The 144,179-nt window shown below is 45.4% G+C and overlaps 1 protein-coding gene across 1 annotated transcript; it reads right to left on the bottom strand.

Annotated features, from left to right (window-relative positions):
* Positions 1-22,929: 22,929 nt before the first annotated feature.
* On the bottom strand, positions 22,930-25,131 carry LOC125545363. Its single transcript, XM_048709279.1, has 2 exons — positions 23,485-25,131; positions 22,930-23,391 (listed from the first exon to the last, which is right to left on the bottom strand). The coding sequence occupies exons 1-2, from the start codon at positions 24,699-24,701 to the stop codon at positions 23,163-23,165; spliced, it is 1,446 nt and encodes a 481-aa protein (XP_048565236.1). The 5' UTR covers positions 24,702-25,131; the 3' UTR covers positions 22,930-23,162.
* Between the last annotated feature and the right edge of the window lie 119,048 nt (positions 25,132-144,179).

The raw sequence follows: 144,179 nt of genomic DNA, 5'->3' as shown, positions 1-144,179 counted from the left end.
CTTCTTACCAGGCCACAGGTCACGGGTCCATACTGATGGGGAATGGCGCGAGTGCTTCTGTTCTTGGTGTTGGCACGGTCGATCTGAAGTTTACTTCGGGAAGGATCGTGCAGCTGAAGAACATGCAGCATGTCCCTGCCATCAAGAAGAACCTCGTTAGTGGCTCCCTTCTATGTAGAGAAGGGTTTAAGTTGGTATTCGAGTCTAATAAATTAGTTGTTACGAAATATGGACTATTTGTTGGAAAGGGTTATGAATGCGGAGGCATGTTCCGCCTTTCTCTTGCGGATCTATGTAATAAAGTCGTGAACAATATTCATTTGAGTGTTAATGAATCTGAAGTATGGCATTCACGTCTTTGTCACATTAGTTTCGGTGTTATGACGCGGCTAGAAAAATCGAATTTAATCCCGAGTTTCACTTTAGCCAAAGGTTCTAAGTGCCATTCGTGTGTGCAATCTAAGCAACCTCGCAAGCCTCACAAGGCAGCAGAGGAGAGACACTTGGCGCCACTGGAACTCATACATTCTGATCTTTGTGAGATGAATGGTGTGTTGACTAAAGGTGGAAAGAAATATTTCATGACTTCGATAGATGATTCCACTAGATATTGCTATGTGTATCTGTTAAATACTAAAGATGAGGCTCTACACTACTTCAAAATCTATAAGGCAGAAGTTGAGAATCAACTTGAAAAGAAAATTAAGCGAGTCCGGTTAGATCATGGTGGAGAGTACTTCTCGAAAGAGTTTGATGCCTTTTGTACGGAACACGGCATTATTCACGAGAGGACGCCTCCCTACTCACCCCAGTCAAACGGGGTTGCCGAGCGGAAAAACCATACTCTAACTGATTTGGTTAACGCCATGTTAGATACGTCGGGTTTATCCAAGGCATGGTGGGGGGAGGCTATAATGACATCCTGTCATGTCCTGAATAAAGTTCCGACAAAGGATAACGAGATCACTCCTTATGAGAAGTGGACCAAGAGAAGGACAACACTCTCATACTTACGTACCTGGGGCTGCTTGGCGAAAGTTAATGTGCCAATCCCCAAAAAGCGTAAGCTTGGACCAAAGACTGTGGACTGTGTTAATTTGGGCTACGCTATGAATAGTGTTGGCTATAGATTTCTAGTAGTGAAATCTGAGGTACCTGACATGAAAGTCGGTACAATTATGGAGTCTAAAGATGCTACATTCTTTGAGGACATTTTTCCCATGAGAGGTGTACAAAGCACTTCTAGACAGGAATCTGAGGAGACTCCTGAACCTGCCATTCTGATGGAATATTACAATCAAACACATGATGAAAATCCTGAGGAGGATAATGAGGAATCCCTTGGTAGGGGCAAGAGACAAAGGACTGTAAAGACCTTTGGTGATGATTTCTTCATATACCTCGTGGAGGATAATCCCACTTCTATTTCAGAAGTGTATGCATCTCCAGAAGCTGACTACTGGAAGGATGCGGTCCGTAGCGAGATGGATTCCATCATGGCTAACGGGACTTGGGAGCTTACTGAACGTCCTTATGGTTGCAAACCATTGGGATGCAAGTGGGTGTTCAAGAAGAAGCTTAGGCCCGATGGTACGATAGAAAAGTACAAGGCTAGGCGTGTGGCCAAGGGCTACGCCCAGAAAGAAGAAGAAGATTTCTTCGACACTTATTCACCTGTGGCCAGACTGACCACTATTCGAGTATTACTCTCGTTGGCGGCCTCGCATGGTCTTCTCATTCATCAGATGGATGTTAAGACGGCTTTCCTGAATGGAGAGCTAAAGGAGGAAATCTATATGCAACAGCCTGATGGCTTTGTGATGGATGGTCAGGAAGGAAAGGTGTGTAAGTTGGTGAAATCTTTGTATGGCCTGAGACAAGCGCCTAAGCAATGGCATGACAAGTTTAATGAAACATTGACATCTGTTGGCTTTGTTGTTAATGAGGCCGACAAATGTGTATACTATCGCTATGGTGGGGGCGAAGGAGTTATACTGTGTTTGTATGTTGATGACATACTGATATTTGGGACTAATCTCAAGTTGATCGAGGAAGTTAAGTCTTTCCTATCTCAGAACTTTGAGATGAAGGACCTTGGAGTGGCTGATGTTATCTTGAACATCAAGCTATTGAGAGATGATGAAGGTGGGATTACACTTCTGCAATCCCATTATGTTGAGAAGGTGTTGAGTCGTTTTGGATATTCGGACTGCAAACCATCTCAAACACCATATGATCCTAGTGTGCTGATTCGAAAGTCTAAAGGCACAGCTATAGATCAATTGAGATACTCTCAGATTTTTGGTTCACTACAGTATCTAGCGAGCGCAACGAGGCCTGACATCGCATTTGCTATTAGCAAACTGAGCCGATTTGTTTCCAAACCGGGTGATGTACATTGGCGTGCTCTTGAGAGAGTTATGCGCTATCTGAAAGGCACTATGAACTATGGACTTCACTATACCGGATACCCGTCGGTACTTGAAGGGTATAGTGATGCGAATTGGATCTCTGATGCTGATGAGATGAAGGCCACAACTGGGTATATATTTACTCTTGGAGGTGGTGTTGTTTCCTGGAAGTGTTGCAAGCAAACGATCTTAACAAGATCGACAATGGAAGCAGAATTAACAGCATTAGACACATCGGGTGGCGAAGCAGATTGGCTTCGAGATCTGTTGATGAACTTGCCAGTTGTTGAGAAGCCGGTTCCGGCCATCCTTATGAACTGTGACAATCAAACAGTTATTGTCAAGGTGAAGAGTTCAAAGGACAACATGAAGTCCAACAAACACATAAGAATGAGATTGAAAGCTGTCAGAAAATTGAGAAACTCCGGAGTGATAGCGTTGGATTATATTCAAACGGCTAAGAATCTGGCAGATCCCTTTACTAAAGGGCTATCACATGTTGTGATAGATAATGCATCAAGGGAGATGGGTATGAGACCCACATGAGTTGCCTTTGTAGTAACCCAACCTATGTGATCGGAGATCCCGTGAAGTCGGACCTAGGAAAACAAGCCAGTGGTGAACTGAGGAGAGTAACTTTACTAACCCACTCCGTTGGAGATGCAATACTCTCGGAAATTGTATGAAAGGATGACTACTCTCTTAATGTGTTCCGAGGCTTATATGCATAAGGAAGATGCTATCCTACAGAGCGATCTTTGGAGGAACACACCTATATGAGCCCGACTGCTGGTCACAGTCTATGAGATTGGGGTGATCTCTAGCAAGCTCATGAACAGGCCAGGAGTGTGACTAATATGCTCCACCCGAGGGGTCGGCCTTCGGCAGCTTCGTATCAGTGAGACTTGTGGTGAAACTTCTTGATGCCAAACTGACAATTCAAGGCATAGTCCATTGTTCAGTTGTGAAGGAGTGTAACTACTTGGTCTAGGTGGAGCTCAACCTTAATCGGTCTCCACTGAGATGCTGGTATATCAAAACAGCGTTTGGAACAAAGGACAAACTGGGCCCCTGAGATCTGGTGGGGGATTGTTGAAATATGAGATGGGCCTAGAGCCCATATGACAATTTCAGATTTGATTTCTAAGGGCCCATGTAGGTGGCATGACAACGTGGTGGGAAGTTTAGTCCCACCCCGAAAGTGGAAGGAGAGTTGGAGTGGTTTATAAGGGATTCTCTTCCTCATGCCATTGGAGCTTGAGAAGAGATGAGGCCCTCGCGCACTCCTCCTCCTCCGCTCGCCTCGCCACGCCACGCCTCGCCTCGCCTCGTCACGACGCGACGCGACGCGGGTTGCGGGATTGAGCCGAGCCGAGCTCACTCCTATGCGCTTCTTTTTGCCGGTCAGGAACGGAGAGTTTTTGACAGGTGGGGCCACGATCTGAGACGTCGGATCGTGGGCTACCGATTTGGACGTGAGTTCAGCCCACGTCTCTCCACGCGCAGCCGCACATATATATGTGGGGCGCTGCCATCCGACGTGGGCTACCGACTTGGACGTGAGTTCAGCCCACGTCTCTCCACGCGCAGCCGCACATATATATGTGGGGCGCTGCCAACCCTAGCCGCTACGAAACAGAACGCATCTCCGCCTCCACGCCCGCGTCATTCCTCTGCTGCTACTGCCGCCGGCGACTCCGTCCCGTTCACCGCGTACACGGTTGACGGGAGAGCAGGCCTCCGAAACTCCGCTTCTCCGGATCCTGTACGGGAGAGGGGCGATTAGGTTTTTGGGTAGCGACTACGCGACTGCTCGCTTCTGTTCATCTACGTCCACATCACCTTCGTCATCACCATGTCGACCGACGCCGACCGTGCAGCCGCTGAGAAGGCCGAGGCCGACAAGAAGGCCGCCGAGGATGCCGCGGCTACTGCCGCCGCCGCCGCCGCATGGCCGATTGGAGGGTATACATCGTTTATCCCTCTCATGTTTCTTTCTGTTGTAGCAGTACTAGCGATATGCGTAGATGTTTCTACTATATGCGTGGTACATGCTCTGTTAGATCGTAACCAGTGTGTTATCAATACTGTCAATGTCATGCTTATGATTTATTCATGGATTAATTTAATCAGAAAACTGCCTATTTTCTTATCACGTAGGATACCAAGCACTTGTTGTTCACTTGTGCAAAAGCTGAAGAGGTATGAGGGTTACTTGGTTTGGACTTTGCTATTGATAAAGCATGCGTTGTGGATCATGTGGGAGAAGTTGTGCTAGAATATTTATTGCTACAACCAGATTAAGATGTGTGGTCCTCGGTCTGGAAAATTGAATGAAAGCAATTGCTATTGATTCCTGGTATTTATGATAGGAGAGGAGAAAGTTAATGCATAATGAAAAGGTTCCGAAACCTAAATTCATAGCAATGGCAATCAGAGATTTGGTTGCTAATTATACTATGGCGAGTGATGCAAAGGCGACGATCAAGCAACGTGGCTGGGAAAGACCAAGGGGCAACTATGTGAAGCTAAACGTGGATGGAGCTTTTTACCTAGACTTACTCAAGGCTCGTATGGCATTGTCATCAGAGACTCAAATGGTAGATTTGTCGCGGTAGGAAACGGGGAAATCGATTGGTGCGGAGATGCGCTTATGACCGAGGCAGTGGCCTTACGGCTTGGTCTCAATTTTGGCAACATGGAGCTCGGTTTTTTGATCTATCGGCGGCAGTTTTTTATGATATATATCACCTTGCGTGTGATTTCTCACATATTATTTTTGAACATGCTCCTAGAGAGACTAATTGTGCTACCCATGATTTAGTCAAACTAGCTAGAAGTAAGGTGTGTGCGGAGTGGATGAAAGATCCGCCTTTAAAGATTGTTGATATTCTTGTAAAAAATAATATGATGATCACCTTGCAATGAAGAGTATTTTGATGTAAACATACCAGTCCGGATGGAGTGCGAGTCTTCATCCACAGATAATTCGATATGCGTGGATCGTTGAAGCATCTTGTAGGAAATCAAATCTTCTAGGAGTTCGTATACTTTTTCTTTTTGACGTGGAATTCGTATATTCCTTGTCAATCCCAATAGGAATGTACTGCACCCCTTAAAATACACTGTTTGCACATTCAAGTCCCAAGGGGAGATCTGTGATCATGAACTCCTATGCGTCAGTATCACATTACATGAACAACCTGATAATTGTGCTTAAACAAGTTGCAGCAAATCAGCTTCCAAAGAGGAAATTCCCAAGGCGATTAGCTAAGGGGGCATACTCTATCAGCGTCAATCTCGATAAAGCAAAGCACGTACGCGCCCATCGAATCATGGAGCGCCGCTGTTACGCCGCCCTGTCCATTGTCATCATCCCCTTGCTGCTTGCTAAGCCTCACTGGTCTGAACCCCACTGCGCCCTGGTCTCTTCCCCTTGTCCATGACTCGAAGCCGTGGATCCTACTACCAGATCATTCGGGGGATCACAGTACCAGACCAGATCAAGCAAGCTGCTCGCTCCGGCAAGCGGGCTCACGTCAATGCCCGTCCGCGTCCCGATCGATCGGCGTGATCGAGAACAGCAGTTCGGAATAAGTTCAGGCGCAAGCGTACGCGTCGCAGGTGGCCCAGGGCATGTGCCGGATCGCAACTGGACCTCGACCGACAGTACGTACGTACGCTCGACTACTGATGTGCACTCGCTCGATGCAGTGGCACGAGATCGATGGGTTGCAAATTCAAGTGGGGACGTTGTTTTCATGGAAGCTGATCATGCTGCATGGCCCCGGCCGGCCTTGGCCTCGCGTCGTTGTTGCATATGGTGTAAGCGCATGGTAGCGTCAGGCTCCAGCATGGGGGGCGCCGGACCTCGACGCCTATCATCCTCTGGTGCATGAACCGTGCGTGTCGGGGAGAAGGTTCCGTTGTACTCTCATGTTTGGAGCTGGCATATCAGCAGAGGCGAAGGCGCATCTGAACCACGGAAGAACCGGTGACTGACTGATCGATCAGGTCGGTGGAAGATTGCGACAGTTAGGTTTAGGTTTCTCGTCAGCTCCGGGCTCGCCGTGAGTGGTGAGTGGTGACACCGGCCGTGGCGGACACGCTGGTCCCGTGAAATTCAGGTGAACTTTACCCACCGTGATGATTCAGAGAGGGCGAATCAACTATACTAGATGTCATGCATATGCATTCAACTATATATGGCTCGGGAGTAGGAGAGGAGCTTCTCAGGAGCTGCTGGAATGTTTAGTGTTCGTTAGAAACACTGATAACTAATGAACATCCGTGCTAGGACCACTAATTTCTTAACATCGAGTTCGTTCTCGCGTATTTGGTAGTAGGCCTATAAAAGGATTGAAATGGTGCATCATTATCATGCATGGATGGCGCACAGAGGACAGACGAGGACCAATTTATTGCCTGTTATAGAATGGGCACATGGTGGTGAATGAATGATAGACCATCACGCAACAAACTGATGAACAGTTTCACGAAAATGGTTTTATGCTAATCATCCATCAGGTCAATCTCTTTTTCGATAAAAATCTCTGAATTTTATATTGCACATCAACTAGATGTACATTAATCGTACAGTAGAATTTAAGCCTGCCAATTCGTCCATTTGCTAGCTATAGAAAACAAAAGCAAGTTGTGTGCCCACAGACAATTGATGCTTTGGACATCCCCTCTATAGTTTTCCTTTTTCAGCACACATGTGAACATGTGTTTCAAGGTAAAAGGGACCAAATCCATGATCATCATGGTCACTTGGGAACTAACAATGGCAGGAGCGATGCAGATCTCTTTCCTGAAGAAGGGTCAGGGGATCAATGGTGATGACGGCTTCTATAACGGGTGCATGTGGTGTACGCTTCAGATTTGCTGCACTGGCTGTAGGTTCTGATTCGTTATGTGAATGGATCGACGACGTCACCGATTTTAGATATGAGTAGTGAGAGCATTCCACATTATCGAGTTTGAAGGTGTGAGCGGTGCCTTCGGGTGGCATGATGTATGGTTTTTATCAGCCCTTTGTTGGATAACAATTAATAAAAATGTTTGTATGCATCGATTGATGCAGAGGCCGAGGGCTTTAACCTACTTTTCCAAAAGAAAAACTATGGCAGGAGCGAAATAGCGGCATTTTCAGAGAAACTTTTGGTCTGTCAACGATATGGTGGCAACCAGTAGACGGGCTCTTGATCTTTGTCAATCAACGGGTGCCATATGCCAATGATAGAAGAAGAAAAAAATAGAATTAATACTTTAGATCAAGAAGAAGGCAAGATTGAAGGGGAGAAAGAGCTAATTCATTATATCACTATTTTTTAAAAAATTGTTCGGCCAGCCTAATGTCTCTAACATTTCATTAGATGTTGAGAATCCCAAAGCTATCTCTCGAGGGGCTGCAGATAAATTGACTGCACCATTCTCCTTGGAAGAAACAAAACAAGTAGCCTTCAAAATGGCTCATAACAAATCCCCAGGCCTGATGGGTTTACTGTTGAATTTTACCAGCACTTCTAGGATTTTGTCAAGTTTGATTTAAAGGGCTAATTTGATGGTTTTCATAAAGGCAATTTAGATATTTTGAGGCTTAACTATGGTACCATTACTCTAGTGCCCAAGATCAAAGGTGCCAGTCCTATACAAAACTACAGACTTATTTGTCTCCTAAATGTCTGTATTTTTTTTACAAAAGTCCTCATGAATATATTAAATATAGTACCTAGAGAGGTGACTTTTTCCATTCAAACATTTTTTTGTAAAAGGGAGATATATTATGGAGGGTATGATGTTTCTACATGCTCTAAACAGTATTCATGCTAAAAAACAGAGTGCCTTTATCTTTAAGGTGGCTTCTGAAAAAGCTTATGATAAGATACAATGGTCTTTTGTTTAGCAGATGCTTAAGTTGAAAGGGTTCCTTGATAAATGGATTGTAAGTGCATCTAGTGCCACCCCTAGTTGGTTTTGGAGTATTGACGACAAAGCTAGTTGAGGGACTAATGTGTTCGTGAGAATTGCAGGATAACACAGGTAGAAGTCCCTCATTGATTCAGTTTTACTACCAGAGATGACCCCCAAAAATGTATGAAGACATTGAAGTCAAAGGTGGTATATGAAGATATTCACTTTGAAGACTATGACAAAAGAAGACACGTTATGAAGCCTATGGAGCTCGAAGACTTAGATCTTTGGTAGTTCTTTTTCTTTTGTGTTGAGTCATAGGAACCACCGTACTGTTTAGTGGGGTCCAAGAGAACCAGTCAGAATGACTGAAGTGATGCCTAAACCAAAAACCTATGTCTTCGAGTGAAGACAATGAGAGCGAATCTTGTCCAGAGCCGGACAAGTCAGCTTTGCTTGTAGCCCAAGTAAAGTTGCCATGAGAGTTTGAAATCTGACCGTTGAGACACGTGTCAGTTCCTTAGTGACCCAGGGTCATTTCGGACAAATCAGGTCGGGTTGCCAAGTGGCTATAAATAGCCCACCCCCTACAACCATAAACGGCTGGCTGCTCAAAATTCAGTGCACGGCTTTTGTCGTTTGAGAGCAACCCACCTCGAAGCCTTTGAGAGAAAAATTCGCAGCGAGGAGAAAAGCCCTAACCACCCAGAGCCAGAGTAAATTGGGCATCACTTAAGTCTTCTTGTCTGTGTGATCTGAAGACTTATTACACTTGAGGACTGTGAATCCTCCAGACGGTTAGGCGTCGCGTTCAGAGCATCCAAGAGACATTGTGGATTGCCAGTGAACGAAGTCTGTGAAGGTTTGGGAGTCTACCTTGAAGACTTACCAGAGTGATTGGGCGAGGACTTTGTGACCTTAGCTCAAGGAGAATACGGTGAGGACTTGGTGTCCTGAGCTGCGTGTTCAGGACTGGGTGTCCGGGACTGTGTGTCCTAAGGTTTAAATACCTAGCCGCTCCAACCAGACGTACAGTTGTCACAGCAACTGGAACTGGTCCAACACATCATTGTCTTCAACGAGTCACTGGTTTCATCTTCACTTCCTTTTCTTACTGTTACTCATTGTGAAGCCATTGCATGCCTGCTCTATCTTTTGTCTTCGCAACGTGAATGTATGATCTGTTTGGCTTCATAACTTCTTCCTACCTGATCCTTATTACACTGCAGCTGTTTGTCATTGTGCTTTCACTCTATTGAATACTTGACCATGGCTGGCCTAGTGTAATCTAACTTCCGCTGCATAGTGATAGGCATAATCTTCACTGTTTGTCTTCATAACTCCCACGTTTTGAAGACATTCATAAAAATCGCCTATTCACCCCCCCTCTAGTCGATATAACGCAGTTTCAATTGGTATCAGAGCAAGGTGCTCCCTTGTTCTGTGTGATTCGGTTTAACCACCTAGAGTTTTAGCTATGTCGACTGCAGGGATAATCAAAGTCTCCGCTGCATGTCCCGTCTTCGATGGAACTGAATATCCCTACTGGAAGAATAAGAGGCGCATGCATCTTGAAGCCATTGACGTCGACCTATGGTATGTCGTCGAGAACGGCGTTCCCAAGGCTGGAGAAGGTGTCACTACTGCTGATGTCAAGAAGTTCACTCAACTGGACTCTACTGCCAAAAATATCATCTGTGGTCATCTGACAAAAGGACAGTATGGCCGTGTGAGTGCCTTGAAGACATCCAAGCTGGTCTGGGACTGGCTCTCCAAGGTCAATGAAGGCATATCAACCCAGAGAGATCAAAGAATCAGTGTTCTTCGCAACCTCTTCAACCGCTTCAAGCGAAATGACAATGAGAATGTCCAGCACACATTTGACCGGCTCACTGACATCACAAATGAGCTTCAATCCCTCGGCGCCACTGAAATCACCAAACATGAAATCGTCAAGACGCTGCTGAGATCACTTGATAGTTCATTTGACATCCTAGCCCTGATGATTCAAGAACGTCCTAATTTCAAGACACTCGATCCGTCTGACATACTTGAGAGGCTCAACACACATGAGTTTCAGCTTTCTGAGAAAAGAGATATCTACGGTCCAAACTATGGGCGAACTCGTGCCTTGAAGGCAAAAACGGTTTCCTCATCTGAAGAAGAATCTGACAGCAGTTCTGATGATCCTGAAGACATTGGAAGGGAACTTGCAATGCTAGTGAAGAAGTTCCAAAAATTCACTAAGAAGAAAGGCTTCAGAAAATCTTCACGATCAAGCTCAAGGAATGATGAAGCTTCTGCTCATGACTACAAGAAGAAAACATGTCACAAGTGCAAGAAAACTGGACACTTCATCTCTGAGTGTCCACAGTGGGACAATGAGAACAGAAGGAAGAAGAAGAGTAAGGAATATGAGTCTGACGACAAGAAGAAGAAGAAATACTCAAAGTCTTCTTCCAAGTCTTCCTCAAAGTCTTCATCACACAAGAAGAGCTCATCTGGCAAGGCACGTGCGTTTGTTGGCAAGGAAATGGATTCAGAGGAGGAGTCCGCTTCTGAGGAGGCAGAGGTGGAGTCTGAGGAGGAGTCTGATTCTCGCATTGCGAGTCTGGCTACAGCATACGTCGCCAAGTCCATCTCAACACTGAAGACAATGACTGCATCACCGACACCAATGCAAATGACAAGAACGACTCCACTCCTACCTACTGCTTCATGGCACGCGGTGCCAAGGTAAACACACGCACTACTCGCTATCAAACATCTAGTGACGATGACTCTGACTGTGATTCAAAACCCAGCTACAAAACACTTGCTAAAATTGCAACTAAACAACAGAAAGCTATGGAACATATTCAAAAACTGTTAGATAGAAGCGATGATCTGTTGGGTGCTGAAATGACTCGATCTGAATCCTTAATTGAAGACATAAAAAATCTTCACGTTAAGTATCAGGAACTTGAAGATCGTCTTGATACTCTCTCAACAACTCATGAAAAGCTTTCCTATGATTATCTTCAAAGGAAGCAAGAACTTGAGAAATTGAGAGCGGCTCATGAAGATCTTCAAAAGGAAAACGAGTCACTTCGCGCCGAACAGATCAGTTCCGCTCAGGAAGGATTTGAACCACCATGTCTTAAATGCATTGAGCGTGATAATGCTACTTCTGTTGCTGAATGTTCCACTGCTACTGCTGTTGCAATATCTTCAACTGTTGATGTGGTAACTAACCCCTCTGCTGAGGATACCACAGCTATTGCTGATGAAAATGCTAGGTTGAAGACATTGCTTGAAACAGGGATGTACAAAAGTCTTAAAGGACATCAGACATTATGTGATGTCCTCAATAAGCAGATTCTGAACCGAAACCCTAGGAAAGAGGGTGTTGGGTTCGTAAGGAAAATGAATGCAGATGGCTCTTACTGGAAACCTGAGCAGTACCCCAAAACCACATGGTTTGCTGCAAAGAAACTTTCAGCAGAACCATCCAATTTATCTGGCTTCACTTGTGCTAACCCCATTATCATTGATGAATCCTTTGATGTAAACTATAAACTGTTTAAGAATCAGAATGGTGAAGTGTTTGCCAGGTACATTGGTACTAACTGCAGGAATGGACCGCCTATGAAGAAGATCTGGGCTCCGAAAAAGTGTCTGGAAAATCTTCCTGTGAATGTCTTCATGACACCTCACTTGAAGAAGACAAACCTCAGACCAAAGGCTTCATACGGTCCAAAGGCTTCATACAAACAAAGGACTCACCTGAGTCACACTAACACAAATGTTTTGCAGGGAAACCATACTCAGGCATATGAATATGAGAGCGGTTCATCGAACCGTCATGTTCATATGACCAAAAATTATTCTGCTTATTCTCATGAGTATTATTGTCCACCTGCAAGACTGTTTGCTAAGGCTTCAAAGCCAAAATTCTCAGATGCTGCACTTAGACTTATTGCTTCTAAGCCACCCTTGAAGATGTGGGTGGTTAAGAAAGCTTAACTCTCTTTTGCAGGGAAAGGTCTCCAGCAGAAAAACAAAATCTTCTGACGCTATTGCTGGGGACCTTAAAAATCTTGTAGGGCGCAAGATAAAATGCCCGAATGGCATCATTATGTACTTCGTTCCTGAATCGCATGCTACTTTCCCTATTAGTCCTAATCTGGATCTAAGTTTTCATAACCCACTGGTTCGTCAAATGTTTTTGCTTCACAATTCTCTTCGTGAAGCCTATCCCCCTAACTGCACTGTAGGGTACGACACCAGCGACTTCAAAGTCTTCAGAATGGATTATTGACAGTGGGTGTACAAATCACATGACTGGCAAAAGAAGCCTTCTTATGGACTCAAGCTTACGTCCATCCGACAAGAGCCACATCACATTTGCTGACACTGGTAAAAGTCAGGTATTGGGTCTAGGTAGAGTTGCAATCTCAAAGGATCAACACATGGATAAAGTCATGCTTGTTGAATCCCTTGGCTTCAACTTAATGTCTGTCTCAATGCTTTGCGATTTGAACATGATCGTAACGTTTGGAAAATATCGTTGCCTAGTACTAATGGAATCTGACAAGTCTCTAGTGTTTGAAGGGTATAGGAAAGATGATTTGTATGTGGTAGATTTCTCAGCAGGGCCACAACTTGCAGTATGTCTTCTTGCAAAAGCTTCAGAATGCTGGCTTTGGCATCGAAGGCTTGGGCATGATGGCATGAGGAACCTCCACACCCTTGCGAAGAAGAAGCATGTCATAGGCATCGAGGGCGTCAAGTTCAAGAAAGATCACTTATGCGGTGCCTGTGAAGCAGGGAAGATGACAAGGGCAAAACATCCTTCGAAGACAATCATGACTACTACACAACCCTTCGAACTGCTCCACATGGATCTTTTTGGTCCCACTCACTACTCAACTTTTACTACTACTGCTTGCCTCTATGGCTTCGTCATTGTTGATGATTACTCAAGATATACTTGGGTGCACATAATCCTTTACAAGACTGAAGTGCAGGATGTCTTCAGATGATTCGCCAATCGAGCTATGAACAATTTTGGTGCCAAGATAAAGCACATCAGAAGTGACAATGGCACTGAATTCAAGAACACTGGACTTGATACATATCTTGATACCTTGGGCATCACACATGAATTCTCAGCTCCGTACACGCCACAGCAGAATGGCATCGTCGAACGCAAGAACAGAACACTCGTTGAGATGGCCAGAACAATGCTAGATGAATACAAGACTCCAAGAAAATTCTGGACTGAAGCCATTGACACTGCATGCCATACAATCAATGGTGTTTATCTTCACAAGCTTCTGAACAAGACATCGTATGAACTCCTAACTGGCAAGAAGCCAAATGTCAGTTACTTCAGAGTATTTGGCGCAAGGTGCTGGATCAAGGACCCACACCACACCTCAAAGTTTGCACCAAAAGCACATGAGGGCTTTATGCTTGGATATGGAAAGGATTCGCACTCCTACAGAGTCTTCAATCTCTTTCATTACAAAATAGTTGAAACAGTGGATGTGCGGTTCGATGAGACAAATGGTTCACAAAGAGAGCAACTGCCAAATGTGCTAGATGAAGTTCCAGCTAGTGAATCAATCAAGCTTATGGGAACTGGAGAGATTATGCCTTCTGAAGCTCATCCTGAATAAGAACTTATCATCTCAGCACCTGATCAACATGAAGACAATGCTCAGCTTGAAGACATTCCTCCCAACAACAACACAGATCAGCAAGAGCAAAGTCTTCGCCCTGTACATCCTCGTGTTGCCAATGAAGTGCAGATTGACAGAATAATTGACAGCATCAATGCACCTGGTCCACTCACTCGTTCAAGGGCAACTCATCTAGCAAATTTTTGTGGGCACTTCGCATTCGTATCAATATCAGAACCCAAGAAAGTAGAAGAAGCCTTCATGGAACCTGAATGGATTCAAGCTATGCAAGAAGAGCTTCAACAGTTTGAGCTGAATAATGTATGGGAACTGGTCAAGCGTCCTGATTCACGGAAGCACAACATAATAGGCACCAAATGGATATACCGCAACAAGCAAGATGAGCATGGTCAAGTTGTCAGAAACAAAGCTCGTCTCGTTGCTCAAGGATATACTCAAGTGGAGGGCATTGACTTCGATGAAACATTCGCTCCTGTGGCAAGGCTTGAAGCCATACGCATACTGCTGGCCTATGCAAATCATTATAACATACTTCTATATCAAATGGATGTGAAAAGTGCCTTTCTCAATGGCAAGATTGAAGAAGAAGTGTATGTTGCACAACCGCCTGGCTTTGAAAATCCAAAACATCCTGACATGGTATACAAGCTCAACAAGGCACTGTATGGCCTCAAACAAGCCCCTAGGGCCTGGTATGACACAGTCAAATACTTCCTGAAGAGCAAAGGCTTCATACCTGGCTCCCTGGATCCCACTCTTTTCACGAAGACATATGATGGTGAACTGTTTGTGTGCCAAATATATGTGGATGACATTATCTTCGGCTGCACCAATCAGAAGTATAGTGAAGAGTTTGGATATATGATGCAAGAGCAATATCAGATGTCCATGATGGGGGAGCTGAAGTTCTTCCTTGGTCTTCAAATACGACAACAACGCAATGGCATCTTCATATCTCAAGAGAAGTATCTCAAAGATTGCCTGAAGAAGTTCGGTATGCAAGACTGCAAAGGCTTCACAACACCAATGCCAGCCAAACATCATCTGGGTCCTGACGATAATGGTAAAGAGTTCGATCAAAAGGTATACCGCTCCATGATTGGTTCTTTGCTTTATTTATGTGCATCTAGGCCAGATATTATGCTTAGTGTTTGCATGTGTGCTCGATTTCAAGCGGCACCAAAGGAGTCGCATCACTTAGCTGTGAAGCGAATTCTTCGATATTTGGCTCACACCCCAACTCTAGGATTATGGTATCCCAAGGGCTCAGAGTTTGATTTGGTTGGATTTTCGGATGCTGATTATGCTGGTGACAAAGTTGATCGCAAGTCTACATCAGGCACATGTCACTTTCTGGGACGATCACTTGTATGTTGGTCTTCAAAGAAGCAGAACTGTGTTTCTCTCTCCACTGCTGAATCTGAATACATTGCTGCTGGATCTTGCTGCGCTCAGCTTCTGTGGATGAAGCAAACACTCAAGGACTATGGCATTCATCTGAAGCCAATGTGGAGCTCTCCACACCAAAAGCTTCAGCAGACAGCGAAGCTACTGATCATGACACTTCTGTTCCTGAATCTGCTGCAGGTCCTCAATTTGATTACCATGTTGAGCACAGGCCTCATGTCCAGAAGCCAGTCCCAAGGCTGCCAAGGTTCCCAGGTCCTGCATCAGCACCTGGCTCCTTTGACATCAATAGCTTCAAGGCAGACAATACATTTTTCAACAGCTCTAAGAACCCCTATTCAAGGGAAAGGATTTCATCAGATAGGTTCTGGAGCTATCCTCAGCGCAGCTACTATTCATGCATCCTATACAACCAAGGTCGCATCTTCCCGCACAAGCGCCTTGAGGTTGAAGCCATTGCTGGTCTGCCCTGCCTAGAGGAAGCTTTGGATTGCTTTAAGCAAGTGGGTCTGCTGCAGTTTGTCACTGATGAAGAGCACTGGAATGAAGAGCTTCTGCTTCAGTTCTATGCCACCCTCCATATTAAAGGATACAACAGAGATCCGAAGACTTGGGTCCTGGAATGGATGACCGGCAATGTCCATCATGAAGCCAATGCATTTGATATCATTGAGCTCACCGGTCTGCCCACTCCTGGCAAATTCTTCGAGGAAGGCTGTCAACTACATGTTGAAGCTATTGAGAGCATATTCCAGAGGCCTGAACCAAATATGAGTCTGATGCTCTCAATGATGAAGCCATTGCCCCATGATGCACCCTATCCAACTGAGTTCTTCGTTGAAGACCTTGAGTTCCTGCCCAGGACCATATATCACATCATCCGGCAGACTCTCTGGCCCATTAAGGGACACTCTCCAAATGCCAAGATCGAGGGTGCAATGAAGACTATGATATTCTGTATCCTTCATGGAAAATGCTTCAACGCTCAGGATTTCTTCATACGCCAACTTGCAGCGTCAGGCTCAGATTTATTTGGTTTGAAATTCTATGCTCCTTGGGTGATGAAGCTGATCAAAATGCACTCTGCGATCTTGTATCAGCCCTCAGCCTGAAACCATCGGATCTTCTTGCCAGATGTGGATACCTCTTCTGAAGCTATATATCCTGAGCCTGCCAAGAAACCGTTGAGTCTTCAGAATGCAGAACACCAGAGCTTCACTCAGAATGATGAAGGTGTTGAAGCCATCTCCAGGGTGTATCCTTTGGCTGGCACTACACGTGCGCCACACCCTGCTTCAACTAAAGCCACTGATAGTGCAACTGCTTCAAGACCCAAGAAGCGCACTCGTGTTCTCACTGACCGAGAGCTTCTTGTGGCCCTTCATCAAAAACAAGATAGGCATCATGACTGGCTAAAGCGTCAGATGAAAAGCCTCTTGGTGGATGTTAATCGTCTTCGAAATCTTGCCACCAAGAATGCTTTTGTCACTCATGAAACCTGTCGTCGTACCTGGAAAGGGCTCTCAATGCTATGTACTGAAGCTGAACTTGAAGAGGATGGCTTCACAGAGCGATTCAAGTTTGACACCACACCTCCTAGAAGGGCTGTGATGCGCAACACACCATCACTTGAAGACTCTGAGTTTTCTTCATCTGCTGCCACAGTCACTGCCAGAATCATTGATGAAGAAGATGATGCTACATCACCGCCACCTGCTTCAGCACCTCCAAGCTCGTCTGCACCGCCAAACACCTCCAACGACCCTGCTGCTCCTGGGAACGAGTAGACACTCTATGTCTTCAAACATTTTTGGTCCTTGCGACAAAAGGGGAGAAGCATATGGGTTGATAGTCTTCAAGCGGGTCCATATGGGCGGGTGCTTTATGTTTTGCTATATTTTGCTTCATGCTTACAACTCTCATTTTTGCTTCATTTGGTTCTTTGAGTTGTAACACTAAAACTTGATGGTCGTCTGCTACTCGTTTGCCACCCTGTTTGTGAAGATAAATTCCGCATGTGCGACGATAAATTCCGCACTTATCTCATTCTGCAGACGTCCATTTTCCATTATGCATGTCATCATAGTGGATTGTCATCATAAGCTGAAGTGGATCTCCTAAAGTACAACCTGCCATGTGCATTTGCATTCCAAAAGCAAATCAACTTATATGCACATCTTCAGGGAGAGCCCTTGCAACTTATGAAGACAATTCCTTATCCTTTACAATTTCACAGACTATATTCCCGTTGAAAACTTCAACTAGTTTGTCATCAATCACCAAAAAGGGGGAGATTGTAAGTGCATCTAGTGCCACCCCTAGTTGGTTTTGGAGTATTGACGACAAAGCTAGTTGAGGGACTAATGTGTTCGTGAGAATTGCAGGATAACACAGGTAGAAGTCCCTCATTGATTCGGTTTTACTACCAGAGATGACCCCCAAAAATGTATGAAGACATTGAAGTCAAAGGTGGTATATGAAGATATTCACTTTGAAGACTATGACAAAAGAAGACACGTTATGAAGCCTATGGAGCTCGAAGACTTAGATCTTTGGTAGTTCTTTTTCTTTTGTGTTGAGTCATAGGAACCACCGTACTGTTTAGTGGGGTCCAAGAGAACCAGTCAGAATGACTGAAGTGATGCCTAAACCAAAAACCTATGTCTTCGAGTGAAGACAATGAGAGCGAATCTTGTCCAGAGCCGGACAAGTCAGCTTTGCTTGTAGCCCAAGTAAAGTTGCCATGAGAGTTTGAAATCTGACCGTTGAGACACGTGTCAGTTCCTTAGTGACCCAGGGTCATTTCGGACAAATCAGGTCGGGTTGCCAAGTGGCTATAATAGCCCACCCCTACAACCATAAAATGGTTGGCTGCTCATCAGTGCACGGGCTTTTTGTCGTTTGAGAGCAACCCACCTCGAAGCCTTTGAGAGAAAATTCCTAGCGAGGAGAAAAGCCCTACCACCCAGAGCCAGAGTAAATTGGGCATCACTTAAGTCTTCTTGTCTGTGTGATCTGAAGACTTATTACACTTGAGGACTGTGAATCCTCCAGACGGTTAGGCGTCGCGTTCAGAGCATCCCAAGAGACATTGTGGATTGCCAGTGAACGAAGTCTGTGAAGGTTTGGGAGTCTACCTTGAAGACTTACCAGAGTAATTGGGCGAGGACTTGTGACCTTAGCTCAAGGAGAATACGGTGAGGACTTGGTTGTCCTGAGCTGCGTGTTCAGGACTGGGTGTCCGGGACTGTGTGTCCTAAGGTTTAAATACCTAGCCGCTCCAACCAGACGTACAGTTGTCACAGCAACTGGAACTGGTCCAACACATCATTGTCTTCAACGAGTCACTGGTTTCATCTTCACTTCCTTTTCTTACTGTTACTCATTGTGAAGCCATTGCATGCCTGCTCTATCTTTTGTCTTCGCAACGTGAATGTATGATCTGTTTGGCTTCATAACTTCTTCCTACCTGATCCTTATTACACTGCAGCTGTTTGTCATTGTGCTTTCACTCTATTGAATACTTGACCATGGCTGGCCTAGTGTAATCTAACTTTCGCTGCATAGTGATAGGCATAATCTTCACTGTTTGTCTTCATAACTCCCACGTTTTGAAGACGTTCATAAAAATCGCCTATTCACCCCCCCCTCTAGTCGATACAACGCACTTTCATGGATTGATTGGGTCATGTCAACTACTTGGGGGCGGGCAATATATACGTATTAAAGTAAGTGACCATATTGGGCCTTTCCTACTCATAAGGGCTTGAGACGGGGGGTGCTTTATCCCCCTTAATGTTTGATCTAGCCAATGATTCTCTAGCCATCCTAATGAATAATGTCAGGCGTCTGGTTTGATTAAAGTGGTGTTGTCAGAATATACTAAAAATGGTCTTAATATGTTGCAGTATGCAGATGATACCATTTTAAATTAGAGGATGATTATGATAGTGCTCAAAACCTGAAATTTATACTATGTTTATTCAAACAAATGTCTGGGCTCAAAAATTAGTTTCCATAAGAGTAGGTAGTTTCTGTTTAGGGAAGCAAGAGATAAAGAAGATAATTTTGTTGATATATTCACTTCCCATTATGTCTAGGCTCAAAATTAGTTTCCATAGGAGTAGGTGGTTTCTGTTTAGGGAAGCAAGAGATAAAGCAGCTAATTTTGTTGATATATTCACTTGTCCCATTGGAAGCCATTCTCTGAAATGTTTAGGAATGCATGTAGATGAGAAAAGAATTAGAAACAAACACTAACAAAATTGAGGATAGGATGGAAAATAAATGTAGCACTTGGCAAGGCAAGTTTCTGCCAAGTGGCAGTAGAGTTACTTTGATTCGATCATCTCTTATTGGCATACCTAACCTCATGATGTCCTTTTATGGGTTGCCAGTATGGGTAAATAAAAGGATGTATTTCTTCTGAGCTAGAATACTCTGGCAAGAAGAAGAAAAGAAAAGGAAATATTATCTGGTTATGTGGTCTAAGGTGTGTAGACCTACAGGTTTAGGAGGTCCAGGCATCCAAAGTTTAGCTATCACGATCCAGGCTTAGTTGTGTAAATTGTGGTGAAAATGTATAACACTAAGGACTTATGGGAAGAAATTCTCACAGAGGAAATATCAAATAAACCAATTTCTTGCTGGGATTAAACCTAGAATAGGGGACTCACAATTCTGGAAAGGCATGTTAAAATTCAGAAATCATTTCTTTTCCCTTTGTAAGCTCTCTGTTGGCAATGGAAAAAAGGATAGGTTTTGGGAAGATTGACAGCTAGGGGATAAACCACTTCAACTCAACTTCCCTAGGTTGACGTTTTGATAAAAACACACGCGTTGTTGATGTTTTTAGGAAAGGGATTGACCAAATCCAGTTCAGTAGAACTATCCTAGGAGATCCCTTTGAATTGTAGAATCATATAAAGGATGTATGTTCTGCAGCTGCTCTCAATGATAAGAGGGACACTATAAAATGGACTTCAACAAAAAAATGGTGGCTATACTATTTAGTCATATTATAGAAACTTAACAGAAAATGGTGTTAGATTTTCACAGATTTATGTGGAAAACTAAAATTCCTCAAAGGATTAAAATCTTTATGTGGTTAGTTTTGCAAAACAACATCCTGACAAAGGACAATTGATCGGGCGGGGGGGGGGGGGGGGGCTAGGTTGGCAGCAAAGCTTGCCTTTTGTTGATTAGATGAATCTATTGATCATCTTTTTTTGAAATGGCATCTCCTTAGGATACTCTGGAACATTGTAAAGTGTGTTTTTAACTTGCTTGATATACATGGTAATGTAAGCTTTGCTTGGACCTTGGATATAAAATTTCCACGCTGATGGAAAATACTTGGCATTTGCTGGGATTTATGTGGTTTTCTAGACCATTTGGAAGATTAGGAATGGCACTATTTTATAACAAGAAAATCACTAACCATTGTGTCCCCATAAATATGATTGCTAGATGGCTGAATGATTGGAATATTTTGCAGACAAAACAGAAAAATAAAAGAAGGTTGACGTGGGTGGTAAAAATCCTAGAAATGACAAGTCTTTAAGGTGGTCCAAGGATGGCGTTTTGACGTGCTTCGGATCCAATGAAGCTCTATCTTTGGAGAAGATGTAGTACAGTAGAAGAAAAAGAAGAAAAATCATAATGTAGCAGGCACAGCGTGAAGTTGACTTCACAGAGCAGAAGAAAAAGAAGAAAAATCTGCAAACGTCTGATGCTACTCCCTGCTTCTATTAATACAAGGACATTTCATATTTTTATGTCTAACTTTGACCATCATTTTATCAATAAAATGCCAGTTATATGTCACAAAAAGTATACCACTGGATGCAATTTTCAAAGCACTTTTTGATAACATATTTTGATGACATTTAACCCATGTTTTTTTTACTAAAATGGCAAAAATTTAAATCAAAATTGACACGAAAAACGAAGTGGCCTTGTATTAGTAAATGGAGGGGGTATCTACGTGTGTTGATTCCTCCTTCTCTTTTAGCAGGCTTAGTTTGAAAACTTGCTCCATGGTAGTTAGATGTCTACTTAAACTTGTAATAGCTTCTGTATAGCGGTGTCTCAAACGTTTTTCATTTTCCTGGTTGCCTCGTGATGGCAATTCGGTAGCTCTCAGAGCTCACGTGTGCTGTTGACCTGGTTGATGTAGGGCACTTGGGATATCTAGCTCTTTGGCTACTCTCTTGTCTTTAGTATTTACGTGATTTCTATGAAATGAAATCAGGGGGGGGGGGGGGGGGGGGCGTCTTTATTAAAAAAACATAATAATGTTCTCCCGATATACATATACATGATCAGTTCATAAGCACTGTAACAGCAATGGATAACTTTAACCAATGTTTGAAGCTCCATTAGACGTACGCCTCCAGCTCTTGGCATGTACAGCTTGCAAATGCCGTCAGGAAAATCACACCTTGCAAATATACACCGTCAGTTCATAAATTTGCCTGGTGGCCAGGAAAGCATTTTGGCTTTCAGTTTGATGCATTCAGGCGATCTCCCCTCTTGTGCTTACTTAACAAACTTTGTGAAAGAATGTGCGCTCGAGGGTCTGATATTTGCAATTTTATTGCCTTTTAGTTATCTATGCAGCATCATGCTGCTGCTTGTACTAAAGGCTCACTTGCACCTTAAATATGACATGGTTCGCTTAGCTCCTAAGAGATGGGATTTCCAATCAACGAGAAAATTAGCTAATCGAAATTCAAAAACAGGTTCATAAGGACAACCAACTTTTCAAAGGTCAGTACAATAGAGTATGGAACATGGCGTATTATATATACTGACTAAAGACACCTGAAAAGCCAGCAGCAGACATAGAAATTAAGCTAAAAGTCGAGCAGCTCCCGTACATTAGCTATTATATTAAGATAATGGATTGAAACGCAGATTACTGAAGTAGATCTATCTGATTCAGCCATTTCTCTAGGAAAATGAGCCTTCAGAAGAATCATTCCTCGATATGAAATTCATGCTGACGCATCCTATTCCTTCACATCTGGACACAGAGAGATGCTTGTTGCTTGATGCAGGATTTTTCAGGGGAGAACTGGAGATATTCTCATTGCTTGTTCATGCGCACAGTTACATACGGCCAAATTGCTGCTGTATACTGGAGCGGATTCCCTCTACTTTACCATATCTATAGTACGACAGAGTAGCCTCACATCACCACTTTCCACCAGACCGTGACTCCGCAAGCATCCACGGCCATGGAGATAGAGTGACACGCGACACCAGCGGAACGGACACGTACGGCTGCTAGGCGAACCCATGGCCGAGCGCAACCGACAAACCCGTGGAGCCGCGAGCCCGATCTACCACACCCTCGCCGCCCTCCCGCCGTCTCCGGCCAACTGCCCCCACTCGCCGGATTTCCAGAAAGGGGAAGAGGAAGCCAGCCGCCGACCATTCATCGCGGCATGCACCGACGTCACCGGCCATTGCACCCCGTAAAGAAGCCAAAGTAAAACGAGAGATTCTTGGACTGTGATGCCGTGTGAATGTATGAGCTGCACTTGCAAGCGTAGTACGTACTAGTATTTGCTTCGTGGTTGGCCAAGCACATGGGGAGAGAAGTGCGTGGACTTCTTGCGGTGGTGGAGTAAAAAAATCCTCTCTCTCTTCCTACTATACTCTTTTTCTTCGTGTTCTGGGACGTATCGACGTGGTGTGCTGCTGGATCTCGGAGGCCGGCCGGCGGGCGCGCGCGTCAGTCGAGGGGGTAGCATGTGTCCTCGCCGCCCGTGTTCCACAGGAAGTGCGCGTAGGCCGCCGCGTGGTGCCCGTTGCTGGGCTCGGCGGCAATGGCCTCCTGGAACGTCTCCTCCGCGGCCGCCAGGTCGTTGCGCGCCTTCCACAGGAACGTAGCGTACCACCCCAGCGTCTCCGCGTCCGCCGGCTGCTCCGCGCGCACCGCCCGCTTGAAGTAATGCTCCGCCCTGCGATCAGGAAAAACCACCGCCCGTCAGCGACGGTGAAAAGACGATGACATTGTGTCGAACAGTTTGGTGGCGCCATGGCGGGGCACGTACCGGTCGTGATCGCGCTGCACCAGGTACAGGAACTGCGCGAAGTTGGCGAGCAGCAGCGCGTTGCTCGGCTCCTCGGACACGGCCATCGCGTATCTCTGCTCCGTCTTCGCGTGGTCGGCCAGGTCCTCCGTGTCCATCTTCGCCTCCACCGGCGCGACGAGCTGCGCCAGGATGTCCGGGTCCATCAGCGCCTCCACGCGCACGCTCGCCTGCATTCTCGTCGCCTCGTCGGCTATCCTTTTCCAGATGATGAGCTCGTCCTCCGTGTCCTCCGCGGCCGCCCCCACCGGCGTCGCCTGTGACTCGTCCTGTGGAAGCACCGCGCCGCTTTGCCGGTACGAGGATTCGTCCGAGCGATCGTCGCCGGTGGCCCCGGCGACCGGCGGAGCCTTGCCGCCGCCGCCGCTGTTCCCGTCCACTGAGGCCGTGCGGCCAATGGAGAACATGTTGAGCGACACGCTGTCGAACCGCTGATCGGGACGGGACTGCTCCGCGTGCTGGGCGTCGAGCATTGCGACGGCCGCCACGGTGGGCTGGGGAGGCGGGAGGTTGGCGGCCATCGCGATGTTGTCGCCCATGGAGTAGACGGTGAAGTTGGCGAGGAGGAGCATGACGGAGACCATGAGGGCGGGGGTGCCGGCGAAGATGTGCTGGAAGAGCCAGACGAAGGAGGCGTCCATCTCGGCGTGGACGCGCGCCAGCACGCTCTGCATGTCCTCGTAGAAGAGCGTCTGCCGCATCTGCAGCGCGAAGCTCTGGAGCTCCCGGATGATGAGCACCATGGAGGAGAACGCCCGCCCCACAGCGCCGCGGCCGGAGCCGGACTCGCCGGCGCGGTCGAGCAGCCGCTCGTCCCACCGGCCGCGCTGGCCCTGCTGCCGTTTCTTGCGCTTGAGCATCCTGAGCGACAGCGGCAGCCCGACGCTGCTGGCGCTCCGCTCCACGCTGGCCGGCCAGCCGCAGCCGCCGGCGCCCGGGTGCAGCCCGACGGCGAGCTCCTGGATCCTCCTGAGGAACTCCTCGTCATCCCCGCCGTGGCTGCCGACGCTGTCGATGCTGGCGCTGAGGGCGCGCGTCACCATCGCGTGCCCGGCGCGCCGGCGGGCGATGCCGGCGCTCCAGGTCGCCAGCGACGACGACGACTGGGCCCTCGACAGCCTCACGCAGCCGCCGCCCAGAGAGGACGGGGAGGAGGGGGCCGCGACCTGGATGCCCATGAGTCACTCACCGCAACCTGGCGCCCGGCCACCACCGGAACGACGGTTGGGAAATGGCCCGCGGCTCGCGCCACAACGGTGAGAGGCTAAATGCAAGGGAGGGGAAGGGAGGGATGGGAGGGGAAACGAACGGTGGCCTTAATTCAGGATCCGGGAGGTGCCCTGGTCAACCTCCCCACCCAGACCCAGGGAGCTCGTGAAGCACTGGTATTACGGTGAGTCGGTGACCGCCTCCGCGGGAATTATATAGTCGTCGGGGACGGAAACGATATTTTGCCGTGCTTAATATAGAAACGGCCCAAAATTAGCGCTCACTCGGCGCAAATGGAAATGGCTCGAGGATGGAAGACGAAGAACGAGAAAAGGGACGGGGACGAGGGGGTGTTGGGCAGAGACGAAGAGTGTGTTCCGTCTAGTGTGCGTAGTGTGGGCAGGTCCTGCTATTTATTTCCCTGCCACCCAGTGCGTAGGCGTGGTCGCGGGTGTGCTCAAAGAATCTGCAGACCGCCGTCTCTCTCTCTCTTTCTCTTCCGTACGGCCGCCCTCTCTCATCAGTCGTCGTCTATGCGTTTTCATGGGTTGTAGTCATGTTTACAGAATTATATTTAACTTTATTTAAACTCGACAAAATTACTGATATCTCATGTAACAGTGAAATTTCTCACAATCGTCTTTTCCATGGTTATCAACCATTGTAACATGAAATATTTTCAGAATTTCAGTAAAGAGACTGCAGTTAGGTGGGAGCGGTGACACCTTACTTTTTATACTTTATTAAATATATATTTTGGTATTGTATATTAATTTATAAGAGCAACTCCAACGCAATAGACTTAAATGGACCCCCATTTTGTTCTTTTTTTCTTAGTTTGAATCGTCTGTCTGCTCGTTTAGTTCGGCCCGCGTCCAACGGGAGGCAGACGCTTGTGCATGTCCACATCGGCATTCAGTCGAACACCTGGTGGGCGAGCTCCCGCGCCACCTCGCCCCGCCCATGCGCCCGCGAGCTCTCGGACGCAGCTCGTTGCACCCGCCGCACGAGCCCCACCCCTCGCCCCACAGCTCACCACGCCCCCAACGCTCGCCCTGCAGCTCGGCCGCGCCCCCGCGAGCTCGCCTCTACTGCCCCCGTGCTCCACATTGCACGCTCCGGGTCCCGCCTGCCTGTGCTTCGGGTCACGCGCTCGCGCCCGTGCTCCACGCGTGCATGCACGGCTAGCAACGGCTGCTTGTGGCCCATCGCCGATCAGGAGCGCGGGGGGCGGCGGCGTGGGTGCCGCGAGCGCCCGCCAGTCGCGGCAGGGCCAGGCACAGCCGGGCGCGCCGACGCGAGGCCAGGGCGAGGCGAGTCGAGGACGGGCGAGAAGGCCACAACGAATCAAGGGCGGGCGCCGGGGGGCGTTGCTGGGCGCGGGGAGGAAAGGCCGGGCGCGCCCGGATGCAGCAGCGGGGCGCGCCCGGGCATAGCTGGGAGCGGCGAGGCGAGTCGACGACAGGCGCGGCTGGGCGCAGTGGGGCGAAACCGCGGCGAGGAGCGGGGTCAAGGAAGCAGAGGCCACGGGTGAACACGTCACCCGTCCGCATGGAGCTCTTCCCGTGCCACGGGACGAGGCCGGCGAGGCGCTCGCGGTGGAGGCACAGTGGCGTGGATGGGGAGAGACAAAAATGAGGAGAGAGATGGGTGTGATAGGTGGGTGGCCCCTCTTTGTTTTGTTTGGATCACAGATGGGTCACCACTCCCATGCAGCGGACAGATGCAGACGAGGAGACAGAAAATGTGTGCTTTGTGTCCGTCTTGGACCCAAATGTGTCTTAAATTTGGGACGGAAATGGCTCCGCGCGCACACAAAATGGACACAAAATAAAAATGGGTCTCTGCGTTGCGCAGTCGTTTTTGTCCGTGCGGACCCAAACGAATATGGACAGAGAAAATGGGTCGTCCGGTTGGAGTTGCTCTATTATCGCGTGTATATTACAAACTATACTCCTAAAAGGAAAGTTGATAGTCTCGCCTCACCTCCCGCCAACCTCTCGGCAAACTCTATATTACGTCTGTGAGCGTCGTATAGGCGACCTTTCGATGAAGCGCGGCCAATTTGGGCCGGCCTATTTGACGCATTCATTAACTCAATCAAATCGGCATTTTCCTAAAATAATGTCATGCATTAACTCATTTAAATCAAATCTTTAAAAAATATCTACTCCTAAAAGGCGAATTGGTAGTCTCGTCTCACCTCTTACTAACCCCTCGGCAAACCCTATATTACGCATGCGAGCATCAGACAGGAGACCTTTCAATGAAGTGTGGCCAATTTGGGCCGGCCCATTTGATGCATGCATTAACTCAATTAAATTAGCACTTTTCCAAAACAATATCATGCATTAACTCAATCAAATAAATTTTAAAAAAAATCTCAAACAATCCAAACTTTCCTTGTCCTCCACTATACATACCCAAATCAAATCAAATCTTACTCAAACATCAAATAAAATCAAAGTTGGCTGGCCCATTTGACGCATGCACACGTTTTTTTTTGTTTCTTCTATTTGTTTTTTGTTTTCATTTTTTTATGAACAACCTATTATTTTGTGCTCGGCACACTATCCAAATCGATACATCCTGAAACAAAATTCAACCAAATCGGCACTTTTCCAAAGCAACGTCATGCATTAACTCAATCAAATCAAATCTAAACAAAGTCTCAACTAAAACCAAATATTCCTTGCCTTCCACTGCTCATGCCCAAATCAAATCAAATCTTACGGAAACATCAACTATAAACAAAGTCATCTCGCCCATTTGACTCGTGTTTGCGTTTTTAGTTTTTGTTTTCCCCTAAGTTTTGTTTTCGGTTTACCTTTTCTTGGATTCATTTTTTCTATGACCAACCTATTATTTTGATCTCGACATACTATCAGAATCGGCACAGACCTATACTCCATGGTGAGTTAGTAGCTGATACGTCTCCAACGTAACTATAATTTTTGATTGTTCCATGCTATTGTGTTATCCATCTTGGATGTTTTATATGCATTATTATGCTATTTTATATAATTTTTGGGGACTAATCTATTAACCTAGTGCCTAGTGTCAGCTGTTGTTTTTCCTCGTTTTTGTCTTCTACAGAAAATCAATATCAAACGGAGTCCAAACGGAACGAAAGTTTTTGAAGATTTTGACAAGAAGACACCCACGAAGCTTCAGGAGGAGGCCAGAAGAGCTACGGGTGGGCCACAAGCTCACCAGGCGCGCCCTAGGGGGCGCCCTGCAAGCTTGTGCCCCCCCCCCCCCTCGTAGCCCCTCTAACCCTAACCTCAGCTCCATAAATACCCAAATATTCCCTGTATACCAGGGGGCACACCAAAAATACTTTTCAGCCGCCGCAAGCTTCTGTTCTCGTGAGATCCCATCTTGGGGCCTTTTTCGGTACTCTACCGGAGGGGGATTCGATCACGAAGGGCCTCTACATCAACCTTGATGCCCTTCCGATGATATGTGAGTCTTGCGGTGTCCTGTTGGGGAACGTAGTAATTTCAAAAAAATCCAACGCACACGCAAGATCATGGTGATGCATAGCAACGAGAGGGGAGAGTGTCGTCCACGTACCCTCGTAGACCGTAAGCGGGAGCGTTATGACAACGCGGTTGATGTAGTCGTACGTCTTCACGATCGACCGATCCTAGTACCGAACGTACGGCACCTCCGCAATCTGCACACGTTTAGCTCGGTGACGTCCCACGAACTCACGATCCAGTAGAGCTTCGAGGGAGATTTCCGTTAGCACGACGGCGTGATGACGGTGTTGATGAAGCTACCGACACAGGGCTTCGCCTAAGCACTGCTACGATATGACCGAGGTGGATTATGGTGGAGGGGGCACTGCACACGGCTAAATGACCAATGATCAACTTGTGTGTCCATGGGGTGCCCCCTGCCCCCGTATATAAAGGAGCAAGGGGGGAGGTCGGCCGGCCCTAGGAGGGCGCGCCAAGAGGAGGAGTCCTCCTCCTAGTGGGAGTAGGACTCCCCTTTCCTAGTCCCACTAGGAGGGGAAGGAAGGAGTGGGAGAGGGGAAAGGCAAGGGGGGCGCTGCCCCCTCCCCTCCTTGTCCTATTCGGACTCAAGGGGAGGGGGCGCGGCCTACCTTGGTCGGCCCCTGTCTCTCTCCACTAGGGCTTGTTGGGGATATTACTACTAAGTATAAACCGGCCATGAGGGGCCTGGTTATCCCCACAATGAGTTAGTCATGTTTGAAGCCCATGAAGACAAGAAGTATGGCGCTTTACAGAGGAGATCTAACATGAAGGCCTAGGGCCCAAAGGTGGATTAGGGCCCGTAGATATAAACTGCCATATGATATGTAACTTATGTTGTAAGGCAAGGAAAGGTAGAAACCGAGCCGGGCACGTTTATGAGCCGGCCTCGGGATTCTGTAAACCACCGGGCGTCAACTTGTGTATATAAAGGGACGACCCGGCGGCGGTTTAGGGACAACAAACAATAACTCGAGAGCCAGGCAAAGCGGATTCGCTCCCTGGTCAACGAAACCCTAGCAATTCCATCACAACTGGAGTAGGCTTTTACCTTCATCGTAAGGGGCCGAACCAGTATAATTCCTTGCGTCCCTTGTCCGCTTTAACCCCTTTAAGCTAACCCGTCGCGATGGCTCCACGACTAAGTTCTTTCACTAGGACATCTGACGTGACAAAACCACGACAGTTGGCGCCCACCGTGGGGCTATCGCACGATGGTTTCGAGATCTTGAAGGGCAGCTTCGAAGGACTCAAGGGATATGTTGTGGGCCGGATGACCAAGAGTTGTCGCGGCAAGCTCTACATCGACGACGCAGGCTGGGGCCCTGAGGCCTGCTTGATTGAGTACGGGTACCGGGTCCCCTTTGGCGGAATACACGTCTTCATTGGCAAGATCGGTGAACCGGGCCCTGAGCCGGACATCTGCACCGACATCGTCGAGACAGCTCAGCGTGCAAGACCTGCCCAAGTTCAGCCTGCCGTAAAGCATGCCTTCATGGGAGTCATCCACGGAGCGGAATCTGAGGATAGATCGGTATCTGGTGGCGAAACCGCCGTTTACTCTGATGACGAGTCTTCAACCGGAGAGACCGAGTCGTTGTATCAGCTGCATGATGGCCAAATTAGTGGCGGTTCCGATGGTGACAATATTCCGGTCCTCTCTGATCCACCGAGCCAAGTTGTGATTTTTATGGCTGGTACGCAGTCGGTGCAGCATTCTTCTACCGCAATGGCAATGATTACCGGTTCAGTAGCTGCAACACCCGCTGGGGAAGGAGGCCCCGCGCCAGCACCGGTTCAGGTTTTGTCCGATTTATTGGACACTTTGGCAACGTTGCTGGCGGTTGAGGTTAATCCGGTGGATCAGAATCAGCATGACGCAAAGATTGCAAAGGTGAAGGATCAGATAGCGCAAGCTAAGGTAGATCTGGCAGCACAGAACACTAGGATGGCTGCAGAGCGGGCCGAGTTAGAGGCACAGGCTTATCGGCTTATGCTGGATCAGAGCGCATCAAATGATGTCATGAGGAGAAGGTACCGGTCTCACCTGCCTCCGGTTTACGAGGGAAGGAATCTCTTCAACACGCCAGGGGCAGGAACCAGCAACCAGCCAGTGGTAAACTGGGTGGAGGCACCTAGAACGGGGGCACCGGTTCAGCCGCGCGCGACGGATCCGCCTCGTAGAACAATGTCCCATCACAGCACGTCCCAACGCCTCCAGGTCATTACTCTAACCCGTTGGATAACATCGTCGCCGCCGCTTCACGATTGGCAGCTCTCCCGATCAAAGGCGAGTCTCCAGTAGCAGTGGAAACACGACAAGCTAGAGAGCTCCTTCAGACAGCTTTGACCCAGCAACAGTCTTATTCATACAGTCGCGAGAGGATTCATTCCACCCCCCACCCAAGTCGGAGCTACAGCAGGCATATTGATGAACCGGCTGTATCAAGCAGTGCGTGAAATCTTAACCCGCCGTGAGGGCATAACCCGGCGGGTGGCGGCGCTAATGCCCAGGATGTGGTGGATCACGGTCGAGCACGTCGAGAAGCCGAGTTTGCAGCGCAATACACGACTCGTCAGCTTACTTCGGTTCGTCCGACCACTTCAGTGGAGCCAGGTATGGTTTTTAGTTCTTTGGGGGTGTCGTGTCTCACCCCGGCCTTACGTAATGTGTGGCTTCCCAAGGATTTCAAGGGTCCTAGTAAGGTGCCCAATTACACTACCGATTTACCCCCCGAATCCTGGGTCGAGAGCTATGAGATGGCGATGGAGATGCTGGATGTGGATGACATGGCATGTGCTAAGTACTTCACCATGATGCTAGAAGGAACGACTCGTACCTGGCTGAAAAGTTTACCAGCTAACTCCGTTGGGTCATGGTCTGAGTTAAAAAGCCGGTTTATCCAGAATTTCAAAGATACGTGCAAGCAGCCCATGTAAATCATGGACTTAGCCACCTCTATTCAAGAGGAGGGGGAGTCTACAACCCATTGGGTAAAGCGAGTCTCAGCTATTTTGCATTCATCAGACCGCATCAATGTTGATACGGCAGTCTTGATGTTCGAAGGCAATTGCTGGTTTACGCCTTTGAAACTGAAGTTGGGAAGGCTCAAGCGTCACTGCAATGACATGGCAACTCTTATGGCAGCCCTGGTTAAGTATGCCAATTCGGATAGTACCAAAGACCCTGAGTCTGAGGATGAAAGGCCGGGCAAGGGAAAGAAGAATGACAGTGTCAAGGGGCAGCAGCAAAACCCGGTGGGTCATGGGAACAACGGTAAGCGCAAGGCGGATAATAACTTGGACTTTGTGGATAACACCAACACCCAGGATAATGGTCAGCGCCATAAGGGTAAACCGCCCCAGCAGGGTGGAGGATCAGGTCCCAATCTTGAGTGCCTGTTAAACCAGCCTTGCCCAAAGCACGGGTCGAAAGAAAGGCCAGCTACGCACCTTTGGAAAGACTGCTTTATAATGCGGGAATTTAAGAATTCGAATCTTTTCCAATACGACCATGGACCGCCCGGCGGTTCAGGTGGCGATTCTCATGGGCTGGGTTATGGTGGTGGCGGCTCCGGTTCAGGATTTCAAGGCAAGCAAACTGGACATGGCAATCAAGGCAGTCAGGGCAACCAGGGCAGTTATAATCATCAGGGGAGTCAGCAGCAACAACAATCGGGTTATCAGAGTAATCCGAAGGAGTTGAATAGCGGGCAGTATCATGCCTTTACCACTAGCTTATGTAAGCGCGATTAGAAGCTTCATAAAAGGGCAGTGAACTCCGTTGAACCGGCGGTGCCCCGTTACTTGCGCTGGTCTGAACATCCCATTTTATGGAGTCGAGAGGATCATCCACCCCGGGTTGATAATCCGGGTCATCTGGCCTTAGTGGTGGCACCTCAGGTTGGGGGGTATAAGTTCACCAAGGTACTCATGGATGGAGGAAGCAGTATCAATATTCTTTACTATGAAACCTTCCATCGCATGGGGTTGACAGATAAAAATCTTAAACCGTCGAACACCGTTTTTCATGGTGTGGTGCGTGGTAAATCGGCGTACCCAGTTGGCAAGATAGCTCTAGAGGTTGATTTTGGAGATGAGCATGATTCAAGATCAGAGACGTTGACTTTTGAAGTGGTGAAAATCAAGAGTCCATATCATGCCATGTTTGGACGAGCGGCTTATGCTAAGTTCATGGCAAGGCCCTGTTATGTTTTTCTGCAACTTAAGATGCCAGGTAATAAGGGGACAATCACAGTACATGGGAGCAGGAAGATCGCTTTGGAATGTGAAGTAGGTGATGCGGCTTATGTTGAGTCGGTTTGTGCAACGGAGGAGCTGAAGTTCTATAAGGACAATGTTGATCCGACAGATATGACTTCTCTGAAAAAACCAACTACAGAGCATGATCTGGCGTTGAAGTTTAAATCGGCTGAGGAGACTAAGCTGGTTGATTTTGTTCCTGGCGATTCATCCAGGCAGTTCAGCATCAGCGCTAACCTGGATCCGAAATAGGAAAGCGCGCTCATCGAGTTTATCCGTGAGAACCGGGACATCTTCGCATGGAAACCTTCTGATATGCCAGGTGTACCGAGGGAACTCACTGAGCACACTCGTAATGTAGATCCTAAGTTTAAACCGGCCAGGCAGTTTCTCTACTGCTTCAATGAAGAAAAGCGCAAGGCTATTGGTGAGGAGGTAGCCCGGCTTTTGGCAGCAGGGTTTATTGTGGAGGTCTTTCATCCTGAGTGGCTAGCTAATCCGGTGCTGGTACTTAAGAAGAACGGCACTTGGCGTATGTGTGTGGACTACACAGATCTGAACAAGGCCTGTCCAGCTGATCCCTTTCCTCTCCCTCGTATTGATCAAATCATTGATGCTACGGCGGGTTGTGACCGTTTGTGTTTTCTGGACGCTTATTCTGGTTATCATAAGATCAAAATGGCAGTTAAGGACCAGGAGAAGACAACGTTTATAACTCCCTTTGGAGCCTTCTGCTATGTATCTATGCCTTTTGGGCTTAAGAGTGCCCAAGCGACTTATCAGCATTGTGTACAGAATTGTCTTCATAATCAGATTGGGTGCAATGTTCATGCTTATGTGGATGATATTGTGGTAAAGTCCAGATAGGAGGAAACATTAATAGATGACTTGAAGGAGACTTTTGATAACCTCCGGGTTTATAAGATGATGCTTAATCCGGCCAAATGTGTCTTTAGTGTATAGGCAGGCAAGCTCTTGGGTTTTCTGGTGTCTAACAGGGGCATTGAAGCTAATCCGGAGAAGATCAAAGCTATTATGTCCCTGGCTAAACCGGCGTGTATTAATGATGTTCAGCGTCTGGCGGGTCGTATTGCAGCATTGAGCCGGTTTATCAGCCATTTGGGAGAAAAGGCAATGCCTCTGTATCAGATGATGAACAAGACAGACCATTTCGTCTGGAGTGATGCTGCCAATGAAGCCTTGCAGAATTTAAAGCGGCAGCTAGCTGAGCCGCCTATCCTTGCTGCTCCTGTTGATAAAGAGCCCTTGTTGTTATATGTGGCTGCTAATGCCCGGGCTATTAGTATGGCTATTGTTGTGGAGCACAAGGAGGCTGGAAAGGAGTATCCGGTTCAACGACCGGTTTATTATATCAGTGAGGTGCTTATTGAGGCCAAGCAGAGGTACCCACATTGCCAGAAACTGGTGTATGTAGTTTTCATGGCAAGCCGGAAGCTCAAGCACTATTTTCAGGGTCATCCTATCACTCTGGTCAGTTCTGCTCCTTTGGGGGATATCATCCAAAATAGGGAAGCAACTGGTCGGGTTGCCAAATGGGACATTGAGCTTGGACCTCACAGGTTAAAGTATACGCCTCGCACAACAATCAAGTCCCAAGCACTTGTGGACTTCATCAATGACTGGACAGAGTTGCAGGCGCCAGAGGAAAAGCCAGATGACACTTATTGGACTATTCACTTTGATGGGTCCAGACAATTGGAGGGCTCGGGGGCTGGAGTCGTATTAACTTCCCCACGAGGTGATAAGTTTTGTTATGTTCTCCGTTTAATGTTCCCTTGCACTAACAATGCAGCTGAATATGAGGCCTTGCTCCATGGTCTTCGGATGGCTAAGGAGGTGAATTTAAGCTGGGTTAAGTGCTTTGGTGACTCGGACCTGGTAGCTCAACAGGTGTCTGGCACTTGGGATTCCAAAGATCCGCTCATGGCGGCGTATCGATGAGAGGTGGACATAGTGGCTGGTCATTTCAAGGGTTATCAGGTTGACCATATAGACCGGCGAAAGAATGAAGCGGCGGGCGCTTTAAGTCGCTTAGGCTCTCAACGTAAACCGGTGCCGCCCAATGCCTTTCTGGATGTCCTACATAATCCGTCGGTCAAACTACCTACAGAGGAGGATTTGGATGTTCCTGACCCGAAGCTCAGTTAGTGGCAGCTCTTCATGTTATCTCGGATTGGACGGTCCCATACTTGGCGTATATGAACCGGGGCGAGTTACCGGAGGACGAAACTTTGGCCAGACAGATAATCTGGCGATCCAAGTCAACGACCATTATCAATGGGGAGTTGCATCATTGCAGTGTTACAGGGGCGTTTCAGCATTGTGTATCTCCTCAAGAAGGCTGTGAGATTTTGCGTGAGATCCACGAAGACGATTGTGGTCACCATGTCGGTTCAAAATCCTTGGTCGCTAAGGCTTTCCATCATGGTTTCTATTGGTTGACGGGTGATGATGATGCTGAGGATTTGGTAAAGAGGTGTGATGGTTGTCAGAAGTTTGCACGCCGCGCCCATGTTCTAGCTCAAGAATTAAGGATGATTCCAATCACTTGGCAGTTTGCAACTTGGGGGCTGGATATGGTTGGTCCCTTTAAGAGGTCCAAGGACAAAAAGACCCACCTTCTGGTGGCGGTTGATAAGTTCACCAAGTGGGTGGAGGCACAGCCAGTCAGTAAATGTGATGCAGCTACGGTTGTTCAATTCATCAAAAAGGTGATCTTCCGCTTTGGGTTTTCACACAGCATCATAACCGATAATGGTACTAATCTGTCCAAGGGTGCTATGGAAGAATTTTGTCAACGTGAGCACATCCGGCTTGACGTGCCATCAGTCGCTCACCCGCAATTTAATGGTCAAGCAGAGAGAGCCAATCAAGAGATTTTGAGAGGCATCAAGCCCCAGCTTATGGTTCCTTTAAAGTGGACGCCGGGTTGTTGGGTGGAGGAGTTACCTTCAGTGTTATGGAGTATCAATACCACATCGAATAGATCTACAGGTAACACACCTTTCTTCATGGTGTACGGAGCAGAGGCGGTTCTCCCTAGTGACATCCATCATGACTCGCCCCGTGTGGCGGCTTATGTTGAAGCTGATAATAAGAAAGCACGTCAGGATTCACTGGACCTGTTAGATGAGGAGCGTGATATGGCAGCAGCTCGTTCGGTGATTTACCAGCAAGACATGCGTCGTTATCACAGTCGTCGGGTTAAAACCAGAACTTTTCAAGAAGGCGATCTGGTGCTCCGGCTCATCCAGGATCAGACTGATATGCACAAGTTGTCCCCACCTTGGGAAGGACCTTTTGTGGTCAGCAAAAATCTTCACAATGGATCATACTACCTTATCGATATTCGAGAGCATAAAGACTCACGTAAATCGGAGGAGGAGACCCAACGGCCGTGGAATATATCTCATCTTCGGCCTTACTATACTTGAGCCACAAGCTCTTCTTATGTACATAGTTATGACAATGTATATATTATGATCAATATAATAAACCGAAGCCTCAGCTAAAGCGGGGTCTCTGTTGTTTTTCTTACATCATGTGTGGTTACATGGGGGCTTCTGTTTACAAAGCGGAGTTCTATTTACCCATTGATCCGGCTTATAAAGCCATATATAGAAAAAGTCATTTGGGTGCTTGGTCATATTCGAACCATAGCTACACCTCTTGATCGGCATAAGGCCACCAGGGAAATCACTTGGGGGCTTGGTTGTATTTTAACCATAGCTACACCTCTTGATCGGCTTAAGGCCAAAAGGAAATCACGTGGGGCCAAAGAGAGTGTTGCAAAAGCACAACTCAAACATAGGCACCCACTGAGCACAACTCAAAATATTGCTCGGGGGCTCTTTGCTTCTCAAAGAACAAAGAAGTCTACACCATTGTAATAGGCTATCAAGCCAGGCTTGGAAGCCATGTGTATTCACCTAAAACCCCGAGTTATCCTGCCTTTTTAAGTAAGCCACTCCATCCAGGTAATCCTGGTATGACCCGCCGAACGTTTGACAAGTCAATCTCATAGACCCTGAACTTGTCAAAGTTAAAATGATGATTGGTTAATGTGAGGTCCATCTTAAAAGGCTTCGAAAAATGGTTTAACTCAGTGGCCTGGCAGTCCATGAAAAGCCTCGATTTTGGGCCTGGCAGCCCATGAAAAGCCTTGCATATTCTTTTTATGTTTTTATTTGCCAAGTTTTTTCCTTCTTTGGTGAGATTCATAATATCTTATGATAAACCGACGTTTATTGACCCAGGTTGGCTTTCAACGATAAGTTGCAAGTACATGATCAGTTATAATCCGGCATTTATTAACCCGGTCTGGTTTCGACTACAAGTCACCAACATTATATATGGATAAACCGGTGTTCGTTATAACCCGGTATGGTTTTATCATAAACCGGCAAAACATGGGAAGAGTTATCAATACTCAAGATTGAGGTTATCCCTCTTACTACACAAAAAGTTGGTCAAACCAACAGTGTGATTCAATATCACAGGTATCATCTTTTTTATCTTTGATTATTTTTAAAGTACAGCCTTGGTTATAAACCCTGGCTATATATTTGGGCATCATGACCCGTCTTGCGGTAAACTGCCAGGACACTTTCAACTTCTTGTATGCAGGAACAGTTTGAATAACACCGCTACAGATTATGAACATAATATATCCTAAAGCATGATGGATTAATAGTATCAGGCAACATAAATATGCGCGATGGCATAGTAGACCAAGTATTTTTTTTTGAACTAGCCTATTACAAGGTGCTTTAATGCCCAAAAAGAATAATTGTTTTCAGCAAGCGTGGTAGTACGCAGAAGGCTAAACCGGCCTCCGGATCATGACTCGTCATCAGGCTGACTTGAAGGTTGTGGATCGTCTTGCACTGGTGCATCCTCCTCCTCTCTACCCAGTGGCTGGAGGTCAATGGTTGGATTGGAACACAGCTTCATCGCTTATAAGGTTGGAGGGGTCAACATCATGGGCATAGGTGTGCTTACAAATTGGTGGAATAAGATCTTCTACATCATGTGTTGGCGCAGGAAGTCTTTTATGATCAGAATCATAAACCGGCTGATGGTGAGAGAGATCTGTTTATTCGGCCAATTTGCTCGCTAAGGGGCGCATTTCCTTTGTCAACCTTCAAAAATCATCATTGTTAAACTCTGAACTGTCCTCCTTTATGCCAGGATAGCCGCTGCCTATGTCCGACGAGTCAAGATCTAGTATCCATGCCTTAGCCCGAATTAGCGCAGTCAGCGCACCTGACCTTGCAGCTAATCTTTTTAACTCGTCCAACCAGGCAGGCAGCATTGATAGCTTCTCAATGGTTTCCTTTATCAAAGTTGGAGGCGGTTTGTTATGAGCAGCAGTACAAATGGCCCGTCGGGCTCCAGAATATAACTGCTCTATAAGAGTATAGGCACCCTTCAGCTTCATCCGCATGTCAGAGCCCAGATGGGTAATGCGAGTTCATGTGTCATTGGGAGCATAAGTAAACCGGTAACTGATGAGATATTGTATGTTGAAAACTTCAGGTGAGGATACTTACCAAAAACAGCAACGGTCATGGCATTTATCTGCCGCTTTAAATCGGTCAGCTCTTCGGCCACCGGTTTAAGGGTTGCCTTTGCGTCTTTAGTTCTCTTTTGCAATGTGGTTTTCTCTATGCCCCAATTCGCACGTTCCTTCTTAAAAGTTTCCTTCAGCTGCTCCATGGCTGCTAAGGCACTGGTCAGTTCCTCTTTTGCTTTGGAGGTTTCTGCTTGCCGGGATTTGATATTTTCTTGAAGATCAGCGGTTGGGCTTCCTTTTTGCTCAGCTCGGCCTATAAGAGAAAGACATATTATGAGGTGGCAGTGAATATTTGAAGTACCAAGCACATAACAAGTTATACACTTGGCACTTGGGGGATAATGCCTATTTTCTTCATTATCAGAAATTTTTTATAAGTCCCAAGCGCAATACAAGTATTATTCTTGGCACTTGGGGGCTAATGTACATTTTCTCAAAGTAACATTGGTCAAAGTCCCGATTCAGCTTGGAAAGATAAACCTGCCCTTGGGGACTATACAGGCGAAAGTTGAAGATTACAATTTTGAAGTACCGGTTCATCTTAAAAAGATCAATCGGCCCTTGGAGGTAAGCATGCACAGTTGAGATATTACAAAGTCCCGGTTTAGATTGGCATCATAAATCGGCCCTTGGGGGCTACTGGAGTTGGTATTTGAAATTGGACATAAGAGAGAAACAGTTATGTAGTTACCTCATATCGCTCCTTCATCAGATTCACTAAACCGGCTTCATAGTCGCGGGTTGTGTACAGACGGTTTAAAAAACCAGAATGAAGTTCTTGGGCATTGAGATGGGCGTAGCTTGACAAGTCTGTACTCCACTTGCCTTTGCCCATAGCAGAAAGTTCTTCCTTAGCACTATGCTTTGATAACGCAACTGGATTGCCAGGGGTGGTGTGGCCAGCGCTAGTATGTCATCTTCCTTGTCACCAGCAGCCTCTACTGGAGTTGACGATTTATCAGTGCCTTAGCTGGACTTGATGGTTTATCATCAGTTCGGACCGGGCTTGTCGGTTTATCAGCATGGCCTGTTGCATCAACTTCTACTTGTTCAACAACAAAGTCATGATCTTGAGGTGGCGGATCATCAAGCATGGCGTCAGCATTTGTTCCTTCCGGTTCTGGAGTTCTCTCTGGTTCAATAACCATATTGTCATCAGACGGTTTATCTACCCGAGCTTTCTTGCTGGGTCTAGCCTTGGCTCTGAAAGGAAAAGATATAAAGGTTAGTATAAAACGCAAGTATAAAGCGTCAAAATATTAAGTATAAAGTGTTTACCCAAGAACAGTTTTAAGAGGAGGGAGTTGTGAGGCCGTTGATTCGCCAGATGATGAATGAGGCGTTCCCTGATAATTTGAATCGGATGGATTAAGAGGTTGTCGGAAATAACCTGCCTTGGGATAAGAAGGATCGGAAGTGTGTGAGACCTCATATTGATGTTTCCAAACCGGAGTGTTCGGTAAACCGGCTGAAGTGACTACTTGGCCGCTGTGCCGGGTTGTGCGGTGAGCTTCGTGTTTCTGCTTCTTCAAAAGAAAGTGTGGGTCCAAGTGAGCTAGGGGGTGAGAAAATCTTACTTTCCGGATTGCTTGACGGATTTTTTGTGTTGGCAGAGGGTCTGAACCAGAGGAAAGGATAATTACCTCTGCGTCATCGACTTGGCTGCCTTCAGCGTCATCCTGATAATAATCATTGTCAATGAGGTGTATGAAAAACGAGCCAAGAGAGTCAAGTTCTACCTCTGAATCCGGATTATCCGGGTCATCATCAACGTTCGGTTCAGAGGGTTCAGCGGTTTTATTTTTGGCGGCTCTTTTAGTAACCTTGGTCTTGGGGCGAGGCGTCTTGGCCGATTTGTCCTGTGGTTTCCTCTTCCAGAACGTATCATCACCCTATCAAAGAGGGACAAAATTTTGAAAGAATATTCAAAGGTATCAAGACAAAACAAAAGGTTATATGATTCTTACAGTTGGCGGTTTGTTGGAAATGTAGAAAGGACTTAAATCAGTCTTGCTGCAGACAGCTCCGATTCATTCAGTATTTTCTTAACAGACTCAGTAACTTCAGCCTCTGTTAACTGAATATCAATATGTCGTTGAGGATCTTTTGAGTCCCCTGTGTACTCACACATTAAATCGGGGTGTCGGTGTCAAAACCGGCGGATCTCGGGTAGGGGGTCCCGAACTGTGCGTCTAGGCTGGATGGTAACAGGAGGCAGGGGACACGAAGTTTTACCCAAGTTCGGGCCCTCTTGATGGAGGTAAAACCCTACGTCCTGCTTGATTAATATTGATGATATGGGTAGTACAAGAGTAGATCTACCACGAGATCAGAGAGGCTAAACCCTAGAAACTAGCCTATGGTATGATTGTATGTTATGGTTGTTGTCCTATGGACTAAAACCCTTCGGTTTATATAGACACCGGAGAGGGTTAGGGTTACACAAGGTCGGTTACAAAGGAGGAGATATCCATATCCGTATTGCCTAGCTTGCCTTCCACGCCAAGTAGAGTCCCATCCGGACACGAGACGAAGTCTTTAATCTTGTATCTTCATAGTCTAATAGTCCGGCCAATGGAGATAGTCCGGCTGTCCGGAGACCCCCTAATCCAGGACTCCCTCAGTAGCCCCTGAACCAGGCTTCAATGATGATGAGTCCGGCACACAGTATTGTCTTCGCATTGCAAGGCGGGTTCCTTCTCCGAATACATCACAGAAGAATTTGAATACGAGGATAGTGTCCGACCCTGCAAAATAAGTTCCACATTCCACCGTAGAGAGAATAATATTTTCGCAGATCTAGTTTGCTGGCTTGTTTTGGCAGCATGACGTTATGTCATGGCCCGGTGATTATTCGAAATGTTTCTTTTAACCAGCCCCGCGCATAACGCGAGGTAGTTTTTCGACACGTCTTGTTAAAGCAGAGATCGTGTCCCCTTATTACGGGATTCTCATTAATGCAGTCGTGGGTAACCCAACCGTGTCTAGGACTCCTAGATTATAGGCAAGTCCTAAACAGCTACAGAGAGGACGCTTGATATTCACCCTCTTTATAAAGGGACGAGGTTTTCGCTTTTTCTCTCTCGTGCTCAATCGAACCCTTCTCCCGCCACGAGTTCTAACACCCAAAGCCTAGGTTAGGTGCTCCAGATCTTCAATCATGTCCGGATCCAGCCTTCAAGGCCGATGGATGCCCCCCTCCGTTACGGAAGAGGACATTAAGAAGTTGAGGGAGGCCAGATACCTGACCGCCGAGGTTTCGCATCGGCTGCCTGCTCAAGGGCAGATCGTCCCTACTCCCGAACCCAACGAGAATGTTGTGTTCGTCTCCCACTTACTCCGAGGTCTAGGCCTCACTCTGGATCCTTTCGTTAGAGGTTTGATGTTCTATTACGGGCTAGATTTCCATGATCTAGCCCCGAACTCCTTTCTCCACATCTCGACATTTATTGTTGTGTGTGAGGCCTTCCTTCGCGTTACCCCTCACTTCGGCCTGTGGCTCAATACCTTTGAAGTAAAGCCGAAGATGATCGAGGGGCAGCATGCAGCGTGCGGAGGTGCATCAATAGGCAAGATGGCAGGAGCTCCATGGCCGAAAGGTTCCTTTCCAGAGGTGTCTGAATTATGGCAACGGGAGTGGTTTTACGTCACGGCTCCCAGAAGTGCCAAGTGGGCAGCTGCCCCCGCTTTCCGCTCAGGCCCCCACCACTACTAATATCATGGATTAGCAGAGGTCTGAGCTGGGGTCCAGCCAAGGACGTGCCTATACTACAAAGCCGCATCCGAGATCTCTTCGAGTGAGATTTTAATTTGGCTGTGGTAATACAAGTTATGCTGGTTCGTCAAGTCCGGCCTTGCAGACGTCGGCCCCTTCGCTTGTGGGAGTTCAACCCAGAGGGACCTTGTGCCATTCAAAGTTTCCTCGGCCTGACACACGAGGAGATGTACAAGTCATTCTTCGGACCTCAAGTAGAGCGTCCAGATATTACCGAGGACGTGGGCCTAAGCAGTAACCGTGCCGCCGAACAAGTAAGAAATCCTCTGGCCGAACACACTGTCTTTTATTCGTCACGAAGTTATTTCTGAGAGTTCGCCTTTTGACTAGGACTGGCTAACAAAGGCGAAGATGATTCGGTGTTTGGCCTCCCTCCCTGAGGGTTTGGAAAATCCGGTATTGGAAAAGATGCTCGAGGTCGCACCTTGCCTGGAGCCCTCGAAGGAAGATACCGGGGGGATAATACGGGCGGACGCGGCCCCCATCGCTGCCCGTTCCAACCGAGGGAATGAGCGTCCCCACGAAGGAGGACAACCAGGGGAGGAAAAGGACTGCTTCCGAGGATCCGGAAGCCGAAGCCTCCAAACAGGAGAAGAAGTCTCCCACATAGGGTCCCGCCTCAGGGGGTGCTTTTGCCGCACAAAGTCCGCGGGGGGATCAGCCCTCCAACGAGTCGTAAGTGATCCAAAGTACTTTAATAGTAAAGGTATGCTATCTTTTTTCTCTGAGAAAATAACCACCGCATATATCTTGCAGTTCGGGCCTTAGCCCCTCTCACATGAGCTCGTCTTCGGGGGATCTTATTCCAGAGATGATGGAGAGCGAAACGCCTCCCCGGGACTCCTCCGCTCGAGAAGCGGGCGACCCCGAAGTGTCGTCACAGAGGGCCTCTCAGGATCCGGTGAGGCCAGAAGATAATCCCATAGACCCCTGAAGTCCCCAGTGTCCGACTCCCGAAGAGAGCAGACAAAAGAGTCCGGCACCATCTGGTGTGCGGTCGGACGTTCTAAGGGAGTTGGTGGGGCGAGCAGCCATCTCAGAAGAACACCGTATGCTGATGGGTACGATGATGGAGAGAATCTCGTCCGCCGAAAGCGGATTACATGAAGCCTTTATGAGTCTACTGACAGGCTTTGAGGTACGTGAGATAATATGTGATAGTACTGCACATGTTAGGTGTGCACTGTGTAGATAGTAGCCCCTGAGACTCTGGTTGTCGTCGAGAACGGCGGCGAACAGAGGATCATATTCCCAGGTAATAACCATACTACCCCTATGTGCAGGCGGTGGAAGCTCCGGTGGCTAGCCGGACTAGTGAGTTTGCCAAATTAAAACGGCAACTGGATGCGGCAGACGCCGACATCGAGCTTGTTAACAAGAGGCTTGACGAGGCACAGGGTAAGTGTTGTTATCTGGTGAATGCCACATAGTAAGAGCAGCATAATGCCAGTATCTTTAATATGTTGTGACTGCAGATGGAGCTGCCACCGTGGAAACCTTGTGGGCAGAACTTGTCCGAGCCAAGGAACAAGCGAGGATTAGTAATGCCGCTGCTTTGAAGGCGGCCGAAGAGTTGAAAGCAGAGAAGGCCGCACATTGCGAGAGCCAAGAGAAGATGGCCAAGATGGTCGTAGAATTAAAAGACACTGCCGACCGTTGCCGGGTCCTTGAAAAAGAAAACCGGGCGAAGGCAACGGACCTTGAGAAGGCCACGGCGGCGAACAAAGACACCTGTTCTGCTATGAGAGCGAAGAAGGAGGAGCTGCGAGAAGCCGGGGATATTGCGGCTGGGAACCCTTCATGTTACGGAGGAAGTTCGGAGATCCACGGTATGCCCCTCTGGATCGGCTGTGGAGTTCGGCAAATGCGTATATGGATTTGGCAGCGAGCGCTGCCGATGCAGCCAAGTACTTCCAAGGTCAGACAGATCGTGAAGTGGACAAGCTGTTCTGGTCGCAATTCCACGTTCCAGAGCGTCCGCTTTCATTGACTGACCAGCTAGCCGAATGGGCCGAACTGAATAGGTTGTCCGGACTCGCCATGAGGTCTGTTGTGGATCAGCTATGGCCGAAAAAGCCAAAGCCGAACATCTATTTCAGCTTAGTGCAGCAGTTCCTTGGTGCGGTGCCGCGCATTAATGCGATGAAGAGGTCGGCGTGCATAGAAGGCTCGCGGATGGCCCTTGCCCGTGTTAAAGCATACTGGGCGGAGATGGACGCTACCACTGTTGCGGCGCAGGGTTCGGCCATAGGCCGAGTGGCTGCCGAGCATTATTTCTAGGAGGTTCTCGAGGGTGCTCGTTTAATAGAGGCCCAGTGCTCGAAGAATATTATGTTTGAGTGATATGTATTCTCATTGTAAACATAATGCTTTTATGAAGTTTTTATAAGGCTATGTTTATACTTTTTCCTGAAAGTAGTATGATGCCTCCTGGGCGGCCGTTTATGTATACATGTGTATAACCTGAAAGATTGCAGCCGTCGGCTTCAACCCCCACGCATATAATGCGGGGGTGCTCACAAAAAATGCGTGTTCACACTTAACCCAACGTCTTGGTCCTATTAAGGAGGTGATAGCGTAGCGAGCGAGGCAACCGGACTATAATGCTTTAACACTTTCACTTAGCCATAGGAGTTTGACAGTGGGGCTACTAGATAGCCCCTGGTGGCTCCGCACTCTCCCGATCGCGGGGTGCGTACATGCCTAGCTAGAAAACGGCCCTTCGTTAAGGCGGAGGAATTCTAACATTCCGATAGGTCATCGAGTGGTTGACCAGTCTCACGCTATATCATGACATTCAGTTTTCGGCTTTCTCTACTGAGGTGCTCGTCCGGATGAACCAGGGCACAATCGCAGTAGTTCTCCTGGTGCTACCTTAGCCGGTAAAGCGGAACGTAAGGCACCAAAACACAGGAGCCGGGCAAACCCAACATTTGACCAAAGACAATGATTCGGAGCTGATGCTTATAAGGCCAAACTCGCGATGCCGAACACTCCCTAAGGTATTCAGTCTTTATGGTATAAACCGGGCCTAAATAGTGCCCTTCGTAAGAAGCCCCTTGTGTCCAGGTACGTGCATTATTCTGACGTGGCCACATGCCAAGACGTCAGCATCCTTGTCAACTGTGCTGAGAATTCGGTGGATATGTATCAATAAGAGATAGTAAAAAAGGTTTACGCAAGGTCTTAATCTAAAAAGAATCCTTGGAGCGGGTCCCTGCTGCACGTCTGCGCCTGTGTCTCCGTTGTGCCGTATCCTGGACGGGTGTAGCACGATGATCATCTGTAAGAGAGAGGAACTTAGGTGAAAAAGTTGTCGTGCGAAAAGATAGTTTTTAAAGAAACCATATATAATTCAAGATGAGCAAAAATTGCCACTTGTCTGCGCACGTTGAGCCCCTTGTATTTGTAATAGGGGTGTGACCATTGATCCGGTATAAATTACATATAGCGGCGCCGGACTCGACTAACCGTGTCCGAGGTCTTGAAGACCTGTTAAATGCTTTATTTGGTGAGGCCATTTTTAGTGTGCGGCTAGCAGCCGCACGCTCTTCGGCGCGCAAAGATCGCTTAATACTTCCGTTTACTGTAATGATGCCACGTGGACCGGGCATCTTGAGTGTGAGGGAAGCGTAGTGCGGTATTGCATTAAAGCGAGCGAAAGCTTCGCGTCCGAGTAGTGCTTGATAGCCACTTTGGAACGGAGCGATGTGGAAGGTTAAATGTTCGCTACGGAAGTTATCGGGGAAGACGAATATAACTTTTAGTAGCAGGGAGCCCGTGCAATGAGCCCCTGGGCCTGGCGTTACTCCTTTAAAGGTAGTATTGCTATGGCAAATTTTTGTTGGGTCTATCCCCATTTCGCGGATTGTATCCTAATATATCAGGTTTAGACTGCTGCCACCGTCCATCAGGACTCGTGTGAAGTGGTATCCGTCAATTATTGGGTCTAATACCAGGGTAGCCCATCCTGCACGCCGAATACTTGCTGAGTAATCACGATGGTCGAAAGTGATCGGTTGAGACGACCAGTGGCAGGACTCCGCGGTGATAGGCCCTTGGGCATATTTTTCTGGGAGTGTCGTTTTGTTTCTTCCCTTGATCACGTGTAACACGTTTACTGTTTTGACTTCTGGGGGAAATTTCTTTTGTTCCCCAGTGTCTTGCTTGAGAGGCTCATCCTCGTCTTCGCTTGGTATATCCTCCCCCTTGTGTACGGCATTGAGCTTGCCGGACTGCTTGAAGACCCAACATTCTCTGTGGGTATGATTAGCAGGTTTACCAGGGGTGCTGTGGATCTGACATATTTGGTCCAGAATTTTGTTTAGGATGGAAATTCGTCTCTGGCGCCTTTAGAGGGCGGCTTTTGCTGACCTGGCCGAGAGCTTTTGAATCCGGCGTTTACTGTCGTGCTCTTCGTGTTGTCTTCTTTATTCCGGCGTTTGTTATTGCTGTTGCGCCGTGATTTCCCATTTCCATCTCTAACTTCAGATGTACTGGGGTCATTGGTGCTGCATCTGGCTAGCCAGCTGTCCTCACCCGCAGAAAAGCGGGTCATGAGGCTTGTTAATGCTGCCATTGTTCTCGGCTTTTCTTGGCCGAGGTGTCTGGCAAGCCATTCGTCACGGATGCTATGCTTAAAAGCTGCCAAGGCTTCGGCGTCCGGGCAGTCGACAATTTGGTTCTTTTTAGTAAGAAACATGTTCCAAAGTTTTTGGGCTGACTCTCCGGGCTGTTGAGTTATATGACTCAAATCGTCCGCGTCCGGAGGTCGGACATAAGTCCCTTGAAAATTTGCCCGAAAAGCGTCTTCGAGCTCTTCCCAGCTTCCAATGGAGTTTTCGGGGAGGCCTTTAAGCCAGTGACGAGATGGCCCTTTGAGCTTGAGGGGTAAGTACTTGATGGCGTGCATATCATCTCCTCGAGCCATATGGATATGGAGGATATAGTCCTCAATCCAGACCCTAGGGTCTGTTGTTCCGTCGTATGCCTCTATGTTTACGGGTTTGAATCCCTCTGGAAATTCATGGTCCAGCACCTCATCGGTGAAACATAGGGGGTGTGCGGCACCCCTGTATCTGGGTGTACCACGTTGTTTAGATGTTTGTTGTGTTACATTGTATGCTGGGGTGCGCTTGCGTGGTCCATAGATGGATCTGGTTGCGCCGTCCTTTTGGTGCGAGCCCTCGCGTGGATCGCGTATTGTCTTGTGAGTGGCATTGTTTGCCGCTCTATGTTGGCCGTGAGGTCGTCTATCCGGCTAGGTGGCTATTTTGATTTTTGGTTGTGGGGGGTCTGAGGCCTCCTCATCGAATTTAGGTAGCAACTTCCGCTTTGGGTAGCTCTTGGTGGGGCGATTGTCGCCGTACTTCGCTACTGTGTTGAGTACTTTACTCCATCTGATTTGCAGTGTGTCATGCGCAGCCTTGAGCCTTTGCTTCTGCTTTTTCAGACTCCTCGCGGTAGCAACAAGCCTTTGACGGGCATTCTGCTGCTCTGGGTGCCTGTCCGGCATTATGTCGTCCGGACTATTATCTTTGACAGAATTGGTTTGTTCGGTTTGATTCCCCGTATTGCCGTGGTCCGGCAGTGGTTCGCCCTGCTCCAACGCTGGGTCTGTATGTTCATTATTTCTGCCGAGGCGGGATTTGGCGCGGCGCTTGCGCCGCCGCTTTGACTGCTTCTCGAGGGAATAAGCCTTCGGTGCGTCCTTCCGTTCCTCGTCGTCGTCTTCTTTTGGTGTCTCCACCATGTATACATCATATGATGAAGTGGACGTCCAGCGTCCTGTGGGCGGTGGTTCCTCTTTGCCTCCTGCATCGTCGTCCATACCGCCGATGTCTTCGGAGTCGAAGTCAAGCATGTCGGTTGAGTTATCGACAGTGGCTATTAAGTGGGTGGTGGGTGGGCGTCAAATTTCTTCATCGTCCGCATCCCAATCCTGTTGGCCATAATCCGGCCAGGGCTCTCCTGACAAAGAGAGAGACCTTAGAGAATTCAGAATGTCGCCGAAGGGTGAGTGCTGAAAGATATCCACGGCGGTGAATTCCATGATCGGCGCCCAATCGGATTCGATTGGCAGAGGCGCGGATGGTTCGGAGTCCGGGAAAGAGTCTGGCACCTTGGAGTCACAGGCTGCGCAGAGGGTTAGGCAGGTGTTTGGCTCGATCGCCGTTGAGACTGCAGCCCCTGAGGCGGTGTCTAACCACCCATCCTCGATTGGCGCAGTTGGCTCCAAACTAAGGGTCGGAGCTGATGCGAGCGCGGCCTCTGGGGTACTGTTCGGCGGCAGAGCAAGGTCATACCCATCGCGACAGTGCGGCGCGCCCGGCTGTGGCTCGAATCCGTCGAAGATCAAGTCTCCGCGGATGTCGGTCATGTAGTTCAAACTTCCAAATCTGACCTGATGGTCAGGGTCGTAGCTTTCAATCTGCTCCAGATGGCCATGCGAATTAGCCCCCAGTGCAAAGCTGCCGAATACGAAGATCTGTCCGGGGAGAAAAGTCTCACCCTGGACCGCATCGCTATCGATGATAGTAGGAGCCATCAAGCCTAATGGCGACGACACGGAGGAACTCTCAATGAAAGCACCAATGTCGGTGTCAAAACCGGCGGATCTCTGGTAGGGGGTCCCGAACTGTGCGTCTAGGCTGGATGGTAACAGGAGGCAGGGGACATGAAGTTTTACCCAGGTTCGGGCCCTCTTGATGGAGGTAAAACTCTACGTTCTGCTTGATTAATATTGATGATATGGGTAGTACAAGGGTAGATCTACCACGAGATCAGAGAGGCTAAACCCTAGAAGCTAGCCTATGGTATGATTGTATGTTATGGTTGTTGTCCTACGAACTAAAACCCTTCGGTTTATATATACACCGAAGAGGGTTAGGGTTACACAAGGTCGGTGACAAAGGAGGAGATATCCATATCCGTATTGCCTAGCTTGCCTTCCACGCCAAGTAGAGTCCCATCCGGACACGAGACGAAGTCTTCAATCTTGTATCTTCATAGTCTAACAGTCTGGCCAATGGAGATAGTCCGGCTGTCCGGAGACCCCCTAATCCAGGACTCCCTCATGGGGCGACGGCTTAATGGTAAGATACTCCAAGATATCCAGCAACGAGCAAAGTCAACTCCTATCAAACCATTAGCCACAAAAGCTCTGAGCTTGGCGAGTTGTGGCGCATATGTGGCCCGTTCCTTGGCAGTCAGCCATTGCGGAAATGGATGTGTGTTGGTAAGCCAGTGAGCACGATAACCGGCAGAGGGTTCTCATCATTAGGGGAAGTATCCTTACAGTAGAACCAAGTCTGGTTCCAGTCTTTAGGATGACTATGAAGTTTGGCGTGAGGAAAGCTGACGTCCTTCCTTTTCTGAATGGAAACGCCGCCAAGTTCAGTGTTGGGCCCATCTACAAATTCAGTACGACGGTTCAAGTAGAAAAAATCCCTGAATAATTCAATGGTCGGCTCTTCTTGTAGATGGGCCTCACAAAACACTTGAAAGTGGCAAATATTGGACAAAGAGTTAGGTCTGATATCTTGAGGGTGGATCTGGAAGCTGGCAAGCACATCACAAAAATACTTGGATCCGGGCGGTTTAAAGCCACGGCTCTTATGAGCAACAAATACCACCACCTCGCCATCCTTGGGGATAGGAGGATTTTCTGGACCGGGAACTCGCCAGCAGATTTCGCTTCATTTGGGTAAAGCGCCAGTTCTGACGCATCCATCTAGTTGCTCTTCAGTAACCCGGGAAGGGACCCAGTTACAAGCATAAAATTGTTTGGCCATTTCAAATGAAAAGCTGGAAAAAGATCAAAGGCCGGATTAAGGTTTATAACAGATAAGCATAAAGCGACGCAAGATCAGAAGGGGAAGACAGATGTGGATGCACATTGTTAAACCGGAGGTTGATGCTATTATAAATGGTAAAGCGATTGGCGGTTTACAAGGGGACTAATGGTATATGGCAGATTATTTTCTAAAGGATAAACCGCCTACGCAGACAATGAAAGTACATATCTGAAGCAAAAAAGATGACTAAGTGAGGAAAAACAAGTTTCACAGTTTCACATTGGAATTTTGGGTCTACCACATGTCAGGAAAAGGAAAAGATTTAGACCTAAAAGTTGGTGCTTGAGCAGTTCGCAAAGTTCTAGATCGGTTTTTATACACAAAAGGCATGGTTTGATAGGCAAAATAAGGACTATCATTGCTACCGCACGGAAGTACATCAAGTTTGAAATCCGTCATATAGGATCTAATGAAGAACAAGGGTAGAACACCATGAAGCTTCTATGAACTCGCGAGAACCCTAGCGGATCTACAGTGGAAAAGAAGAGGAACTCACCAAACTTGTTGAAACAGCGGAGGCGCGCTGCATTTCTCTGGAACGTTCAGGTTGATGCAGCGGCCAGGGATGAAGACGAGGGCGGAGCTTGACGACGGAGGCTGCGCGTGAGGGTCAGGACGGCGCAAGGAAGAAGAAGCGAGGAGGCAAGAGGGGGAAATGAAAAGGACCCCCGGTCTTATTTATAAGGTGAAGGGATAAGTGACAGGCGCGAAAATCAAGGATCCCAAAAGATGGATATGTGACAGAGCTGTCGCCTAGATTATCGGAGGCTCATTAATGAATGTGAGTATATCCAATTTTTAATAATAGGTGACGTCATGGTGGTTTATTACGAACCTGGAAGATGACGTCATGGCGGTTTACAAGTTTTATGCGAAGGTGCTGAAGGAGGAATTTTTCTAAGTGTTGAAGATTGACATCAACAAGTTCAAATCAATCTGGGGCCTAATGTTGGGGATATTACTACTAAGTATAAACCAGCCATGAGGGGGCGGGTTATGCCCACAATGAGTTAGTCATGTTTGAAGCCCATGAAGACAAGAAGTATGGCGCTTTACAGAGGAGATCTAACATGAAGGCCCAGGGCCCAAAGGCGGATTAGGGCCCATAGATATAAACCGCCATATGATATGTAAATTATGTTGTAAGGCAAGGAAAGGTAGAGACCGAGCCGGGCACGTTTATGAGCCGGCCTCGGGATTCTGTAAACCACCGGGCGTCAACCTGTGTATATAAAGGGACGACCCGACGATGGTTTAGGGACAACAACAATAACTCGAGAGCCAGGCAAAGCGGATTCGCTCCCTCGTCATCGAAACCCTAGAAATTCCATCGCAACTGGAGTAGGCTTTTACCTTCATCTTAAGGGGCCGAAGCAGTATAATTCCTTGCGTCCCTTGTCCGCTTTAACCCCTTTAAGCTAACCCGTCACGATGGCTCCACGACTAAGTCCTTTCACGAGGACATCTGCCGTGACAAAACCACGATGATACGTCTCCGTCGTATCTACTTTTCCAAACACTTTTGCCCTTGTTTTGGACTCTAACTTGTATGATTTGAATGGAACTAACCCGGACTAGCGCTGTTTTCAGCAGAATTGCCATGGTGTTGTTTTATGTGCAAAAAACAAATATTCTCAGAATGACCTGAAACTCCACGGGATGTCTTAGAAAAAACAATAAAAAATCCTCGCCAAAGATGAAGACCAGGGGCCCACACCCTTCTCACGAGGGTGGGGGGCGCCCCCCCCCCCCCCCAGGGTGCGCCCCCTACCTCGTGGGCCCCCTGGAAACCCTCCGACGCCAACTCCAACTCTATATATTCGCTTTCGGAGAGAAAAAATAAGAGATAAGAAATCATCGCGTTTTATGATACGGAGTCGCTGCCAAGCCCTAAAACCTCTCGGGAGGGCTGATCTGGAGTCCGTTCGGGGCTCCGGAGAGGGGGATTCGTCACCGTCGTCATCATCAACCATCCTCCATCACCAATTTCATGATGCTCACCGCCGTGCGTGAGTAATTCCATCGTAGGCTTGCTGGACGGTGATGGGTTGGATGAGATTTATCATGTAATCGAGTTAGTTTTGTTAGGGTTTGATCCCTAGTATCCATTATGTTCTGAGATTGATGTTGCTATGACTTTGCTATGCTTAATGCTTGTCCCTAGGGCCCGAGTGCCATGATTTCAGATCTGAACCTATTATGTTTTGATGAATATATGTGAGTTCTTGATCCTATCTTGCAAGTCTGTAGTCACCTATTATGTGTTATGATCCGTTAACCCCGAAGTGACAATAATCGGGATACTTACCGGTGATGACCGTAGTTTGAGGAGTTCATGTATTCACTATGTGCTAATGCTTTGTTCCGGTTCTCTATTAAAAGGAGGCCTTAATATCCCTAAGTTTCCAATAGGACCCCGCTGCCACGGGAGGGTAGGACAAAAGATGTCATGCAAGTTCTTTTCCATAAGCACGTATGACTATATACGGAATACATGCCTACATTACATTGATGAATTGGAGCTAGTTCTGTGTCACCCTATGCTATGACTGATATATGATGAACCGCATCCGGCATAATTATGCATCACTGATCCGGTGCCTACAAGTTTCCCATATACTTGTTTACGCTTATTTACTTTTCCGCTGCTACTGTTACAATCACTACAAAATACCAAAAACATTACTTTTGCTGTCTTTAATTTTGTTGCCGCTACCACCACTATCATATTACTTTGCTACTAAACACTTTGCTGTAGATACTAAGTTTCCAGGTGTGGTTGAATTGACAACTCAGTTGCTAATACTTGAGAATATTGTTTGGCTCCCCTTGTGTCGAATCAATAAATTTGGGTTGAATACTCTACCCTTGAAAGCTGTTGCGATCCCCTATACTTGTGGGTTATCAAGACTAATTTCTGGCGCCGTTGCCGGGGAGCATAGCTCTATTCTTTGAGTCACTTGGGATTTATATCTGCTTATCATTATGAAGAACTTGAGAGATCCAAAAACCAAGATCTATCCCTCAACTACGAGGGGAGGTAAGGAACTGCCATCTAGCTCTGCACTCGATTCACCTTCTGTTATGAGTAAGCTAGCGACACCTACACCTGCTTCTGCTATTTGTTCCGATATGTCGCATGTTATTGATGATGCCACTTCTGCTATGCATGATACTTATGATGAAACTGCTTCTATGTCTAATACTACTGTGCCCCTTGGTGAATTTCTTGATGAACAAATTGCTAGGGCTAGAGAAAAAGAAATTATTGAATTTGAATACGATGATGATAGTGATGATGAAAATATGACTGTTATTCCTGAGGGATATCTTTTTGATAAGGAATCTTCTGCCGCTATTTTTTCTTGCAAAGATAGATATGAGCTTAAGAGGTTATTAATTAAATGGAACAAAGAATCACTTAGAGATAAAATGAGACCCGACCCTGCTTTTGCTACTTCACCTATATGTGTTCCTGATAAGGATTATGAATTCTCTGTTGATCCTGATATAATTACTTTGGTTCAATCTGATTCGTTTTATGGCTATGAATCTGAAACTGTTGTGGCACATATTAGTAAGTTAAATGATATAGCTGCCCTGTTTACTAATAATGAGAGATCGCGTTACTTTTGTATACTCAAAATATTTCCGTTCTCATTAAAGGGTGATGCTAAGATATGGTTTAATTCTCTTGATCCTGGTTGTGTGCGTAGTCCCCGGGATATGATTTATTACTTCTCTGCTAAATATTTCCCTGCTCATAAGAAACAAGCTGCTTTGAGGGAAATATACAACTTTGTGCAAATTAAAGAAGATTGTCTCCCACAAGCTTGGGGGAGGCTTCTCAAGTTACTTAATGCTTTGCCTAATCATCCTCTTAAGAAACCTGAAATACTTGATGTATTTTATAATGGACTAACCGATGCTTCCAGAGATTACCTGGATAGTTGTGCTGGTTCTCTTTTTAGGGAAAGAACACCGGATGAAGCTGAAATTCTGTTGAATAATATGTTAACAAATGAGAATAATTGGGCACCTCCTAAGCCAGCTCCTGCTCCAATTACTGAGTCTATTCCTAAACCAACTTCGAAGAAGAGAGGTGTTCTATTTCTCAGTCCCGAAGATATGCAAGAGACAAAGAAATCTATGAAAGAGAAAGGTATTACAGCTGAAGACGTTAAGAATTTACCTCCTATTGAAGAAATACATGGTCTTAATATACCGCCTGTTGAAGAAACTTATGATCTCAATTCTTTATTTACTGAAGAACCTCCTGATCCTGATATCCCGACACAGGTAGTAAAGGTAAATTCTCTCTATAGATATGATAAAGCTGAAGTTCCCCCTACTAAAATTGCTAGTCAGTGCTTGGATGAGTTTGATAACTTTATGTATAAGCAAGACGACTTCAATGCTTATTTTGGTAGACAATTAAAAGAAAATGCTTATATGATTAGACGCTTGGGTGATTACATGGTTGATATTAAAGGTGAACTTAAACTTGTTAGCAAACATGCCTCTATGGTTACCACCCAAGTAGAGCAAGTGCTTAAAGCTCAAAAAGAAGTGCTTGATGAAACGAATAGTAAGAAAAATGATTATGCTGTTAGAGTGGCTACTAGAACTAGTAGAATGACTCAGGAACCTTTGTATCCTGAAGGCCACCCTAAGAGAATCGAGCAAGGTTCTCAAAGAAATAATATTGATGTTCCTAGTTCTTCTAAAAAGAAGAAAAAGAAAAATGATAGAACTGTGCAAACTTCTAGTGAACCTATTGCTGAACCACCTGATAATCCCAATGATATATCTATGTCTGATGCTGAAACACAATCTGGTAATGAATATGAACCTAGTGAAAATGTTAATAATGATGTTCATCATGATGCTCAACCTAGTAATGACAATGATGTAGAAATTGAACCTGTTGTTGATCTTGATAACCCACAATCAAATAATCAACGTGATAAAAGAGACTTTGTTGCTAGGGAACATGGTAAAGAAAGGGAACCTTGGGTTCAGAAACCCATGCCTTTTCCTCCAAAACCATCCAAGAAAAAGGATGATGAGGATTTTGAGCGCTTTGCTGAAATGATTAGGCCTATATTTTTGCGTATGCGATTAACTGATGTGCTCAAAACAAATCCTTATGCTAAATATACGAAGGATATCATTACTAATAAAAGAAAGATACCGGAAGCTGAGATTTCCACCATGCTTGCTAATTATACTTTTAAGGGTGGAATACCGAAGAAACTTGGAGATCCCGGAGTACCTACTATACCCTGCTCCATTAAAAGAAATTATATTAAAACTGCTTTATGTGATCTTGGAGACGGTGTTAGTGTTATGCCTCTCTCTTTATATCGTAGACTTGACTTGAATAAGCTGACACCTACCGAAATATCTTTGCAAATGGCTGATAAATCAACTGCTATACCTATCGGTATTTGTGAGGATGTGCCTGTTGTGGTTGCAAACGTTACTATTTTAATAGACTTTGTTATACTTGATATTCCCGAGGATGATAGTATGTCTATTATTCTTGGTAGACCTTTTCTTAATACTGCAGGGGCTGTTATTGATTGCAACAAAGGCAATGTCACTTTTCATGTTAATGGTAATGAGCATACGGTACACTTTCCGAGGAAACAACCTCAAGTTCATAGTATAAATTCCATTGGAAAAATTCCATCGATTATAATTGGAGGTTTTGAATTTCCTCTTCCTACTGTCAAGAAGAAATATGATATACTTATTATAGGGGATGTGCATATCCCCGTTGAGGTAACTTAGTGTTATTCGAAATTTCTCCGGTTTCATGATTATCAGAATGAGTTTGTTAACAAGACTTGATCAACCTAGTTAGTGGATTCTTTTTGATGAGCATGAGATGGATGAAACTAGAAGCACAAACTTCTGTACCCTCTCTATATTTTCTGTTATTTAGTAGAAATAAAGTAAAAATAGTATTTTTCTGTGTGTTTCCTGACTTATCCGTGTAATATAAAAATATCCCGAAAATAGAAGTCCTCAGAATGCCATGCCAATTTAATATGATTTTTTCGGGAATATTTGAGGATTTACTGTGCAAAAATTACCGCGGGAGGAGCTGCCACCTGGCCACGAGGGTGGTGGGCGCCCCCCCTATAGGGCGCGCCCCCTGCCTCGTGGGCCCACGGTGGCCCTCCTCCACTTATCCTAGCACCCATCTTCTTCCTCTGTCTCACACAAACCCGAAAAACCAACTCAAGCACGAGTTCCAGCCACTTTTGCTATGATTTTCGATCTCCTTGCTCAAAGCACCTCTCGCAAAACTGCTTGGGGAGATTGTTCCTTGGTATGTGACTCCTCCATTGGTCCAATTAGTTTTTGTTCTAGTGCTTTATTCATTGCAAATTTATGCTGCATAGGTGACCATGTTCTTGGGCTTGCATGTCAAATTTATATGGTTCCAAGTAGTTTTAATGATTGATATAGGCCCTAGGCACTTGTAGGAGTAGTTGCTATCAATATTATTGAGTTTGGTTCACTTTTATTTTGAAGTTACTAAAAAATTTAGAATTTTTCAGAAAATGATGAGGAGATTATTGAGGGGCTCATCGAGCCAAAGCTCGAAGGAAAAGGCACCGAAGCCTAAGTATAATTTGCCGCGCACCGCGGAGATTCGGGCGTGTGAATGGCCTTCTGATGATTTCTTGAGAGCAGCCGGTATCTATGAAGATTTTCATGAATTGGCTCACAATGCAGGCCTCACCGCTTTCCTCCACGACCAATGCGATCAGTATCTCTTGCTCACAAATACCTTTGTGCAAAACTTTCATTTTCATCCTAGGAAGTCACCACCTACGGTGGAGTTTCATTTATATGATGAGCCTAAGGAGATGTCACTTTATGATTTCTGTCGTATTTGTTTAGTCCCTTTTGAGGGCAAGACAGAAGAACCACACCATGATGATGTGGAGGGATTTATTAATAATATCACTGTAGGAGAAACCAGGAAGGTTTCCGATGCACGAATCACTAGCATACATTTTCCTGTTTTACGTTACTTTGCATTATTTGCTAGTCGTTGTTTAATTGGACGCAGAAACTGTGGAAACCTTAGTATTCCTGAAATAATTATTCTACTCCAAGGTTTATACAGTGATAACACTTTTAGTATGGGCGGTATTATTGCTAGACGATTAAATATGAACCGTACTAAGGGCCCCATCTTTGGAGGCATCTATGCTACACGCCTAGCCGCACATTTTAACATACCTATTAGGCATGCTGAGAAGGAAGAAAAGGTGCTGCCCCATGTTTACCTAGATCATAAAAGTATGGTGGCACATGATTTTATTGTTAAGAATAGGGCAGGAGAGCTTAAATATCAATTGTTCTTTAATAAACATCATCCTGAGACTATTACCCTGCCTACTCCTTCTTTGTTTGATTTGACTGTAGGCGCGTACCTTGTTCTGTTGACGGCTATTCACGCCTACTGGAACCCTGCACCAGCCGAGGAGCCAGAACCGGAACCACAATTTGATCCTTCACGGCAGTCTAACTATCAGTGGGATCCGGGGATGATTGCCAGCCAGTGGCAATCGGAGCCTTCTTCTTCCTCATCACAGTACGACCCCAACAACTATTATTATGGATATCAGTCAGGCCAGCCGTGGCCATAGACCAACTTAGGCCAAAAGCCTAAGCTTGGGGGAGTACGTATTTCTCACCGACATTACATTTATGTTCACACACACTCATTGCTAGATGTCGGTGCTCATACTTTTTCATTGTACTATCCATGCTAGTTTATTTTCTTTTTCCTGCTTTCTTCTTGTGTGTTTGTTAAACCTTAAGGAAAACCAAAAAATTAGTAGTAGTTTATTTTTCTGCTGTAGTAGTAGTAATTAAAAAGAAAACCCAAAAACATTTCCCGTTCTTCTTTTGCTTGTTGGGAGCTTTCCCGTGTAAATAGTTTTATTTCTTTTCTTTGGGGGTCAGTAGGAGAAGACCATAATTAAATTGTTGAAGTGGCTCTTATATGCATTATTGTTGAATTAACCAAAGAGCCCATATTGCCTTGTCTTCTCCTGTTTATTGAATGCTCGCAGATTCCAGCTTAGTCCAATGCACGTACACTCTTATTATTATTCACACCGTTCGGTCGTGCAAGTGAAAGGCAATTATGATGATATATGATGGACTGACTGAGATGAGAAAAGCTGGTATGAACTCGACCTCTTATGTTTTTCTAAATATGATGAGTCCCGCGTTCTTGATTCAGCTTATTATGAATAAACATGTTTGCAATGACAATTAGAGATCATAGTTGCTTGTGCCATGCTTGATTAGCTATGAGTTATAATGGTTTACCTTGTATGCCAACATGCTATTGCGATGATTATGATGTGGTATGATGGGGTGGTATCCTCCTTTGAATGATTTAAGTGACTTGACTTGGCACATGTTCACGCATGTAGTTGAAACAAATCAACATAGCCTTCACGATATTTATGTTCATGGTGGATTATATCCTACTCATGCTTGCATCCAATGTTTATTAATTTTAATGCATGTACATGGCTGTTGTCGCTCTCTAGTTGGTCGCTTCCCAGTCTTTTGCTAGCCTTCACCTGTACTAAGCGGGAATACTGCTTGTGCATCCAATCCCTTAAACCCCAAAGTTATTCCAGATGAGTCCACTATACCTTCCTATATGCGGTATCTACCTGCCATTCCAAGTAAATTTGTATGTGCCAAACTCTAAACCTTCAAATAAACATTCTGTTTTGCATGCTCAAATAGCTCATGTATCAACCAAGGCATCCTTATCTTCCGTGTTAGGCAGGTTATTCTCAAGAGGAGTGGACTCCACTCCTCACTCACAAGAAAATGGCTGGTCACCGGGATGCCCAGTCCCATGCTTTATGCAAACTAAATCAAAATTAACTGCAAACAAAACTCCCCCTGGGACCTGATGTATGTTGGAGGCACTCGTTGTTTCGAGCAAGCCATGGATTGATGTTTGTTGGTGGAGGGGGAGTATAAACTTTAACATTCTGTTTGGAAACCGCCTATAATGTGTTTAGCATGGAAGATATCGCCATTTCTTAGTTGTTATGTTGACAATGAAAGTATACCGCTCAAAATACAATTTATCTCTATTGCAAAACCGAGCTCTGGCACCTCTACAAATCCATGCTTCCCTCTGCGAAGGGCCTATCCATTTACTTTTATGTTGAGTCATCACCCTCTTATTAAAAAGCACTAGCTGGAGAGCACAGCTGTCATTTGCATTCATCACTGTTAATTTATATTGGGTATGACTATGATTGGATCTCTTTTACCATGAATTACAACGTCTAGTCAGTCCTTGATCTTTAAAGGTGCTCTGCATTTATGTTTTGCGGTCCCAGAAAGGGCTAGCGAGATACCATCTTGTTATATCATATTATGATTGTTTTGAGAAAGTGTTGTCATCCGAGATTTATTATTATGACTTGCTAGTTGATTATGCTATTGATATGAGTAATTATGAGACATGAGAATTATTGCAAATGTGGTTAGTTATGATCTATGCTGAAAACTTGAATGCTGGCTTGACATAGTTACAACAACAAGAGCAAACAGAGTTTGTAAAAGTTTTTCTTTCTTTCAGTTTGTCAACTGAATTGTTTGAGGACAAGCAAGGGTTTAAGCTTGGGGGAGTTGATACGTCTCCGTCGTATCTACTTTTCCAGACACTTTTGCCCTTGTTTTGGACTCTAACTTGTATGATTTGAATGGAACTAACCCGGACTAACGCTGTTTTCAGCAGAATTGCCATGGTGTTGTTTTATGTGCAGAAAACAAATATTCTCGGAATGACCTGAAACTCCACGGGATGTCTTAGAAAAAACAATAAAAAATCCTCGCCAAAGATGAAGACCATGGGGGCCACACCCTTCTCACGAGGGTGGGGGGCGCCCCCCCCCCCCCAGGGCGCGTCCCCTACCTTGTGGGCCCCCTGGAAACCCTCCGACGCCAACTCCAACTCTATATATTCGCTTTCGGAGAGAAAAAATAAGAGAGAAGAAATCATCGCGTTTTACAATATGGAGCCGCCGCCAAGCCCTAAAACCTCTCGGGAGGGCTGATCTGGAGTCTGTTCGGGGCTCCGGAGAGGAGGATTCATTGCCGTCGTCGTCATCAACCATCCTCCATCACCAATTTGATGATGCTCACCGCCGTGCGTGAGTAATTCCATCATAGGCTTGCTGGACGGTGATGGGTTGGATGAGATTTATCATGTAATTGAGTTAGTTTTGTTAGGGTTTGATCCCTAGTATCCATTATGTTCTGAGATTGATGTTGCTATGACTTTGCTATGCTTAATGCTTGTCACTAGGGCCCGAGTGCCATGATTTCAGATCTGAACCTATTATGTTTTCATGAATATATGTGAGTTCTTGATCCTATCTTGCAAGTCTATAGTCACCTATTATGTGTTATGATCCGTTAACCCCAAAGTGACAATAATCGGGATACTTACCGGTGATGACTGTAGTTTGAGGAGTTCATGTATTCACTATGTGCTAATGCTTTGTTCCGGTTCTCTATTAAAAGGAGGCCTTAATATCCCTAAGTTTCCAATAGGACCCCGCTGCCACGGGAGGGTAGGACAAAAGATGTCATGCAAGTTCTTTTCCATAAGCACGTATGACTATATACGGAATACATGCCTACATTACATTGATGAATTGGAGCTAGTTCTGTGTCACCCTATGTTATGACTGATACATGATGAACCGCATCCGGCATAATTATCCATCACTGATTCAGTGCCTACGAGTTTCCCATATACTGGTTTACGCTTATTTACTTTTCCGCTGCTACTGTTACAATCACTACAAAATACCAAAAATATTACTTTTGTTGTCTTTACTTTTGTTGCCGCTACCACCACTATCATATTACTTTGCTACTAAACACTTTGCTGCAGATACTAAGTTTCCAGGTGTGGTTGAATTGACAACTCAGCTACTAATACTTGAGAATATTCTTTGGTTCCCCTTGTGTCGAATCAATAAATTTGGGTTGAATACTCTACCCTCGAAAGCTGTTGCGATCCCCTATACTTGTGGGTTATCACACGACATGGCCCATCAAGGCCCATTAGCCTCGGGGGGTTCCGGTAACACCTCCGGCACTCCGGTTTTCTCCGAGATCACCCAAAACCCTTCCGGTGTCCGAATATAGCCGTACAATATATCAATCTTTATGTCTAGGCCATTTCGAGACTCCTCTTCATGTCCGTGATCACATCCAGGACTCTGAACTACCTTCGGTACATCAAAACACATAAACTCATAATACCGATCATCATCGAACGTTAAGCGTGTGAACCCTACAGGTTCGAGAACTATGTAGACATGACCGAGACTCAATTCCGGTCAATAACTAATAGCGGAACCTGGATGCTCATATTGGTTCCTACAAATTCTACGAAGATCTTTATCGGTCAAACCGCATAACAACATACGTTGTTCCCTTTGTCATCGGTATGTTACTTGCCCCAGATTCGATCGTCGGTATCTCAATACCTAGTTCAATCTCGTTATCGGCAAGTATCTTTACTCGTTCCGTAATACATCATCCCGCAATTAACTCATTAGTTGCATTGCTTGCAAGGTTTATAGTGATATGTATTACCGAGAGGGCCCAGAGATACCTCTCCGACAATCGAAGTGACAAATCCTAATCTCGATCTATGCCAACTCAACAAGTACCATCGGAGACACATGTAGAGCACCTTTATAATCACCCAGTTACATTGTGACGTCTGGTAGCACACAAAGTGTTCCTCCTGTATTTGGGAGTTGCATAATCTCATAGTCATAGGAACATGTATGAGTCATGAAGAAAGCAGTAGAAATATACTAAACGATCAAATGCTAAGCTAACGGAATGAGTCAAGTCAATCACATCATTCTCTAATAATGTGATCCCGTTAATCAAATGACAACTCATGTCTATGGTTAGGAAACTTAACCATCTTTGATTCAACGAGCTAGTCAAGTAGAGGCATACTAGTGACACTTTGTTTGTCTATGTATTCACACATGCACTAATTTTCTGGTTAATACAATTCTAGCATGAATAATAAACATTTATCATGATATAAGGAAATATAAATAACAACTTTATTATTGCCTCTAGGGCATATTTCCTTCAGTCTCCCACTTGCACTAGAGTCAATAATCAAGATTACAAAGTAATGATTCTAACACCCATGGAGTCTTGGTGCTGATCATGTTTTGCTTGTGAGAGAGGCTTAGTCAACGGGTCTGCAACATTCAGATCCGTATGTATCTTGCAAATCTCTATGTCTCCCTCCTTGACTTGATCGCGGATGGAATTGAAGCGTCTCTTGATGTTCTTGGTTCTCTTGTGAAATCTGGATTCTTTTGCCAAGGCAATTGCACCAGTATTGTCACAAAAGATTTTCATTGGACCCGATGCACTAGGTATGACACCTATATTGGATATAAACTCCTTCATCCAGACTCCTTCATTTGCTACTTCCTAAGCAGCTATGTACTCCGCTTCACATGTAGATCCCGCCACGACGCTTTGCTTAGAACTGCACCAACTGCCAGCTCCACCGTTCAATATAAACACGTATCCGGTTTGTGACTTAGAGTCATCCGGATCAGTGTCAAAGCTTGCATCGACGTAACCATTTATGACGAGCTCTTTGTCACCTCCATAAATGAGAAACATATCCTTAGTCCTTTTCAGGTATTTCAGGATGTTCTTGACCGCTGTCCAATGATCCACTCCTGGATTACTTTGGTACCTCCCTACTAAACTAATAGCAAGGCACAAATCAGGTCTGGTACACAGCATTGCATACATGATAGAGCCTATGGCTGAAGCATAGGGAACACCTTTCATTTTCTCTCTATCTTCTGCAGTGGTCGGGCATTGAGTCTGACTCAACTTCACACCTTGTAACACACGCAAGAACCCTTTCTTTGCTTGATCCATTTTGAACTTCTTCAAAACTTTATCAAGGTATGTGCTTTGTGAAAGTCCAATTAAGCGTCTTGATCTATCTCTATAGATCTTGATGCCTAATATATAAGCAGCTTCACCGAGGTCTTTCATTGAAAAACTCTTATTCAAATATCCTTTTATGCTATCCAGAAATTCTATATCATTTCCAATCAACAATATGTCGTCCACATATAATATTAGAAATGCTACAGAGCTCCCACTCACTTTCTTGTAAATACAGGCTTCTCCAAAAGTCTGTATAAAACCATATGCTTTGATCACACTATCAAAACGTTTATTCCAACTCCGAGATGCTTGCACCAGTCCATAGATGGATTGCTGGAGCTTACACACTTTGTTAGCATCCTTTGGATCGATAAAACCTTCAAGTTGCATCATATACAACTCCTCTTCTAGAAATCCATTCAGGAATGCAGTCTTTACATCCATTTGCCAAATTTCATAATCATAAAATGCAGCAATTGCTAACATGATTCGGACGGACTTAAGCATCACTATAGGTGAGAAAGTCTCATCGTAGTCAACTCCTTGAACTTGTCGAAAACCTTTCGCAACAAGTCAACCTTTATAGACAGTAACATTACCGTCAGCATCAGTCTTCTTCTTGAAGATCCATTTATTCTCGATGGCTTGCCGATCATCAGGCAAGTCAACCAAAGTCCACACTTTGTTCTCATACATGGATCCCATCTCAGATTTCATGGCCTCAAGCTATTTTGCAGAATTTGGGCTCATCGTTGCTTCCTCATAGTTCGTAGGTTCGTCACGGTCAAGTAATATGACCTCTAGAACAGGATTACTGTACCACTCTGGTGCGGATCTTACTCTGGTTGACCTACGAGGTTCGGTAGTAACTTGATCTGAAGTTACATGATCATCATCATCAGCTTCCTCACTAATTGGAGTAGGAGTCACAGGAACAAATTTCTGTGATGAACTACTTTGCAATAAGGGAGCAGGTACAGTTACGTCATCAAGTTCTACTTTCCTCCCACTTACTTCTTTCGAGAGAAACTCCTTCTCTAGAAAGGATCCATTCTTAGCAACAAATGTCTTGCCTTCGGATCTGTGATAGAAGGTGTACCCAACAGTCTCCTTTGGGTATCCTATGAAGACACATTTCTCTGATTTGGGTTCGAGCTTATCAGGTTGAAATTTTTTCACATAAGCATCACAGCCCCAAACTTTAAGAAACGACAACTTTGGTTTCTTGCCAAACCACAGTTCATAAGGCGTCGTCTCAACGGATTTAGATGTTGCCCTATTTAACGTGAATGCAGCCGTCTCTAAAGCATAACCCCAAAACGATAGCGGTAAATCAGTAAGAGACATCATAGATCGCACCATATCTAGTAAAGTACGATTACGACGTTCGGACACACCATTACGCTGTGGTGTTCCGGGTGGCGTGAGTTGCGAAACTATTCCACATTGTTTCAAATGAAGACCAAACTCGTAACTCAAATATTCTTCTCCACGATCAGATCGTAGAAACTTTATTTTCTTGTTACGATGATTTTCCACTTCACTCTGAAATTCTTTAAACTTTTCAAATGTTTCAGATTTGTGTTTCATCAAGTAGATATACCCATATCTGCTTAAATCATCTGTGAAGGTGAGAAAATAACGATACCCGCCACGAGCCTCTATATTCATCGGACCACATACATCGGTATGTATGATTTCCAACAAATCTGTTGCTCGCTCCATTGTTCCAGAGAACGGCGTTTTAGTCATCTTGCCCATGAGGCATGGTTCACAAGTACCAAGTGATTCCAAAAGTTCATCAGAATGAAGTTTCTTCATGCGCTTTACACCAATATGACCTAAACGGCAGTGCCACAAATAAGTTGCACTATCATTATCAACTCTGCATCTTTTGGCTTCAATATTATGAATATGTGTATCACTACTATCGAGATTCATCAAAAATAGACCACTCTTCAAGGGTGCATGACCATAAAAGATATTACTCATATAAATAGAACAACCATTATTCTCAGATTTAAATGAATAACCGTCTCGCATCAAACAAGATCCAGATATAATGTTCATGCTCAACGCTGGCACCAAATAACAATTTTTCAGGTCTAAAACTAATCCCGAAGGTAGATGTAGAGGTAGCGTGTCGACCGCGATCACTTCGACTTTGGAACCATTTCCTACGCGCATCGTCACCTCATCCTTAGCCAATCTTCGCTTAATCCATAGCCCCTGTTTTGAGTTGCAGATATTAGCAACAGAACCAGTCTCAAATACCCAGGTGCTAGTGCGAGCATTAGTAAGGTACACATCAATAACATGTATATCACATATACCTTTGTTCACCTTGCCATCGTTCTTATCCGCCAAATACTTGGGGCAGTTCCGCTTCCAGTGACCAGTCCCTTTGCAGTAGAAGCACTCAGTCTCAGGCTTAGGTCCAGACTTGGGCTTCTTCACTTGAGCAGCAACTTGCTTGTCGTTCTTCTTGAAGTTCCCCTTCTTCCCTTTACCCTTTTTCTTGAAACTGGTGGTCTTGTTGACCATCAACACTTGATGCTCCTTCTTGATTTCTACCTCCGCAGCCTTTAGCATCGCGAAGAGCTCGGGAATAGTCTTATCCATCCCTTGCATATTATAGTTCATCATGAAGCTCTTGTAGCTTGGTGGCAGTGATTGAAGAATTCTGTCAATGACACTATCATCCGGAAGATTAACTCCCAGTTGAATCAAGTGATTATTATACCCAGACATTTTGAGTATATGTTCACTGACGGAACTATTCTCCTCCATCTTGCAGCTGTAGGACTTATTGGAGACTTCATATCTCTCAATTCGGGCATTTGCTTGAAATATTAACTTCAACTCCTGGAACATCTCATATGCTCCATGATGTTCAAAACGTCGTTGAAGTCCCGGTTCTAAGTTGTAAAGCATGGCACACTGAACGATCGAGTAGTCATCAGCTTTGCTCTGCCAGACGTTCATAACATCTGGTACTACTCCTGCAGCGGGTTTGGCACCTAGCGGTGCTTCCAGGACGTAATTCTTCTGTGCAGCAATGAGGATAATCCTCAAGTTACGGACCCAGTTCATGTAATTGCTACCATCATCTTTCAACTTTGCTTTCTCAAGGAACGCATTAAAATTCAACGGAACAACAGCACGGGCCATCTATCTACAACAACATAGACATGCAAAATACTATCAGGTACTAAGTTCATGATAAATTAAAGTTCAATTTAATCAAATTTCTTAAGAACTCCCACTTAGACAAACATCCCTCTAATCATCTAAGTGATCATGTGATCCATATCAACTAAACCATGTCCGATCATCACGTGAGATGGAGTAGTTTTCAATGGTGAACATCACTATGTTGATCATATCTAATATATGATTCATGCTCGACCTTTCGGTCTCAGTGTTCCGAGGCCATATCTGCATATGCTAGGCTCGTCAAGTTTAACCCGAGTATTTCTGTGTGTGCAAAACTGGCTTGCACCCGTTGTATGTGAACGTAGAGGGGGCGCGCGGCCTGCCCTGGCCGGCCCCTCTCTCTCTCTCCACTAGGGCCCATCAAGGCCCATTAGCCCCGGGGGGTTCTGGTAACCCCTCCAGCACTCCGGTTTTCTCCGAGATCACCCGAAACCCTTCTGGTGTCCGAATATAGCCATCCAATATATCAATATTTATGTCTCGACCATTTCGAGACTCCTCGTCAAGTCCGTGATCACATCCGGGACTCCGAACTACCTTCTGTACATCAAAACATATAAACTCATAATACCGGCCGTCACCGAACGTTAAGCGTGCGGACCCTACGGGTTCGGGAACTATGTAGACATGACCGAGACTCATTTCCGGTCAATAACCACTAGCGGAACCTGGATGCTCATATTGGTTCCTACATATTCTACGAAGATCTTTATCGGCCAAACCGCATAATAACATACGTTGTTCCCTTTGTCATCAGTATGTTACTTGCCCCAGATTCAATCGTGGGTATCTCAATACCTAGTTCAATCTCGTTATCGGCAAGTCTCTTTACTCATTCCGTAATACATCATCCCGCAACTAACTCATTAGTTGCATTGCTTGCAAGGCTTATAGTGATGTGCATTACCGAGAGGGCCCAGAGATACCACTCCGACAATCGGAGTGACAAATCCTAATTTCGATCTATGCCAACTCAACAAGTACCATCGGAGACACCTGTAGAGCACCTTCATAATCACCCAGTTACGTTGTGACGTTTGGTAGCACACAAAGTGTTCCTCCGGTATTCGGGAGTTGCATAATCTCATAGTCATAGGAACATGTATAAGTCATGAAGAAAGCAATGGCAATATACTAAACGATCAAATGCTAAGCTAACGGAATGGGTCAAGTCAATCACATCATTCTCTAATGATGTGATTGATACATCTCCGTCGTATCTATAATTTTTGATTGTTCCATGCCAATATTATACAACTTTCATATACTTTTGGCAACTTTTTATACTATTTTTGGGACTAACATATTGATCCAGTGCCCGGTGCCAGTTCCTGTTTGTTGCATGTTTTTTGTTTCACAGAATATCCATATCAAACAGAGTCCAACCGAGATAGAAACTGACGGAGATTTTTTTGGAATATATGTGATTTTTGGGAAGAAAAATCAACGCGAGACGATGCCCGAGGGGGCCACGAGGCAGGGGGGAGAGCCCCTGACCCTCGTGGCCACCCCGTAAGGCGGTTGGTGCCCTTCTTTCGCCGCAAGAAATCTAATATCCGTATAGAGATCGTGTTAAAATTTCAGCCCAATCGGAGTTACGGATCTCCGGGAATATAAGAAACGATGAAAGGGAAGAATCTGAGAACGCAGAAACAGAGAGAGACGGAGAGACAGATCCAATCTCGGAGGGGCTCTCGCCCTCCCACACCATGCAGGCCAAGGACCAGAGGGGAAACCCTTCTCCTATATAGGGAGGAGTTCAAGGAAGAAGAAGACGAAGGGCCCCCCTCTCCCCTTCTCTTCCGGTGGCGCCGGAACGTTGCCGTGGCCATCATCATCACCGCAATCTTCACCAACAACTTCACCCCCATCATCACCAACCCTTCCCCCCTCTATGCAGCGGTGTAACCTCTCTCTTACCCACTGTAATCTCTACTTAAACATGGTGCTCAACGCTATATATTATTTCCCAATGATGTATGGCTATCCTATGATGTTTGAGTAGATCTGTTTTGTCCTATGGGCTATTTGATGACCAAGATTAGTTTGAGTTGCATGTTTTACTATTGGTGCTATCTTATGGTGCTCTCCGTGTCGCGCAAGCGTGAGATATCCTCGTTGTAGGGTGTTGCAATACGTTCATGATTCGCTTATAGTGGGTTGCGTGAGTTACTGAAACACAAACCCGAGTAAGGGGGTTGTTGCGTATGGGATAAAGAGGACTTGATGCTTTAATGCTATGGTTGGGTTTTACCTTAATGATCTTTAGTAGTTGCGGATGCTTTCTAGAGTTCCAATCATAAGTGCATATGATCCAAGTATAGAAAGTATGTTAGCTTATGCCTCTCCCTCATATAAAATTGCAATAATGATTATCGGTCTAGTTATCGATTGCCTAGGGACAAATAACTTTCTCATAACAAAAAGCTCTTTACTAAAACTAACTTAGTTGTGTCTTTATCTAAACAGCCCCTACTTTTTATTTACATGCTCTTTATTATCTTGCAATCCTATCCAACAACACCTACAAAGTACTTCTAGTTTCATACTTGTTCTAGGTAAAGCGAACATCAAGCGTGCGTAGAGTTGTATCGGTGGTCGATAGAACTTGAGGGAATATTTGTTCTGCCTTTAGCTCCTCGTTGGGTTCGACACTCTTACTTACCGAAAACTATTGCAATCCCCTATACTTGTGGGTTATCAAGACCTTTTTCTGGCGCCGTTGCCGGGGAGCAATAGCGTGGGATGAATATTCTCGTGTGTGCTTGTTTGCTTTATCACTAAGTAATTTTTATTTGCTGTTCTTAGTTGTTTTCTATCTTTAGTTATGGGTAGGAAACGCAAAATACCAAAAAAAAATAGTTGTACCTACTGAATCAATGGTTGAAGAACCACTCAAAATCTATCACACTCCTGAAGCTTATTACTTGGATCATCTTCTATCCCTATGTGCTCGTGCTGAAACCCCAACTAGCTTAGTTGAGGGCAAATCTTTAGATGAGCATGCTTGTTATGTGCGACACCATATATCTGAAAAAGGGAAACTTTTACTGGGTCAAATTCATCATTTGCAATGCTATGCTTGGAATTTATGTGAAATATATGATTTTACTTGTTGTTCTGAAAACCCTAAGAAACACCTTCCCTATCAATGTGAGTTTAGTGATAATGAAATCGTATCTTCGTATGCTAAGGGTGTTTATAATTACTATGATGTTCAACAAATTGAAGAATTTGTTGCTTTTAAGGGTGCTTACGAAATTGCTTCTTTGATTGAAAAGTATGATGCTACTCTTTACAAATCTGAAAATTTTGCCATACTTAAATATTGCTATGATAATTATGCTTCTAATGCCTATGTTGAACCATATATTGAGGACTACTCCGCTGTCCAAGAAGAGACTAATATTTTGCAGGAGTCTATGGAAGAAGAAACTGATGAAACTATGAGCTCATTGGATGAAAAAGATGAGGAGGAGAGAGAAGAACAAAAGGAGGAAGAGCGGATTAGCTACCCGTGCCCACCTTCTAATGAGGGTAACTCTTCAACTCATACATTGTTTAATTTCCCTTCATTCTTACCGAAGGATGATTGCTATGATGATTGTTATGATCCCGTTGATTCTCTTGAAATATCCCTTTTTGATGATGCTTGCTATGCATGTGGCCAAGATGCCAATATGAATTATGCTTATGGAGATGAACTTGCTATAGTTCCTTATGTTAAACATGAAATTGTTTCTATTGCACCCACACATGATAGTCCTATTATCTTTTTGAATTCTCCCAACTACACTATATCGGAGAAGTTTGCACTTATTAAGGATTATATTGATGGGTTGCGTTCTACTATTACACATAATGATTTTGATGAATATAATATGCATGTGCTTTCTGCTCCTACTTTCAATTATTATGAGAGAGGAACTATATCTCCACTTCTCTATGTTTCCAATACGATAAAATTGCAAGAAACTGTTTATACTATGCATTTGCCTTTACTATGTTTCCAATACGATTTGTTCTTTTATGACATGCCGATGCATAGGAAGAGAGTTAGACTTCGTCATTGCTTGAATTATGTTACTTTGTGCTCACTACTAAATTACAAATCATTGTTAATTAAAATTGGCTTTGATATACCTTGGGATCCGGGTGGATTCACTACTTGAGCACTATATGCCTAGCTTAATGGCTTTAAAGAAAGCGCTGTCAGGGTGATAACCCGGAAGTTTTAGAGAGTCATTTATTTATGTTAAGTGCTTTCATATAGTTTAAAAACAACAAAAATAAAGAGGGGAACCCAAAACTTTTTCAAAAAGGAAAGTGAAAGTGAGAGAGACAAGCATTGTTGAAGTGGGAGCTAGCCTTGAACTTTGTTCATGCTCACGGAAACTTTGTGAATCTTGATTACATAAAATTTTCAACAAAAATAATTATCCCCTTGCACAATTCCATTGTATTATAAAAATAATGTGCCAAGATTTGCCTTTAGGATGTTTACAATGCTTGTTGGTTTGTGCGGTGCAGGACAGAAACTTTGGCTGTAGTGCGTGATTTTTCATTTTTTACTAGAACGTCAAATGGTTCTGACTATTTTTGCACTATCTTTCTATAATTGCTTTTTATTTTTCATAATTTTGGTAGAATTTTTGGAGTACCAGAGGTATGGTGAATGTTCAGATTATTATAGATTGTTCTGTTTTAGACAGATTCTGTTTTCAATGCATAGTTTGCTTGTTTTGATGAAACTATCGATTTATATCAGTGGATTAAGCCATGGAAAAGTTATATTATAGTAGCTACAATGCTCAAACAAAATATGAATCGGTTTGCAACAGTACTTAGAGTAGTGATTTGCTTTATTATACTAAGGGATCTTACCGAGTTTTCTGTTGAAGTTTTGTGTGGATGAAGTGTTCGATGATCGAGAAGGTCTCGATATGAGAAGAGGGAGGAGAGGCAAGAGCTCAAGCTTGGGGATGCCCTAGGCACCCCAAGTAAATATTCAAGGAGACTCAAGCATCTAAGCTTGGGGATGCCCCGGAAGGCATCCCCTCTTTCTTCAACAAGTATTGGTATGTTTTTGGATTCGTTTCGTTCATGCGATATGTGCAATCTTGGAGCGTCTTTTGCAGTTAGTTTTCATTTTTATTTTATGCACCATGCTGGTATGAGATAGTCATTGGTTGATTTATAGAATTCTCTATGCACTTCACTTATATATTTTGAGTATGACTTTATAGAATGCTTCATGTGCTTCACTTATATCATTTGAAGTTTGGATTGCCTGTTTCTCTTCACATAGAAAACCGCCATTTGTAGAATGCTCTTTTGCTTCACTTATATTTGTTAGAGCGTGGTCATATCTTTTCTAGAAATAATTAAACTCTCTTGCTTCACTTATATCTATTTAGAGAGATGACAGGAACTGGTCATTCACATGGTTAGTCATAAAATCCTACATAAAACTTGTAGATCACTGAATATGATATGTTTGATTCCTTGCAATAGTTTTGCGATATAAAGATGGTGATATTAGAGTCATGCTAGTGGGTAGTTGTGGATTAGTAGAAATACTTGTGTTGAGGTTTGTGATTCCCGTAGCATGCACGTATGGTGAACCATTATGTAACGAAGTCGGAGCAAGAGGTATTTATTGATTGTCTTCCTTATGAGTGGCGGTCGGGGACGAGCGATGGTATTTTCCTACCAATCTATCCCGCTAGGAGCATGCGCGTAGTACTTTGTTTCGATAGCTAATAGACTTTTGCAATAAGTATGTGAGTTCTTTATGACTAATGTTGAGTCCATGGATTATACGCGCTCTCACCATTCCACCGTTGCTAGCCTCTCTAGTACCGCGCAACTTTCGCCGGTACCATGAACCCACCATATACCTTCCTCAAAACAGCCACCATACCTACCTATCATGGCATTTCCATAGCCATTCCGAGATATATTGCCATGCAACTTCCATCATCATCATATACATGACTTGAGCATTCATTGTCATATTGCTTTGCATGATCGTAAGATAGCTAGCATGATGTTTTCATGGCTTGTCCATTTTTTGATGTCATTGCTACGCTAGATCATTGCACATCCCGGTACACCGCCGGAGGCATTCATATAGAGTCATATCTTTTTTCTAGATATCGAGTTGTAATATTGAGTTGTAAGTAAATAAAAGTGTGATGATCATCATTATTAGAGCATTGCCCCAGTGAGGAAAGGATGATGGAGACTATGATTCCCCCACAAGTCGGGATGAGCCTCCGGACTTTAAAAATAAATAAAAGAGGCCAAAGAAGCCCACCAAAAAAACAAAAAAATGAGAGAAAAAGATAGAAGGGGCAATGTTACTATCCTTTTACCACACTTGTGCTTCAGAGTAGCACCATGTTCTCCATATAGAGAGAGTCTCTTGAGCTATCACTTTCATATACTAGTGGGAATTTTCATTATAGAACTTGGCTTGTATATTCTGATGATGGGCTTCCTCAAATGCCCGAGGTCTTCATGAGCAAGCAAGTTGGATGCACACCCACTTAGTTTCAGTTTGAGCTTTCATACACTTATAGCTCTTAGTGCATTTGTTGCATGGCAATCCCTACTCACTCACATTGATATCTATTGATGGGCATCTCCATAGCCCGTTGATACACCTAGTTGAGGTGAGACTATCTTCTCTTTTTTGTCTTCTCCACAACCACAATTCTATTCCACCTATAGTGCTATGTCCATGGCTCACGCTCATGTATTGCGTGAAAGTTGAAAAAGTTTGAGAACGTCAAAAGTATGAAACAATTGCTTGGCTTGTCATCGGGGTTGTGCATGATTTGAATATTTTGTGTGGTGAAGATGGATCATAGCCAGACTATATGATTTTGTAGGGATAACTTTCTTTGGCCATGTTATTTTGAAAAGACACGATTGATTTATTAGTAGGCTTGAAGTATTATTGTTTTTATGTCAAATGATAGACTATTGCTTTGAATCACTCGTATCTTAATATTCATGCCATGATTAGATATGTGATCAAGATTATGCTAGGTAGCATTCCACATCAAAAATTATCTTTTTTATCATTCACCTACTCGAGGATGAGCAGGAATTAAGCTTGGGGATGCTAATACGTCTCCGACGTATCTATAATTTTTTATTGTTCCATGCCAATATTATACAACTTTCATATACTTTTGGCAACTTTTTGTACTATTTTTGGGACTAACATATTGATCTAGTGCTCAGTGCCAGTTCTTGTTTGTTGCATGTTTTTTGTTTCGCAGAATATCCATATCAAACGGAGTCCAAACGGGATAAAAATCTGCGGAGATTTTTTTTGGAATATATGTGATTTTGGGGAAGAAAAACCAACGCGAGACGATGCCCGAGGGGGCCACGAGGCAGGGGCGCACCCCAGGGGGCAGGCGCGCCCCTGACCCTCGTGGTCACCCCGTAATGCGGTTGGTGCCCTTCTTTTGCCGCAAGAAAGCTAATCTCCGGATAGAGATCGTGTTAAAATTTCAGCCCAATCGGAGTTACGGATCTCCGGGAATATAAGAAACAGTGAAAGGGAAGAATTTGAGAACGCAGAAACAGAGAGAGACAGAGAGACAGATCCAATCTTGGAGGGGATCTCGCCCCTCCCACGCCATGGAGGCCAAGGAACAGAGGGGAAACCCTTCTCCCATCTAGGGAGGAGGTCAAGGAAGAAGAAGACGAAGGGCCCCCCTCTCCCCTTCTCTTCCGATGGCGCCGGAATGCTGTTGTGGTCATCATCATCACCGCAATCTTCACCAACAACTTCACCGCCATCATCACCAACCCTTTCCCCCTCTATGCAGCGGTGTAACCTCTCTCTCTTACCCACTGTAATCTCTACTTAAATATGGTGCTCAACGCTATATATTATTTCCCAATGATGTATGGCTATCCTATGATGTTTGAGTAGATCTGTTTTGTCCTATGGGCTATTTGATGACCAAGATTAGTTTGAATTGCATGTTTTATTATTGGTGCTGTCCTATGGTGCTCTCCGTTTCACGCAAGCATGAGGGATCCTCGTTGTAGGGTGTTGCAATACATTCATGATTCGCTTACGGTGGGTTGCGTGAGTGACTGAAACATAAACCCGAGTAAGGGGGTTGTTGCGTATTGGATAAAGAGGACTTGATGCTTTAATGCTATGGTTGGGTTTTACCTTAATGATCTTTAGTAGTTGCGGATGCTTGCTAGAGTTTCAATCATAAGTGCATATGATCCAAGTAGAGAAAGTATGTTAGCTTATGCCTCTCCCTCATATAAAATTGCAATAATGATTACCGGTCTAGTTATCGATTGCCTAGGGACAAATAACTTTCGCGTAACAAAAAGCTCTTTACTAAAACTAAATTAGTTGTGTCTTTATTTAAACAGCCCCTACTTTTTATTTACATGATCTTTATTATCTTGCAAATCTATCCAACAACACCTACAAAGTACTTCTAGTTTCATACTTGTTCTAGGTAAAGCGAACATCAAGCGTGCGTAGAGTTGTATCTATGGTCGATAGAACTTGAGGGAATATTTGTTCTGCCTTTAGCTCCTCGTTGGGTTCGACACTCTTACTTATCGAAAACTGTTCCAATCCCCTATACTTGTGGGTTATTAGTGATCCCGTTAATCAAATGACAACTCATGTCTATGTTTAGGAAACTTAACCATCTTTGATTCAACGAGCTAGTCAAGTAGACACATACTAGTGACACTTTGTTTGTCTATGTATTCACACATGCACTAAGTTTCCGGGTAATATAATTCTAGCATGAATAATAAGCATTTATCATGATATAAAGAAATATAAATAAGAACTTTATTATTGCCTCTAGGGCATATTTCCTTCATGTCCTCACACCAGTGACAGAAGGGGTAGCGAGACACGTATTTGTATTGTTGCCATTAAGGATAAAAGGATGGGGGTTTTACCATACAGATTGGATGTATCCCTCTACATCATGCCTTCTTGCTTAAGGCGTTACTCTGTTCTTGTTAACTTAATACACTATATGCGTGGTGGATAGCGGTCGATGTGTGGAGTAATAGTACTAGATGCAGGCAGGAGTCGGTCTACTTGTCATGGATATGATGCCTATATTCATGATCATTGCCTTAGATATCGTCATGATTATTCAATTTTCTATTAATTGTTCAACAGTAATTTGTTCATCCACCGTATGCTTTCTTTCAAGAGAGAAGCCTCTAGTGAAAACTATGGCCGCCGGGTCTATTCTTATCATATTATTTTCAGATCTATAAAACCAAAAACTCAAAAATACCTTGCTGCAATTTATTTTTACCTTTACTTTATTTTGCACTTTCATTTATCTTTTATACATATCTCTATCAGATCTCATCCTTGCAACTAATCGTGAAGGGATTGACAACCCTTTATCGTGTTGGGTGCAAGTATTTGTTTATTTGTGCAGGTGCTATCATTGGAGACTTGTGTGTTCCTCCTACTGCACTGATATCTTGGTTCTCAAACTGAGAAAAATACTTATCTCTACTTTACTGCATCACCCTTTCCTCTTCAAGAGAAAAAACAACGCAAATTCAAGAAGTAGCAGTAGCATCGCCTCCATTCTGGCTAAACCTCCCCATCGACTTTTCTATCCCACCAATTTATTGAAGTCGGTTTTTACCCTATTGATCTACTTCCAGTTCTTATCTGCCAAATCTACACAAATCATGCAGATGGATGTTCGGTATATCTGGTAATGTCGTTATGGAAAGGAATCAATCACAGTGATATCTAATCACTCTTAAATACCAAATATATGTAAAGGAATCAATGTTTGATAACATAAGGTAATATTTATGTAATGAACTAATCACATGTCTATAATATCTATCTTTGTTATTAAAGGGTAATTATTATTAAATGAAGTAGTCCTCATTAGTACCCAAATCTCCCATCGATCAAAAGGATACCTCACCGATTTTTTATAGTTCCATTGGTTTCACGGAAAATTTATTCCTAATTCAGCCCACACCGTACGAGCCTCTCATCTCTCTCTCTCTCTCTCTCTCTCTCTCTCTCTCTCTCTCTCTCTCTCCAGCGATCGATTCCCCTCCACGTAGGGATCCTCTATAGAATGAGGTTGCGCCTTCACAGCTCGATTCCTCATCTCCCCTTGACAAGGGTTTCTATATCAAGCTGCCTGCACCATGATGCACACCTACCTATGGATGTCACCCTTCTTCCACCATGATGAGTGAATCTGACCCCCAACAGCAACATGTGCCTGCTATGCGGTAACTCGAGGACCAGGCAACGCTCTCCCCAATGATTTAAAGTTGTCTACCTTGCAGCACCGGCTCGATTCGGCTCCTCTAGACTTGGTCCTTCTGTTGTTGATGTGTCGCAGGAGCCTCCACGAAGGCGGCCAATGAATTTGAAATTTGATGTATGATGGTAATAGAATTGTTATCGATTTTCTTTGTGTTTCTTGAAATTAAATGGTTTGTCATAGAATGTGATATTTCATAATAATGCTTGTTGAACGGCGAGCAATAATAAAAATGGAGAATAGCTACTGGAGATTCCTCGCGGTGGTTGCGGCCATAGCGGCATCACGAAGCAGCGGGTGGTGATATCGACGACCGCAACATCTGGGACTGGTAGGTGGTGGTGGCCCTGGGCCAGTGCATGGGCGGAGATGCTCCTCACAGCTGACATCTGGATCCGCTCCATTTAGCCGTGCACGAGCTTCTCGACTGTTCCTCGTGACGGAGGTGGCGACCGCGGCGTCGCGGAGCGAAGGGTGGTGGCGTTCCAGGTCCTACGCGCGGGCGGGCGTGCTTTTTAAGAGGGTCTGTTTTTTCTAAAGAAAAAGAATTTTATTCTTTTCTTTCTATACAAGATTTTGCACCTTCATAGAGTATATGTTTCATTTTAGTTAGTTGTGAGTGGTTTGCTTAAGTTTTCTTTGAACTAATTGAATTCTATCGAAGAAAGGCCATCATGTCTCTCTTGCGTTATTTATGAGATTACATCGAAGAAAGGGATTCATCAACTCAATATGATATTTCTTATAATTGAAACAAAATACATCCAACTCTTGCATCATATGATTTGCTTCTCTTTGGAAGTGTTTTCATTTGGCCTTCCTATTTGATCGTCAAGACTTAAGCATGCTAGAGAAACATTGGAGCTATATATTATTATATTGATTCATCAAAAGCCATAAAAGCCTCAGAAACACCTGTTTAAAACTTTTATGGTTTTTTGACCAAAATAAAAAGGCTGCAAATCACCCGCACTCATCCAAAAAAAACTGCAAAAATAAAAACAAAAGCCTAAACAAACCAGGCCTAACTAGTGACTGAATGGTACAAATTCGTTACGCGTGGTCAAATACTTGGGGAGAAGGCAAGAACGAGAAACTCCGTTCACGTGCCATTGTGTCCGGTGGCTGGTGGCCCTGCAAATGTGAAGCCTCGAGGCTTTGCTTCCCTCCGGCCGCCGTCTCACACGTGTCCGCCGTCGAGCCGCGGTGGCAATCGATCGCCAGGCTGCGCCGGACAGGGTCACCCACGCTCACATGGACTCGTGTGCACAGTAGTGATATGGGTGGGACTCGCGTTTAGTGCTTCGAAGCGTACAGTAGGCAGGCACCAGAATAAGATCACGTGCTGTTTTGTTTTCTTCGCTGGCCTTTTTAATTCAGAGTTTCAGCTTCCTGGCCTTTTTGATAAGAACGAAACAACACAGCTGTATAAATAATAAAATAAACATGTTAAGAAAAAGGTCGTGGTGATTAAAAGGCGCACCTTCTTGCTGTTTATCAACGACCAGCAAAGCATGCATGCTTGTTAAATCAAAAGTATAAAATCTTCTTACTTTTCTTCAAATCAGATGTATATAGAGAATCTTTAGTATACTTGTTCATTCATTTCAATTAGTACATAGTTTATATTGAAATATTCAAAACATCTTATATTTATGAATGGAGGGAGTACCACTTATCAAGTTTTTCATTAGCTCACGCACACGGTGGCCGCTCGTACACTGCACCCAGCGTGCTAGGTTTCTCCTGCCTCCTACCGGCGCCGCTGTTGGTCTACCTCGTCTCCTGTGGTCTTACGATCATGCGGGCACGGTGGATCCCAGCCCTTGCTGGCTGGAGGGCTCTTTTTTTCTACTTTTATAGTTTTGTTAGAGTTTGTGTCCTGCTTAGAGATGCGAGTCGGCGGCAGCTCTCTGTAGATCGAATAAGGTCCTCCCTGCCTAACCATCACCCCGGTGGTGTTTCTGGCATTATCGGAGGATGTGTGGAGGTTTGTCTTCGGCGGATCTTGTGGGATTCGGTCGGTGTTTGTCTTCGATGTATTCATGTGGACCCGGTTTTCGTTCGTTTGTGTTTATGTGTCTACAGGTTAGATCTTTTCGATCTACACTTCTCTTCATCAGTGGCGGTTGTTTTTCTGGTGCTAGTACTGTGGGGCATTAGCACGATGATTTCCCGCCTGTCTACTACAAGAAGGTTTGTTTGGCTCTGATGAGAGAGAAGAGATGACGGCGGCGCACCATCGGCTCGCTTCAGTGTTTGTAGCCATCGCTAGGTTGTCTACAAATCTAGATGTATTTTTTACTTCTTGTATTATTTGTACTACCTTAACAATTAATGAATAGATCAGAAGTTTTTCTCGCAAAAAAAGTTTTTCATTACCTTGGACGGTAGTTTCATGTGATAGAACAAACCTATCAGGGTACAAATACTAGACTTGGACTTGTGTTTGTATTTTCTTGTATTAATTTCAGACTTTCGGCAATGTTCTTTCAGCGAGTGTAGATGTCCCTGTTGACTATGAGATGCATGTGCTGACATTGGGCGTGTTTGGTTGCCTGGGTAGCTTTTGCCTGCATCGTATGGCGGATCCCGACTCAGCGTGGCCTTGATGGGCTGCTGCAAGGATTAGCCGAGATGACTGTTTGGTGAACTTGTATGATATGGCTGTATGAGCTACAGGTTCTTCTAGATGGGGGCTCAAATTAGTGCGGAACGGGAACACGCGCTAGGGCGGAGCAGAACGGGAAGCAGCTTGGAGGTGGGCGTGAGGGCCGGTGGTGGAGTATGTGGAGGCTGAGCTCACCTCACCATGCTTGGTGGCGGCGAGTAAGATGGAGAGGCTGGAGTTGGGCGTAAGGGTCAGTGGCGGACGGAGAGCGGCTGCGGCGTTGGCGCATCGCGAGCAGGAGCACGGGCGGGATGTGCGGCGTGGTGAGTAGCGCATCCGTGGGTCGGAGAGCGGTGCGGCGGCCGAGGACAAGAGCAGACTGGCGCGGTCGGCATCAGAGGATGTGGAGAAGGGCGGGGCGACGCTTGATGGGGGGCGACGACGGCACTTGATGTAGGGCGACGGCGACGCTTGATGGAAGGCGAACGGAGATGGCGGCGGTGCTTGACGAGATTCTCTGGTGAAGATGTTGGGAGCCGGCGGCGGCGCTTGGTAGCGAAAGGATGAGAAAGGAGAGGAAAAAAAGGCGACGACTGAGCCTGCACGCGAGATATGCAGGAAACCTGCATTTCCGCTCAGCCTGGTTGCGAGGCACTTTTTGCATTCATCGGGCCAGGCCCGGTTAGGCATGCAGGGTACCAAACATCCGGTATTTTGCATCGTGGGTGCGAACCAGATGCAACACAAGAAACCAAGCACGCCCATCTCAAGATGACGGCTCAGTGTCTCGAAGGTCCTTAGGCCTTCCACTATGTGTTAGGTGCCAAAACTCTGAAAAGTTTACCACATACACATCTATGTCAGATACAAAATATTTAGCATCGCTCATACCATGTTGAAAAGTTAGCATCAATTGAAGCTTGGACCCACATACATAAAATAGTATAGACCAGACCAAGACACCCCACTGCCAGCGTCTCTCCTTCCTGGCTCACTGCCCTTCTTCCTGACTCACAGCAGTACGACGCCCTTACTTTATTTGCTCGATGGATTTGGCTTCGGAGCAAGTAGATGCTCCGGTGCCCATGAATTTTTATTTGGCATCCGCTTGACAATGTAGGGCATCGGTGCCAAATATCAAAAAACAAATTTGGCATCACTTTTGGCCTACATAGTGGAAGGCCTTATAGAAATAGAAAGAATGTATTTGCGCGTATATGAACATCTGTGATTGTATTGTGTTAGAAAAAATTCAACATTTTCATTACCGTTTCTTTTAGAAAGCATGCATTTTTCTTTGTTGAGAAATAAAAGAGTGTACGGTCTTTCTTGTTTTTAGATTTGACACTTTACAGTAGACATCTACTCTGTTAGGTGCTCACAGTGTACACCAGGGGCAGCCATACCCAACAACTAGAAGCGTAGTCCATTTGTTTTGGTCTTTCACCGTGCCAATCTAGCTATGATCCGACTTAGCAATCGCACAGCTACTACTTAAATGTCACAAGAGCAGCGAAAATAGTTCTTAGTTCAGAATAAACCGGAGAATGAAATTCAGCCGTGCAACACCGCGGGACTTCGGCGGCATGCATCTTTCAGATGCAGAGATCACGGATGAACCTGTTTAAAAAAAAGGAAATGTTAATGCCTACACATGTGGGCGTTTGCACATCGCCCACACGTCTCCATCACCATTCATTTTGCCACGTATGAATAGATGACATCAGCAGAAAGTTTTTTGGTTTTCGGCTTAAAAATGTTGTATCTCCTAAATAAAAAAGCGAACTAAAAATCCGTTTTCACCATTAAATCCGTCTCGACGAGATCTTCAAAACTAGACCCCATGTTGATATGTTTCGACGAAATTTTTTTTGCCAGAAGTTGCCACGATGTTTACACTGCAATTGCCATAGGGCTTAAACTAAAGTTGCCATGTGGCAATTTTAGTTTGTAGATCATGGCAATTTTAGTATTTTGATGATGGCAACTCCAGTACTTTGACCATGAAAATTATTTTTTGTATGAACTATGACAATTTTACATGCATGTATCATGGCAATTTTAGTTTATGGTTCATGGCAAGTCTAGTTTCTTAATTCCCCGTTTTATAAATGTCAAGATTTACTTTTAAATGTAAAAGAAAATAGCTGAAACATATCATGGCAATTTCAGTGTAAACATCATGGCAATTCATATGCAATAGACATGGCAACTTTTAATCCAAAAAAAAATTTATCAAAACATATCAACATGGGATCTGGTTTCAAAGATCTCATCGCGAGGGATTTAATGGTGAAAACGGATTTTTAATCGGATTTTTTGTTTAAGAGATAAAACACTTTAAAAACTGAAAATCCAAAAAAAATCCTACATGCATGCGATGATGTGACAATTTGTTTACATTAAAAACATGTGGTGCGTTTCTCTTCCTGCCACACGTGTGGCAATTAGCACGACCCAAAAAAACACGAGGGGACTGACGGTGGATCTACGCTGATAGCACCTAACGAAACGAGCAGGTACGTCATCACATGACACTACGGTCAGGCCACTGCAATTGCACGGTCCACGAGCGCACCCCGCTCGTCCACGCGTTCCTGAAAATCTTTCCCGGAAGCCATCCCACCCGCTCGTTCGTCCCCAGCCTCCTCCCGTCCATTTCCAAGTTGGCGGGTCGTCCTCCGCCTCGCACGGTACAAAAAATATCTCGACCAGCGGGCCGCGGTTACCAACGAACGGCTACGAGGGCGTGCGAGAGGGGGCCCGATGGGCGCCACGTTCCCATCGGCCGTCGTACGCATCGCCCCCGTCCGTAGATCGCATCGCGGAATCGGTTGGTCCTTCTCCTCCGAAGGGAACTGGACAGTCGAAAATGGGCACGCCTTCACGAGGACCACCGGTTCCTACGATCGCGGCCGGGCCACCCCCGGCCGGCGAGCGACAGAGACCGACGGCGGAAAATATGCGCCGCCGGCTAGCTCCCAAACCAGGGCGTGCAAGTTGGATCGCCATCGCCGGTGCACTCGGGAGTGACAAGTTGGATCTTCCCTCGTTGTTGATGGAGATGCGTGACTGTTTTCCTCCTCTACGCTGTTTGTACCGGTGCGTAGACAGACATACAGATACACTGTCTCTGTACTCTACAGGAAGCTGCCTGCCAGTTTCTGCGGCGCATGTAGATTGTAGAAGGCAGGGGTGAATTTAAGGACAAATGGTTCACTTCTAATTCCGTGATGAAAATGAAAGAAAGGAACAGAAGAAGCATATGTCCCTCGCTGCAAGTTGGCGTGCGTCGGTACTGTATGAAGTTACTTTCCTTTTCGTTCTCGTGTGATTCCAGGTGCACCATTTTCATCTATTTTCATGTGATTTTCAACTGTTTTCCTCTTTTCTCTTTTTTGTGCGGTGAACAACAATTTCACCACGGCGGAAGAAATTTCTTCTGTATGTGCCTCAGGTTAGTAAATGTATGTTCTGCTAACTATCTGCCTCCCTATGGTTTACGGTACACTGACCAGATCTACAAGTCTACCAAGTGCCAAAGAAACCAGTAGGCAACTACCATTCAATCTTTCCCCTCGGTTCCTAAATATACGTCTTTTTAAAGATTTCACTAGTATAGCTTCACTCATTCTGTTTCATAGTCTATAGTGAAATCCCTAAAATGACTTATATTTAAAAAAAAAGAGAATACAAGGTACGTAATGGAATTTACGTCCAACATTTTGGGACAATGGGGTGGATGAATCTACTTGAGGAAATTTAGGGACAAGTCCCACACTGTGTGGTCACTGAGATTTTTGGTCCCGTTCCAATATTCAACCTACAGATCACACCTTGTGATAATGTGTGGCTTGAGAGGCTTCTACAGATTTCGATTCTTGCCATCATGCCCCACTCTTTTTGTCAGTTACACTAGACAGTGAAATAGCATCAACCTGGTAGATATCAAGGAAATCTCCAAAGATCCACTTGCCCTCCTGCCGAATCAAAATCTGTCAATTCCAGGCTTCTTGCAGCTTAAATGTCCTTCAGTTAAGAAATACTGATTTCAATGCTCATCACCCTCGATAAATCTTTTACTAAACGGATACTGCTTTGCTTTGCACTTCATTCCCCTTTACTTCCTCCGTACAAAGTTGAGTCATCTATTTTAAAACGAGGGGAATACATAGTTACTTAGTTTCAATAACCCTCGACAAGTATGAGCCTTTTCCTGCAATCCAGGAAACAGATGTTATAGAGCCGTAGAGCGACCACATCTTGGATGCAAAATGAGAACGAATGAACGAACCTCGATCAACTGGCATATCAGCACCTGTATCTCACGACATGGACCGCAGTACCCGTGTTTCTCCTCCGTTCAGCCCAAGATTTTTCTCGCCCGCGATGGCGACGTCCAGCGTGGTGAGTCCATGACCGGCTCACGTTAGGTAGCCATGCTTCGTTAAACGACAGCAGTGTCGCTCTAAGGCGTGACTAACAGTAGTTCACTTGTCGCTTCTCACGTGTACGTAGACTAGGACTGAATTTCAAGTTGCATCGTTGGCGTTATTTCGACCAGAAACATGGGAAGCTTTTAGTACATAGGATTTAGGGTTTAGGGTGAACTTCGATGTGATTCGATGGAGTAGACGGTAGCTGTTTTACATGGACCTCCTCAGTTTTCTCATGGAAATATATTTTTTTAAACAAAGACTAACGGAGAGCCCGGCTTTGAATTAACAAAGTCATCAACCGGTTAGGAATTACAGACACTCAACAAACCACATCGGCCCAACGATAGAGAGCACTCTAGAAAGCTTACAACTTGTAGCGACCAGATCTCAAACGGTCCAATCTCTGTGCTTCGGTGTCATCCCTGAATCAGTAATGCTGACACCACACAGTACTTGAAGGATTTATAACAGAGTAGCAATCACACACTTATTACATCAAAGGTCTCAAAAGAGAACTTATTACAATAAATATGGCTTAAGGCCATATAATAACGTTAACAGCGGAAGGCTTGGAAGATAAGTGAGTCCATCAACTCCAACGGCATCACTGAGTATAGAACCACGACCTAAAACTCCTTAATCGTCGTCTGAAAAGTCTGCAACATTAACGTTGCAGCCCGAAACGGGTCAGCACATGGAATATGCTGGCAATGTAACACATAGAGAGTAATGGAATGAAACAGCTATACTATATGCATATTTGGCTGGTGGAAAGCTCTATGGTTACAGTTTTGCGTAAAGCCAATTTTTCCCTACTGCAAAGGAATAAGTTTTATTTAAGTATCATGGTAATTGTTAAACATTGAGAATGGTTGACAGCATTCTCAATCCCAATTAAACATCATCATTAAAACTCAACAATTAACTTTAGAGTAACATGATGAGATTCACATGATAATCCAGGTATTAGATACTCAAGATGTCCATAACCGGGGACACGGCTAACCATGATTAGTTTATATGCTCTGCAGAGGTTTGCGCACTTTTCCCCGCAAGACTCGATCTCCTCCGTTGGTTTTCTCGCACTGCATGGTGTTTGAGAAACGGATGACCGAGACATAGTATTTCAGAAGCGCTAGCACCTTACGAACGGGTAGACCGTACCAACCTATATCCCCTACATCTGCTAGTCTACCATTGTAAGAGTTCGCACGACTTAGTCAACTATGCTAGAGCCCATAGTAGCTTGTGGCTGCACACGAAAGTTTCTAGTATGAATAATCTCATGATCCCTTTGAGCCTGGGTGGCGGTCCAAAAAAAACAGACAATCGCTGGAATACCCAGGTGCCTCAATCCACCCAGATGTGTGTTTAGGTTGCCACCTTAAATAAACCATTAATTAACAAAGCTCACATCTGTCATGGATACACTCACCCAATCCACGTCTACTAGCATAGCATAGCAATAATAAGCAAACATAGAGTAACTCCCAAAGGTTTGATAATAAACAGGTAATAGGTTCTACCTCAACTACTCCCCAAACTCACAATTTAATTAGATCCTAATCATGCAATGTGTGAGGATTGATCTAATGCAATAAAACTGGGTAGTAGGAGGTATGATTAAAGTGTTACTTGCCTTGCTGATGATCCGGGAAACCTAGCGGTTCGAAGTAGCAAGCGGCGCACTCCGGGTACTCTATCGCAAACAAATAAGCACACAATAAGTACTCAATTAATGCACAGGTAAAACTCGAACAAGAGAACTAACCAGAAAGTTCAACTTAAGAACTCCGGTTGGCAAAAAGAATCAAAACGAGCGAAGAAACGAAAGACAAACGGCAAGAGAAACAAACTTCGTTTACTATTCTGGGTCTAAGGCAATTTTTTACAGTGGCAAAAACTTGTTTGAGTTGGTTAAACGGAAAGAGGGTTTCGAGACGAAACTCCAGGCGCTTGAATCGCCTGATTCCGATAAACGAGCGAAAAGTTAAACTAGAACGAACATCGGCTTAGAGATCGCGATCAGAAAAACCGCGGATTTAATCCGAAAAAAAGAAAAATGACGAACAGTTAACGAACGAAAGTTCGTTAACAGAAACTAAACAAAAACGCGTTCGTAAAAACGAACGGACGAACGGGCGCTCGCTAAATAAATAAACCCAAAAAAACCGATCTATTTATTAAAAAAACGAAACTAGGGTTTTCAAAAAAAAACAAATCGGTTTTTTTCTCAAAAACCGGCCGGCGACTACCTCGGCGGCGGCGACTCTCCGGCGGGGCTCCGGCTCCGGCGGGGTGAGGAGAGGGCGGCGGGGCGACGGCTCCGGGCGGCGCGGGGCGGCGTGCGGCAGCGGCGGCGGCGGCGGGCTGCGGTGCGGGGCGGCGGGGTGAGGAGAGGGCGGCGGCGGGGCGGCTATTTAAGAGAGGGGGTTGACTTGGGGGAGGGGGCGACGGCAGCGGCTCCGGCTCGGACTCCTCCTCGAGTCCGGCGGGAAGGCGGCGGCGGCTGGGCCCTTGGCCCAGTCGGCCGCGGGTCTCTTTTTTTTAAAACAATTTCACTGCGCCTAAAAAACTAGAAAAAATAAATAAAAATCTAAAAAATGCCAAAACAAATTTTCTCCGTCTAAATAAAATATTTAGAACAGGATGAACATTTTCTTGGCTCTAAATGCAATTTTTGAAAACGTGCAATTTTTTCTAAATTTGAATAAAATAGCAAATAAAACCAAAATAAAATCTTATATGATTTTTTATTAAATCCTCAATATTTCTTTATTTTGGGAAAGTCATTTTATTCCCTCTCTCATATTTTTATAATAGAAATAATTGAAGATAAAATAAATAAAATCAAATGATCATATCTTCAAAATTTGAGAAAAACTCAAATATGAAAAATAACGAAATCCCCAACTCTCTCCGAGGGTCCTTGAGTTGCGTAGAATTTCTAGGATCAACCAGAAAAGCAATAAAATATGATATGCAATGATGATCTAATGTATAACATTCCAAATTGAAATTTTGGGATGTTACACAACTCAACGCAGTGCACAAGCACGAAAGGAAAAATAAAACAGAGCCCATTGCTTGCACTAGCCGAAGACAACAACAAAACGGGTACCAAGGGTAGCGACCGACAAGAGCAGGATGAGGACCTGCTAGTCCAGAGTGTGGGCATGAACTGGGCTAACTCCCAGGATGAAGAAATCCAAGCATCTTCCTCCTCTCACGCCGCAGAGGGACCCTTCCCTCTCACCTTGGATCGAAATACGTCGAACCAACGGACCTGAGAAGCGCTCACCCTAGAGCAGAAGAGATGCCGACATCGAGACTTGGATCAACCGCACAACACAACCCCTTGGACAATGCACCATACCGCTGCAACTTAGGACACCAGTAAACTGCAGGCCATCGGGAGCAGCTACTGAAGAAAGGCCAGCAAATCAAGGAAGACCGCAGAACGTCGAGGAGCAAGGCCCGTCGGCCATTGAAGAAGAGAACCGGGAGCCCAAAGTCGGAGACGTGTTGCTAATGCTGGGAAGGGGAACGCTATCCCCTACCGCCGGATCGAAGGCGCCGCACTGCCAGCCTTGAGCCAAACACGCCACAACCAGTTTGGCACCACCCTTGATGGGAACGGAGACAATGCCAGCCATGCAAATCCTGACGGAACCGCTGCCACCCAAAGCTCGGACCTTTGACACACCTTACCCGAACACGAACCCTACCCAGGCGGCACCTCCAAGGAGGAGCACGACATGAAATGCACGATTACCGCCCAATCCTAGCCAGATTTTGGGCTTTCACCCGGGAGGGGGGACGAGGGTGGAGAGGGAAGGACCTAGACTACACCTCCAAGGAGGAAGAACGATGCCAATGGCGTCGTTGTCGCCTGGCCGGTCAAGCTGACCAACGGGTTCCCGCAGTCCCAAGCCTCACCACCAAGCACACACCAGCTCCAGATCCGGCGCTCGCGAGACACTAGCAGCTGGAGACGGCGGTGCAGAGGGAGACAAGATCTGGCGAGGAGGGGGAACTCCGCGCCCCAGCCAGCCCCCGTCGGCGGCTCCGCACTAGCATGGTCGAGCAAGCCGGCCAGAATCACCCGCAATCTGCTCCAGCCAAGAGGACGTCGTTGCCTCGCCAAGAAGGGCCACTGCCAGGAACGGAGCGCTAGAGGCCTTGCCGCCACCTCCCCCGGCGTCCACGGGATATTTCCCGGTGAGATCCTAAGGTGCGGCAAGGGAGAGTGGGGGAAGGGGGCGGCGACACGGGAGGAACCCTACTCGTCACCCGTGTCACCCAGGCTGACGACGCGGGGGCCAGGGGAGTGTTTCCCAAACTGCTTCCTGTGATATTGGAGCTAGTCAGAGTACTAGAGCTAGCAGTGATTCTCATGGAAACATATATGAGGTATATGATTAGGAACCTGCTTAATGATTAATTTGACACTGATTGAAGGTAGAGGGTTACTATTTTTTTGAAAAGGAGGATGACCCCCGGCCCCTGCATCAGGACGATGCATACAACTATTTTATTAATTATGCACCAAGACCTTACAAAGTAATATATTAATAAGTCTGAAGTCACCATATTGACAACAGTTGTCGCTACTCCTATCCACTTGATGAGGGGATGCATATTGTCAGGCCACATATACAAACCTCACACCAAAGTCCAACATATTTTTTAGAGGAAAGGCAGAAACCCAACTTTATAAATAAAGCCATAAGGCAAGGTAGCAAGACAGCACAACCAGAACAACCAAACATCATCCAAAACACCGCGCAACATAAGACTGGCCAACAAGCCACATAGTTCATGGCATGCATGCCGGCAGACAGCCACAAGGAAGGCACATAGGCCAACAACCTACTAAAGAGTCCAACATCTAAAGCCGGAGGTCCCAACCAAGCCGAATTGCCAGGTCTGGGTTTCACACTGGCCTAGCGCACTCACATCGGGCACCACATGTGTGTGTCGCGGAGGCTGTCGCCATCTCATCCATCGAACCATCTTCAAATCATGTACTGACGCATCGACCTTGTAAGGCCTACATCGACGCCATCACGTCGCTAGACAACACCACCTCCCTACGCGCGTGCATCATCACGCACCCGTCGCCGAGACCCTGCAGTGCCACGCCGCCTAGACTCCACGTCGTCGATACGTCGAATGTAACGCCGCTCAATCGTTGGAACTCTCCACTGGTCTCTCGAGAAGATGCACACCTTCAAGAATGACGCCCCCAAGGGGGAAACAACACAAGAGCGCCGCTATGATCCGATCAACTGATTTAGGGTTTCCCTTGGAGGTAGGTGATAGAGGTCCGAAACTTCTCCACGGCGATGCCTTCAAGAAGGGGATGAAACGGAAGAGCGCCGCCATCGCCGGCCTTGTCAGCTATCAGAGAGCAAGGTTTTCACCCAGATTTGCTCGAAGAACCTCCATCAAACATCTTGTGCACGGACCACCACCATTCTTTGTCGGGGACTGGACGTTGAGGATCTAGGTCGCCGCTGCCTGACCGGCCGCTAGCACCACCATGATGCCTTAGCAGCTGACGCCATCACGCCCACCATGCTTACCTGTACACGCAGCCCAGAGCCACCGGCCCGCCCAAGCCCATCTGGGCCGCGCGAGGCCCACGCTCCTGGTTGCCGCAATAGGGGCACCTTTGCCGCGGGGAGACCGCGCCTCCACTGTCGCCGCCAAGCCGCGCAAGCCGCCGGGGTCCTGTTGCTCCTCGTCGCTGAATCTCCACCGAATCATGCGCCACCGCCGCGCGAGGGAGAAGACCCCACTGCCCACGTCACCGCCCAGGCTTCACCCGGCATGACCTCGGGCGGCGGCGGGAGGGAGGGGACGAGGGATGGAGGGGCTAGGGCCGGCGGCGCAGTCGCCCCCCGTGTCGCCTAGGGCCTAGGGTTGGCGACGTGGGGGTAGGGCTAATCCCTGCAGAATCTAAAGATCATATTTTTTGGTCGTGCTCACTGACCATATTTTTGGAAAGACGGTGGAGCTGCATAAGAACGTTATTCCTAACACTGTTTCCCTCGGCAGACGGTGGACCTGCATTCAGCAGCTAGCACATGTCAATCAGTGGCGGAGCCAAGGGGGAGCGAGCGGGGGCCAGACCCCCCCCTATCGATCGGCCCCCCTCAACAATACTCAACGGGGGCTAGTTTGTTTATTCCTAATTATTATGTGGCCATTAGCAAACACGTTGGCCTGACCTCTCTAGGTACGCAGTGTTGAATAGCCCAAGCCCACAATTGATAGCCCACAAACCACGTAATGGTTTGATGTGCTGGTCTGCAGGCCTTGAGAATACTTATCGATTGGACCGGTACACATCTTTTTGCCATCTGTTTGCGCAACTCCATCTCGATCGTTTTCGCAGCCGCTGCCGCCGCCGCGGCGGAGCTAGGGCTTAATCGAGCGGCAGACCATCACTCCATCAGCAACATTGACGAGCTGACCGACGAAGGTGCGGCTTCCGCGCGCTGGTATATGAGTCTACCACATGCTGATGTACTCATTGGCAAACGTCTCCGCCTCTCACAGGTCACAGCACGGCTTGTGGGTCTGCCTAATCTCAACCAAAGGTATGCTACATAGATATATTATTTTACATTTAAAGTATACAAACTACTTCCTCCGTTTCAAATTATTTTTTTTAGATTTGTCTACATACAAATGTATCTAGATTCTAGATATGTTTTAGTATTAAATAAATCTGTATATATAAATCTGTACATAGATAAATTTATTACAAGTAATTTAGGACGGAGATTGTACTAGTTAGATTCAATTACAGATGATATACCTGCTTCTGCTTTTGTACTAACTAGAAGTCTAGAATTGCATAAAGCATGAGGAAGAAGAGACCACCAATACCTAACAACTGAAGCCATTTGTTTTAACCACCGGGTCTACTAATGAGAATGCAGAGCGGCATGTATATATTTTAGGAGTGAAATCACTACAAAGTTTGACGTTTGATGGTTTGATGGGTTTGTAGTGCATAGATATAATTTAAGCTAATAAAAAAATGTAGCTATTTCAATATAATTGCAAGAAAATTTTGACATTGTTTGTTTGATATCGACGCTATATTTAAGAATCAATATACTTTGGTCCTGCATTTCTTGCACGTGCATTGTTCTCTTCGCCCCCCATATGTTGAAATCCCGGCACATGTGCACGTACGTGAAGCCTCGGTACACCTCAGATATTTTCCCTCGCGGCATCTCGAGAGGCAATGGTCACCAACTCACCAACCAATCACGCATCCTTTGGCCCTGTTTGGTTCGGCTGTGGATTTCTAAAAGCAGCTGTGAAAAATCTGCTGTGAAAAATCTGATTTGAAAAAGATGTAGGTCATTTGGCAAACCAGCTGATACAGCCTTTTCAGATTTTGGCCCGCAGCGGAATCAGATTTTGGAAAGCACGTCCTGGGCTGCTTCCGTTTTTGGTTCAGATTTTGGCAGCGGATTTCTGGAATCGGATTCTGCTGGGTTCGCCCTTTGGTTTAGATTCTGCTGCGTGGCAGCGGAATCCGGCGATAAAAGCTGAACCAAACAGGGCCTTTGTCTTGTCCAAATGGCAATTTTCCAGCAGTGTCCCCACAAGTCATCCTGCTTTACTGTTTAGAAGCAGCAGCGACTAATCATAGTTCTGAATTTAACACCCATGGGCAAAAATACGTACCGCAACGTGAGGTGCCAACAAATTCATCAGAATGCCCCGTACCCCAGGGCTGCGAATATCAAGGAGTGCACTTGATAACCTGACCGTGTAACTGATGAGAGAAGAGTCAAGATCTTTTTGATGGCGCTATCAGTTGGCTTTTCAAGTGGCACAGGTCCGCGTAGTATAGTCTCCACTCTCCACTGCCGTCCGGCCGGACAGGGACGCCGTCGATGAGAAATCGCCAGCGACGCAGCGCCACCGCTGGTCTCGTTCCATCTCGTAACCGTATCCCTGCACTTATCCTCCCCGCGGTTAAATGGCCACCCGTGAGGCCGGCCCTCACTGGCTGCTCCGCAGCGCACCAATCACCTTACCGGTTACATCTTGCATCTATCCTCTGGCTGTCCAAGTTCGATGTGCAAGTGTGCAACTCGTGTGTATTCTGAAGCGTCTCCCCTGTTCACACTTGCGATATCTGCTGGTACTAGCGTCAGTGAGGCATCGTTTCTAGAACCTTCCATACTTCAGAAGCTCGGAATTTGAGTCAATTACACAGATGGTGCTAGAACTTGGCGCAAATGGTCACTTTAGTGTTAGAAATTGTGGTGTACATCGAAGTGGTGCAAAAACTTAGCTTGGCTGTGCAAATACAGTGCTTATCCTGTTTGCATACGAAATCTCTGGTGACTAGGGACATGGAAAAAATACTTGAAGCTTAAAAACAAGCTGGATAACCACTAACTATTCAAGTCATAGTCTTTAATATGGATAACGACGGAATATATATTTAGCAAGCATGCATGTGGAGTTAAATGGGCTGCACATATTGCGGCCCATTTTGCACGAGCTATTTTTTGAGATATTTGTAAAACGCAAGTACCAAAAATTATGTTCAAATATTTGGTCGCTATAAATATTATGTAAACAAAGAAATTTCAATATACAGCCGTGAATTATATATATATATATAATATGTAGTTAATATAGACATTTAAAAGTACTGAAATAAAAATAATAATGAATACAGAAAATGTATACACTCACGGATTATATTTAAATTTTAAAACGATGAATACAAACCTTTACTTAATATCTATGAATATTCAGATGTGTATAATTTTTACTCATGACTTATATTCAAAAAATTATATAATTTAAATGTAGACACGCTTGAATATTCATATCAACAGTTTAAATTTAAAATTATGAATATTTATAATTATACAAACATTGAACTATAGAAATGTGCGTATAATATTTGCAATGTTTGTATACCTAAAAATTATATAATATTTTCATTCGTAATTTCAAAATTTTGTATTATTTTTAATAAGACAAACATTTTTATAATTGATAAATATTATTTTCAATACACGAATGTTTTTGAAATAATATGTGCTTTTAAAAAATAAGTTAGTTAGTTTGTATGTAAGTAGTTTAAAAAGATATGAAAATATTTTAAAATAATACATAAATATTTTTATTTAATATACATTTTATATGTCCATATTAACTAAGTATTTTATAAAATACATGAGTGTGTATTTAAATGTTTCTATTTACTAATCATGGTTTGTTTGTATAAAATTTATAACACACAAAAATTTGAACATAACTTTTATTACTTATATTTTTAGCACAACATAATTTTCATTACTTACACTTACGAATATCTTATAAAAAATAGCTCGTGGAAAATGGGCTGCGATATCTGCAGCCATTTAAGCTTCAGGTGCATCACTGCTAGTACATACATATAGGTTTCTTCAGCCTGAACAGACCTGAACAGTAGAGTGGTTAGGCTGATTTGTTCTTTGGCCGGATCGTTGCAGGTTCGATACATGGGTGTTACCTTTTTTTGTAAGTTCAGAGTTGGTGGTGGTCCGTTCACCCTGAGCAGTTACCAGTAAGTTTTCTCGCAAAAAAATATTAAGCTACGAAAGTTTAATTATGAAGTACATATATGCATCTTGATCTTGATAATTTTAAAATGGTCTTGATATAAGCTAGTGTTTTCATGATTTTGCAAAGAAATTAGAAACTACACTGACATAAGCTAGGGTTTAAAAAGCTCATTATGAACTATTGAGTTTCGAAATTCTTATAGAGCTGACGTTGCCTCGGAGTGATTTTTCTCGGAAACACTCTCCGATGCATCTAATTCCATGTATGAATCTCAAAGCGATGACATGTGAGAAGGACGAGACTTACCTGCTCCCCGCGAGTGCGTCCATCCGTGCTCCCGTATACGTGACTTAATTTGATTGAAACAAAATAGGGTCTGGCCCCACCCTTTAAAATCAAGAGGGAAAATGATTAAATTAGAAAGAAGAAAAAACAGCTGTAGGATGAAGTGGAAGCATGAATGAAAACATGAAAAAAGAGCAGGCAAGTCTGATCCATGTGAGAATTGCCAGCACATAGTTCTCGCATGCACCCTCTCAGGGAACAATGCAATCATTCGCTTCCACACATCATCCCTAGGAAATGATCCAGGGTGGAAGGAGGAGGGCCCCATCCCTGAAATTCAGGGGGAGGGATGAATTAGGCGCTGGCACATTTGTCTGTACGACAGTTTCCGTAAGCATCATCTGTAAGTGAAGCAATTTCGGTAGCATGACACCCGACAGAGGTAGCATCAGCAATTACAGGAAGCATGTATAGGAACTACTTCCGCTTGTTGTAGCATGTGTCATTAATACTTCCTCCGTTTCTAAATACTCTCTTCGTTCGAAAATACTTGTCGCAGAAATGGATATAAATGGATGCATCTAAAACTAAAATACGTCTACATATATTTATTCTTCTGACAAGTATTTCTGGACGGAGAGAGTATTTGTCTTTCTAGATATTTCAACAAGTGACTACATACGGAGCAAAATGAATGAATCTATACTCTAAAATATGTCTACATATATTCGTATGTGATAATCTATTTAAAATGACTAGAAAAACAAATATTTCAAAACGAAGTAAGTATACTACACAATGCAGCCTGTTTCTAAAACCGCCTCCGTTGATTCTACCCGCAGGCGGTTATTCTCTTTTTGGCAACATAAACCCTCAAAGATCGTACGCAAAGAGCGAAATCCCTTCATGCAAGAGCAGATATCGTCTTCGCTATAAGTAAGAGATAGCTCTAGCGGTGTGTATAGCGTTGGGTAACCGCCAATCGTGCACCCCCTCATTCGCACAAACGCTAAATGGTCCGTCCCAGAGTGCGTTGCCCATAATCAACCTGGCCATATTGATGACTTTTTTCAACAGTTATGTCATCCATATTTTTATTTTAGTCGGCCTTGTGTTAAAATACTTTTCAAAAATCATAAATAAATCAATGATTTCAAATAATGTTCCTGAACTACAAAAAATCTTCCTATATTTTAAAAATAAATTTGTATTTTAGTTTTGTTCTGATTAAACAAACATGAACTATAGAATATTCCAGGCTTTCCAAAATGTTCATTAATTCAAAATATTTCCATGAAATTTGCTTATTTATATGTCTTTTCGAAATATTCCTCAATTTCAAAATTATTACGAAAATTCCAAATATGTTCATGAATTAAGAAGGTGTTCACAAATTCACAGAAAAAGAGATTTTTAAAACATCCAGAATTTCAAAAACATTCCTCAACTTTCAATTACTTTCACAAATAATGTACAAATAAAATGAAATCTGAAACACTCGAAAAATGCGGTAATAAACAAAATAGAGTCAGTAAAATGCAGAGGGCCCCACCCATCTAGCGATATAGTTTTACACACAGGCAAATAGGATTGTGGAAAACTGCCGACCTGCCGCACAAAATATTATGGATATAACTGGGTTGGCCCATTTTAGCCTTATACACATCCTCGGTTTGGAAGCATTCTAGAAGGTTCCTGACAGATTCAAATCCAGTTTTCTTCTTTTTTTGGATGTGCTTTTTCAATAATTTCCATTTTAAAAAAAAGTTTGGAAACCTCTTAAAAATTAGACTTTTAAAAATGTGCAGAAATTTTAAATAAAGTCAAGTTTTCCCAAAAATCGGAATTTCCAAAGATGTTCCCATTTTATCAATATTTCACAAAATACTTTTTTACTTATTTCTAAATTTATTTCATGACTTTCAATTTTTTTCGTAAATAAAGAAATGAAAAATTCAAAAACCGTTTGGGAATTTTAAAAGGTTCATGTCTTCAAAGATTATTTGCAATTTCAAAAAAATGTTTCCATTTTTTAAATTTCTTCAGGAATTCAAGAAAAAACGAGCATTTTCAGAAATTATTCAGTGTATCTATAAAAATGCTCTCAAAATTTTAAAAAATCAATTATTTTAAAACAAATCAAATTTTGAAATACATAATTTTCAATAACATCCACACATTTTGTGATAAAAATGATTGAAAACGAAAATGAGAAAAAAGGAAATGAAAATAATCGTGAACAGACAAGCACTTGTAGCGGACAACGAACAAAAAGGGCTTGTTGGCCCACCATCCTGCCCTATGCGGCCCTCCTCCAAATTGATGTAGTATACGTCAAATAGATTAGAGCAACTAGTCAAGGGGTGGCTGCCATCTTGGTGCTCAGAGATGGGGGACCTTGGATATTCAAGACATCTATGTTCTTAATCAACATCTAGTGATCATCATAATTTTGTGAGAATAAATTTCCTCTCGTTCTTCTGGCAATGCCATGAGGTTAGAGAGTTTTCTGCCCTTATAGATCCGATTATTTGAATCTGATGAGTTTATACTGTGTCAAGCTTTTTTTGTTGATTTGATTCTTTGTGAAGGTGAAATATTCCATCGACATCATCGTGAAGATATAGTGATTCGACGGCATGCACTTCTAGAGGTTCATCCCCGGCCCAAGTACATTCATCGATTAAGACTTCCCATCTTTTTAGATAGGCGACTCAAGGCGCTTTCAAAAATCATTATTGATAATGTTCGTGCGGGTGAAAGAGTGACAATATCGTTGCTCCAGTCCAATTGCAGCCTCTTTATCGAAGTCTTTGGAGTATTCTTTTGAGCAGAGATTGATACCACGAAGAAGGTGTTTACAAAAGACTACATTATAATTCTTAGTCATAGGAGTTACTCTGTATTTTTTTGGATCTAGGTCCAAATGCGTGTACATGTAATTGTTATGAGTATAAATAAACTTACAGGTATTTCTCAAAAAAAAACTAATCAATGGGTTCCCTCAAAGAAGAAAAAACACTAGTCAAGGGGTACCCTTTGTGAGAGCTCCGCAAGGGTCACTTTGATGGGACGAGAGTGCGCCAAGTGGTGTGTGCATGCGCTGCCATGTGTCGCGTGGCGCTCCTTTTGGGAAAAAAATTGTACACATTTCTGGGTTTCAGATAGGTTTTTTCGTAGGTTTTCGGCTTTTCAGTTTTCCCTCGATTTTGAAGAATAAATTTTAACTTTTTTGTGTGATTTTTTCACAAGAAACACTGATTTGCTTTCGTGGAGATACAAAAATACTACCGCGAGAAGCACGACCGTGCCTCTCAGAAAAGAAAAAAACGCGTTTTTTTGCTTCCGCAAGAAACATAGATTTGATTATTGTTGAGGCACAAATTTCCTTCCATGAGAACCAAAGGAACACGAGGAAGGATCGAGTCCGGAATGATGATATACGAGATAGAGTTGGGGTAGCACCAATTGAAGAGAAGTTTGTCCAACATCGTCTGAGATGGTTTGGGCATATTCAGCACAGGCCTCCAGAAGCTCCGGTGCATAGTGGACGGCTAAAGCGTGCGGAGAATGTCAAGAGAGGGCGGGGTAGACCGAATTTGACATGGGAGGAGTCCGTTAAGAGAGACCTGAAGGATTGGAGTATCACCAAAGAGCTAGCTATGGACAGGGGTGCGTGGAAGCTTGCTATCCATGTGCCAGAGCCATGAGTTGGTTGCGAGATCTTATGGGTTTCACCTCTAGCCTACCCCAACTTGTTTGGGACTAAAGACTTTGTTGTTGTTGTTGTTGAGAACCAAAGGAAAAAATGTGTTTTTTCCTTTCACGAGAAGCACAAATTTCCTTCTCGTCAAGGCACAAATATGCTTCCATGAGAAGCATAGTTATGCCTCTCGAAAGAAGAATAAAACACCTTTTTGATTTCATGAGAAGCACAAATATTTTTCTCGTGGAGTCATAGATTTACTTCTACGAGAAGCATAGTTGTACCTCTTGAAAAGTGAAAATTACGTACTTTTTTGTTTCCATGAAAATCACATATTTGCTTCTCGTGAAGGCATAAATTTGCTTTCGCGAGAAGCACAAATATGCCTCTTGAAAAGAGAAAAAAACCTGTTTTTTTTACTTCAACAAGTAGTACAAATTTGTTTCTCGCAGAGGCGCGAATTTGCTTTCGTGAGAAGCACAGTTTTGCCTCACAGAAAGGCAAAAAAAACATGTTTTTTTGTTTCCACGAGTTGTGTTTCTAATAAAGGAAAACAAGTGGAAAAAAAACCTATGCTTTCGGCTCCAGTTTTTTTGATTTTTCAGTTAAGTAAACTTTATCGATCAAGACGCGAGAAATCCAATGATGAAAACGGTTCAAAATTTGGACGCGCAGTGGAAAGATAAAACGTGTTGTATAAACGAATTTATGCAAAAGGGAAAACTCACAGGTTGCAACAAGTGGCCACATACAGTGCGCCAGTCGTCGTGTGAGAATGTGGAGTGACCTTTACAAGAGGTACCCCCTTAACTAATGATTTCACAAATAGATCGACCTACATAGATGTCATGTTTCTAAGCTCGAGCTCAAATAAGATCGGGCGAGCAGTAAAATTCAAAATTAAAATATGAATCTTTTTGGGGTCAAAATTGACAAATATTTTGAGTGCTCACAAAATTTCATGAAGAAATGACATTTCTAGAAGTTGTGGAAAAAAACGATGCTCCAAAAATGTTATTTTTGAAAGCATTTTAGAGTGTTGATTATTTTTGGCACGTCTTCCACGAATGGAATTTCATGATAAAAAAATTGCAAGCATGCAAAACATTTGTCAAGTAGGAATTCTAAAGGATATGAATTTTGCAGAAAAAGTTCCTTTCGAGCCGTTTGATTTGTATGAATGAATTCATATTCGTAAGTCAGATAGGAACCAATCTTTCACATTTTAAGGAAGAAACAATAGCATAGAGTCCATGAAAAAAATCATATCCTATGCATTAAATGATATCTATTTCTTTGAGATACATATCTCACCTTCTAGGATTTTCCTATCCCTATAATATTCCTATCATGTGAACCAGAAAGTTCTCATTGTTTTTAAAATTTATTTTCATTTTTCTTCTTCAGATTTTACTGTTCGCCACGAGCGAGCTCACCAGCAGAAGATGACTTTCGGACATATATCGACTTTTTTTTGAGGAAAGGCCATCATGGCTAGCTTTATTAATCATGGATAATGTTTACATCGTCTACTAGCTCCCTAATCAAAAAATCAGGAGGCTCATGCAACCAAACAGAAGAAACCTTATTACGATAACTGAAATTTGCTAGCACACGAGCTGCACGGTTACAAGAACGTAAACAATGCTTGTAGATGACCTTCCCGATCGAAGTACTTAAATCCACACATTCTGCAAAGAGTGTTGCTGCTTCATCCCACCATCTTGTTTGACCCGAACAGAAATTGATAACTTGTAAAGAGTCAGATTCCGCCTCCAGACAGCTAAATCCCAATGAATTAGCAAATGCCAATCCGTCCCTCATGGCCATGGCTTCCGATGTAATCGCATCTACTACCACTGGGAGGAACTTGCATTGGGCCGCAATAAAAGTTCCCCTTACATCTCGTAGGACTACCGAGGTAGCTCCCATCCCTTCATCTGGGAAGAAAGCCGCATCAACATTCATTTTAACGGAACCTGGGCTTGGTTTTGTCCATTTCACTTCAGGCATGCTCAAGGGACCTGCATGTATTATTGCAAAATTGCGTATTATAGAAAGGACCGAAACCGACCATCTCCATGTTGGCGGAACCTGTTCATTATGAGTAATCTGCCTCCTTATCCAGCACAAATACCATGCCCCCACCATCAGACCTTGCTTAAGCTCGACATTAGGGTGTATGGATAGTTGATTCTCCGGTGGAGATAGAATATGTTCAACAATAACAGACCCCGACCGATCAACCACAGCTGAGTGTTCGATAACATCCATCATACCCAGTTGTCTCCACAGCTCCTTTGCATTAGTGCATAAGAACAACAGGTGTTTAAGATCCTCTGCGCCCTGATGGCAAATCGGGCAGGCCCCATCTGAGCCTACATGCCGGTTCATTAGGGTTGATTTTAGTGGGATGATCCCTCGCAATATTCTCCAACCAAAGATTTGAACTTTACGTGGCACATGAAGTTTCCATAGTGTATTCCAAGTATCCAAGGGTGCGGATCCAGTTGGGCTCTCTACCCTGTTTGCATGCGCCCTGAAAGTATGATTCCACTGAAGATGGTAAGCCGTTTTGACAAAGAAAATCCCTGTTCGGTTAGGTTGCCAAGCAATGAAATCTTCGAAGGCTTGCGGGTATAATGGGATTTGCATAATCCTTCGTACATCCACTGCCCAAAATATATCTCTTAGTAATTCCTCATCCCAAGTTCCATTCACCGGATCCATCAAGTCACAAACTCTTGTAAGGAGTGTTTGGTTACGAGGGGTGATCACTTTCCTGTCTGCGCTGGTAGGGATCCATGGATCGTTCCAGATATTCACATGTACCCCCGTACCAATTCTCCAAATATATCCTCTTCTGAAAGTTTCTAACCCTTTCAGTATACTCTGCCATGTGAAGGAAGACCCGTTTTTTGGGGTAGCTTCTAGGATACTCCCATTAGGGAAGTATTTAGCTTTCAGCACGCGAGCCATTAGGGACTCCGGCTCTGTCACAATCCTCCAGCATTGCTTTGCAAGCATTGCTAAGTTAAACGAGTATAGATCTCGAAATCCCATACCACCTTCACTTTTTGGGATGCAAAGTTTCCACCATGCCATCCAATGCATCCTTTTGTGATCCTCATCGTCTCCCCACCAAAACTGAGCTATGATGTCCGTAATTTCTTTACAAATCCCCTTTGGAATACAGAAAACTGACATAGCAAATACTGGGATCGCTTGTGCAACAGCCTTCAGTAAAATCTCTTTGCCCCCAACAGAGAGTTGTTTTTCCATCCACCCTAATATTCTTTTCTTTATCCTTTCAACAAAATGCCTGAAGCAATCACTCTTATCTGCCCCCACAATAGCTGGAAGTCCCAGGTATTTGTCTGACAAAGCTTCTGTATCAATATGAAGTATTTGACCAATTTCTGCTTTTGTTACCTCACTGGTATTAGGGCTGAAATATACGCTTGATTTAGCCAGGCTCACCATCTGTCTAGAACTTGCACAATAGGCATCCAGAACTTGTTGTAAGGAAGTTGCATTTAACACATCTGCTCTCACGAGAATTAGTGAATCACCAGCAAATAATAGGTGTGATACTGATGGTGCATTTCTACACACATTAATCCCATCCATGCCACCAACTTCTTCGTACTGCAACATGCTGGATAATCCTTCTGCACATAGAAGGAACAAATAGGGAGAAAGGGGATCCCCTTGTCTAATCCCCCTTGAGGGTATAAATATTTCAGTTTCTTGAGAATTTACCCTCACCTTGTATCTTACCGAAGAGACACACGCCATGATCATATCTATCCATTGTGTGTAAACCCCAGTTTCTCCATCATTCTCCTAAGGAAGATCCATTCCACTCGATCATAGGCTTTATGCATATCTAATTTGACTGCACACAGACCAGCCGCCCCTGCCCTCTTATTCTTGATTTTGTGGACACATTCATAGGCAATCAAGACATTATCCGTGATAAGTCTCCCAGGGACAAAAGCACTCTGAGAAGGTGATATGATCTCAGGTAGGATACCCTTCAGTCTACCAGCCAACATCTTGGAAATGATTTTATAAAGCACATTACATAAGCTTATAGGTCTATATTGCGTGATTAATTCAGAAGAATCAACTTTGGGAATCAGCACAATAGACGTATCATTCCATTCCTCTGGAATCTGCCTTCTGTTAATAGCAAACAGAACTTCTTGGGTTATCTCATCTCCCAGAATGCCCCAATATTTTTTGAAGAAAATGACATGGAGGCCATCCGGCCCGGGGGCTTTAAGATCCCCAATACTGAAAACAGCTTTTCGCACATCGTCAGCAGTATAAGGGGTCATTAACATATCATTCATTTGATCTGTCACTTTAGTTTGCACTTTATTTATAACAGCAGGGTCTACAAAATTAACCTCGGATGTAAACAGGTTGTTAAAATAGCCTTTAATATGTGGCTTCAGGATGTCCATACCTTCCAGAATATTACCATTTTCATCCTTGAGCTTCTTAATCATATTCTTTTTACGCCTAGCACTTGCATAGGCTTGGAAAAACCCCATGTTGCGGTCTCCATGTTTCAGCCATCCCGCTCTTGATCGTTGCATGTAATGAATTTCTTCTAACTCAAGCAAGAATTCAATGAGCTCTGAGATCTCCTTCCTTTTCTCCTCACTAGCAGCATCCATTGGCCCAGTCATGACTTCCTCAAGCTCTCTTTGCGCTTTCCGGAGTCTCTTCTTTGGTTTCTTCAGCACCCTTTGATCCCAATCATGAAACGAGGTATGCATATTGTTTAGTTTCTCTTGGATGGTTGTAAGGTTCGGATTCAAATTTGCTGCATGCCATGCCTCTTGTACTAGCTCCGGAAAATCTCTTTCCCTTAACCATCTCGCTTCAAAACGCTTTGTCCGTTCTCCACCACCGTACGCAAGAGCATAGTATTCTGTATCAACCAAAATTGGACGGTGGTCTGAATGGTTATATAGCAGGTTTTGCAGTGCCGCCGATGGGTACAAAGCTTCCCATCCGGCGTTGATTAGCCCTCTGTCCAACCTCTCTCTGATTCCTCCCCTCTGCCACGTGAACCGATCGCCTTTAAAACCCATGTCGCGCAATTCACAATCGTCAATCACCGACTGGAAGGCCTGCATGTATTGCGGCAGTCTCGGGTTTCCTCCTTCCTTTTCAGACAAGAATTGTATTTCATTCAGGTCCCCAATCAGTAGCCACGGCAAATTGTTGTCCTGGTGCAGCCGGCGCATTCTCTCCCATGTTTTATGTTTGTGCGCCCATCTGAATTCACCGTACATCCCCGTACACCTCCACACTGAATGACTTTCATCTTCCACTTGTACGTCAATGAACATCGGGTCTAACTTTAGTGGGAGTATCTTTATTTCCTTTTTCCATAGCATCAACAGGCCTCCCTTTCTACTATCACCTGGACAAACTATTTTATGATCCATTTTCAGTCTTCTCCTCAAACATTCAGCCGGATAGCTTTCTAGGTGTGTCTCCGACAAAAACATCACATCTGGGCTACAACTTCGCTGGACGTCCAGCAAAGCACGAACTGCCGGGGCGTTCCCAAGCCCCCGATAGTTCCAACTTAACAGTTTCATTGCTCCCGGCGGTCCCCTTCGAAAGGGGCCGCCGATCTCTTATCTGTTTCCTGCTCCATCTCCTCTACGTGACTCATCACTTCTCCATTCACTCCTTTGAGCTTCTTCCTGTTGGTACTCTTCTGGGGGGTAGTTGCTTGATTCTCCGAGTTACAAGGTTCTTTATCCTCTCCTTCATAGCGATGTACTAAGTTTGATACTACCGATTTCGTAGTATTGCCCACCGGTACCATGGCTAAATTTTTCTGCCCCTGCCGCCGTCGAATCCTCCGTTGTTCTTTTTCCCAAACAGATTCCCACCCCTACTATGTTCTCAGCATGTTCCATCCCTTTGGCATTACTTGCCTGGTGTGTTGCCAACGACTGATTTGTTTCTCCAACCTTCATCCCTCTCACATCCTGACTCAGGGTGGTGGTGCTTGGGTTTATCATATTCTCATCCTCCTCCCTTGCACTCCTCATTGCCATATGGCCCACTGCATTAAATCTCCAACTCCCCTGGTATGTGGGATTCAGATCCACCTCCATGTTGCGGCCTCTGCCTCTGCCAAATCCTCTCCCGGACCCTCTTCCTCCTTCCTCTGTCTCATCATCACCCCTATCCGTACTTCTACCTATGCCTCCTCGGCCTCCTCCTCTTCCCCTCCTTGAGGCTAAAATAAAAGGGCCCCATTCAAATTTTGTTATGTCATGCTCTCCTGTACCACATTCCTCATACCAGTGCCCCATGAACCCACATGCATGACAGAAGGTTGGAAGTTTTTCAAACTTAACAAGATATTTATCAGTCTTCCCTGCTCTAGTTATTCCTACCGCCCTGGTAAGCTTTTTGTTAACATCCAGTTTCACCCTGGCACGAATAAACTCACCTACGAATCCATTGGGCAGTGTCACTTGTACCTCCTGAACTTCACCAATTCTGCTGACCAAGCTTCTCAACGCCGATGGGCTCCTTAGGACACCATTGGGCAGTTTATGGATCTGACACCACGTCTCCAGCTTATCTAGTTTCACCTTCTCCGGATTATCAAACCCATCATACTCCGTCAAAAGCAAGGCCGAGCCCTTAAAATCCCATGGCCCTTGATGCATCGCTTTGTTCCAGTCCCCCAGGCAGTTGAATTGAATTGAAAACAGATTTGTATTGATTCTCCTCTAAACCACCTGATGCGCTGCGTTCCAGGCCGCCTTCATGTCCGCAATCAACGCGCTCTGACTGAAGCTTTTGGTTGTCAACAGCCGCCCTAGGGCTAGCCACTTTGGCTTAATTTCCTCAACTTCAACTTCATCTTCCCAGACTAGATCATCCACCTCCTCATCCTGGAGGTTCAATCTCTCCAGCAGTGTTGCTGCTTCTTCAGGGATACGATCTCCCGATCCACTCCCAGAACCAATCTCCGCCATGGCTGGGACTCTCCAACCTTGAAGCCCTAACTGCGTGCACCCAACTAGGGACAGGGGAAGCAGGCAGCAGGTTAGCAGGAACGGACTCGCCGGATTACACCCGACGACAATGGCTACTCTCGGTGGCGGCTCCCCTGGAGGACAAGCAAACCCTAGTCACGAGACCTAGGGGAAAAAACTAATTATAGCCAGTACATGCCTTAAAAAAAGCTAGAGCAAACATCGCTCGTAAATGTTGCCTGTGGGAGTTGCTATGAGTTGCTTCTAGCGAGTACTACGTGAAGCATCGCTCGCGCAGGACGCTTATGTGCTCATGCGCCCACTCTACATGGGCCTGGCCAAGCGTGTAAGAGTAGTGCTCGCAAGCGAACAGCATGTTTGTTTTTAATATTATTTGGGCCAGTTTAATTTTAGTTAAAAATAAAAAAAATTCATGAATTTCAAAAACATCCTCTTATTTAAAAAATCTTTCATGAATTTGAAAAACTTTAGGAATTTCAAAATTGTCCAGTGAAAATTATTCACGAATTTGGAAAAAGTTCATGAATTTTACATTCTTCATGTATTTGATTTTTTAATAATTTTTATGTAATTTTTTAATTTTGAAAAAAATGTTCACGAATTTGTACAAACTTCACAAATTGTATTTTTTTCCATATTTCAATAAAATGTTTTTGAATTTGTTATAATTAATGAACTCGAAAAGAAATTAGTGAACGTGATTTGGAAAAAATTCAGTGAAAATGTTTGTGAATTTAAAAATTGTAATGGATTAGAAGTAATTCGCAGACATTATTCTTGAAGTTGTATCAAACCGGAACCAGAACACCGCGCCTACCGCTAAAATGGGCCGGCCCACTTGCTCGTTGGTGCGATCGTCTTTTAGGGTTTCAGCGCCAATTTGCCGCTTCGAGCGGCATATAGGATTTGTTGGAGCCCGTGCTCTCAACATCAGTGGCGTAGCTAGAGGGTGGACCGGATGGTCCATGGACCACTCTAGAATTTCCCCATAGTTTGTATATAGTGTAGTAAAAATATATTTCTTTGAAAATAATTATATTTATGTAAAAATTTCCATTATTAGACCACTCTGGTGCTTCGGACTGGCTACGCCACTGCTCGACATTATGCTTCGCAGTAGCCTGTGCAGCTCTTGAAGTGGATCCTCCAAATTTGTGAGTTGAAGCCTTTTCTAGGTTTGCTTCAGAGCTTCTTCAGGTGCTTCGTCGGGCTTTACATAGTATATAGTTTTGTAGTGCTAATTGCCCACTTTTCCATAAGAGACCCGAAGTTCTCCTATTCCGGGCACAAGTTGACGCAAAGACCATGTATCACTCTTTGCGAGAAATACTAGCACCATCGCCCGGTCGAAAAGCTGAAGCGCAGATTAAGAGAAGTAAATACTAGCTTCATTGCCCGCTACAACATATATTGGTCGGCCCATTAAGCCGCGCTAGTATAGTGTGGGGCGTGGAACCAATGGCTGATTTTAGGAAACTTCTGGAAACTTGGGAAGGTTCCAGAAGTTTTTTTTATTCGGTTTTCTTTGTTCTTTTTCAAATTTACAAACATTTTTTATTTTTCTGAACTATTTTTTAAAATTCGTGAACATTTTTAAATTCACAAACATTTTTTCAAATTTACGAACATTTTGCTGATAATTTTCAAACCTCGTTCATTGATTTTTTTTCTAATTCATGAACTTATATCAAATTTGTGAAGATCTTTTCCAAATCTGCGAACATTATTTCCGGCTCCTACGGCCACCCTCCTCTGTTTCTGTCCGCCACCTCCTCTCTGTCGGCTCGAATAGAATAACGACCACCGATTCCCGTGAGATGGCAAAACATCACCGTGCTTCTCCGTGTTGATCTAAGAAAAACATCACCCTGTCTCCCGTGCCCCTCCTCGATTTCAACTCCTACCTTACCCTTCCACCTCTCGTTTTTTGTCCGTACTAGCCGAATACCGACTTGGGTCCTGTTGATATGTTTTTCCTACCATTAATTCTTTTTGATATGCTTGTCCTACCATTAATAATATTAAAAAATGTAGTGGTGAAGGCCAACGAGCTGCTGCGGAAATAAAATTAGTACCACCATTAACAATTCAGAGAAGAATGGCCAAGTCTCTAACCCGTACAGTGGTGGTGAAGGTGGGTGGTAGGCGATAGGAATGTGTCGTGCATTACAGTGTAACAGGTAGGAGTTGTTCCTCCTTTAATTTCTCAACATGATTCTTGAATCTTGATCGCAGTGTTGCCTCCTTTAGACAGTGCACATGCGTCTTATATTTGCCAGTTGGTTACACCAGCCTACCTACTCGATGCCGTGCTGTGGGAATCCACCGGATAATATTTACTTCTGAATCTGTAGGTTTTCCCTCTGGGTCACACCATCACTGTACGGCTAGGCAGGAATGTGTCCCGATTTGTCCTTGTTTTCTTTTATTATATCGCAATAGTTGGGAATAATGCTTCTATCACAAGTAAAACTGCGAGGTGCTGATTAAGCAGAAATGCACACGATGTTTCATGATACTGGCTAGCTATCGAACTGGCATGCTATAGGAAAACTGTATTGATGTTGACAGAAGGTGTGTTTACTGCACTTCATTCTTCGGACAACATTACATTTATTTTGCTCATATGTGTGTCAGCTTTTTAATGGCTGTGACCTGTGTCTACAAGTGCTTTTATGCTCCCCCAGTAGAATTATTTCAGATCCACAATTTGTGCATTTGATTGATAATGCCAACTGAAGAAACACCACTTTTGCCTTTCACCATTACTTTCAACGATTCACTTCATGTGCATTTCGTACGGCCTGCATTTTCCATCTTGCATCCTCACCAATTCACTTCATGTGAAGGGCGGCGAGCACGTTGGCGGCCGTTGCAAATTTGCCTCTCTTCATATGGCCTGCATTATCCATCTTGCATCCTCACCAATTGTTAAGTTCACACTGCATATGAAGGGCGGCGAGCACGTTAGCGACCATTGCTGCTGTCGCATGAGTAGGTCGGGGTTGGGCTAATGCGAGTGAACAGAGAGAGAATGATCAGCCAACTTTTTTCACTCCTCCAATGCCCTATGCTTAGTTGGCATTGGCCGGTGAGTTGGCACTACCCAGTTAGCGGTCAGTGTGGTCAGCTCCAACTCAGTAGCCAATGCCTAGGGTTGGGAGGAGTAAAAAAAAACTATCTGATCGAAGGGAAGTACATATTCAAGAAAGTTAACGGGTAACTTCCTGTAGGAATCCATTATCTTTCTTTCAAAAGAGTAGCAACATACTTCCTCAGTAACAAAATGTAAGATATTTTTTATGCCCTATGCAAAACCAAAAAACGTCTTACTTTTTGGTACAAAGGTTGTACCATTTTTTCTTAATTTTGATCCGTTGAGTGGTTTGTCGCCGCCGAGCTTGTGGTCAGCTTCTACACCCCCTTCCCTATCTCCAGAATGAGTTCACTCCTCACAATAGGAGCGCACAAAATTTTGCCCACTACTACTCAAACCGAATGGCCATTCTTTCTCTCGAGAAAACGGCGGAAGCATTGCCCTTCCACACTAGACGAAAAAAGAAGGATATGGACAGAGGTGCCGAGTTCTTCAAGGGAACTCAACAAAACCCAAGTGAGCTCACAACACACAACAACCTAATCGATGTCCTCACTTGCCCTAGCGCGGCCAAGCGCCATTTCTCGTTGCTTTCTATCCTCAAAAGCAAGTGCGGCCACCTAGAAATGGTTTAGAGGATCCTTTCGCTACATCGCCTCCTTCAATGCCGAGGAAATCACCGTGTCGCACCAGAGAAGGGACAATCTTTGCATAGGTGCACGACAATCTCAGAAGCCCTCAAGCATAGCTAGCAAATCGGACAGTGTGGCCACCCATGGACCGAAAGCATGCCGACAGTCAATTTTCTACATGGAGAACCAACAACGAGAAGATCTTGCATTTAGGCTTTGCATGCGCTGACCAAATCTACGTTGAAGGAAACTTGGGGTGAGACCCATGGAATCGGGCAGCATAGGCAGATACCGAAGTATATATTTTACCGATGATCCATTACCATGAGATGTTGTCCGCCTAGTTAGGGATGAGATTTGTCTAAGTTAAAAGTGTCCACAGGTTCAAAAACTCGCGGAGCTGAACCGGGGACTGCAAGAGGGCCACGAGCTGGATCCAATTATCATCCTGACGCTCCTTCATAACTGTCATGTTCTTTCGTGTAGTGATCTTGCAAAGCTCGGGGGTGCAAGTCTTCGCGGTCCTTTGCTGCTCCAACTGTCGTGCCAGAAGAGAACCCTCGCACCAGTGCCAATGGTGATGGTGGTAGAAGCTCAAAAGAAATCCATGTCTCTATTGTCACACGGCAGGGTGGAGCCCACCCACAGATGATCAGAGACATGCCACTCAAACCAAGGCCATCGTATTCTTAGTGCCCTGCCAAACTTCTTCCAATCCACAATTCCCAGTCCATGAAGCGCCTTCGGCTAAGAAACACTTGTCGAGTTGACCATGGAGTGCCTTCCTGGCACATTCTCGATATCCTCTCCATGTTGGACGAAGTTGCGTAAGATCTTGTTAAGCTTGTGAGTTACCCACTTGTGTAACGGAAGGTTGTGAGATGATACATTGCCATAGCAGTTAGAACAAATTTTGCCAGAGTCACCCTTCCTAGACATGCAAGGTTCTTGCCCTTCCCTCTAGGCAATCTGCTGGCAATCATGTCGATGAGGAGCTGGAGCTCAATCTTTCTGAGATGACGGGTGTGTAGCGAAAGGCCAAGACATTTGCTGGGAAAGAACCAATCTTAGCAAGGAATGCCAAGAGAATGTCCGAAAGGTCGACACCTTGATAGAGGATTGGAAAAGGGAGCAAAATGCCGAAAATTGCAGCCAGCTCCTCTTTAACTAGATTCGCAAAATCACGACATCGTCCGCCTAGAGGGAGATGCGACAGGTGGCAGTGCACTCTTATTAGCTTGAGGATTCCAGTGTCAAAAGCGGTCTTGGGAATCTTCTAGCACGAATCAATGGCCAGAGCTGGCCAATAGGTTCTACTATCTCCATCTGGTTATATTAGGCCCCCTAATATTATGGATCAAATTTTGATCATCTATGACTAATAATAATATGACTTACATACTATAAAAGGTATACTGTTGAATTTTTCTAAGTTTATGGTTAAAATCCCCTATAACACTATGCTCCCTAGTTTTAAAGAGCCCACATTCAATTGAGGTCTTCAATTAGAATTAGGTCATCCAATTTTGACCGAATGAACAATTTATCAAAGCTCTCTCATTTAGCAATTTTATAATATATACTATGCTTCCTAGTTTTTAAGGCCTCTCAATTGATTGAGGTCTTCAATTTAGAAATGGGTAAACAATTTTTTAAGGAGGTCTCTCATTCAACCATCAACAACCGCCCTACAAAAATATATCAAACCCGCGAAAAGGATCGATATAGTTGACTAGAGGGGGGGGGGGTGAATAGGCAACTAACAATTTTTAGCTTTTCTTTAACAATTTAAACTTTCCATCAAAGTAGGTTGTCTAGATATGCAACTAGGTGAGCAACCTATATGATGCAACAACAACAAGCACACAAGCAAGCAAGGGATACAACACAATAAAAGCTTGCACAAGTAAAGGTAAGAGATAACCAAGAGTGGAACTGGTGGAGACGAGGATGTGTTACCGAAGTTCCTTCCCTTTGAGAGGAAGTACATCTCTGTTGGAGCGGTGTGGAGGCACAATGCTCCCCAAGAAGCCACTAGGGACACCGTATTCTCCTCACGCCCTCACACAATGCGAGATGCCGTGATTCCACTATTGGTGCCCTTGGAGGCGGCAACCGAATATTTACAAACAAGATTGGAGCAATCTCCACAACTTAATTGGAGGCTCCCAATGACACCACGAAGCTTCACCGCAATGGAATATGACTTCACGGTGACCTTAACCATCTAGGGTGCTCAAATACCCAAGAGTAACAAGATCCATAAGGGATTAGTGGGGGGAATCAAATTTCTCTTGGTGGAAGTGTAGATTGGGGCCTTCTCAACCAATCCCTAGAAAATCAACAAGTTTGATTGGCTAGGGCGATAGATCGGGTGAAAATGGAGCTTTGAGCAACAATGGAGCTTCGAAGGGAAGATGTCAACTCTAAGAGGAAGAAGACCCCCCCTTTATATAGGGGAGCAAAAATCCAACCGTTTTTCTGCCCAGTCCGCAGTTAAGCGATACTACCGCTCCTAGGAGCGGTACTACCGCTTAGGCGGTACACCACTGCACAGCGCTAAGTCTACACAGAGTGTAGCAACGGTAGTGCCACTGAAGCGGTACTACCGCTGACAAAAGCGGTACTACCGCTTGGGTCTTAGTCCTGGAGATGCAGCGGTAGTAGAGGGAGCCATGGGCGGCAGTACCATGCCAAGCGGTACTACCTCCCTAGTGCCGCTCTACTACCGCTAGAGGCAAAGTCGGAACAGAACCTTGCACACGAGACCACCCCGCAAACGGTAGTGGAGACAGTAGTATGGGCTGTAGTACCGCTTAAGCGGTACTATTGTTGTACTACCGCCCTACTACCGTGAGAGAAAAATGGGCATCCGAAAGTTGCACACGCGAGGAGGCCTTAAGCGGTAGTACCATGGAAGTACCGGCGGTACTACTGTGGGCACAGGCAGTAGTACCGCTGGCAAGATGCTGAGAAAACCACAGAAAACACAGGAAGGGCTCCGGAGATGGGAAGGAGGCAGTGGGTGCATATGGGGTTGTATATGTGTTGATTCCACCCATACCTTTCCGAAGCAGACCCCCTCTTAATAGTACGGCTTTCCTACGACTCAAATCCACCAAAAAGAAACATAGAAAAACCCGCCGTCTTCGAAAGGCTCCAAGGGGCGTCGAATCATCTAGTGCCTAACCATGAGATATCTGAAAAGCTCAATGCACACGACTAGTTCGCAAATGCATTGTCATCAATCACCGAAACCACTTAGGGAGAAATATGCCCTTACAATCTCCCCCTTTTTGGTGGATTGATGACAATACGAGATTTGCTCATAGAGATATATAACGAGCATACGCAACCCAAGAATCTATAAAAGATAGACAGGCTCCCCCTAGATGTGTGCATTCAACTGATGTGCTTTGGACTGCACAACACACATACTAGGATCAACACCCCCCTATATTTTATAGATCGGACAATCCTTGCAATGATAGAAGGGACATTTAAGCAAGTAAACTAATAAGTCTAAAGATCAAACATTCACGCACATAGAGACATAATAAGATTAACTAGGGTAGCATAATAAGATTAACTAGGGTAGCATATGTCTTACATCATATGAAAGAGAGTCTCACAACAAACCAAAGCAAACAAAGAAAAGAGTTCACAAGCAGAAACACAAAGGCAACAAGAACCAAGCTTGTGACTCGGCAACACCCTGCAGAAAGACAAATCCCCGGTCCTAAACCTCTCCCCCTTTGTCATCGAGACACCAAAAGGGGGAGAGAGTGACCTAACGCAACTAGTCTCCTCCTCAGAATCAGACCCATCAACAGACATCTCCTCAGACCGATCGGACTCCTCCTCGATCTCCTGATCCTGAGTTGGAGCAGAAGTAGCAGTATTGGACTCATCCGAGTCCGTCCAGTGAGAGTACCAAGAGATCGACTTGTCCTCCGGAGTGATACGGTCCTCAGAGCCATCTTGAACTGGGATCTCAAGCTTCCTCATGATCGCCTTCCTCTCCTAACGAGCCTTCTTGGCATCCACATGTGCCAAGTACATCTTGTGCTGAACATCGATCTGAAGGCAAAAGAGCTTCTTCACCTTATGCTTGATCTTGGTCACCCAACCTGATTGACCAGAAGAGTGCTTTGTGCTGGGAGCAGGACCACCATCATCACCTTGATCTTCTCCAGAAGCAGAAGATACAGCCGCCTCAGGACGTGCGGTAGAGGCCCAAAGATCCTTCTGACGCAAGTTGAGAGCGTCATGAGGAGTCAAGGGTCCGTGCTCAAGTGGCACACCAGGTAAGGTGGAGTTCCAGGTAGACTGAATCAGCTTGAAGATGAAAGGAGCATAAATTGGGCAGTGATATCCATAGGTAGCACTCACTAGCTCCTTCCACATGACGTGAGAGACATCCAAGACGGCATCCGTGCTCTTCTCAGAGTGGCACAATAGAAGCATATCCACAAGATGGCCATGCACCATGTCCAAGTTGCCAATGCGAGGAAAAAGAGTTTGCCGGAAGATGCGATGCATAATATCAAAGAAAGGCTTGAGCTCCTTCTTGACTCCCTTCTCAGTCTTGGTGATAATCATGTGAGGTTTCAGCTCATCCTTGTGGGTAGGCCCCCCCTCGTGGTGAGGACGAAGGCCAAGAGGCTTCCTCAGCCCCTCGTCAGGATATCCAAGAAGAGCCATAAACGTGGACTCTTGGAGAATGCAAAGAGCGGACTTGTTGAATTGATGATCCACGGCTTCTCTAGGAGTGAAGTTGCTTGGGTCATGCGGGTAGAAACCTTGCTCAATAATTCTCCAAAGGTTAGTAGAACTATGATTTCAATGACGTTTAAAGCGATAGACCAAAGAGGCAAAATCCTCATTTTCACAAGCTTAGGAGGAGGACCAACATGATTCAAATGAGTGGAAGGAACCGGTCCTCCATAAGTGAGTGGAGGTTCAACATGGTCAAAGATGCCATTTCCACTTCTACCACTAGACAAAGGAACTTTATCACTAGTAGCTTCCCCCTTGTCGGAGTTAGCATCCGTCACCTTGTTAGTGTGATCGACCACTTCCAACGGTGCAGTGGATAATTTAAGACCATCAAGAATATTCTTAAGCATGCCTTTGACCTCGGCCATCATGGAGGTTTTCAATGTGTCCAAGGCCACATTGAACTCCACATGAGAGACCGAGGTTCCCCCATCGGCCGTAGACGAGGACAGAATTACACCGGGGTGCTCCTCCCCACCTTCTATGGTGTCAACCATACTATTTGGACGACAAAGTCCTTAATAAAGAGACAAGGCTCTGATACCAATTGAAAGGATCGATATAGTTGACTAGAGGGGGGTGAATAGGCAACTAACTTTTAGCTTTTCTTTAACAATTTAAATTTTGCATCAAAGTAGGTTGTCTAGATATGCAACTAGGTGAGCAACCTATATGACGCAACAACAACAAGCACACAAGCAAGCAAGGGATACAACACAATAAAAGTTTGCACAAGTAAAGGTAAGATATAACCAAGAGTGGAACCGGTGGAGACGAGGGTGTGTTACCGAAATTCCTTCCCTTTGAGAGGAAGTACGTCTCCGTTGGAGCGGTGTGGAGGCACAATGGTCCCCAAGAAGCCACTAGGGCCACCGTATTCTCCTCACGCCCTCACACAATGCGAGATGCAGTGATTCCACTATTGGTGCCCTTGGAGGCGGCGACCGAACCTTTACAAACAAGGGTGGGGCAATCTCCACAACTTAATTGGAGGCTCTCAACGACACCACGAAGCTTCACCACAATGGAATATGGCTTCGCGGCGACCTCAACCGTCTAGGGTGCTCAAACACCCAAGCGTAACAAGATCCACAAGGGATTATTGGGGGGGGGATCAAATTTCTTTTAGTGGAAGTGTAGATCGGGGCCTTCTCAACCAATCCCTCGAAAATCAATAAGTTTGATTGGCTAGGGAGAGAGATCGGGCGAAAATAGAGCTTTGAGCAACAATGGATCTTGGAAGGGAAGAGGTCAACTCTAAGAGGAAGAAGACCCCCCTTTATATAGTGGAGAAAAAATCCAACCGTTTTTCTGCCCACCCCGCAGTTAAGCGGTACTACCGCTCCTAGGAGCGGTACTACCGCTTAGGTGGTACACCACCGCACAACCCTAAGTCTATGCAGAGTGTAGCAATGGTAGTGCCACTAAAGCGGTACTACCGTTGACCAGAGGGGTACTACCACTTGGGTCTTAGTCCTGGAGATGCAGCGGTAGTAGAGGGAGCCAGGGGCGGCAGTACCGTGCCAAGCGGTACTACCGCCCTAGTGCCACTCTACTACCGCTAGAGGCAAAGTGGGAACAGAATCTTGCACACGAGACCACCCCGCAAGCGGTAGTGGAGACGGTATTACGGGCTGTAGTACCGCTTAAGTGGTACTACCGCCCTACTACCGTGAGAGAAAAATGAGCAACCGAAAGTTGAACACGCGGGGAGGCCCTAAGAGGTAGTACCACGGAAGTACCAGCGGTACTACCGCGAAAGCGATACTACCATGGGCACAGGCGGTATTACCGCTGGCAAGATGCTGAGAAAACCACAGAAAACACAGGAAGGGCTCCAGAGATGGGAAGGAGGCAGTGGGTGCATATGGGGCTGTGTACGTGTTGATTCCACCCATACCTTTTCGAAGCTGATCCCGTCTTAACAGTACGGTTTTCCTACGACTCAAATCCACCGAAAAGAAACATAGAAAAAACCGCCGTTTTCGAAAGGCTCTGAGGGGCGTTGAATCGTCTAGTGCCTAACCATGAGATATCTGAAAAACACAATGCACACGATTAGTCTACAAAACATTGTCATCAATCACCAAAACCACTTAGGGAGAAATATGCCCTTACACCCGCGCACCCTCCCACGACCTAGAAAAAAAGCGCCACCATGTGATATTGTAGCACTAATATACTACATGCAACCAACGACACAGAAATTTTTGCACATAAATATATGTTGGTTCGTGGATAACACAAAATCACACCACAAAAGGCCCATCAAATCACCGTATTATAAATAAAAATAAAACATACTCCATCATCTCCCCCACCTGCCAAACTAAACATTCCATTAGGTCCAAAAGGTATTATTTTTTGGAAAGTCAAATTTCTTGAACTTGAGCATGTTCAGAGTAAAAAAATATTGACATCCACAATATTAAACAAAAAAAGTATGGGAATTCATTTCATGATGAATCTAATCATACCGATTTGGTATATTTCTCTATTTTCTTACAAAAAAGCTGACATCGTAGTGTTTTCATTGATAAAGGAGTGGGGGGTTAAGAAATACAAGGTAATTACAGCAAACACCATCACGGGAAGACAACTCCAGCCTCCTCTACATCAACCTAGTCTGGTTCCCTAGGTCTATCTGTTGGAAATATGCCCTAGAGGCAATAATAAATTGGTTATTATTATATTTCATTATTCATGATAACCGTTTATTATCCATGCTAGAATTGTATTGATAGGAAACTCAGATACATGTGTGGATACATAGACAACACCATGTCCCTAGTAAGCCTCTAGTTGACTAGCTCGTTGATCAATAGATAGTTACGGTTTCCTGACCATGGACATTGGATGTCGTTGATAATGGGATCACATCATTAGGAGAATGATGTGATGGACAAGACCCAATCCTAAGCCTAGCACAAGATCGTGTAGTTTGTTTGCTAAAGCTTTTCTAATGTCAAGTATCATTTCCTTAGACCATGAGATTGTGCAACTCCCGGATACTGTAGGAGTGCTTTGGGTGTGCCAAACGTCACAATGTAGCTGGGTGGCTATAAAGGTTCACTACAGGTATCTCCGAAAGTGTCTGTTGGGTTGGCACGAATCGAGACTGGGATTTGTCACTCCGTGTAACGGAGAGGTATCTCTGGGCCCACTCGGTAGGACATCATCATAATGTGCACAATGTGACCAAGGAGTTGATCACGGGATGATGTGTTACAAAACAAGTAAAGAGACTTGCCGGTAACGAGATTGAACAAGGTATTGGGATACCGACGATCGAATCTCGGGCAAGTATCGTACCGATAGACAAAGGGAATTGTATACGGGATTGATTGAATCCTTGACATCGTGGTTCATCCGATGAGATCATCGTGGAACATGTAGGAGCCAACATGGGTATCCAGATCCCGCTGTTGGTTATTGACCGGAGAGTTGTCTCGGCCATGTCTGCATGACTCCCGAACCCGTAGGGTTTACACACTTAAGGTTCGATGACGCTAGGGTTATAGGGAAAGTATGTACGCGGTTACCGAATGTTGTTCGGAGTCCCGGATGAGATCCCGAACGTCACGAGGAGTTCCAAAATGGTCCGGAGGTAAAGATTGATATATAGGAAGTATGGTTTTGGCCACCGGAAGTGTTCCAGGCATCACCGGTAGTGTACCGGGACCACCGGAGGGGTCCAGGGGTCCACCAAGTGGGGCCAGCGGCCCCGGAGGCATACATGGGCCAAGTGTGAGAAGGGACCAGCCCCTAGGTGGGCTGGGGCGCCTCCCCACCAAGGCCCATGCGCCTAGAGAGAAGAGGGGGCAAACCCTAAGGGCAGATGGGCCCTAAGGCCCATGCCTGGTGCGCCTCCCTCTCCCCCCCCCACTTGGCCGCCACCCCAAGATGGGGATTGGGGCTGCCGCCACCCCTAGGGTGGAAACCCTAGGTGGGGGCGCATCCCTCCCTCTCTCCTATATATAGTGGAGGCAAAGGGGCAGCGCAACACACGAAGTTCTTCCCCTGTTGGCGCAGCCCTACCCCTCTCCCTCCTCGTCTCTCGTAGTGCTTGGCGAAGCCGTGCTGGAGTTCCGCGCTCCTCCACCACCACCACCACGCCGTCGTGCTGCTGCTGGACGGAGTCTTCCCCAACCTCTCCTTCTCCCCTTGCTGGATCAAGGCGTAGAAGACGTCACCGGGCTGCACGTGTGTTGAACGCGGAGGCGCCGTGGTTCGGCGCTTAGATCGGAATCAACCTCGATCTGAGTCGCTACGAGTATGACTCCCTCATCCGCGTTCTTGCAACGCTTCCGCTTAGCGATCTACAAGGGTATGTAGATGCACTCTCCTTCCCGTTGCTAGATTACTCCATAGATTGATCTTGGTGATGCGTAGAAAATTTTAAATTTCTGCTACGATCCCCAACAGTGGTATCAGAGCTAGGTCTATGTGTAGTTTCTATGCACGAGTAGAACACAAAGCAGCTGTGGGCGTCAATATTGTCAATTTACTTGCCGTTACTAGTCTTATCTTGATTCGGCGGCATCGTGGGATGAAGCGGCCCGGACCAACCTTACACGTACGCTTACGTGAGACTGGTTCCACTGACTGACATGCACTAGTTGCATAAGGTGGCTAGCGGGTGTCTGTCTCTCCCACTTTAGTCAGATCGGATTCGATGAAAAGGGTCCTTATGAAGGGTAAATAGAAATTGACATATCACGTTGTGGTTTTCGCGTAGGTAAGAAACGTTCTTGCTAGAAACCTATAGCAGCCACGTAAAAAACTTGCAACAACAATTAGAGGACGTCTAACTTGTTTTTGCAGCATATGCCGTGTGATGTGATATGCCCAAAAGGATGTGATGAATGATATATGTGATGTATGAGATTGATCATGTTCTTGTAATAGGAATCACGACTTGCATGTCGATGAGTATGACAACCAGCAGGAGCCATAGGAGTTGTCTTAATTTATTTATGACCTGCGTGTCAACATAAATGTCATGTAATTACTTTACTTTATTGCTAAAGCGTTAGCCATAGTAGTAGAAGTAATAGATTACGAGACAACTTCAAGAAGACACGATGATGGAGATCATGGTGTCATGCCGGTGACAACGATGATCATGGAGCCCCGAAGATGGAGATCAAAAGGAGCAAAATGATATTGGCCATATCATGTCTCTATTTGATTGCATGTGATGTTTATCATGTTTTACATCTTATTTGCTTAGAACGACGGTAGCTTAAATAAGATGACCCCTCACTAAAATTTCAAGAAAAGTGTTCCCCCTAACTGTGCACCGTTGCGAAGGTTCGTTGTTTCGAAGCATCACGTGATGATCGGGTGTGATAGATTCTAACGTTCGAATACAACGGGTGTTGACGAGCCTAGCATGTACAGACATGGCCTCGGGACACATGCGAAACACTTAGGTTGACTTGACGAGCCTAGCATGTACAGACATGGCCTCGGAACACGGAAGACCGAAAGGTCGAACATGAGTCGTATAGAAGATATGATCAACATGAGATGTTCACCGTTGATGACTAGTCCATCTCACGTGATGATCGGACACGGCCTAGTCGATTCGGATCATGTTTCACTTAGATGACTAGAGGGATGTCTATCTGAGTAGGAGTTCATTAAATAATTTGATTAGATGAACTCAATTATCATGAACATAGTCTAAATTGTCTTTGCAAATATGTTGTAGATAAATAGCTCACGTTGTAGCTCCCTGTTTCAATACGTTCCTAGAGAAAGATTAAGTTGAAAGATATTGTAAGCAATGATGCGGACTGGGTCCGTAGTCCGAGGAGTGTCCTCACTGCTACACAGAAGGCTTATGTCTTTGATGCACCGCTCGATGTGCAAACCCCTACAACGTCGTCTATGGATGTTGTGAACACCTGACAGACACATCCTGATGACTACTTGATAGTTTAGTGCACCATACTTTACGGCTTAGAATCGGGATTCCAATGACGTTGAACGCCATAGAACATATGAGATGTTCCAAGAGCTGAAATTGGGATTTCAGGCTCTTGCCCGTGTTGAGAGGTGTGAGACCTCTGACAAGTTCTTTTGCCAACAAGATGGAGGAGAATAGCTCAGCTAGTGAGCATGTGCTCAAAATGTCTGGGTGCTACAATCACTTAAATCAAGTGGGAGTTAAACTTCCAGATAAGATAGTGATTGATAGAGTTCTCTAGCCACTATCACTAAGCTACTAGATCTTCATGATGAACTATGACATGCAAGGGATGGAGTTGATCCCGGAGCTGTTCGCGGTGCTTAAGACCGCAAAAGGTAGAAATCAAGAAGGAGCATCAAGTGTTGATGGTTTGACAAGACCACTGGTTTTAAGAAGGGCAAGGGCTAGAAGGGAAACTTCATGGATGGCAAACCAGTTGCCGCTCCAGTGAAGGAACCCAAGGTTGAACCCAAACCCGAGACTAAGTGCTTCTATTGTAAGGGGAACGGTCACTGGTAGCGGAATTACCCCAAATGCATGGTAGATAAGAAGGCTGGCAACTTCAACAAAGTATATACGTGTTATTAATGTGTACCTCACTAGTACTCCTGGTAGCACCGGGGTATTGGATATCGGTTCAGTTGCTATTATTGGTGACTTGAAGCAAAAGCTACGGACTAAACGGAGACTGGCTAAGGGCGAGGTGACGATGTGTGTTGGAAGTGTTTCCAAAGTTGATGAGATCACCATCGCACGCTCCATCTGCCTTCGGGATTAGTATTGAACCTAGATAAATGTTATCAGGTGTCTATGTTGAGCATGAATATGATTAGATCATGTTCATTGCAATACGGTTATTCATTTAAGTTAGAGAATAATGGTTATTCTATTTACATGAATAATACCTTCCATGGTCATGCACCCTATGTGAATGGTTCAGTGAATCTCGGTCGTAGTAATACACATGTTCACGCCAAAAGATGTAGATAGTACCACTTTCTTGTGGCACTGCCGCTTAGGTCATATTGGCGTAAGATGCATGAAGAAACTCCATGTCGATGGATGTTTGGAGTCACTTGATTTTGAATCGCTTGACACATGCGAGCCATGCCTCATGGGCAGGATGACTAAGACCCCGTTTTCAGGTACAATGAAACGGGCAAGTGACTTGTTGGAAATCATACATGCTGATGCGTGTGATCCAATGAGAATTGAAGCGTGCGGTGGATATCGCTATTTTCTCATCTTCACTGACGATTTGGGTAGATATAGGTATATCTACTTAATGAAGAACAAGTCTGAAACGTTTGAAAAGTTCAAGTGATTTCACAGTGAAGTTAAGAATCATCATAACAATAAGATCATGTTCCTACGATCTGATCAAAAGGGGATTTTCTGAGTTATGAGTTTGGCAATCACTTAAGACATTGTGGAATTGTTTCACAGTTGAAGCCACCTGGAACACCACAAGGTAATGGTGTGTCCGGACATCGTAATCGAACCCTATGAGATATGGTGCGATCTATGATGTCTCTTACCAATCTACCGTTTTCATTTTGAGGTTATGCATTAGAGACAACTGCATTCACTTTAGATAGGACACCATCTAAGTCCGTTGAGACGACGTCATATGAACATTGGTTTGGCAAGAAACCAAAGTTGTCGTTTCTTAATGTTTGGGGATGCGATGCTGAGGGCTTCAGCCGGAGAAGCTCGAACCCAAAGCGGACAAACACATCTTCATAGGATACCCAAGGGTGACAGTTGGGTATACCTTCTATCTCAGATCCGAGGGCAAATTGTTTGTCACTAAGAACGGGTCCTTTCTCGAGAAGGAGTTTCTCTCGAAAGAATTGAGTGGGAGGAAGATAGAACTTGATGAGGCTGTCGAACCTTTACTTCAACCAGAGAGTGATGCAACACAGAAAGATGTTTTCTGTGGCGCCTATGTCTGTTGAATAGGAAGTTAATGATAGTGATCATGAAGCTTTGGATCAAGTTGCTATCGAACCTCGTAGGTCGACAAGGATATGTACTACTCCTAAGTAGTATAGTAATCCTGTCTTATATATCATGTTGTTAGACAACAATGAACCTATGAGCTATGGAGAAGCGATGGTGGGCCCGTATTCCAACAAATGGTTAGAAGCCATGAAATCCGAGATAGGATCCATATATCAGAACAAAGTATGGACTTTGGTGGACTTGCCCGATGATCGGCAAGCCATTGAGATAAATGGATCTTTAAGAAGAAGACGGACGTGGGCGGTAATGTTACCGTCTATGAAGCTCGACTTGTGGGAAAGAGTCTTTTCACAAGTTCAAGGAGTTGACTACAATGAGAATTTCTCACCCGTAGCGATGCTTAAGTCCGTCGGAATCATGTTAGCATTAGCTGTATTTTTCGATTATGAAATCTTACAGATGGATGTCAAAACAAGTTTTCTTACCAAGTTTTCGTAAGAAAAGTTGTATGTGATACAATAAAAGGTTTTGTCGATCCTAAGGATGCTAAAAGGTATGCTGGCTCTAGCAATCCTTCTATGGACTAGAGCAAGCATCTCGGAATCGGAATATATGTTTTGATGGAGTGATCAAAGCTTTTAGGTTTATACAATGTTTGCTAGAAACTTGTATTTACAAGAAAGTGAGTGGGAGCACTACAACATTTCTGATAAGTATATGTGGATGACATATTGTTGATTCAAAATGATGTAGAATTTCTGGAAAGCATAAACGGTTGTTTGAAGAGTGTTTTTCAAAGGAAGACCTGGATAAAGCTGCTTACATATTGGGCATCAAGATCTATAGAGATAGATCAAAACGCCTGATGATACTTTCAAAGAACGCACACCTTGACATGTTTTTGAAGGAGTTCAAAATAGATCAGTCAAAGAAGGGGTTCTTACCTGAGTTGTAAGGTGTGAAGTTGAGTAAGACTCAAAGCTTGACCACGGCAGAAGAAAGAAGAAGGACGAAGGTCGTCCCCTATGCTCTTGTCATAGGCTCTATACGGTATGCCATGCTGAAGTACCGCACCTAATGTGTGCCTTGCCACATGTCTGGCAAGAGGGTACAAAGGTGATCTAGGAGTGGATCACCAGATAGCAGTCAAAATTATCCTTAGAGGAATAAGGAAATGTTTCTCGGTTATGGAGGTGATAAAGAGTTCGACATAAAGAGTTATGTCGATGCAAGCTTAACACCTATCCAGATAGCTCTGAGTAGAGATACCGGATACGTATAATGGAGCAATAATTTGGAATAGCTCCAAGTGGAACGTGGTAGCAGCATCTACGATATAAAGTTTTGCGAAATACATAGGGATCTGAATATGGCAAGACCCGTTGACTACAACCTCTCTCACAAGCATAACATGATCAAACCCAGAACTCATTGAGTATTAATCACATAGTGATGTGAACTAGATTAGTGACTCTAGTAAACTATTTGGATGTTGGTCACATGGCGATGTGACCTGTGAGTGTTAATCACATGGCAATGTGAACTAGATTATTGACTCTAGTGCAAGTGGGAGACTGTTGGAAATATGCCCTAGAGGCAATAATAAATTGGTTATTATTAAATTTCATTGTTCATGATAACCGTTTATTATCCATGCTAGAATTGTATTGATAGGAAACTCAGATACATGTGTGGATACATAGACAACACCATGTCCCTAGTAAGCCTCTAGTTGACTAGCTCGTTGATCAATAGATAGTTACGGTTTCCTGACCATGGACATTGGATGTCGTTGATAACGGGATCACATCATTAGGAGAATGATGTGATGGACAAGACCCAATCCTAAGCCTAACACAAGATCGTGTAGTTTGTTTGCTAAAGCTTTTCTAATGTCAAGTATCATTTCCTTAGACCATGAGATTGTGCAACTCCCGGATACCGTAGGAGTGCTTTGGGTGTGCCAAACGTCACAACGTAACTGGGTGGCTATAAAGGTTCACTACAGGTATCTCCAAAAGTGTCTGTTGGGTTGGCACGAATCAAGACTGGGATTTGTCACTCCGTGTAACAGAGAGGTATCTCTGGGCCCACTCAGTAGGACATTATCATAATGTGCACAATGTGACCAAGGAGTTGATCATGGGATGATGTGTTACGGAACGAGTAAACAGACTTGCCGGTAACGAGATTGAACAAGGTATTGGGATACCAACGATCGAATCTCGGGCAAGTATCGTACCGATAGACAAAGGGAATTGTATACGGGATTGATTGAATCCTTGACATCGTGGTTCATCCGATGAGATCATCGTGGAACATGTAGGAGCCAACATGGGTATCCAGATCCCACTGTTGGTTATTGACCGGAGAGTTGTCTCGACCATGTCTGCATGACTCCCGAACCCGTAGGGTCTACACACTTAAGGTTCGATGACGCTAGGGTTATAGGGAAAGTATGTACGCGGTTACCGAATGTTTTTCGGAGTCCCGGATGAGATCCCGGACGTCACGAGGAGTTCCGAAATGGTCCAGAGGTAAAGATTGATATATAGGAAGTATGGTTTTGGCCACCGGAAGTGTTCCGGGCATCACCGGTAGTGTACCGGGACCACCGGAGGGGTCCGGGGGTCCACCAGGTGGGGCCAGCGGCCCCGGAGGCATACATGGGCCAAGTGTGAGAAGGGACCAGCCCCTAGGTGGGCTGTGGCACCTCCCCGCCAAGGCCCATGCGCCTAGAGAGAAGAGGGGGCAAACCCTAAGGGCAGATGGGCCCTAAGGCCCATGGCTGGTGCGCCTCCCTCCCCCCCCCCACTTGGCCGCCACCCCAAGATGGGGATTGGGGCTGCCGCCACCCCTAGGGTGGAAACCCTAGGTGGGGGCGCAGCCCTCCCTCTCCCCTATATATAGTGGAGGCAAAGGGGCAGCCCAACACACGAAGTTCTTCCCCTGTTGGCGCAGCCCTACCCCTCTCCCCCCTCATCTCTCGTAGTGCTTGGCGAAGCCCTGCTGGAGTTCCGCGCTCCTCCACCACCACCACCACGCCGTTGTGCTGCTGCTGGACGGAGTCTTCCCCAACCTCTCCTTCCCCCCTTGCTGGATCAAGGCGTAGGAGACGTCACCGGGCTGCACGTGTGTTGAACGCGGAGGCGTCGTGGTTCGGCGCTTAGATCGAAATCAACCGCGATCTGAATCGCTACGAGTACGACTCCCTCATCCGCGTTCTTGCAACGCTTCCGCTTAGCGATCTACAAGGGTATGTAGATGCACTCTCCTTCCCCTCGTTGCTATATTACTCCATAGATTGATCTTGGTGATGCGTAGAAAATTTTAAATTTCTGCTACGATCCGCAACACTATCTAGCAGTGAGTTGGCCCTCCATCTGCCCGCCCTACTCCAAACGGCTGCCTCCTCTACGATCTTGGCGATCAGAGCCACGGTAGGAGAGCGTTGGTTCCTAAAAATCCTTGCGTTCCGTTCGATCCATAGGTTCCACCATACGAGCTGAACCAGGGAGCTCCAAGCTTTCCTCTCCTTTGATGGGAACATGCCATAGGGGTGGTCTGACCAAATCATCAGAGAGGTGGTGGTGGTAGAGGGGGCAAGGCCGAGCGACAGGTTGCATCTTCGCAAAACCCCTTGCCAGACCTGGACGGAGAACGGGCAGGAGGCGAGAAGGTGGGTGGCATCTTCCATCGGGCCAGCGCAAAGAGCGCAGGCAGGGTCATGCGGCCAACCCTTTTTGGCGAGCACGTCGGCCGTGTTGCAGCGTCCAAGGAGAGCGAGCCACCCGAATACTTTGCTCTTCCCAGGGGCGTCCGAATTCCAAATGAATTTGTCGAAGCTAGCCCGACAGCTACCCTCGAACTGAATGATATACGCCGATCTCGCACTGTAAACCCCATCAGCCGTCCATCTCCACGAGACCGAGTCAGGCTCCGTACTCAGCAAGGTCGAGCTGATTTCAGTCCAAAGGCTTATGAACTCTCTTGTGGCCTCCGGTGTGAGCATAGGCTGGAGGTGCCGGATCCATCTGCCCTCTTGCAGTGCTTGAGATACGGTAATGTTTTTCCTTGTGCACTGTCGAAAGAGGTGAGGGAAGCGCAGTTGGAGACAGACTCCGTTGTGCCAGGGATCCCTCCAGAAGGATAGCCGTGTCTCATCTCCGAGATGAAATTTGACGGAGGCATTGAAGAGGGCTCTAACTGTCGGGTCGACCGGAAGCTCGAGTCCGAGCCATGGATTGTTAGGGTCCTTCCAAGCTTGCCATAGCCATCGGACACGCAAAGCCACGCTGTGCTTGGCCAGGTCAAGGACACCGAGGCCACCGAATTCAGTCGGCCGGCAAACCAACTTCCAATTGGCGAGGCATTTGCCGCCCGAGGAAATCTCCTGCCCTCCCCAAAGGAACCCGCGGCGCACCTTGTCGATCAGAATTTAAGCAAACTTAAAAGGTTTGAATTTTTTAAAAAGTAATACACCTTATATTTTGAAACATAATGTGTAATTTTTTTAGGAAACCCAACAACACCGACGGCGTAGCAAAGCGCACCCAACCTTTCTAATCTAACTCTAAATATGAGGGGGACCAATAAACCAAGACACAGTAAGTACGTCTCTAAGATTCTTGTTCCGTTTAGATGGCTTGATCATTTGGCATGGCTTTACATGGAGAGTCTTATTTGATTTGACATGACGGTGCAACCTAGGCCGAGTGTATATTAGTGTTGCTCAACAACTACTACCTTACAACATCGACATGTAACGTGTCTCCATTTATGATCTGGATCTGATTTGTCAGCATGAGAGCGAAGTTTTGTTCCGTAGCGAACCAAAAGAGGGCAGTGGCCCATCCACCAGAAAGGGAACAAGGTCGATGCAGAATGGGAAATTAGCAGGACATCTCCAAACTCAGATACCGGTGGGAGTATTGCGCATGATAGGTGTTTACACGGCACCAACAGTAGAAATGTATTGTTCTAGAAGACCTACTCAAATGCTACAAGTCTTCGTGTAGAGCTCTCAACCAGGAAAATGTTCGGAACATATATGGAGTATGGTTAAATGTAGACTTCTAAAAAACGTCTTATATTTTGAGAATGAGGTAGTACTTCGAAGAATTACTAAATCCAGTTTTACAACCTCATATTATCGGCGATACGGAAATGAGTTTTGTCATCACAGAATGTACACTTGAATAACACAAGCACGGAAAGTTCAAGCCTTTCTGGTGGGAAAGAAACTCTGAGGGGTTCAACCATATCACCTGATTCTCCTTTCACGCGGTTGTTGTTGAAATTTCCAGTGCAGCAGGGGGCCGCTAGAAGACCACACCACAAGTGTCATTTGGTTGCCGCAGCCTTGAATGACCACGGAGCTTGGCCTGAATGAGATATGAAAAGTATATGCTTAGCATTTGGCAAAATGCACTTCATAATCTGTTCTAATAAAAACAGAATGAGTTCTCAAATAAAAAAAAAGGAGAACGGAAAAAAGAATGAGGTTTGTCCTGCGCTGGGCCTGAAGTTGGCTTCCAACTGGTCTGTATCTTTTCGTTGACTCTGGCGCGCCCCATGAATGAAAGAGGGCGGCGCGCCGGCGACGTACGCTAATCAATGGCTGGCAAGCTGCCGGTGTCAAGCACTGCACCTTGGAACTTCCCAACGAACTTTTCCGACTGGATTAAAGCCGCTTGTTGTAGATGAATGAATGGTTGAAAGGATAGTGTTATTCCCGGTACATCAGACTTCAAGTCCTAAGCTTGTGAAAACTACTCCCTCCATTCCATAAGAGCGCTTTTGACACTAGTATAGTGCCAAAAATGCTCTTATATTATAGAACGGAGAAAGTAATAAATTAGGCCAACTTTGTCGGTCTATCCTTAATATGGAATAAATTAAAAGGTTAAAATAAAAAGAAAGTCCAATAAAAGTAGGGTTAACTATCCTTTTGCTCTTAGTGGTGTCCATGTGCTCAGTTTTGCTCTCAGATGCGAATTGTTCTTAGTTTTGCCCCTAGTCCGAGCACAACAACTATGACGAGGCCAAACGGCCATATTTGAGTCCATTCCGTCCGCCGGCGTTAGTGGTTGTGGGTCCGGAGCTTACACGTGGGACCACGTGGACGTGGGTCCCGAGCTTACATGTAGGCCCGTGCAACTAAATCCCCAAATCATTCTAGCTCACACCCATCCGCCCGGTCGGCTCTCCTGCGCCGCGGCCAGCACCTGCCCCGCCACCAGCTGCACGGCCTACTCCGCCGCTACCTCCCCGCGCCTATGCTCCACAGCTACCTGTGACGCCCACCACCTTCCTGCGACGCCACGGGTGGGGCGCCCGCCACCTGCTCGATCCGCGGCGCGGCCTCCTTCCGTGCGCCCGGCTGGAGCGCTCAAAGGTGGGGGGCTGCTGGAGCTATTTAAACTAGGAGGAAGAACCCTAGGGCGAAATGGTGAGCAGCGGCGACCCCGGAGTATTTGGCGAGGCAGGCATCGGGCCGGAGATCCGCCGCGTCCACGACTGGGTTCCCGAGGGGTAAGTCTCGCCTCTTGTTTAGATTGAGCTTATTTGTGCATTTGAACACTCGATTCGAGTAGGTTTGCCCAATTAGTGTGCTGATTGCGTCTCTGTTTTTCGCCGGTTAGGATGGAGTTGCGGTTTGCTTTCATGGTGCACATTAGAAGGGACCGGTACATGTTCGATGCAAAGGATAAGAAGAAATACCAAGGAGGTTTTGATTATCGGTTGCCAATGGCTAGTAATTGGAGTTTCGGACAATTTGGGGAGGTAATTTGTAGCCAATATCCTTGGGGTTTGCTTGATGAAGTGGTATACAAATACTATGATGGGGAAAAGAATTGGGTGTCAGTTAGTAATGATGAAGAGCTAGCTACCATGTTTGTTAGGCATAAAGAGAAAGATAATTTTCATGTGAGGCTGCAAGTTGATGTGCTTGAGCAGGCATTTGGACCTAGGATGGCGGGTGCAACATCTCGGGGAGAACCAAGTCATCATAATGGCATCTCTAGCCAGAACAGTTCAGTTGGTGCATGGCGACGTGGTGGCTCGACAAGTGTGGGCAACAGCAGTAGGGTCCCCCTTGAAGTGGAGCCTGATGGCTACAATTCTGGGGTTGATGAAGAGAAGCTATATTCTGATGTTATTCAAAATTTACGACGAGCACCTCAGACTGAAAATCAAGATGAGGCTCACAATGCAGTCCGTGTGGATGATGACGCGATGGGTGAGGACGAAGACCTTGCAGCTGTTGAATGGGACCCTTTGAACCCTCATATGGAAGAAGGTACAGTTTTTGCATCCATGAATGAGTGTAGAAATGCACTTGTGACATACTGCATCAAGGTAGAACGTACTTTCAAAGTTGACAAGAGTGATCAAGTACGTTACAGAGTGCACTGTCCGACTGAAGGTTGTCCATGGAGGCTGCTTGCATCTAAAATGCGTAATAGCACTAATGTTCAGGTCAAAGTGAACCCTTTTAAGCACACATGCCAGGAATCAACCCTTCGGAAGGATACAATCAGTAGAGTCAAGTCAAGATGGGTGGCAGAAGAAGTAAAGAAGTGGGTGAAAGAAAACCAGCAAGTGGGTCCAAAGGAATTGCAGAAGAACATCAAAATAAGTTCAAGATAGATTTACCATACATGAGGTTGTTCAATGGTAAACAACATGCTATGGATTCTATTTATGGTAACTGGCAGGAAAGTTTTCAATTGTTGTATTCATTCAAAGGTGTAGTGGAGAGGACAAGCCCAGGTAGTATTGTAGATATTGATCACCACACCGTGGAGTACACATTCAGGGGAGTGACAAAGACCAAGGAATGCTTTAGGAGGGTTTTTGTCTCCTTTGAGGCTTGTCGCCGGGGTTTTTTGGCAGGCTGCATGCCTTATTTGGCTATTGATGCCACTTTTCTCACAGGAACGTTTAAAGGACAGTTAGTAGCAGCTTGTGCAGTTGATGCACATAGTTTTGTATTTCCAGTTGCCTATGGTGTGCTGGAGACAGTGTCAGGAGAGCTGGACTTGGTTTTTGCATAATCTCCGCCGGGCTATTGCACATCCCAATGGGTTGGTCATTCATACAGATGCCTGCAAAGGTTTAGAAGTGGTCGTGGACAATGTGTTCCCTGGAGTAGAGCATAGGGAATGCATGCATCACCTTGCTGCAAATTTCATGAAGAAATTTAAAGGAAAGGTGTATACCGACAATTTATAGCCAGCATCTTTGACATGCAGTGTGAAGAAGCACAACTACCACTTGAGGCAGTTATACATGAATCCCAAAGTGAAAGAATACTTGGAAACACACCACTCCAAGTTATGGGCCAGAAGCCAATTCAATGAAGTGAGCAAAGTTGACTATGTGCACAATAATCTAGCAGAGTCTTTCAACTCAACAATCCAAAAACTAAAGGGTCATTATGTGGTGGATTTGCTTGACAGGATAAGGATAGAATACATGCAGAAATTTCATTATCGTGCAGGAATAGCCGAGGCAAAATTCATGGGCCACATTATCATCCCTGCCGTGATGAATGAACTGAAGCAGAAGACAACAGGCTTGGAAATGAACATGACTCTTTGCTCGGGTACCACAGCAGAGATATCATATTTGGATAAAGAGAAGAGGGAATGGAGATATCCAGTGGATTTAGAAGCTAGAACTTGTAGTTGTAGGCAATGGCAGATAACTGGGTTGCCATGCATTCATGCCTTGTTTTTCATCACTTCTCTCCCAGGTCCAGCAGGGAACATACAACAGTATGTGCATGATTACTACTCTGTTGCAAGGTTCAAAGCCACATATGCTTATGCCTTGCCTGCTATGGAGGGAAAACAACAATGGGACATGGTGGACCCTGGATTCAAGCTTTGCGCTCCAATTCTGAAGAGAGCAGCAGGTAGACCAAGGAAGAGTCGAATCAGACCTCGCAGCGAAGGAGCTGGACTTGGAGCGAGGAAGCGTAAGTGCACAAGGTGTGGTGGGTCTGGTCATTTTGGTAAGTATTGTGATAACACAGTAGATCCACCGTTCGGAGAGAGTTTCGATGAATGCTTCGATGAAAATGTTGGTCAGCAGCCGGTTGCCTCAACAGATGATGAAAATGATGGTCAACAGCCGGTTGCATCAGATGAGGATTTTGACGAGGTTCCAAATGATGATGGTCAACAGCCGCATGATTTTGACGATGATCCAAAATATCCTCCAAATAATGATTCAAGTGAGGCTCCAAATGGTGATCCAAGTGAGGCTCTAAATGGTGATCATGGTGATCCAAGTGAGGCTCCAAATGATGATCCAAGTGAGGCTCCAAATGGTGACCAACCTTCTGTTGTTGTGAGTTCTGCTAGGTATGTAAATCTTGCAAGGGTCAAGTACTACTGTACATCTATCCCTTGACATGATCTCATTACCGTTTATGTTTTGCACAGCTCTATGGTAGGTTTGAAGAAGACGCGCAAGGTACCGACAACCAAGAGAAGAAGAGAAGAAACAATGAGCACAAGGTGCACGGGGAGCAAAGTGATGGCAAGAAGCTCAAGGAACAGACAGAAGCCCCAACGCTATCTATGAATAATTATGAAACATTATGAATAAGGGATGATGTTGTATTATGAAACATTTATCACTTGACATGTTGTATTTCTGTTGGATGATGTTGGACCTATGTTAGAAGTATGTTTGACATGATGTTTAAATATCTGTTGGATGATGTTTGAATGAGCACATGGTTTTTCCTTTTTTTGATTTTTTGAATTTTGTTTTGTTCATTTAAATTCTAGTCAAACCTAACTTTGACCAAGATTTAAACGAGTCTAAAACATCAAAATGAAAAACTAAGCCTGGATACTTCTTAGTCAATCCAAAATGAAGTTGTGGTGAGCTTTTTGAAATTTTCATGAAAAATGTGCTAAAAAGAGGGGTCCAAAGGTAGGGTAAACGGCCTCATTTCTAAGCAAAGTTTTTTTTCGACCTTGTCTAAATCAGCCAAATAACTTTCCTACACATATATTCTATATGTATAGACTATGTGCGCTGGTTTTTTCATTTTTTATTTTTTTAATTTGTTTTGCTCATTTGAATTCTGTCAAACTTAACTTTGACCAAGATTTAAACAAGTGTAAAACATCAAAATGAAAAACTAAGCCTGGATCCTTCTTAGTCACTCCAAAATGAAGCTGTGGTTAGTTTTTTGAAATTTTCATGTTCATTTCCCCAAAACACTTCTCTTCACTTCATACAAGAGAGTTTGAGATACTCGAGATATCATACAATACACATGAACTTATCATTTAAATGTATGTAAAGCTTGTCTATCAACTTAAATCGTTAGTATATGACATAAGAAGACTATGTGCGCAGGTTTTTTTTATTTTTCTGATTTTTATTTAATTTATTATGCTCATTTGAAATCTGGTCAAACATAGCTTTGACTGCTCCAAACCCCTCCCAAACCCCGCTAACCCTAGCGCTGAACAAGGACCATTCATCTAACCCTAGCGGCGATCAAGGGCCGTCGATCTAACCCTTCTAGAAGGAATCTGCGGGGAGGAGGGGGGTGATCCGCGATATGCAATCTGATTGGCTGGGAGATTGTTTTTTTAACAAATACCAGGCGCGCTGGATGGACCGTTGGGCCGTCTCGTTGTCTGGGCCTGAGACTGCAGTAAATAGCCCGTCTCAGCCTTTCCAGGCCTTGCATGCATGGAGGCGGCGACGTGGGTTTGCATGCGTGGGAGGCGGCGACGTGCATGCATGCGAGCGAGGCGGGCTAGGCGAGCTATGCTAGCGAGGCGAGCTAGGTGGTTCAGTGCAGTGGTTCAGGGCAGCGATTCACATGCACCGCCCGGTCAAAGAGCTATGCAGTGATTCAGATGCACGCACGCGCCCCATGCATCATTTTCGTGCAAAAATTTAAGTGTGCAAAACATAACGGATACACACACGCGTCCGGATTCACACACGCACCGTTCTCATCCTTTCTCTCTTCCTCTCCCACCCACAGGCCTATAAATGGGGTGCCTCTCTTCCTCTCCCACCCACAAGCCAGATCCGATCCTCTCCAACTTCAAACACCCAAGCGACCGAGCCCTCCCCAAGCGAGACCAAGTTAAGATGCAATTCAACGGGCCGACCTTCAACCGTCCGCCTGTCGTGCCGGAGCTGCGCTACCCACCGGGCGTGCTCGTGGAGAGGGAGCTCCATGTGTGGGCTATTTCAAGGTGGAGGGGTTCCGTTGAACTCACCCGCGCCTTCCTCAGAGCCGGCTATGCCCACCTCCCACGGGGCTCGCCGAGGATGTTCACCCTCAACGAGGTTCGTGACCGCGGCGACATCCTCCTACTGCTCACGGTCACCTTCACCAACCCGTTTGACGCGCGCGAGCTCCTCGGCCAAGTATTTTGGTGCGGCTGCGAGGCCATCTTCTTCACCGTCTACAACATCTACACCAACTACGAGCGCATCTTCCCCGCTCCAGGCCAGATGCACTCCCTTCCCTACGACGAGGAGGAGGTGTGAAGATGAAGACGGTGTTGAAGGGGCGCGCGTGGCCAATGTGGAAGAAGAAGGTCAAGATGAAGATGTTCAAGCCCGGAGTCAAGCTCGTCATGTTTCGTTTTTTATTTTGTTTCTTTTCTATGTCGTGTCGTGTCGTGTCATGTTTCGTCATGTGTCTGTGAACTATCCGTGAACTTATCTAAGTTATTGCAATGGTACGGTGTGTTCCATCTTATCTAAGTTATTAGGGTTTATTATGTGTGTTAAAAAATGTCCGTGCCCAAACATATCATTTCTTCCCTAAACAAGTCATGAAGTTCGAGAACTTGTGGTTTTCATTAATGAAAATCGGAGGGGGTGAGAAGCCCTCTGTTTCTTTCAAACAAAAAGTCATGAACTAACATGCAAATTTATTCCCTTTAAATCCTAAACCAAGTGCCACTCTAACCCTAAACCAAGTGCCACTCTGACCAAAATCATGTGGTAGTGCAACATACATTTTCAACCTTCCAACCCTCCAAAATTTAAGTACAAAACAATGGAAAACCACTCTCACGCGTGTGCAAACATTCACGGTCTCACTATTTTTCTAAAAAAAATTCATAGTCTCACTATGTATACCTTCCTTCCCTACCCATGTCAAAGTCTTGCCATCTGTCCTAGCGGTTACCAGTGCAGCCCTAAACACCACAAACCCACGCGGTCTTGGGTTCGAGTCCCCAGCCGCACCAATTTTTTGTGCATTTTCCACCCTTCATTTTTTAGACAAATTATGTTTTTCTCAATGTAATGCCCTTAAAAAATGTTCATTTATTTTGGCACCTGGCGTAAACCTCTACCAGAGCTGAGGCACATTTTCCATGACATTTTGGTCTTTGATTTAAATCACGGTGTATTTGAATTGGATTAATTAACAGCTCCAAAAAATTTCTAACCTTAATTGTTTGGCTCGGGAATAATTCAATTAGCTTCCACAAAAAGTTTCAGCATTATGATTTACTGCCTAAATTAAATCAGAATAGAAAACAAAAAAATACGCAAGAGAACCCCCGAATGGGCCTAACTGGATGCAGTTGGCCCATTAGTCTAGCCTGCACTTGGCTCTACGCTCTGAATTTGGCCCAAGAGCAACCTTTTTTTGGACAGAAAGGCAGAGCAGAGAGCTGCATTTCATTGATCAAAAGTTTCTGAATTCCTAATTTCTTCTCTTTTTTCCAACATATTTAAATGTTGGTCACTTCTTCTCTTTTTGTTTCAACATTTAAACAACTTTAACCAACATTTAAACTAGGTGAATTTCTCAAACAATTTCAGGATTACAAATTCCTCCATAATTCATGCCTTTCCATATATTTTCAACATTACAACCAGTGCGATTACCATACCTACAAATGCCCAAAAGTATTTGCAAATGGGTATTGGTAGTGCTTGATCTTCAAGCTTCCTCACCTTGTTCTTCAACATCCTAAGCTCAACAGCTAGCTCTCTGTCAGTGCGTGCTTCTCCCTCCATCTCTTCTTCCGGAGCTCGTGGTGCGGCCACTGCCGTTCGTGGCAGCATGCGCAACCATTCTTCATGCTCTTCTTGCAGTTCATTCATCAGAGTCTTGGCCAGAGCATCGACCCAAAGAAAGAAGCATGTCACCTGCATGAACACCAAATAGATCAACCCATTGCTCAAAGATCCCAACCACGAAAATGGTGCAATTGCCCCGATTCTTACCCCATTCTCGCTGCACACGTAGAACGGACGATTCTGGTTCCTCAGTGTCTGAGAAACCCTCCGATCAACGCCCGCCCGGCACCGCGGACAGACAAAGACAGGCATGTCCACACGCGCCCAGCTCTGCATCTGCGAGGTGGCGCGGGAGCTTGAGGAAGACATGGAGCTCGGAGCCAAAGGGGATCTCAACGCCGCCGCGCCCTCCACTGCTAGCTTCCCACCGCCGCGCCCTCCACAGCTAGCTTCCCACCGCCGTGCTCTCTCTCTCGCCGTGGTCACCGCCGTGCTCTCTGTCGCCGTGGTCACCGCCGCTGTCGCCCGCTTATATAGCACACCCGCCAACGGCTCTCTGATCAACGGCTCTCTGCTGGGTCCCACAAGCCACGCGTGCAATGGTCTGAATAAAATTGGCCGTCTCTGCCGCCTGGTCCCACCTGTAAGGGCCGAGTCAAAAGGTTGACCTGACGGAGATGGCAGAGTTCACGGAACGAGTCGGTGCGCACGGACTAGGGGCAAAACTGAGCACAATTCGCATCTGAGGGAAAAACTGAGTACATGGACACCACCGAGGGCAAAAGGATAATTAACCCATAAAAGTATATCAGAATCAATCCCTCCTATTAGATTTCAATAGAAGAGATAAATGCTTTATCGAAGGAAATAAGAAAAAAGGGTATGTTGCTACTCTTTTGAAAGAAAAAAATAGGAATTCCTAAAGTAATGTCTAAACCCAAGGATTTCACAAATCAAAGATAAAGGATTCTAGAACAATTAAACACAATTTTCAATTATCTCAACAACAGAGTTGGATCAGATTTAGGAATAAAAATCAATTCATTTGAAATGAGACAAAGAAAAGAGTTTAAAGACGACTCAATTATTTTTAAAGGATTTTGGCTTCGAAGTTTGTCAGGCAAAATTAGCCCACTTGAGTCATGAGTATAAATGGAATTTGTTTTTTCTGTAAGGAAATTAATGCACGTCATAGTCTAATTTCTATTATTATCGACCGAAATTCGAATCATTTTCTCGAGCCGTATGAGGAGAAAACCTCCTATACGTTTCTAGGGGGGTTGTTTTGACATTGGTGCTCGCATTTTTCTAATTCAATGTCATGAAAGTTATATTATTGAATATCTCTTTCAAATACAAACCCAATAACATATATTTTTAGCATATAATTTATATTTTATGAGCCAAATAAATCGTAAAAATTTGATCCAAATACAAAAGAGCCTAATAAACCAAGACGGGGATGGTACTTTTGCGTTTCTTCTCAACTTCAATGGAAGAAGTATGATTTTTTTATGAATCAATCATTACTTGGTAGCCTTTCTTGTTGCAGAAAATATGTGTGGCATATGGAAAAATATATTGGTGACACATAATATGATGTGTATTTTTTCCTAAATGATTTAATTAGGACATAATTATTTTTCTTTTAGTAAAGGCATCAAAGGGGAATCTTAGATATTATTAATACTTCCTCCCTTCTGGTTTAGAGCATGGTTAATAGTATAGCCGACTACTGGCTATATATTATTGTCATGTCATCTATAGTCTTATAGTCAATATTTTTTTAGAAAAGGAGGATGACCCTCGGCCTCTGCATCTGGGCGATGCATACAACCACTTTATTAGTTATTCTCACAAGACCTTATAAAGTCATACAACAGCAAGACTAAAGCCATCGTCTAAGCAACAACTGTCACTACACCTATCCAATTGATGAAGGGGCGCTGATAGCCTGAGCCTAATACCAAACAGACATCGCAGCCAAACCTAAACATCTAAGACATGAGGTCCCAACCAGGATGCCTGCCTGGTATGGGGCACCTACTAGTCCGGCGCACTCCTCAACCAGGATGCCTGCCGGGTATGAGGCCGCCGCAGCCACCTGCCACGAGTCCATCTTCAGAGCTGTACTGTTGCATCAACCGTGCCAGGTCTCTCTGCCATCAACGCCACCACGACGCCAGACAGCATCATCCTCCTGCGTGAGTCCATCCTCCCACATCGAACTCCGAATCTGCACTGCGCCACACTGTCAAGATCCGTCGCCATCAATGTATGGATGAAGCACCGCTCCACCAAAGAAACCGTCTGTTGGTCCCGTGAAGCAAGGCGCAGCACCAAGTAGAAGGCCAAAATCGCACCGCCACCACGCCACCAGCAGCCCCGCCACCAAGAGTTGTTCCCAGCCACCGCCTTCAAGAAGGAACACGGCACCAGGGTGCCGTCAACGCCCAGAAGGGGAACAAAAGCTTTCGCCATAGCTCGAGGAGGAGGCGGAAGGGAGAGGATCCACCCCAAAGCCTCCAGGAAGGGGATCGGCGCCAAAGGCGTCGACTTTGGGGAGGCCGCTGCGCCAGCCAGGGGTTTCCCCCGGAACCTCACCCGCACGCCAGATCCGCCAGGACGGCAATAGGGGACACCGAAAGCAGCCGTCAAGGACCAGCGCCAGCACGGATCGGGACAGATCGGAGCAGGGGTGGATCTTCTACATGGAGCCATGAAGGATTGCGAGGAGCCGCCACTGCGCCAGCGTCCGCAGCCCCCACGCCTCTCGCGCGCCCGTGGGAGGCTGCCCACCAGAGCCCGCCGGCTGCACCGCGTCCACCAGCCGGGGCCGCCGCCCCGGGGAGCCAAGGCCCTCCAACGGAGAGGAGGCGCCAGATCCCGCCGCCACCATCATTGGGGTCGAGCACCCGCGCCTCGGAGGCCCTCAGGCGGCGGCAGAGGGAGGGGAGGAGAGGGGGAAAGCGGCGGCGGCGCTAGGGTTGGCCCCGAGTCGCCTCAGAGGAGGCGACGCGGGGGGGGGGGGGGGGGGGGGGGGGGGGGGGGGGGGGGGGAGGGGGCTTGAAATAGTTAGCATTAAATATATCTAGTGCTTTCTTTGTCCCACAATATAAGAATATTTTTCAAGCTAAAATAGCTTGAAAATCGTTCTTATATTATGGGACGGACGGAATACTATGAACCACCTTACACACTCATAAAGTTTCTAGGAGGATCCCCCCTTGCGTCATCCACGTGGGCGACCTGGGGAAAACCCTAGCTGCGGTCGCCTTCGCCCCCACTCCCGGCACTCCACCCCGCCGCCGGCACTAGGTGCTATTGAGCAAAGCTCGACAGATGTATGCGACGGGGGATTGGTTCCTCTTTTCTCAATGCATTGCTGGCGCGTGACGGCAACACGGGCAGTGGCGGTGGGCTGGCGCAGGGCCGTACGACACAAAGACGGTCGAGCAAGACGACGGTGTCTGCGGCGCGTTGGGGTACTATGGCTTTCCCATGGCGCGGCGGCTACAGGGAGCTCTCCTCGAGTGTGTGTGTGTGGCGTCCTGGCCAGGTCGGGTGGGACCTGGCTCCAAGCTGCTGCGCAGCGGGGGCGTGGACGACGTCCTGGCCGGGGCGCTAGACCTTGGAGCGTTGAGGTCCCAGTATGGCGGCAGTTGCTGCCTTGTTTTGCCCAGCCATAGATCCAGATCCGATTTTGTTCGGTGCCATGGGGCTTTCTTAGTGTCTTCTCGGGTGGCACGGGGATACAATCCACTGTGGTTGCCGGTGTTGGAAATATTCCCTAGAGAAAATAATAAAATGGTTATTATATTTTCCGTTCATGATAAATGTTTATTATTCATGCTAGAATTGTATTGACCGGAAACTTAAATACATGTGTGGATACATAAACAACACCGTGTCCCTAGTAAACCTCTACTAGACTAGCTCGTTGATCAAAGATGATTAAGGTTTTATAACCATAGACATGAGTTGTTATTTAATAACGGGATCACAACATTAGGAGAATGATGTGATGGACAAACCCAATTGTAAGCTTAGCATCAAATCGTATCACTTAGTTATTTGCTACAACTTTGGTAATGTCAAGTATCTGTTCCTTAGAACATGAGATCATGCCACTCCCGGATAACGGATGAACACTTTGTGTGCTATCAAACGTCACTTCATAACTGGGTGATCATAAAGGTGTTGTACAGGTATCTATGAAGGTATTTGTTGGGTTACATGGATCAAGATTGGGATTTGTCACTTGGTGTGATGGAGAGATATCTCTGGACCTTCTCGATAATACAACATCACAAGAAGATTGCAAGCATGTGACTAATGAGTTTGGTCACGGGATCTTGTATTACTGAACGAGTAAAGAGACTTGCCGGTAACAAGATTGAACTAGGTATGGAGATACCAACGATCGAATCTCGGGCAAGTAACATATCGTAGGACAAAGGGAATTGTATACGGGATTAACTGAATCCTTGATATCGTGATTCAGCCGATAAAGATCTTCATGGAATATGTGGGAACCAATATGGGCATACATGTCCCCCTATTGGTTATTGACCGGAGAGGAGTCTCGGTCATGTCTGCATGATTCTCGAACCCATAGGGCCGCACACTTAACGTTCGGTAGCACTAGGGTAGTATTGAGATATTAATAGTGGAAAGTGAAGGAAATATGCCCTGGAGGCAATAATAAAGTTGTTATTTATATTTCCTTATATCATGAAAAATGTTTATTATTCATGCTAGAATTGTTGAGGGAGTCCTGGATTAGGGGGTCTCCGGACAGTCGGACTATATCCTTTGGCCGGACTGTTGGACTATGAAGATACAAGATTGAAGACTTCATCTCGTGTCCGGATGGGACTCTACTTGGCGTGGAAGGCAAGCTAGGCAATACGGATATGGATATCTCCTCCTTTGTAACCGACCTTGTGTAACCCTAACCCTCTCCGGTGTCTATATAAACCGAAGGGTTTTAGTCCGTAGGACAACAACGACAACATACAATCATACCATAGGCTAGCTTCTAGGGTTTAGCCTCTCTGATCTCATGGTAGATCTACTCTTGTACTACCCATATGATCAATATCAATCAAGTAGGACGTAGGGTTTTACCTCCATCAAGAGGGCCCGAACCTGGGTAAAACATTGTGTCCCTTGCCTCCTGTTACCATCCGGCCTAGACGCACAGTTTGGGACCCCCTACCCGAGATCCGCCGGTTTTGACACCGACATTGGTGCTTTCTTTGAGAGTTCCGCTATGCCGTCGCCATCAGGAAGGATGCCTCATCCCGTCTTTAAAGATGGCACTGTTGCTAAGGGAGCTTTGGCTATCGGCCAAACTCTCCGGCTAGGTGGTTTTCTTATGACCGCCTGTTCGGCCGTTGCGCCGACGATGACTTCTCGGGTCATCCAAAGCAATCTTCATGTCAACTCGGAACTCGCCGAGCAGTTAGATCCAATGGAGCTATCTTCCCTAAACGAGCTCTTGGATCGCATCGCCGCCCTGGGAGTCGCTACAGACTACGATCAAATTGGGCCTAAACCCGATCTGAGAGAGATCAACTCTCCCCGGGTCACCCATCACGTTGCAGTGGTAGAGGAACAATGCGGCAACCCTTCATCTATCTTAAGGACTAGCTATGTCCGGATTCCTGATCCCTCCAAGCCGGATACCCGCGGAGGGGAGGACATCACTCAAGACCTGAACCTAGAGTCAGGCAGCGGGCTAGATTTACTAGAAAACATCCAAGAATCCAAACTTCCGAGTTCGAAAACTCCTTGGCCCCTGAGTCTCAGATTGGGTGAGGATTCGGGTTCAATTCCACCCACCCACCCAAACATAAGCGATCTATCCCAAATTAGGCAAGAGCCCGAAGAAACAGTACACAATTACTGGGCCAGATTCCTCCTGGTCATGAACAGGATAAAGGACTGCCGCGAGGAAGACACAATTTCATTCTTCTGCAATAATTGCACGGACAAGGGAATCCTCAACGCCATAAGTCGCCACGAAATTACATGCTTTGCCGACTTGGTGTCCATAGTACGAAAGTACTATGCGATGGAAAGCGCTTGGAAAACCGAAATAAAATTTTGGGATAATCCGGCCCTGAATACAAACCCAGTCCGAAATAAAAGGGTGCATTATCACAATACACCCGGGTTAACTACCAAAAAGCAAAGCCCTCTACGGGGCAAGGAACCGTACTGGAGGGATGGCTCAACGGACCTTGCAAAATTCATAGTACAACGGATGCAATACCAACGCACAACCTTAGAGCATGTTGGATACTCCGGCAGGTGGCCAAAAGTGGTGAGGATCTACTCCTCCCAAATACCACGGAGCACCATCCCGTGGACAACAATACAGTGTTAACGGTCTTTGAGACCTTCGCGTCAAATAATAGACGCAAGCGAACACTCCGCAGCATGGCCGAAATCTGCCACGTAGCAGCAATAAATCCTTGGAGTGACACGGCTATTACCTTCAATGCTAGTGACGAACCTAAATTCCAAACAGCCCGAGCACCAGCCGCACTGGTTCTCAGTCCAATCGTGGACGGCTTTCGACTCACCAAGGTACTCATGGACGGCGGCAGCGGATTAAACCTCATCTATGAGGAAACTCTTCAAAAGATGGAAATAGACTGGAGCCGCATTGAGCAAAGTAGCACAACCTTTAGAGGAATTATCCCCAGTCGGGAAGCACGCTGTGCTGAGAAAATCACACTAGATGCGGTATTCAGCACGCCGGATAATTACAGGTCTGAAGAAATTACATTCCAAGTGGCCCCGTTCAGCAGCGGATACCATGCTCTATTAGGGTGGGAGGCGTTTACAATCTTCCAAGCCATACCCCATTACGGGTACATGAAGCTCAAAATGCCCGGGCCCAACGGAATCATCACTCTTGCTAGTGATCCGGACATAGCACTCCGCGCCGAAAATAAGACAGCCGCACTGGCCCTCGAGGCACTATCCAAAGCCCTAGCAGCCGAGGAACTAACTACGCTGCGCTCCACGGTGAACAGGGACGACGTGATACTCGATAAAAGATCCAAGTCCACCTCCTTTAAACCGGCGGACGAAATAGTCAAATTCCAAGTCCAACCAACGGACCCTATAAAAACAGCTTCCATCGGGGCACAATTAAACCCTGATGTCGACGCCGCACTGCGAGAGTTCCTACGCGAGAACTGGGACATTTTTTCCTGGCACCCTTCAGACATGCTAGGAATCCCACGCAGGCTGGCCGAGCACAGCCTAAATATCCTAAAAGGATTCAAGCCAGTCAAGCAGGCTCTTCGAAATTTCTCCGAACCTAAGAGACAAGCCATGGGAGAGGAACTAGCCAAGCTATTGGAGGCCGGATTCATCAGAGATATAAAACATCCGGACTGGCTAGCGAACCTGGTGATGGTACCAAAGAAGGACAAATCCTGGCACTTGTGCGTCGATTTTAAGGACCTTAACAAGGCCTGCCCAAAGGATCCCTTCCCCCTCCCCCGCATCAATCAAATCATGACGCTACCGCAGGACACGATTCATTGTGTTTCCACGACGCATACTCCGGCTACCATCAAATTAAAATGGCATAGCCAGACCAAGCTGCAACGGTATTCATCACACCATACGGCCCATTCTGCTTCAACACAATGCCCTTCGGGCTCAAAAACGCCGAAGCAACATATCAGCGCATGATTCAGACATGTCTGGCAAACCAGATCGGCAAAACAGTGGAGGCATACATAGATGACATGGTCGTCAAAACCAAGCATGTCGAATCTCTCGTAGACGACTTGAGGCTCACATTCGATAACCTCCGAACATATGACATCAAGCTCAATCCGGAAAAATGCGTTTTCGGTGTACCAGCCGGAAAGCTCCTGGGATTCATTGTCTCCAGTAGAGGTATTGAAGCTAATCCGGCCAAAATCTGAGCGTTGTCACAGTTGGCTACGCCAACAGACCTCAAACAAATCCAGAAGCTAACTGGATGCGTGGCGGCTCTAAGCTGCTTTTTCTCCCGCTTGGGAGAAAAGGCCTTACCCCTTTATCGCCTCCTGCGCACCGAACACTTTGAGTGGACGGACGAGGCCACAGCCGGATTGGAAGAAATAAAGACCATTTTGGCAACCAATCCGATCCTGGCCGCACCAAACATCGGCGAACCAATGATGTTGTATATTGCGGCAACTCATCAAGTTGTAAGCGCGGTGCTCGTTGTCGAACGGGAAGCGGACGGACACAAATTCCCTCTTCAAAAGCCGGTATATTATGTATCCACTATCCTCACTCCATGCAAATCACGGTACCCGCATTACCAAAAAATAGCATATGCGGTATTCATGGCATCACGGAAACTGCGACACTACTTTCAAGAGTGTTCGATTACAGTAGCCTCGGAAGTGCCACATAATGATATTATCAACAACCGCAATGCTACGGGCCGGATTGCCAAATGGGCCATTGAGCTCCTCCCATTCGACATAACATACAAACCTCGCCGAGCCATTAAATCGCAAGTACTAGCCGACTTTGTCGCCGAATGGACGGAGGCCGAACTCCCTAAAGAGTACGGCGCATACTCCAATTGGATCATGCACTTCGACGGTTCCAAAATGCTGGCCAGTCTAGGGGCTGGCATCGTCCTGACGTCCCCAACCGGAGATACCGTTCGGTACATACTGCAAATATTGTATACAGATTCCAACAATGCAGCCAAATACGAAGCTCTGTTGCACGGTCTTCGGATGGCAGTCTCCATGGGCATTCAACGCCTGGAGGTGCGTGGGGATTCAAACCTCGCAATATCCCAAATAAACGGAGATTTTGACGCCAAGGATCCAAAAATGGCGGCCTATAGAAACGCCGTCCTCAAAATGTCAGCTCGGTTCGAGGGACTCGAATTTCACCACGTGGCTCGGGAAAACAATCAGGCGGCGGATATCCTCGCCCGCATCGGCGCAAAACGCGACGCGGTCCCTCCCAACATATTTCTGGAAAGGCTCTTCAAGACATCCGTAGAATGGGAAGGGGACACCAGTAATAATAGTCCGGACCCAGCCAAAATACCCGATACCGAAATCTCTGACACAATCGGAGGCTCCGCCACCGAAATAACACCTTCAGCCGACGAAATAATGGCCATTATTGCCCCGTGGACAGAACCATTCCTGGCCTACCTAACTAGACAGGAACTTCCGAAGGACCAAAATGAGGCACGCTGCATAGTGCGGCGAACCAAGGCCTACAGGGTCCATGAGGGAGAGTTGTACAAGAAAAGCACTACCGGAGTCCTTCAAAGGTGCACCTCCGAAGAGGAAGGACGGAATCTTTTGGCAGAAATGGACGCCGGACTCGGCGGTCATGACGCCGCAGCCCGGGCTCTTGTAAGCAAGGCCTTCCGTACAAGATTCTATTGGCCAACGGCCCAGGCAGATGCACAGGACTTGGTCCAACGTTGCGCCGGTTGCCACCTCTTCGCAAATCAAAGCCACATGCCCCACCGCCCTCCAAACAATCCCCATTACATGGCCCTTCGCGGTCTAGGGGCTTGATATGGTTGGACCCCTTAAAGGGGGAACCCACAAGAAAAAATACTTATTGGTCATGGTGGATAAATTCACCAAATGGATAGAGGCTAAACCGGTTAAAACAGCCGAATCCGGACCGGTGATAGATTTCATATCCGGGGTTGTACACCATTACGGTGTCCCCCACAGCATCATCACTGATAACGGCACGAACTTCACGGTCGACGAGGTAAAACTCTAGTGCAGCAAAATGGGCATCAAGCTCGATTATGCTTCAGTCTATCACCCACAAACCAACGGTCAAGTCGAACGAGCAAACGGTCTTATAATGAGCGGCATTAAACCCAGATTAGTGTGTTCCTTAATGGAGTCTGACACGCACTGGGTAGAGGAGCTCGACTCCGTACTCTGGGGGCTGCGGACCACGCCGAATCGTAGTACCGGATATACAACGTTTTTATGGTGTACGGCGCAGAGGCAGTCTTGCCCCGTGACATAATTCATGACTCACCTTGAGTGCGCATGTACAAAGAAAGAGAAGCCGATATCGATCGGCAGGACAGTCTGGACACCTTGGAGGAAGAGCGTGACGTAGCCAAAGCCCGTTCCGCATTTTACCAGCAACAGGCTCGCAGATACCAAAGCAGAGAAGTACGGGCCAAAACTTATAACGTTGGCGAACTAGTTCTACTCCTGCCGGATAAGAAAAAGAACAAGCTCGAGCCCAAATGGGAAGGTCCCTTCATTATCGACCAAGTTCTGACCGGTGGAGCGTACCGCCTGCAGGATGCATCGACTAGTCGACTTGAGCCGAACCCATGGAACGCAGCCAGGCTCCGAAGATTCTACGCCTAGCACCGGACTCTATGTTAGTCCCCTCCCTTTGTCCATTTTCTGCATATGCATCATCTGTCTTGTTTCCCTTTCTTTATTTTTCTTATTATTCCTCTAGGCCTTCAAGGGTCACCTTGTGCCTCACTTGTACATTACAGATGCGCTAGCTGCACTCTCCATACCTGGGGGCTTCTGTCACAGAAGCTTAAATTATTTACCTGGGCCTCACGCCCAACACATGTGTTATACTTCCACATGTACCTTTTTTTCACCATTATATGCATCGATATGACTTAAGTTTTG

This window comes from Triticum urartu, chromosome 3, assembly GCF_003073215.2.
Source record: "Triticum urartu cultivar G1812 chromosome 3, Tu2.1, whole genome shotgun sequence".
NCBI lineage: Eukaryota > Viridiplantae > Streptophyta > Magnoliopsida > Poales > Poaceae > Triticum > Triticum urartu.
This window is presented reverse-complemented; position numbering and strand designations above follow the sequence as displayed.

What these genes read in the sequence shown, in the direction of transcription:
- LOC125545363 (XM_048709279.1), bottom strand. Translation starts at nt 24,701, where the DNA reads ATGGGCATCCAGGTCGCGGCCCCCTCCTCCCCGTCCTCTCTGGGCGGC. An exon ending in GTGCAGCGCGATCACGACCG is followed by an intron (nt 23,392 to 23,484) that starts GTACGTGCCCCG and finishes TCCTGATCGCAG; the next exon opens with GGCGGAGCATTACTTCAAGC.